This window comes from Strongylocentrotus purpuratus, unplaced genomic scaffold, assembly GCF_000002235.5.
Source record: "Strongylocentrotus purpuratus isolate Spur 01 unplaced genomic scaffold, Spur_5.0 spur5_scaffold_1, whole genome shotgun sequence".
In the NCBI taxonomy this organism is placed as follows: domain Eukaryota; kingdom Metazoa; phylum Echinodermata; class Echinoidea; order Camarodonta; family Strongylocentrotidae; genus Strongylocentrotus; species Strongylocentrotus purpuratus.
Window position 1 is genome coordinate 32,429,079 of NW_022145594.1, and position 138,457 is coordinate 32,567,535.

At 37.2% G+C, this 138,457-nt stretch overlaps 7 protein-coding genes and 1 long non-coding RNA gene across 9 annotated transcripts; 5 read left to right on the plus strand and 3 right to left on the minus strand.

Annotated features, from left to right (window-relative positions):
• Positions 1-4,205: 4,205 nt before the first annotated feature.
• LOC115921050 lies at positions 4,206-8,985 on the plus strand. 2 transcript variants are annotated; one of them, XR_004062718.1, is made up of 2 exons: positions 4,206-6,926; positions 6,989-8,587. XR_004062718.1 is itself a non-coding variant. In XM_030978066.1 (2 exons), the coding sequence occupies exon 1, from the start codon at positions 4,239-4,241 to the stop codon at positions 5,799-5,801; it is 1,563 nt and encodes a 520-aa protein (XP_030833926.1). In that variant the 5' UTR covers positions 4,206-4,238; the 3' UTR covers positions 5,802-5,821; positions 7,779-8,985. The 2 variants fall into 2 exon arrangements, 1 of the variants encoding a protein (XP_030833926.1); XM_030978066.1 differs by having other exon boundaries at positions 4,206-5,821; positions 7,779-8,985.
• An 11,015-nt stretch (positions 8,986-20,000) lies between these two features.
• LOC583206 (protein turtle homolog A) lies at positions 20,001-64,261 on the plus strand. Its single transcript, XM_030978696.1, has 17 exons — positions 20,001-20,012; positions 21,408-21,822; positions 30,492-30,761; positions 46,989-47,279; positions 48,184-48,334; positions 49,316-49,449; positions 50,258-50,376; positions 51,932-52,079; positions 52,641-52,752; positions 53,639-53,817; positions 54,420-54,482; positions 54,891-55,175; positions 55,623-55,793; positions 56,395-56,449; positions 57,567-57,964; positions 58,490-59,575; positions 59,849-64,261. Exons 1-17 carry the CDS (start codon positions 20,001-20,003, stop codon positions 60,526-60,528), a joined length of 4,569 nt encoding a protein of 1,522 aa, XP_030834556.1. The 3' UTR covers positions 60,529-64,261.
• A 2,323-nt stretch (positions 64,262-66,584) lies between these two features.
• Positions 66,585-83,308, minus strand: LOC589409 (activating signal cointegrator 1 complex subunit 2). Its single transcript, XM_789051.5, has 18 exons — positions 83,054-83,308; positions 81,925-82,069; positions 81,336-81,494; positions 80,803-80,861; positions 79,885-79,996; positions 79,249-79,446; positions 77,794-77,867; positions 75,227-75,358; positions 74,315-74,389; positions 73,388-73,495; positions 72,720-72,866; positions 71,639-71,840; positions 71,179-71,292; positions 70,193-70,296; positions 69,581-69,706; positions 68,937-69,122; positions 68,297-68,417; positions 66,585-67,040 (listed from the first exon to the last, which is right to left on the minus strand). Exons 2-18 carry the CDS (start codon positions 82,009-82,011, stop codon positions 66,585-66,587), a joined length of 2,460 nt encoding a protein of 819 aa, XP_794144.3. The 5' UTR covers positions 82,012-82,069; positions 83,054-83,308.
• Positions 83,136-89,897, plus strand: LOC579479 (RNA-binding protein 42). The gene is made up of 7 exons (XM_779594.5): positions 83,136-83,243; positions 84,309-84,493; positions 85,085-85,498; positions 86,134-86,451; positions 86,979-87,076; positions 87,448-87,544; positions 88,399-89,897. Exons 1-7 carry the CDS (start codon positions 83,191-83,193, stop codon positions 88,509-88,511), a joined length of 1,278 nt encoding a protein of 425 aa, XP_784687.2. The 5' UTR covers positions 83,136-83,190; the 3' UTR covers positions 88,512-89,897.
• A 1,467-nt stretch (positions 89,898-91,364) lies between these two features.
• Positions 91,365-95,032, minus strand: LOC579414 (ATP synthase subunit g, mitochondrial). Its single transcript, XM_779532.5, has 3 exons — positions 94,899-95,032; positions 93,669-93,829; positions 91,365-91,923 (listed from the first exon to the last, which is right to left on the minus strand). Exons 1-3 carry the CDS (start codon positions 94,981-94,983, stop codon positions 91,795-91,797), a joined length of 375 nt encoding a protein of 124 aa, XP_784625.1. The 5' UTR covers positions 94,984-95,032; the 3' UTR covers positions 91,365-91,794.
• A 1,122-nt stretch (positions 95,033-96,154) lies between these two features.
• Positions 96,155-98,347, minus strand: LOC105439004. The gene is made up of 2 exons (XR_971134.2): positions 98,201-98,347; positions 96,155-97,225 (listed from the first exon to the last, which is right to left on the minus strand). It is a non-coding gene; the product is annotated as an uncharacterized LOC105439004 (long non-coding RNA).
• A 6,661-nt stretch (positions 98,348-105,008) lies between these two features.
• Positions 105,009-117,419, plus strand: LOC579287 (protein PRY2). The gene is made up of 3 exons (XM_794943.5): positions 105,009-105,377; positions 110,059-110,131; positions 116,180-117,419. The coding sequence occupies exons 2-3, from the start codon at positions 110,059-110,061 to the stop codon at positions 116,452-116,454; spliced, it is 348 nt and encodes a 115-aa protein (XP_800036.1). The 5' UTR covers positions 105,009-105,377; the 3' UTR covers positions 116,455-117,419.
• An 8,210-nt stretch (positions 117,420-125,629) lies between these two features.
• On the plus strand, positions 125,630-134,354 carry LOC579226 (retinoic acid receptor RXR-gamma). Its single transcript, XM_011667470.2, has 5 exons — positions 125,630-126,229; positions 126,749-126,994; positions 129,232-129,490; positions 130,669-130,853; positions 132,342-134,354. The coding sequence occupies exons 1-5, from the start codon at positions 125,821-125,823 to the stop codon at positions 132,584-132,586; spliced, it is 1,344 nt and encodes a 447-aa protein (XP_011665772.2). The 5' UTR covers positions 125,630-125,820; the 3' UTR covers positions 132,587-134,354.
• The last annotated feature ends 4,103 nt before the right edge of the window (positions 134,355-138,457 follow it).

The following is a 138,457-nucleotide window of genomic DNA, read 5'->3' on the forward strand; positions in this document are numbered from 1 at the left end:
TAAACTGATTGAATCTTTGCGCAGCATAAAACGTATGACCATTCGGTACAATAGTCCAATGGCTTCTATTGGTAAATCAATAATGATAAATCAAAATCAAGACTATTACTTTTGGGCTCTATAGCCCTAAAGTCGATTTTACAACTAATAGTCGTTATTTTCCCACTTGAAGACATTTTCAAGCCCCACCTTTCTTAGGGAAGTTCTAAATTAGTATTATCTTTCAAATGCAGTTGGAATTTAACTTTTTCATTTTTTTGGCCTGCAAATGGGACATAGTCCCTTTAATGAGATCATACTTGACACACTTTATCCATCTTTTGATGTGATTAGATGGTACATGTACTTGTAAATCCATTATAACAAGTACGCGGTATTGGCATTGCACTTGTCTTGCCATAGCCATAGCCATGTTCTACATGCATCTGAAGACCTGTTCCAGACCTTTGATGCCATTGTGATGTCCATTCAGACAGAACAATAGGTTCGGTTCGGGCTCCATGTAAGGGTACAATGCATGCTGCCACACTTCTAACGGACACACCGCTCGCCATTGTGTACATTGTACAACCACAATATGCATGACTGACACTCATTTAAACTCTCATCAATGCATGTGTGCATTTAGATGTACAATGTTTGGAAGGCAAGTGAAGAAAGAAGAAGACAGAACTTTGTAGAAAAGAAGAGAAAAAGATTTTGTGAATGGAGTCCAACAAAATGAATCATTCATGCAAAGGCAATGGGTAATTGGGATATTATTCAGAGAGAGAGACCTAGAGTGAGAGAGAGAAGAGAAGAGAAGAGAAGAGAAGAGATGAGAAGAGATGAGAAGAGAAGAGAAGAGAAGAGAAGAGAAGAGAAGAGAAGAGAAGAGAAGAGATAGAAAGGGGGGGTGTGTCTTTAATAGGCCTGACTTGATATGGATGAAAGTTGTTTAGGGTAGAAATCTACAAGTACTGTAGCCTAATTTAATGCAGCCTGTAAAAAAATATACAAATATTTTATATAAATAAATTGTCTTATAGTACCCATTTTCAAGGCCTATACAATGTAAATGGTAGAAAATTTATAACAAGTAGGTCCTACTCTCAAACCGACCCTCGAATTCTACCAAGGGAAACAAAGGGCAACTTTAGACAGTTACATGTACATCATGTACGTGGCCTTTTACAGAGTGTTGGCCATCAAGAGGCTGTCACTGTATGCACAACAGAGGCTGGATAGATTGTTGTGTGTATTTGTACATAGATGTACAATGAATTACAGCTGTATCATGTCATTTAAATTACAATACCCATTTGTAATTGAAGTGTTGAAACAGAGAGTGTAGCATCACTACGTCTACATGATGTACCACCGCACTACAGGAAAGTTAGAGACGATGAAGTGGCCTTAAATTGAAGGTGAGAGTTTAAAGCCCTTTTGTCAATACCCTGGACACAGCAGTAGCCAACAATAGGCAGACTGCCCTGAGTCCAGGAGGGCCTTTGTGCGATTTGCTTGAATAGAGATGTTTGCGATGGGCTTGGCTTTTGTTCATTTATATTGGACTTTTGGTCAACGAATATGATTCTACTGGTCACATTTGAATCTAAACAAGTGATACATTGTCGAGCATAATAAAAAGTGACAAGACATATTGATTAGTGAGCGTCACACAAGACAGACATAATGAATTGCATTGTGTCACATTGTAGCTATTGTATCATTGCAAAGAATTAAAATTCAAAAATATCTTATGCCTTATACTGTACATGTAAACAACTATGCAAGAGGCATACATGCATACATGCATTTGTGACTTAGATTTACTGAGCACTGGATATGTACAGAGCAAGGAAATAGTCATTAAAGCCTACATGACAGTTACCATCAAATCCCCTTGCATATTTCAAGAAAATTTTGTCATAGAATTTTGTTAAGGTACCATATTTAAGAAAATTCTGTGAATGAGCTGCAATGCTATCAGTATAACTACATGTAGGACTTAGAAGAAAGAAAAAAAATTGTTTATTCTAAAAAGGAGCTACATGTCATTTTAGTTACTACCGGTATTCTATTTATATTTGAGTTTTGGGCCTTCATTCAATGTGACCTGCTCATTTATTGATAAAGTATAGTTGAGCCCCTTACATACTTGCGGCTCTCACTCTCAGTAGGAAAGGTAAAAATGTACCCCAATACTTTGCACATCCCATAAAAAGGCCTACCGGTATGCTTGTATGAACATATTTCATGCATATTTCATGTCAATCAATATCCTGCGTCTAAAATCCTAAATGCTAGACATAGTCCACGCATATATTGATTACCCCTTCAAAAATCATACCCGTTACATACATGACTGCATACATGTGCATGTATGATGAAGCCCTCATGTACAACGATGCCAATTTGCAAGCAGTCAATCATACCGATTGTCGGATACCCAACGGCATGTGGCCTCTCCCTCCTACCGTTTTCATGCAGTGTCCAAAAGTTGAACGACTTGACTCCCGTCTCAAATATAAAATTGATTTCTATTTTCTCGTTTTGATAAAGAGACCTTGGTTTGATGCCAGAGGCGTTAGGAAGTTGTTGTGGCTTTATTGGTCTCGCTTCATTTATTCAAACTGTGCAGGTCTTATGGTACAAACCTGTATTTGTATATATCTGAGCTTTAATTCACTGCAATTCACTGCAATATCATTCATTCTCCCTTTTTATAGGATTATTGGAAGTAGAAATTTTTGAAGGGATTATTTTAACATGTACAAGAAGATACAAGACATGATCCGTTTGATGTTTGAACATGTAGTATGTAACTTGTTATACAATTTTTTTTTTTTAATGGTTATTTATGGAATGACAAAATTCCTTAAAATACTTGTAATTTTATAATACTTACATTTCAATATATATTAGGAAAATAATTAGGGGAAGAAGGGGACTACCCTTTAAATGTAAAGAACTTGTTCATATTGAAAGTCAAGTTTATGTACTTTTTAATTTTACACAGCATACAAGCTGTTTGCAGAGCTACTGTCCTTTTATAAATAAATTGTGGTCATGGATATTTACTCCAAATTTGTTTGCATCAAAGCAACTCTAGGAAATATATGCAAAGTATGCGTTCATATAGGTTAGAGTTGAGATGTGATGTATCGAATAAAGATTAGAAGAAGAAAAACAATGGGGGAAGGACCAATGAAGCAATATTTTATGACTCTGTTCACAACTATAACTAGACTTTTGTACAACTACACTGTATGGATTTATCCTTGGTGTCTAAATATCTGACAACAGGATACAGGATCAAAGATGTTGTATGGTTTTGTATTTGATGTTTTTCGCAAGGTTTGTTGTTATCTTGTAGTCTGGTTGTGTTTATACTTTCAGTCACCACACTACAAACACTATCATGTTGATGTTTGAACCAAGGAGGCTTGTTTGAACTGAAGCCTTGGTCTAGTCATAGTTTCGATAGCCGGACTTCTTTCGGAAACATTGATTGAGCGACTGATCGTCTCCACGACTCATCTTGTTATCATTTGAAAATGGCAGAGAATGAACACATGGAAATGCAGTTTAGCCTATTCAGTTACAAAAAAGACTTAAACAAAAATTGTGATTAATGGATGCGTTTACAGTATGTTCAAGATATATGTTTTGCTTATCTTCTTTTCTCATGTACTTCAAATTAGCAATAATCCAGATTTTGAGTAAGCTGCATTACTTCCATTATTCTGTCAAATACCTCTACCATAATTATTACAAATAAGGTTGTTTTTATATTATTTTTATTCTTTCATTTTGTGATGATCTTAAATAGATTTCACCTTTGTTAGTTTTCCTTCATACCCCCCCCCCCCCCACTCTTTTTGCAATATCTTCTTCATAAAATATTATTCAAACATTTTCACACATTCAGCTTGTTGGAGAAGATGTCCTCACGTTATGCCCTGTCTCATCAAAAATCCAAATTACTTATTTTCTGTTACAGTCTAGTAACAACATGAATCATAATTCAAATGTCTTCAAAATCCAAAAAGCATACTGTTGTGTACCTTACTTCTCCATTCTCCAAACACCCCGAGTACCCAGATTGAAATATGATTCATAAGCTAAAAATGTTGTTTTTTGAAAATTCAAAAAGTCATTCCTGGGTCATGAAGTAGGCATGGGGGACCAATTGGTATGGAGCATTTTTATGATCCTCTTGCTATTTTATTTCATATTTCGTCGTTCGAAATTACATGAGATCCCGCCAAGCGCATGCGCAGTCAATTCGCCGCGCAATTGAATTTTACAGGGAAAGTAACTTTCCCTCAGCAGTCAAAATACCTAATTTTCGGCGTTTTTTCGGACCACCGGTTTCGAAAAAATACTTCATTAGGGAGAGAAACTCTCCTTTTTCATGTTTTTGGAAGACTTTTGAGAATCTGTGCTGTTTGTATATCAAAAATCGAAGTTTTGTTCCGATTTCCACGTACACGATGGCGTCTCCGTCAGGCAGCACCAAGCAGAAAACCAGCGAAACGCTGAGCACGGCTAAAGCCGGAACTTCCCCGGGCGAAACCGCCGCGGGCCCCTCTACGAAGCCTGAGCCAAAGCGCTCATCGGCAGTGAAATCCTCCGATACGAAACGCAAAAGTGTCTTGGCAAAGCCTGCCTCGAATGAGTCTAAGAACTCTGGGCCTAAAAAGAAGGGCAAAAAGCCTGAAGAAAAGGAGGACTTCACGGATTTACGAGGAAGACTTGACAAATTGGAATCCTTAATGGAGAGAATGGTGGATTTTTTGCCTTGTCAATCTGCAACTCGCCCCACAGGGGATACACCACCGACAGCTTATACAGCTGCGACGAACGTGAGATTTCGTGAAGTTGAACATGATGATGATGATTTTGAGCATATTGACACTGGAAACATGGGCCAATGCCCTACGTCATATGACACTGGCAGCATGGATGAGGGTGATGTCAACGAAACTGTTGCACCAGGTTTAGACCAGGAGAATGAGGACAAAGTTCCTGCCCTGGCTCAGAAATTTGCTATCCCTACTGGGGTTGGTGGCGCGATCCACGATGATTTAGCAAAGTCTGCCATGTACCTCATGTCCCACCAGCTAGAGGAAAATGTGTTGGAGGAAGCTGGAGGGAAATACCCTCCTCCAAGCAATTGTACTCCACTGTGTTGCCCCAAAGTGAATGCAGCAATATGGGAAAACCTATCCTCGCAAACGAGAAGCCGTGATTTGAAACTGCAAAGAATCCAAAAGCCTTTGACAAGGGGACTCACAGCTTTTATTCAAACTCTGTCCCCCGATAGCCTATCTGAGACACAACAGGATGCATTGGCATTGCTGTGTAACACAAACTTTGAAATCAACTGCTTACGCAAAGATCAGATTAAGCCAGACTTAAATGCCAAGTACTCACATCTTTGCAAACCTGCCACACCAGTGAGTCAGTACTTATTTGGCGATGACTTAACAAAGAGAGTCAAAGATCTTACAGAACAACAAAAAGCTGCATCTGGCGTGGTGCGTGGACAACGTACACCCCGCCCCCAGTACCATCCGTACAGGACGCAAGCGTCCAGCACTTTTCAATACCGCAGACAAGGATGGAACCGTGCCACCGGCACATCACAAACTTTTCCAAGTAGCAGGCCCGCAAGTGGGAACTACAACACGCCTTTTTTAGGCCAGCGAACCCAACGAGGCAGACCATACAGAGCTCCGCCTCACACCCAGACGATGAGCATGGGAAAACAGACCCAATCCTTCCAGCGGCCACAGGCAGCAAGGAGGAAATAGCTACACCATTACCCAAAGAGGTAAGTAGCACATATGAATATTGTGAGAATGTTAATGCTCCTTCTACTTCATGTACATTACAACAAGAATGCATCTCAAATGTGCCTGTTGGAGGTCGATTGATATATTTCTATCGTAGATGGCGTGAATTAACGTCAGATCTATTTCTGCTATCGGCAGTGCGAGGCTATGAGATCGAATTTGATTATTCGAAAGGGGTTCCCTCAAGAAATAAGCCCCTCTACGGTTACAAAAAGAGCCCTTTAGAAATAAATCAGATTACTAAAGAAATCTTGGCTCTACAAGCAAAAAACGTAATAGAACCTTGCTCATTTGAAGAGGGAGAATTCCTCTCAAACATCTTCACGAGACCCAAGAAAGATGGGGGTACTCGTATGATCTTAGACTTATCAGAGCTTAATCAAAGTCTGAATGTACAACACTTTAAGATGGATAACATCCACACTGCCAAGCACTTGATTCTCCGCACTGTTATCTTGCATCAATCGACCTCCAAGATGCTTATTACTCCATTCCAGTAGACCCAAATAGTAGAAAATACTTGAGGTTCATGTGGCAGGGTGAGCGCTGGCAATTTGCAGCCTTACCTAATGGGCTCAGCACAGCCCCCAGACTGTTCACAAAATTGCTGAAGCCAGTCTTTGCCAAACTGCGACAAGCAGGTCATACAGTCATAGGATATTTGGACGACACCATAATTATTGGTGAAACAAAAGAAAAGCTGAAAGAGAGTGTGAGTGCAACAACCAAGATCCTCTCAGAATTAGGATTCCTCATTCACACTAAAAAATCAGTGCTCATCCCAACACGTGAACTAGCCTTTCTTGGCTTCATTCTTAACACTGAGAGTATGATTGTTAAATTGCCTCAAACAAAGGCACAAGAAGTGAAAGATTTATGCCGTGAATTAATGGGCACGTACCTCCCATCAATACGAATGGTAGCACGAGTGATTGGGAAGGTCATAGCAACTTTCCCTGCGGTTGAGTATGGCCCCTTATACTATAGATCAATGGAAAGGGACAAAATTGCAGCCCTCAGACAAAACAGGGGTCATTTTGACAGAAAGATGAAGTTGTCCCTTGAGGCAAAAGAGGAGTTAAAGTGGTGGATGAACAATATTTCTATGGCCTCCTCCCCAATTGTTAGGAAAAAACCTGACTTAGAATTGCACACAGATGCCAGTGGCCTTGGATGGGGAGCTACTGACCTCCAGAAGCAAACAGGGGGTCGTTGGAATGAATTTGAGGCAGAAAGGGCACGAAACAATGAAATAAATTTCCTGGAAACCCTAGCCGCTGGGTTGGGGATAAAATCCTTTTGCATGAATAAGCGTAACGTTCATGTGATGGTAAGAATAGATAATACCACTGCAGTGGCTTATTTAAATCACATGGGAGGCTGCAAGTCCGCAATGTGTGACAAGATGACGAGAGAAATTTGGCAGTGGTGCATTTCTCGAAATATTTGGGTCTCCGCAGCCCATGTACCTGGTCGGCTCAATACTATAGCAGATGAAAGATCCAGGAAATTTAATGATCGAACAGAATGGAAACTAAACAGACAAGTGTTCGATAGAATAGTTTCCCACTTTGGTGTACCAGAAATAGACCTGTTCGCCTCGAGACTAAATGCTCAAGTAGAGAAATATGTCACTTGGCACCCAGACCCTGGGGCTTTTGCAGTTGACGCATTTACGCTAGATTGGAAACCTTTTGCATTCTATGCATTCCCACCGTTCTGTATGATCCCCAAATGCTTGCAAAAAATCAGAGAGGATAAAGCTAGAGGGTTACTTCTGGTCCCTAATTGGCCTACTCAGGCGTGGTTCCCTCAGTTGGTTAGCATGATGGAAGGAGAGCCACTGTTTATCCAGAGGCAAGAAGATTTGCTACTCCTTCCTGTGTTAAACACCACCCACCCTCTTAATGCTAATATTGACCTCTTATGTTGCAGGTTATGCGGCAACATTTTGAGAATCGGGGACTAAGCAGACGAACAGTGGATATCATTACAGCTTCATGGAGAGCATCAACCTGCAAGCAGTACCAAGTGTACATCACACAGTGGCGAAGATTTTGCCACAGCAGGAATACGAGTTACCTCCAAGCCGAGGTGGAAACGGTACTAGAATTCCTTAGTAGTTTATTTCATGACAGGAACCTTAGCTACAGTGCGATCAATACAGCTCGTAGCGCTTTATCCACTTTTCTGATTCTCGTTGACAGTAATCAGACAATAAGTACTCACCCACTTATAACCAGACTGATGAGAGGTGTTTTTCAACTCAGACCTGTCGTACCTAGATATACAGAAATATGGAATATTAGTCCAGTCCTCAATTTTCTAAGAAAATTGTCTCCAGTAAACTCCTTAAACCTCAGAGATTTAACACTCAAAGTATGTATGCTAATGGCTCTTGTATCGGCACAGAGAGTGCAAACCTTGCATATATTGAAGACTAACAAGATGACCCTGAAAGGGGGCTTTGTGGTTTTTCATTTGGATGAACACTTGAAGCAAAGCAAACCAGGAAATACCGATTTTAATTTTAAATTGGAAGCATATCCACCTGATAGAAGATTGTGTATTGTAAAATATGTGAAACATTATGTCCAGCGCACAGGACCACTTCGTGGGAATGAGAACTCATTCTTTGTAAGTTACACCAGACCTCATAATAGAGTAACAACTCAAACCTTATCTCGCTGGATCAAGACCTGCTTGCAAAGAGCAGGTGTGGATACAAACGTTTATAAGGCTCATTCAACGCGGGCAGCATCAACTTCAGCAGCTGCCAAGGCAGCACTTCCAATGGACCAGATCCTAGCCCGAGCAGGATGGTCTTCAGAGAAAACGTTTAGGAAGTTCTACAGGAAACCTTTTGAAAACAAGAGAAACTTTACCCAGGCAGTCTTACAAGATAGCACACTGCTTTAAGAACTGCATCAGAAGGCTTTTCAATAGAACTGGCATTAAGAGACCAGCTGTCTATTTAATAGAACTGGGATTAAGAAACCAGATGTCTAGAATAAACTAGATACAGAAACGAACAATGTTTTTGCAACATTATGACATCTTATATGTGAAATGTTTTTGCCACATGTATGAACAGACTACAATAAATGTCAAATATGGTGAGTCATTGATTAGAAGCATTCAATTCAATCTGCATAATCAGTGTTCACTTTTCCGTACATGTTGGTTGTTCCAAATGTGACTACTATGCTTCAAAATCTCATGTAATTTCGAACGACGAAATATGAAATAAAATAGTAAGATTAAACGAGAACTTACCGTTTGAAGTTTGATCTTTATTTTATGAATATTTAGGAGGAAGTTATTACATGCCCTCCTCACCCACCCAAACTTCAAACTTAAGTGTAAGTTCCCTGTTCCTTACTATTGAGAGTAGCCACATTTGTAGCTTTGAATATTGACTGCGCATGCGCTTGGCGGGATCTCATGTAATAACTTCCTCCTAAATATTCATAAAATAAAGATCAAACTTCAAACGGTAAGTTCTCGTTTAATCTTACTATTAACGCTTCTAGAGTTCATTCCTCTGGTTTCAGATTGCAGTCAAAGGTTGTTTTTTCGACTTTTCTTCATATTTAAAGATAAACTTGAGTTCTGGTAAAAAAAGAAAATGAATTCTCACAGAATCTAACGAAACTTACACTGAATGTTCAAGATTACAAATAAATGTCATGTGCCAAACAATTTTGGAAGAAAATGTATACTGGCTGAGTAATGAGCATAGAAAGATAAGGAAATCAGGGTAGTACTAGCCCCGACACCATGTGTGTTGTCCCATATACATCTTTCTGTGTAAGTGATTGTTACTTTACCAAGACTCTGCCAAATTTATGATGATTTTGATGACTCCAGAACCTTGCATTACACACCATTACTTACATGCTATACGATCAACTTTTCTGATCCATTCCACACCTTTTCTTTCACAATGCAATCGCATTACCATAACTCAAGTTTATCTTTAATGTTTTACAACCAAGTATCCCTTCTTTACATTGAAGGAGATACATGTACATTTGTTGGACTAAAACACTCTCTTTATATGGCTCCCTTACCACTTTTTCTTTGAAAAATATGAAGTTTTATATGAGCTGTCTGATGACAAAACTAAATAATGATAGTAAAAAAAAATTATAAGAAGATGACTATCAATGAATAAGTCTATACTACTCTTTGCTATTGATTTCAAAGAAAAAGCTGAGAAACTTTCTCTCTACACTGTACATGTACACATGTCATATCACTCAGCAGGGACTTGGTTCCACTGTTGTTATATGGTCATATTATTTCTGATATCAATCAGCCATATCATATTTATATATTATTCTTTATTTTCCATCTGAGTGCCAGATGTTTCAGGTCCACAAAGCCTACAAATGTAGGTTTGGGTGCATTTTATGATATTTTGGATTTAAAGATACCTCTGGATTCATAATGTTACCAGCCCGTGAGGTGCGAGAAGGAAACTGGATGAAATGTGAAAACATAATGTGGGTTTTCTTGCAAAGCTTTGATGGTATATTTCATTTTAGGTATATTTGAACCTTGCTATATGTCTTGAAGTTGAAGTAAAATCCTTTTAAATCTCTATTTCTAATATTCTTTATTATTAAAAGGTACTATGTCCCATTTGCAGGCCCAAAAAATGAAAAAGTTAAATTCCAACTGCATTTGAAAGATAATACTAATTTAGAACTTCCCTAAAAAAAGGTGGGGCTTGAAAATGTCTTCAAGTGGGAAAATAACGATTTTTAGTCGTCAAATTGACTTTTGGGCTATAGAGCCCAAAAGTAATAGTCTTGATTTTCAGACAATAATTGTACCAAATGGTCATATGTTTTATGCTGCGCAAAGATTCAATCAGTTTAATCTTGGCCATCACAAGAAGTGGGTTATTGATGTAGACAAATGCTCATGTACCCTTTACAACTCTTTTTATGTATGTTATTACCAAAGAAGAAAAAGCCAGTCAGTCACTCAATAGTGTCTGACAGTGAAGTCTAGCAAGTAAACGGGTTTCCTTGCATAATTTGAATATGAGGACACTGCTAACGTTTAAATTTCACAGATAGGACATACATGACATATTCATAATTCCTGCAAAGTTCTACAGCATTTGAGGTTGGCTGCAAAGGGACATAGTACCTTTAAAGTATAGAATATCAAAAGATGAATTTAGTCAATTTACCCCTGCATGAAATGTCTTTATTGCTTTTATTCCCTCACAACTGTCAGGGATGTTATCGGCCTACATCGGAAATGATGTAAATTGAAGAAAAAAAATGTCTTTATGAAATGTGAAGAAGCACCTACCTTGTTCACTTTAAAGGGAGGCTTTACTACTTCAGCACGAAGGGATTAGACCACCCAGTGAGCCATCGAGGTCACTGTGACAGGTGGCTATCTCATTAACTCAGCTCTCATTTAACATAAGAAAAAGAGGATCATGGGGGACCAACAGGCACCGATTTGGGAAGTTTTCTATATAGAGGGAGCAAGTAGCTACAAGTAGGACAGTGTGCCTTTACATATTAAAAAAAAGGTATCCTTACAAGTACAACCTACATGTATAACTACAGGTATATGCATGTACATATACTGTACAGGGATCTTTAACTATAGCCCATATGTAGAGCTTGATGGAAAAGGGGATGAGTGGAGCTTCACCTTGGCTTCAGATTTTCAATCATGCAACCAGTCACATAAATCATTCCGAGGGTTACATGTACCCCCTAATTTGGCAGCCTATAAGATGACCTCCTGACCCCAATTACTACCTCTCCCCCTTCCTCAAAGAAATCCCTCGAGGGCTGTGTCAAAGGACATTTAAGGAAAAAGCACTCATCATTTTATTTAGAGGTATTCATCACGAAATTATTGCGTATACTATTTAGAGTTATCGTTTTGACCTCTTTGTCAAAATAGATGAATGAATTTGTGAACAATGCTGGAAATTGGTTCTGATCTCTTTATTGTTAGGATTCAATTGGAAGAACTCAAATAGAAAATGGTGCTTTTTCTGAATTCAGCTCAGTTTTCAATGAGGATATAAAAGAAATTGATGTGAAGACACTACAAAAATTGGCCGACACATGAACTGTACATGTAGACAGTAGAGGAGAGATTGAAGAGAAGAAGAGAAAATGATACATGTAAGTGGTAGGTTAAAGATGAAGTTGAGTTCTGGTCATGCGATTGCATTGTGAAAGAAACGGTGTGGAACCGACCAGAAAAGGTTGATCATCATAGCATGAATGAGAAGAGAGAGAGAAATAAAGAAAGAAAGAAAGAGAGTGAGTGGGAGAGGGGAATAAATAAAAAGTGATCAGTGATAGGTTAATAGCATGAATGAGAAAAGGAGAGAGAAAGAGAGAGAGAGAGAGAGAGAGAGAGAGAGAGCAAGCAAGCAAAAAGAGCAAAATTTGCCCCAAATCAGCAGCGTCATGCATGCATGGCCTGCATCTTTCAAAAAGTGAATCGGGAACGGTAAATCCTAAACCGCTACCTCGATCTCTTTCCCCTTTTTTCCTCCGGGTTTCAAATGAGCGTGAGTGAGTGAGCGAGCTTAGGCAAGAGGAGCTAAACTTCCCATCCAGGGGGTTAATACTTGTTCCCTATTGTTCGGTTGAGTGCACTGTGAAATAAAGAGCTAAAGAAGAGAGAAAGGGATCAGCCCTCTCCAAAACATGGTGGAGTCCAGGCAGTGAGGCAGGTGTATCTATTTATATATGTAGAGGAGGCGAGGGAGAGAGAGAGAGACAGAGAAAGAGAGGGGGGGGGGGTGGGAAGAAAGATATATATTATGTAGAGAGAGAGAGAGAGAGGGAGGAAGAGATGGAGAGAGAAAGAGAAAGAAAGGGGAGGAAGATCATAGATAGATGCAGTGCAAAGGGCAGAAAAATAAAGTGAGAAATATTTGAACTTTTTTTTTAATGAAAAGAAAAAAGAAAGAAACTAGATGAACATTTAAACTTACCGGTATAACAAAAACAAAACTACCGGTAGGCATGCACATGTGAGTAAAGAGGGATAGGGGGAGAAATAAGAGTATAGAGGACAAAAGACTGAAAAATAAAGTGAGACCATTTAAATTTGAAATGGGCAAAGAGATGAACAAAAGAAGACTGAGAAAGATGGACAGAAAAGAGGGAGATACTGTAGAGAGAGACAGAGAGAGAGAGAGAGAGAGCTGGAGAGTATTGTCAGGTTTCATTTGGTTGTAAGGAAAGTGATTACACATTTAGGGGGACCTAGGCCTATTTATTGCAGACAAAAAGGGCGGGGATTAAAGACCTAACAGAACCAGAGGGTCTTGGGATTACATACAGCTGTATGCCAGTATTAAAATGTAGTAGGCGTGTTGTTATGATTTGAAAATGATGTACACATGTAGGCCTATTTGTGATTTAAATTTTAAAAACTTGGAAAATCCTCCAGAATTTTATCACAGAAGATGGAAATGGTATTTCCAGATATGACCAATTTCTCCCTAATTAAAGACAAATGATATGGGCATGGTGAGGTTAAGTAGGGTTCAACCGTAGGTTCATGGTTCAACAGTAATGTTGAATTATATGCCCCCTTCTCCATTAGTATTAAAAATTTAAAATAAAATGGACCTGGTTTAAAGAAAAACTTAGTATGAAGCCCTGCTGTATAAGAAGGCCTTCATTTAGAGGCATAACATTAATTATGAAGTTTGGTATAGTGGTATTTAATACAAAAAGAAAACAAAAGGGGTAAAAATGAATAAAACATGAAGACTATAAAGTTTCTGCCAGTGAAACATAGCCCTGGACTTGACTTGACTTGTTTACCTCAAACATTTCAAGTTAAATTAAGTACAGGTAAAAGAACATTTTAATTGAATTTATCAAAATCAATCTCTGCATACAAAAGCCTTTGGTCTTAAACACTGTAAAGGGGGCAGTTGGGCAATTCCACGGTAACGGAAGGACACTCAGACAAGATTTTTGAACTTCAGGTTCATACTAAAAGAAATGTTTTATTAGTATGTATTAAACTATGGGGAACAAAATGTGTTTCAGTCAAGTGGAAAGCTTCATCAACTTCACAAAGTTTGGATAAACACTAATTAACTGGAAAAACCATGTCCATTTTTTTGTCCTTCCGTTACCGAGATAATTAATATGCACATTCTTAAACTACTTAACTATAATGACAATTTTTTTGGGGAGAATTAAAGGCACTTATATAGGTATTATATCTGTACTGTTTCACATCTTATACTAATAAAACAGTTCTTTTAGTATGAACCTGAAGTTCAAAAAATCTTGTCTGAGTGTCCTTCCGTTACCGTGGAATTGCCCAGTTCCAAATCCATGTCAGGGGAGACAGAAGGATTTCATTACAAAAGAGACCCCCTCTGGTCCTTGTTTTACCCCTCTACCAACACCACACACACCCCCTCTGCTCTGAGGAGTACAATGTTTCCCAAAACACTGGGTTGTTTACCCAAAACCAAGCTTCTTATTCTTGGGGAGTTATGACTTGTGAAAACCTTCCCTTGCTTTTAATGAATTGAAAACACCAAAACAAGCTCTGTCTTTCCATGCATGGCGCCTTGCAAGTTTTGAATACAATGAAGAAATGTACTCATCCCTCGCCTCCAGTATCTATGGCGTAAAATTACAAGAAAAACAGCCGTTCGCTCTTGAGGGGGTTGTTGTATATTACAAAAGTAACCATGCAGCTCCTTGGACCACAACAGCCAGTTGAAGATTTAGTTGGGTAAAGATTTTGTGTAAACTAGCTGATCAATGAAAGGGGTGCTTTGTAAATGTTGCTTTCAGCACCCTCTTACAGTATTTGTTCTAGATTTTCCTGTTTTCACCTTGTTTGGAAATGTAGAATGATTTTCATTTGAAGAGCTTTGGTTTGGGCGAAGGGTGGTTGGAGTGGGCTTAACTCAATTTTAATTGAGTGTGCTGGTGTATATGTATTCCCTTTGTTCATTTTCCCCACAAGTTTTCTGGCCGTGCATGTATTTTGTAATCCGTTGGAATAGAGCACATTAGCTTGTGTTACAAGATTGGATGTAAGCCTGGAGCAAAAACCACTTTCTTCGATGTTGATTGCAAGCTTGACCAAACTTTTCTTGTAAAACATGTTCAAGTCAGAGAGTATGGAATGATCGGACAACTAGCGATCTCGTGGATGACTAATTGAACGGAAGCTTGTGTCAGGGAGGGAGCGGGAGGGAGGGAGGGAGGGAGGGAGGGAGGGAGGGAGGGAGGGAGGGAGGACGAGAGACAGAGAGGGATAGAGAGAGAGAGAGAGACAGATACAGATGTCAGGGAGGGAGCGGGAGGGAGGGAGGGAGGGAGGACGAGAGACAGAGAGGGATAGAGAGAGAGAGAGAGAGACAGATACAGAGAGACAGACAGACAGAAAGACAGACAGACTTGAAAAAGAGAGATGGGAATGAATTGTGATGAAAGAGAAAGTGAAAGACGGCAACAATTAAAAATGTTTGAATGATAATAAAAAATTAAAAAAAGACGGAGAGTTAAAATGCGAATTCAACTATAAATAGATTAAAGTTGCCAAGTTGTCAACCAAACATTGAACCAGCTCTATTGAAATCAAAATCTAGAAAAGAACTACATGTAGAAGTAGACACTCATTTGTAGGGACAAAAATTAAACTTGAATTACGGTAAAGAGCATCATACAAATGAATGGTTTTGATTTTGAAGAAGCCATATATTTATTTTTTGGAACAGCAAAAAGGAGGAAAAAAATATTTAAAACTCCAGACCAGACCTCCCAAATCGTGTCCCATAAAGACCGACTCTAATTTTCAATAGAAAATGACGAGTCTGGGAATATTCAAAGGTCCAATGTTTATTGCAAACATCTGATCACAGATGGGGAAACTGAATGGATTCACAATTTTTTCCATTCCTGTTGTATATTATGACTTCACGATGTGGAAGGCATCGAGAAGTGATTGTGATTTGGGTCCAACTTTTTAGTCAGAATCCTGACCTATTTAGCACGCAATTGAACATGGTGACAGACTGATTCGGACCGTGGCCCAAACAAAAAAATATTAGGCCTTTCCACTGAGATTTTGAGAGCCAGAAGGATCTTAGCTCTGCGTAGAATAGTATGAGTCGATGCTTTCATCAGGCAATAATACTACATGTACAGTGTGATGTGCATGTAAAGACTGAAAGAGCTGAATTTGGAAGAAATTTTCTGGATGTAAACTTTTGAATAGAACAGGTTACAAATGTTGTAGGCTTTAGCAGTATGTAGTGTTCAATCTTCATGATATGGACACTTTGAGACCAGGTGGGGGGGGGGGGAGAGATTATTGCACTACACAAACTATCTAGAAATGAGTTAAAACATTCATTTCCATGGTAATAAACCTTGGCAAAGTGCAACAATTATTTTAGAGCCAGAATAATGTTAACACAGCATTAACTCTGTGTTTTAACACCATTCTGGCTATGATTCGTGGCATGAAACTTCCAAATATCTCGATATCGACCACCTGCAGAATTTCCTCAAGTTTCTTGGACGAAAAAGTTCATTAATTGTTTTACAATAGATTATTTGAGTCTTGATAATTCATCCAAGGACCGTCTCTTTATTTACCATTACAATATTTTCTGTACATGAAGGGCAAGGCTTAAAGGTAAAGACCAGTTATGGTCATGCGATTGCATTGTGAAAGAAACGTTGTGGAATCGATCAGAAAAGGTTGATCATCTAGCATCTAGCATCTGCAAGGTTCTGGAATCATCAAAATGATAAGAAATTTAGCTCATTCTTCGTAAAGTTACAATCACTATACACAGAAAGATGTATATGGGACTACCCTATATCTCTCACAGACCATGAGAGAAACAAATTTACCAAATATATGAATTAGTAGGCGGTTTCCCGGCAAATTTTGTATCATTATGTATTAGTCAAAACATATTCTTTCACATGATTGGTAATGAGAGCTTCCATTTCATTTTTTGAAATTGGGGCGTTTCCAATACTGGTCTTTACCTTTAATGTTATTGTGTTAATCACCAAAATAAACTTGCACAATGACAGGCTTTTATGTGCATCACCTTGGTTTTGACATGACAAATGACAACATCAGTTACATTTATGTATTTTAATAGCGTGCTATTCAAATGCATTTGCTGCTAAGTGCTGCACTCATTCATCACACCAACTTTGAATAAAGAGGGCAAAACTTAATGTTATTGTATTGATGTTAATCACCAAATATACTTGCTCATGACAGACTATTACGTATATCACCTTGGTTTTGACATAACAAATGACAACATCAATTACATACATGTGTACATTTATTTATATCTAGCATACATGCTGTTAAAATACATTTCCTGCTTAGCGCTGAACTTGTATTCATCCCAGTCCACATGCATTGATGGACTCATCACAGATCACTTTATTGTATGAAGTACAAAACCCCATCTGCCATTTAGAGGCTAATTGTTATATTTGTGCATTTGAATGTAAACAGGATCACAATAAACGTGATAAAGTGATGATCATCCTCCATTGATCATCACCGTTTTGTCGGTCCCCGTGGAAAGCCCATCGCCCCCCTGTAAAGACCCAGGGAGGTCTCGCTTCTATATCCACCTCGTTTATCCTATTCACAATGCAGGGATGTATTGACAACTTGGAATATATTTTGTAAAAAATTAAAGGGAAATATCACTATTGTGTCATTATTGTTAGTTGGGATTCAGCCTTTATTCCAATACTTTATTCCAATACTTTATCGAGCTAGACCTTTACCATTAAAACTCTTGATTATTCGTAATTATATTACAAGTAATGCACAATTTTTTAATTATTTTTTTGTTCCAACATTTATTTTTTTATTTTTTTTATTTGGGCTGTTTGTTTATTCTTGTTTTTTTTACTGTGATGATTGCAAGAGGAAAAAGCTTGATAATGTCTCTATTTATAAAAAGCTATTCTCTAATTTTCATCTCGAGCTTTAAACATTAATGATCTCAAAATATATGACAATCTTAATGTTATGAAAGATTAATCATTTTCATTGGCGGAACATTAAACATCACTGCTATTGATAGAAACTAGTCATGCTATCAATCTGGAATAGTTACTGGTAGCTTGTTTACAGTTATCAAAACTTATTCCTCTCTTGAAATACAGTATAATAAATAGAGTAACATACCTGATAATGAGGCTAACTCCAATTAAGTCGCGTGTAGATTTCAAAGGGGGTGCACTTATCGCGTGTCTTTCTGTTATTTAATTCACTTCAATTCACTTCAATTCAAGACTCAAATTCAGCTCTTTGATATTGGTAGATGACCTGGAAAGGCTGGGATCATTTAACAAGAACAAACTTATAGAGAAATCAGGAAATACATCAGACAATGTTAAGAAACAATCAGGCATCAAGGGAGGCCTACAACTTGAAAACATGTATTCTGTTTTTCTGCAAATCAAGAGCATAACAGAGTGTTACCACTTTTGCTGATAGGCTGTTGTCTTGTTCATAACATTTTTACAATGAGCATGATCGAGTGGGGGTCCGAAAAACAAATTTAATGAAGTTTTGAACCCTTGCAAAGTTCAAATTGTAAGGATGTTTTGATGTTGAAAAATGGTAAACAGTGATGATAAGCGTTCCAACTTTTTGATTATACAGTTTACAAATTAATGAGTTTCAAAGAGAAGATAATTATGTTATTCAGGAATGTCAGTAACCTCATTTTTAATCTCAAGGTTCCCCGCTCCCTAGAATAGCTGTAGGAAATTGCTTCATCTTTATTGAAGCTTTAAACTGTTGAACATCATTTTCTGGACCATACATTGTATGCATGTACATCTTTATACATTCAATAGTTTAGTTTGATGAAACAGAATAGGAGGAAATCAATTCATGAGCCAGTAGGATCGATGCAGAGACTCAGTACATACTCCATACATTGTAAATGTATATGGGCAACACCCTTCTTCCTCCCTTTCTCTCTGCACATGATGCATCTTGTCAATTCAGCCTAATACACGTTTCTCCTTGACCTTGGTCTATTGAAGATTACAAATTATATATTTAGTTTTATATACATTGTGTCTCCACACTCTCACAATGCTTATCAGCATCATAATCATTGCCATCATCATCATCATCATCATCATCATCAATATTGTTACCAACTTACACTGTATTTTAGACACCTCTGGTCAATGGACATGTACATGTAGGCCTATATTCTATTAAGATGATGTAGGAAGTTGTCTCAGCATCTATTTTAGGGTTGGGAGGTGTGAGCAATTTTCCATCTAATTTCCTGCCCAAAATCACTCCTTTGTTTAGGATGTGAAGTGCATATGACCAGGAGCATTTCTGGACATCTGCTTATAATCACTTTATGATATTACTCCATCTCGATCCATTGCCTCTTCCCTCCCCTTCCCCCATCCATCCTCCCTTCGTCCTCATCCATCCTCCCTTCGTCCTCAATCACAAGACTCTGGAGAACAGTGATGCCTTCTTAATAATCAATACAATGTGTAGTATAGGCCCACTTACATGTACGTGTACTGTGTATGAAATGGTCCGTTTTGTAATACACAAAGTAGATGAATTACTTTTCAACATAAAAGAAGTCATAATAGTAATGATTACAATGACAGTTATCTTCAGAAATACATCAAATGAATGAAATAAAGAAAATAAAAAAATGATACCAATTCCAGCAACTATAAGTAGACATTACAACCAAAAATACAACTCTTCTTAATTTATTTGGAGAAAATTCTGTGTGATCTTGTTTGATTTTACAGATCTTATTTATAGCAAAAGATTTTAGAGTTTAATACACTTGTAGATTTTTTTCCATTTTTAGCAAGATATGTAAAAAGGTTTACATTAGTTTTTGTTTAAGTTTGATTTCTGACAACATTTGATTCTAACTGGATTCAATGAATATTTTTTCTTTAAGTGTATACTCTGCTATGGCTGAACATACAACTCTCATTTACGAGTGAAAAATTTGGTTGATTTTGTAACAAACACAACCAGTCCAAACTCAGACCTAGCAAGCATATACGCCTAAATAAAAAAAATAAAAAATCATAAAGAGATTGTATCTTTATCATGGCAATACAGGTATTGTTCTGAACCTTCCCTACAGTGTATGTGCTGCTTAAGAAATCTTACTCTCACAAACGAAATACTATGACAAAGAATTTTAATTATTTTCTAATTAGGACTCTAAATGCTTGTGAAGCTAATTAGCACTCAGAATCACCATCTCAGATGAATAGCTTGTTATGTGTTGAGATTGCATTTGCATAGTATTAGTGGGCAGTTTATATATGGTTACTGTGACACCTACATCTCTTTGTTTTAAAATGTTATGCTATTAGATCCCCTTCTCTCTCTCTCTCTCTCTCTCTCTCTCTCTCTTTCTCTCTCTCTTCCCCTTTTCTTTTTTTCTCTATCTTTTCCTTTCCTCTCTTTCTTCCATGCTTTGTTCTCTCTCTGTCTCTCCCCCTTTTTTATCTCTCCTCTCCCCCTGTCTACCCCCTCTTTCTTTTCTTTTCTGTCTCTCCCTTTCTCTCTCAGTCTCTCTCTCTCTGTCTGTGTGTGTCACTCTCTCGCTCTCTTTCCCTATTCTTTTTTCTCAATCTTGTCCTTTCCTCTCTTTCTTCCATGCTTTATATATTCTCTCCCAGTCTCCCCCCCCCCCCTTTTTTTATATCTCCCCTCCCCTTCTCCCCCAGTCTACCTCCTCTTTCTCTTTTCTTTTCTGTCTCTCCCTTTCTCTCTCAGTCTCAGTCTATCTCTTTCTCTCTCAGTCTCTGTCTATCTCATCTTTGTATCCATACTCACTCTTTTCTCCCTTTCTCTTCTCTTTTCTCCAATGAGATATCAACAGCGCTTGCAGGCTAAATGACTCATGTACATTTATGAATGTACAAAGCAAGATCGAGGTCTAGCAATGAAAATCTCACGTCTCTGTATAAATTAGTCTGCTCATTGCCTCCATCTCCATTGCGATACAAAGAATTCATTAGCGTTATTACCTCACCAAGACAGAGAAAAAAACTCATTATTGGCACTCTTGTTTTTCTGTCTGAGTAATTCTTGATGCTCATCAAATATCAATGATTATCTGGTGTGTCAGTAAGTTTTAAGTGATGAAGAATTTCCAATGAACAGAGAAATAGTAAAACATTATATGACAAAACTGAAAGTTTTATATTACTAATGCTTAGTGTTTACCTTGACAATAAAGTAACTCAATCAAGAAAAACTGTTCATTTTCATTTTAATATCTTTACCTTTTTTTATCTTTGTAAATCAAAAGCAGATTTAATTATGTTTAGGTTTTTCCCCCCTTTTTATTATTTTAAAATATATTTTCACTTTGGAATTGTTGAAGAGCATGTATAGAAAGTGCTGAAAAAACTGTATGTAGATCCAGAAGGGCTTCAACAGACGATTTCGTATAAAGTACATTGCACCATAAATGCCCATACACATGCACCCCTGTATTAGGTGGAAGTAGTGATCGTTCATTATGTTCATTTTGAAAACATTGATTTTAATCATTTTTTCAAATTTATTTCCACAGATTCAGGAGCCATCATTGTCGAGGCCCGTGATGGGGACACGGTGATCCTCCCCTGCGACCGAGTCCTCCCGACCCCGCCCCCAGACTTCCCCGTCGCTCTCTTCATCCTCCAATGGCAACGCCAGGATATCTCTCAACCCTTCTTCGTCCTCTTCGACTCCAGCGACGCCATCATAAGCCCCGCCTTCCAGGGGCGCGTCTCTCAGGTGGATAGTGGGGCGTCGCTGGCCATGACGGGTGTGACGGTCGACGACGCCGGTATCTACGAGTGCCAGATCATCGAGCTGTCCGACTTGGAAAGCATAGGCAATGGAACTTTTGTGAACTTGGTTATTTTAGGTAAAACAACTCTAGAATTTTTCTTTTTTAGGTTTAATAAGAGATGAAAATATATATATATATTTTTTTTTCTTTTCCTTTTTATTACATGACTGATTAAATCATCTGGTTTGTCGAATTAATCAGTTCTATCATTGTTGATTGCTTTGCTTGTTGCAAGTAAAATACATTTCTTTTTTAGTATTTTCTCCAAAACAAAATAAAAAAATTTGAATGAGCAATAATTGCCAACAACTGCTTCAAATGCACACAAAAAACCAAACAAAATAGAATTTTGTATAATTCATTGTACTTGTAGGATACGGAAACCCTAAAATGTTGCAGTCAAATGCCTATTAAAGTTTGCACAAGAACACTTTCAGAATTTGTAAGAAGATAGTTTCATGACACTTATCTGCATTTATAACCTTTTTTATTTTGTATTCTATGAACAAAGTTTTTGCTGATTTAAGGGCCAATTCAACGCCCACCTAACAAGTTTCATCGCTTTTATCCTCTCCCTATATATTCCTTCATCAACTCACCCTCTTTCTGCATAAGTAATGAACCTGGGTGGGCTAAAGTGCTTTTAAGCATAGTAAGGTTACGTTCCATCTTAAGTACATTGATTGCCCTTTAAGAGAAGGTTGAGTTTTGGGAAGAGGTGAAAAATAAATTGTGAGCGTTATCATTCTTATTATGCAAGTGTGGAAGAACATCAGATAAGACATGTTCCCTGAAAAGCATGGCTCTTCAAATGCCTTAATATTCTAAATATGTCATGTAAATCGTAAAATGGGGGGGGGGGGTAGGTTTTTTACGCCACGTGTTGGTGTAGTCCCCTATACATCATTCTGTGTACAGTGTTTGTAACTTTGCAAAGACTTGGCCAATTTCTTATCATTTTGATGATTCCAGAACCTTGCAATACACACAAATTCTTATATGCTAGATGATCAACCTTTTTTGGTCGATTCCACACCGTTTCTTTCACAATGAAATCGCATGACCAGAACTCAACTTCACCTTTAAAGTAATCCTTTCATAAGTCAGGGCTTGATACTAACAGGCGCCCAAAATTTATTCAGTCTGGACCCTAAAAATTTTGATTTTTTTTTACATAGGGCTCCTGCATATGAAACACACTACGGTATTAAAAGATCAAAGAAGCTAATGTGGACCCCTTTATGTGTGAACCATGTACTTTAATGGTCCCTTGATAATTTGCTTTACATGTATCTAAATGAAAATTACATGTGTGTGCATACATTAATTTTAAAAAGTCACTTGAAAATCTATCTTAGAGTACTGAACTCCAGCTATTGAAATATACCACCACTGAGGGAAATGTACACTGCATTGTTGAAATGAACAATAGAGTTATTCTTAGTGTTTAATTTGAGAATAATTCAAGCACCTGTGTGGTAGATTAACCCTAGTTTTCAGACATTGTTTATAAGTAACAAGACTGAGGTTACATGTTGATACATTCCTGAGTGAAAAATAGTATCAGTTGTAATTTGTAACAGCATCTGCTGAAAGCCAGAAGGGTGTTAACTCTTTGTAGAACTACATGACTGGATGCCCTTCTGGCTCTCAGCAGACTACATAATGTTTTGATACAGTAGATGGAAAATATTTTGACTCAACAACATTTGAGTGATTGACTGACTACTAGTTTGATAAGGAAGGAGGCTGGACTTACAAATGAAAGCTTGACTGTTTAGAGTTTAGAGCCAAAAAGGTATTATCTCATGTCCTTTAAAGGTATTACAAAGTTTTGGTATGGGGTCATAAATTTGGTATAAATTAAAATATTGGAAGCATATATGCGTTCCTACAATATTCATTGATCGTTGTCGCGGTTCAAATCGAGTCTGAAGTTATGAAATTATAAATAATAAACTATTTATGTTGTATAGCTCCCTCTCAAGGTCAAGATGTTAATTTAGCTTTGAAACAATGTTTCTTGACTAAAATCGACCGATTAGCTATTCCCGTTTGGAAATTATATATTACAACTTAATATTCTGCGATTTTCATGGTCGCAGCTACCATTGTACGGCCATACATGTAGGCGCTATTTGAAATTTATCAAAATTTACCGGGAGCACCGGTAAATTTTTATATCTAATTTTTCTCGAAAACAGAAGTGTTTTAGCGGCTAATTTTTTTTGTGCTTATAATACATCCACAGGGGCATCCAAATATATCAAAATTGTAAAGATTCACTATCCACCCAATTTTTCAAAATTTCCCAAAACTTTGTATTACCTTTAACACAATTGTAATACATGTAGTTAATGCCCTCATGGCAATTCCTTCTCTACTGACATACCAGTATGATTGAAAATAGGCTAGACTTTATATTTATGAAAAACAAATTGTTGTCTTCTAATAGCTAGATGGGCAGTACGTTATATTCCTTTTTGATGGGAGTTTGTAGTTGATGCCCTTTTGGTACTCTTAAAATTGTAGAATTTATTCTGTCCATGGTCCATTTACTATTTAGAAAAAACATGTACATGTATGTTGCAAGATGGTGACTAATCATGTTTATACAATAAGCCGTAACATCTACAACTAGATGTGAATGTGTTAGTTTAGATTCTGTACAGATTTGCTAGATTTTTGTTTAAAGAGACAAGACAGCTTAACTCAAATATTTGGTGTGAACTTTTTATTTTCATCAGAAAGCAAAGAAACAGAGTGAGGGAAATTTTGTATCAACTATTTCATAGACTTAGCCTCTCTCTTTTTCTTTCCATCTCTGTCTTTATCTCTATCTTTCTTCCGGTTCCTCTCTTTATTTCTCTTACATCTACATTTTCAATAAAAAATAGATGAACAAGTACTACACTTTCTCACTTTGAATCACTCCAAAGGACTACTAAAACACCCCACCCCTTTTAAATAACTGTTTGGTTTTAGTCTTAGCAAATAGGTGGAAATCTTCAAAAGACAAGACATTAACAATAGATAATCCTATGGGTTTGTTGCAGCTGTATTTGAATTCTTGTAATTGAATTGTGGCAAGTCCGTGGGGAGTTTTCTTTATTTTTCTAGCTTCTTCAAACCTCACTTTCACTTTCTTTCTTGTTTCGTCTTATCCGCATGACTTGTTCCGAGATTTGGCAATCTTGTGCAAAGCCGTGATTTAGTCATGCAATCTAGAACAGCAAAGTTATCTATTTTCTATTACTTGTAGTTGTAGTCATGCATGTGATCTTTAAATAGTGTAACTCTCATTTCTCTCTCTTTCTTTCCCTCGGAGTTTCACTCTCTTTATTATTTTACCTCTTTCCGGCATGACTTATTATTGATTTGGCAGTCTTGTAAAAACCAATGATTTAGTCACGCATACTAGTGAAGAAAAGTTGACCATATTCCGTGATTTGTGGTCAAGTAATGTTACATAACTTGTAAACTCCCCATTCTCTAGATCTCTCTCTCTCTCTCTCTCTCTCTGTAACTCTATTAAAATCTTCTCTTTTCTTATTGTCCCGTTTAAAGGTAAAGACCAGTATTGGAAACGCCCCAATTTAGCACTCATTACCAATTACCATTACCATGTGAAAGAATATGTTTTGACTAATACATGATGATACAAAATTTGCCGGGAAACCGCCTGCTAATTCATATATTTGGTAAATTTGTTTCTCTCATGGTCTGTGAGAGATATAGGGTAGTCCCATATACATATTTCTGTGTATAGTGCTTGTAACTTTATGAAGAATGGGCCAAATTTCTTATCATTTTGATGATTCCAGAACCGTGCAGATGCTAGATGCTAGATGATCAACCTTTTCTGATCGATTCCACAACGTTTCTTTCACAATGCAATCACATGACCATAACTGGTCTTTACCTTTAATATCCCTATCTATTTATTTCTAAGCCTCTAAAATTGGAATGGTTTCTTTTCTCACTGCCAACCTTGGATTTATTTTAAATCCTTTTTTACGCTCCATTTCATTCTGCTTTGAAAACATTTTTAGATGATTTTACTTTCTCTTTCGGAGGGCTAGGGGACTCATAAATGAAAAGTGTAGGTCTACGCTTTTCCACCTTGGTTCTGAGCAAGCCTTTTATTAAGTCAAACTAGACCGGGAGCCAAATATCTGAAAAAGCGGCTCCCGGTCCTTAATTTTTTTAGAGAACCGGGAGCCGTTTTCCAGGACCAGGAGCCGTTTCCAAAATGGATGAAAATATGTATTCTTTTAAATTATTTGTTAAACGTTACCTTTTATTTATACATACGGTAGTTTAATTTCTAGTTTACATTTTGAGCACTCTAATATTAAATCACTCATACCTTGGATAAATCTGTCATATGTAGTTGTTGTAGTTCATGTTTAATACTATTTTCATGCCGTTAAATGTCAAAAATTGAAAAATGTTAGGAAAGGGGGAATTGAATTATTTTTGTAAAAAAAATACTTAAGAAAAACCATCTATAATGACATTGCAGAGCTGCCAACCTGTCACTTTCAAAAAACATATTATTCAGCTTGAAAAAGCTTATTTTAGTTTAAAAAAACAGATTTTGCCTGTTTAATGTGTTTGTTATTTAGACCTGTCACTTAAAAAAAAAAAAAAATAATAATAATAATTAAAAAAATAATAATAATAATAACAAAAAAAAAGAAAAAAGATTTGTTAAATATATTTACCTATTTTATCAGAATTTTAGTCAATGAGTATGAGGGCCGCTGAATCAAGGCAAGTCTGGAGTTGCAATCAACTTTGTACATAAAGTCAATGCATCAGCAGGTCCGGTGTTCTGATTTTCATTTGGCTTTTTGAAGATACCATTACATCCGAAGGGCATGCGATAGGCAAAAAAACTGGCAACAAAATCGCTGATTTCTTGATTTTTAGCGCTTTTTTGATGAAAATGTTTCTTAAAACTGGGCTAAACCCCCGTGAGCTTTGGAAATATGGCTCCGATTCCGCATTTTTGACAGCAAAATTTGGCTTTTGGGATGGATTTTTGGAAGTTACATCGAGACTTTCTTGTACTGACACTGTGTGTGTAGTGCAGTACAGCACTGATGTCATTTGTGTGTGTATGCATGGCCTGGGGAAATGCGCTCGTCTTTGAGTGGTGTACATCCCCTGTATTGTGTGCTCCGTACTCCGCTAGGAGTAGGAGATAGCGGCCGCTCGTATTTAGTGCTGCAATTTTTCTGGGCGATTTTAATTAGGATTCTCATTATATAATGGTTTGTTAGGGTTCATTCAGTCCACGTTTAACTCGTATCAAGTAAGTTTTTGTCACATTTGTGAACATTTAGTGCTAGACATGTGGAAGTTTATGAAATAGAAAATGTTAATTCTCCCAGACCGGGCGCCAGAAATAAAAATGGACCGGCGCCCGGTACTCATTTTCCCCGTCTTACCGGGCGCCAAAAGTCAGGGACCGTGGGGTAAAAATCGCCCGGCGCCCGGTTAATAAAAGGCTTGGTTCTGAGAAAGGTGAAAAATGATTTGCGAGATTTTCCATTCAGTCAGATTGAGTAAACTAATATATTTTTGATGATTTAAAAACCTTCACTTCTGACCATTTTGTTTGTCTTATATTGTATGTATTTAACCTTTCCAGTCACTTCAACCAAGGAGATACCAGCACAAAGTCAAGGCACTTGTTTCACAATGTGATTGCATAACGGGAATTCAATGTTACCTTTAAAGTTTAAACATCATGTACACTGGAATTCATGAAGATGATGATTGATACTTCTTTGGAATTTGCTTGTATCTCAATGTTAAAAATACCCCACATGTTTTCCCATCTTTGTCTAGCCAGCATCCTCTATCCGCTATTTTCTCGCCCTCATCCTTAAACTTTGCCATTCATTGAACATATAAAAAAGAAAGGGGAAGGAAGAAAGAAAGAAACAATGCACCTGTACCTGCATAACTGTAAATACATGTATGTGGGCCTTTATCCTATTCACAGCATGTTTATTAGCTGCGAAGTAAACATGTAGTAAACTAAATGACATTTCTAAGAGCCCTAGTACCTGTACAAGTGCATTTCTATTCTCTCCTGAAAACCTCATAATCCCCCATTGTGATGTCACAATACTCCCTGGCTTTTTATAGCTTCCTTTTCTCACACTTCCTACCCCCTTAATCCCCAAATAAAGAAATCTGGCTAATCCCCTATGGAAATAAATCCCTATTGAATACCAAGCTGTGCTGCTGTGATTCCAGACTCATTAAACCTGTCATTAGACTCACTAATGAGCAGTTACCTGTGAAAGATCAAATCAGGGTCTGTTTGGGGATTGAGATTTATAGCTCAGTCTTGCGCAACCTAAAGGCATTTTGAGGTGATATTGCCCTTACACTGTGTATTGAGAGCCAAAAAGGCGTTGCGTCTGCGAAAGTGTAGGAGTTAACTCCCTTCTTGCTCTGAACAGATACTACCTTGATCACTTATTGCTGATTGAGTTATGTAGGCCTATAATCATGTACATACACTTATTATGTAAGCTGACATGCATTTTGTTAGCTGAGAGCCAGAAGGGCATTAACTCTGTGTTGAATTAGGCCAAGTAAACAAATAAACATGTTTAGCGTCCCCGCCCGCTTCCTTTTTGGGGGCCGCCTCCTATTTTTATTTTTATTTTATTTTTTATTTTGCCTAAAGCATGAAAAACATACTGCTAAAATGATCTATTTCTGAATTTTAAAAAAATTAAAAAAATACTGGCGGCCATCTTGAAAATAGCCCGACTGTCCGGAAAATTGTATCGAGCGGCCTTTGTGAGCGGCCATTGTGAGCGGCCATTTTGAAAAGAAAAAAAAGGGCCTCCTCCTTCTATTTTTTAAAAAAAAGGGCCTCCTCCTTCCTATTTTTCAAAAAACAGGATGCTAAACATGTTTTTTTTTTGGGGGGGGGGGTGGCCTTATAGGAGTTATAACACTCTCTGGCTCTAAGCTGATGATTCTACCCTGATCAATTATTTGCTTGCTGTTTTGTGTGTTTGTGGGTAAGGCTAATTTATCAGCTCAGACTTGATTAACAAACAAGCACATACTCTCTGATGAGAACAAGAAGGAAGTTAACTACATGTATGTAAACAGAAGGGGGAATAAGTATTAGTTTATGCCCTTTTGGCTTTAAGAGGAGATGATAGACATACTAATGCATAGAGCTCTTATCAAGGTGTTAGAAATCCTTGTGGGAATGTGCAATGTAATTGCTACCTGTAAAAAAACAAATTGAGTGGACAAACATGTAATATTCTTGTTTACAATCTTTGCTAGCATCCATGTGCATGTCCATGTATTTTTAAACAGTCTTTCACATGCTTAGTTTCTCATAAGCCCATCATTAATTTATTTGTTGTTTCCTTTTCAAAATAGAAATGATAAAAATAAAGAGTCAAGAAGTTCATGACTCCCATCTTCCAGTATTTGTGATTCATTAAAATTCTAATATAAAAAAATAATTGTAATCAATAGATATATTCTTTCAGTACAAATGTTCAACCTTTCCAAATACATGCTGCATTATAATCATCAAAAACATTAAAGATATTACAAAGTGTTGGTAAAAATATTTAATTCATCTGAAACTCTTTGATGTTATAACAAGATGCTATAGGAATATCTTTATATGCTTTTTTTTTTGGGGGGGGGGGGGGGGGGGTAGGAAGGAAAAGTCATCAAAAATATGCAAATTATTCATATTTATTTAAACAAAAAACTTATTTCATTTTTTGTATGTATTATGTAAAATCACACTTTTTTTAATAGTGTTGTACAGTTCATGATATCCGGAGCTGATAAAACCAGATGCTACATATTTCCTCCATCAAAAAGAGACAGAGTAAACATATGATGCATGCTTGTTGATGGCGCTTACGCAAACATGTAATCACTTGCCATACTAATTGAAATGCCAAGATGCCGCTGGTTACATCGACGACGTGGCCATCATTATCTCACATGCTAGGACAGTGTGGCGACACGTTTTGCGTGGTGGTTTTCTCATAAGCCTTCCAGCGAATGATTATGTACAATGCGTATTTGTACCGTGAGATACATTCGGGCCGACAACCTGCGCTTGACATTATTTGGGTCCTTATTGGTGTTTTTTAAAAACATGCATTCTGTAACCGTGAAAAGATGAAGGGTGAGGTCAATTTCTTTTAAGAGGAAGTTAGGCTGTATTTATAACAGTCTTGCTAAAGAAAATTTACAGAACATTGAAATACCATTATTGAAAAGACAAGGATAATGTATAACTACTAAAGAAGACATCTACGATCTACGAGCTGGATTAAAGTACAGTAAAGTAAAGAAACAAAACTATATATCTGAGTTGGGGTACAAACTAATACATAAAGACATTAAAGGATTTTTTTTCTTTTCAAGTATGGTTTTGCAAATAAAGAAAGAGTATGAAGGGAAAACAAAGGTAAATTTTATGCTGAGCACATTAAATGATGACCATTGAATTAGAACTCTCCCATAGTTTTCTTTTAAAGCATACCAATATGTAACCATTTCAAGTTTCACTTCATTGTGGAGTGGAGCATTTATAAAGATAGAGATGTACAGGATAACACATTTACCCCATGAAAATAAATGTGAATGAACTTTTCTTAGATATGATTGAAATATCCTTCAATGAATATTAAATGTTTTTAAACACTTTCTCTCTATCTTTGCAGGTCCCCCTAAATTCATCTCAACCCCTCCAGACCATGTCGTCTTCCAAGAGAACGCAGAGGCGTCCCTCCAGTGCCAAGGTAGCGGTGTCCCCTTCCCCACCATCAAATGGTACAGGCAGGGTGAGCTGATCACATCCAACAGCCGGATCACTCTGTCGGGAGATACCATTACCATAAAGAGGGTGGTCCGAGGTGATGTGGGGACTTATTCCTGCGTTGCTGAGAACTCTGAGGGCAGCGTGATCAATGATACAAGATTTGTTGTCGAAGGTAATTTCTTCTTTCTGTCTTCATATTTCATCCTTTTTGTCAAAGAGGGGTAGTGTCTGAAAATTAAGTATTTTTAATGGGAGAAATATTTCAATTGTCATAACGTACCATATAAAATTATGCTACTTCATGAACTGCTGATAGATGGCTAAACCTATTATTAAAACATTAACAAATATCAATTTGAATTTCGTTTGTAATGATTGAGTGATTTCATGATACCCTCCCATGTAATCAACTACCGGTAATCACTAAAAATGTTGTTTATGTCACACTCATGTTTTCGATGAATGTGATAGATAATGAACCCTGCTGAAGATTGAAACAGTCCTCCAGTTTTGAAAAGCATGTAAACATGAAAATATCTCTGGAAAACTTTACATTTCTTTTATTTTCCTGAGATGTTTGCATTCTTTATAACCCTAGAGCCATTATATAGGATTGGGGATGATTTGGGCTTCCTATCCTTTATCGCTTCAGTGAAAAACATACATTGAAGATTGGGGTTATGGGCAATTTGTTTCCAGAACTTCCAAAGGAGCCATGAAAACAGATCCCACATGAAAATACTTATCATCAATGAGTTTGGATGCATTTATTACAAAATTACTAAACACAATAGGAGAGTCAATATTGCCTCAAAAGCAGCCCTTGAAAATCATCTTAATTTCTTCCTTCTATATACATAAAGAATACATTAAGAATACCGCACCTACAAATCAGAGAATTAAAATTGTTTTCTATTTCCGAGACTTCAAATTGAGGGCACCCATCGGACCGGGCAATGGGTTATAATCTGCTTAATAACTTCCAATATTAGGGTGTCCAACTTTAATGTCATTACCATACAAACAATGCAACACTAATTGTGGAGGCGTGAAGCTTGCGAGTCGGATAATGAATTTCGGTCACACATAATGACCATAGAATGATGATTTGCGTTGCATGTGTAATGGGGGAGCAAATGACTTTTTGTGGAGCGAAGTTCTCCGAGGATCATTAAACCTGAGCCAATCATAATCAGGGTTTCCCTTTTCCTCCATTTAATTTATGTTAAATTGCATTATAGCATTAAAACATCCAATTATGCAAGTGATCTTGTTTACAGTTGCACTGCATAGGTATGCATTTGATAGCAACTATTTGGCGATGATTCATTATTCGACATTGATCAATAAAATGCACCATTTGATATTGGATGATGTTGAATTAACTACCGGTATAGCTTCTGTTGTTTGTTTTGAGATATTGTTCATTCCAATAGGCCTAATTATTATTCTACTCTTTGTTTTAATTCTATTCATTTTTTGGTTTTTTGTTGTTTTTTGTTGGTTTTTATCTTCCATCACATTATATTTAGTATTGTGAATGAGTCATATCAATCAATCATCATTAATTACACTTAAATTGATTTAATGATATATATATTTTTGTTATTCAAAACTGTTATTGCTTCTTCATTTCAACAAGGAAATAACAGAAATACATTCATTGGTGTTTTACGAATTAATAACTGTCATAAATACATAAGCCAGAACCATAAATGTGAACAAAAATTGATGAAGGCAAACTAAAATGAGAACAGCCTTTTAAACTACACTATGGGTTTCCAATTTTGTAGATAAACATGAAGTTTCCCTTGACGTAAAGCAATAATTTGTTTAATTATAATGATTTAATGATATTTGACTTTGTAATCAGTTGAATATTTCAGGATTATTGGCAAAACTATCAGTCAAATGTATCCACCTACCAACAATATTGGTTTTAGTCAAGATTGCGATCATCCCCATTTCAAGTTGTATCTAATTATTAGTTCACAGAAAATAGGACTTTAATCAAAATGCATTACAAAAACTCCATCTGTTACTTAATGTATAAGGTCAATATTAACAAAAAAAATGTTTACATTATAAATTATTAATCTCTCAATATCATTTCATATTTTCCCATCCTCTCAAGTATTTTGTCCTTTCTACTAATTCTGAATATAGAGTGACAAATGATGTTCACCCTGATTAAATATCTTTACAAAATTTGGCTTCCTTATTCATCACTTTCTTTGTCCCCCAAAAAAATTAAATAAATAAAATAAAAATAAAAATGAAAAGGTTCAATTGAACCATTCATCCATGTATTGGCAAATCTGTCATGTTTTCATCAAATCAAAATCCATCAACATTTGGTGTGGTATTTATTTTATTCAGTCTGTTAGTATTTATCCAAACCATCTTTCATAGTCAGCTTCTTTATTCAAAGATAACCCAGATTGTTATCATTTATCTTCCCCTCCTGGTGCAGAATATGAATTACTAACAAAATGATTAAACCACAACATTTCTGCATAATCAAACAATTTATCTTGTGCCCAGATATCTGCCCAGTTTATAGTTCTAACTCTTCACAATTTTGAGGGATAACAATCCTCATTTTGTCATCCCAGTATGTTTTGTTCAAACGACCTGTTTGATTCAATGCATCTAGGTCTTATCGGTGATTCAAAATCTCATTGATTTATATTTTCATTTTCAGTTCCCTTATCGGGATCATTTATCAAAAAAACAGACTGATAACGATTCATTGTCATCTAAACCCACGTCTTCTTTCCGCAGTGTTTGCGCTATTGTTCCTTATCACACGCAAAATAAATCAGAGCTTTTTATTCACTGTTGAAGCTTTGACTTTGCTGAGTTGGTACAAACTTTTTGTGTTCTTTCCATATGAGTGATTATCCTCTTGTTTTTCCTCAATACGTTATAGATAATCATAAACAAAAACTGCACGACTAGTGACATATGGTCGGTCCGATCCTTCTATTCATCTCTTGTTGTTTAATGCATTGACTTTGAGGCTTATCAATGTAACCATCGAGAGAAGCGAAAGAAGAACTTGTGGAGCTTCTTTCTGGTGTTTGCGCCTAAAGAGTTCCCTGTAATTTGTATTGTTGCTACAACAAGAGATGAACTATATGGGATTCTCTTGGCAGTTCGTTGGTCTGAAGAAAAAGAAAAATTGTGCCTCGTTAGATACCGGTAGGTCTATACTGAATGGGTATCAGAGAAACATATAAAAAAGTGAGGCCATAGGATGGTTAGTTTTGTCACTCAAATTTCTTTTAAAAAGAGCCCATAAAATATTGTTGATGGGGTTTGCTTGCAACCTGTTAAATGACCACAATAATCTAGTCCATTTTTGGCTTACAGGTAATGCTTATAAAGTGTATTGCTTTACAGAAAAAAATATAAACTTCTGCATCATAAAGAATTAGTGAGATAGTAATTTTTTTGCAGCATAAAAGAATTTGCAAGATATTAAAAGCAGCAAGAAACTTGACTACTTTCAAAGATTCTGTGTTGTGATTCAACCATTTTGCAGCGTAAGACTTTTTGACCGATGTACCACTCAGAATTTTTTTTTAAATCTTATGTTTGCAAAAGTTTGTAGCTTTACAATGTTTTTTGGTTTTGCCTCTAAATGTGCCATGCAATGATGCTAAATTGAATTTCACTGTATTGTATGGATGTATTGGAACTTTGAAGTACACAATAAGTTTGTTGAACTTCACCTGTCATTGATTAATGCCAAACAATAGATACAGTAAGCTCGTATGTTGGAATTAAAAAGATATATGTGGGAATGAGATAGATAGTTGTAGGCGTTTTCCGATTGTTCTCTCTTTTGATATTGATGCGATACTGCAGCCAGATCAATGATGAAGTCGATAGTCATTGTTAGTCAATACTATAAGCATTGATTTATAACAATTTCATGTCACAATGAAAATAACAGAAATTAATCTAGAGGTGTATCTATAATAGAGGTTGGAGGTAATGTTATGAATATATTTTGACATGGTTTGTTCCTCTTTCTGTTTTGATATTAATGTTCAATCACTACAATATGCAATGTGTGCACTTCTCTTGAAAGAGGATAGAAACTAAGAATAGAATCAAAGGAGCATTGTTAACAAGATTTATTCTTGAAAAGGAAATTGAACATTTAGGTAGGATTATTCTCACATATATTCACACGATTAGAAGGAAAAGAGGGACAGAAACAAGAAGAAAAGAAGAAAATATATCCTGACGAGACTGTTGCAATGCTTGTAATTTTAATGATAAATACTCAAAAATATTAGCTTCATGGTCTAGATATGTACATGCATGTACAGTGTAAATGTAAAAACAATAACAACTGCGTAATTATTAAATCGTTAGCATAATGATTTCATGATGGATTGCTCTGATTATTTTTCCCGGAAAACTCATGTTTGGAATAACATTGCAACCAAATGTGCCTCATATACAGACATTTCCTCATTAACTAATAACTTTGCTGAATCAATGAGCATGAGTCATGATTTAATATAACCAATTTTTGTTATTCTTAGCCTCTTGCATACATGTACTGTAGATGTGACTCAAAGAGGGGGAGAGGGAAAGCACTGAACTGAAAATACATCACAATTTGTTCTTGTTGCACATACAGCTAGTGTCAATTACAATGTACATGTACATGTAGTACATTACATCATAGATTACATGTACATTACATCGTAGATTACATGTACATTACATCATAGATTATATGTTCATGTACTTTGAATAAGGATAATCCTTTGAATGAAAATAGGATATGCATAGAATAACATCGTCGGCGTTTACATGAACCGTCGAATCCGTCCACTGAATTCTAAATCTTACTTTCGAGAAAAACGCGTTTGAAAGTTTGACATTTTCCAACAGCGCTATAGCGCAATTTACGATAATTGCTATTGATAATTTTTAGATAGTGTGAATGCCTGAAACCAGCTTATAATCACCATATAAAAAACTAATCATAATTTTGAACGATCGTCGAGTAATGATAAAATAAGAATGATGATGTAATTCCGCACTACGCCTTTTCCACCGAAAGTGGCAAACGGAGCGCATTCGACGGTTCATAAAAACAGAAAGTGAATACGCGCAGCACAAAAGCGCTGAATGCGCATGGATTCGTCGGTTCATGCAACCGTTCTTGCTCGTTTAATACACGCGCCCAATGCGGGTCATCGAACTTTTAATGTTGAACTGTTCGAGCTTACCTATCGAGTAATTTGGTTTTGGCCTACTACTTTCATTTTTCTTAATGAGACTTTAATTGATAAATGAATAATTCAGGAAATATCAGGACTTCATAAACATTTCCTTAATATTGATCTCCCTTCAAATTTTGTTCCTTATAATATTGTTTGTTTCAATTTGTCTAATTAGCCACCCTACCTCCTCCCCCCCCCCCCCATCACATCTTGTTTCCCCAATCGTTTTCTATATAATTCATCTTTATATGGAGTTGAATTCAACCACTTATTGAATCATTGCATACTGCTTGGCCTCTCGATCATACCACTTCATTATTTTCTTTATCCTCTTTCTGATTTCTCTTTCACTTTTCTGAATCAATTTTCGCTCACACACCCTCGTAATTTGGGTATTTTCATGATATAATTCCATTTCCAACACTCCTACCTGATTGTATACCATCTCTCTTCAAAGACCTTGATTTATATGAACTAAATTTAACCATAAACTAAACACATTATTGATATCGGGCTTGACATTTATCATCTACTTCTAGTATAGGAAATAATCCTGAACTGAAGTTTAAGTTTGTAACCCCTTTTCCTTAAGTATGACAGGTAGATTACTACAATTATGTTGGAACATTGTATATGTTATCAAATAATAACTAAACACAACTAAATTATATTTTCACATCTAAACTTTATTTGACATAAATCTCAAACACACTAGATAAAGCTTATTTAATAATCAATTATCACAAATTACAACTCTTTGAGTAATAACAACTGTGGCATTGATACCACTGACGATTGTAGTGCGACATAATCTAAAACACATCATAATCCTATATATTTAGGTAAAGTAACAGGACAATTTTTGAGTGTTACACACATTTGATGAATAAAATAAATTCAATTCAAATCATGCGCCATTCAGTGTACTTATTTTCTTGGGCTACATCATGAATTCAGCACAAGTTACATAATATTATCATGAGATTCAAAACGATTTGAGTAAAGGTCAAATAAAGATCTACATTAAAGTGAACTGGTAACAATGTTCATGATTTCACAAGCAGTGAGCTGAAATAACAAGCAAGAAAGTTTAAGTTTTCCAGTTCAAATCAGCTGCTGACCTGGTATACTATACCTCATATTGTCCAATAGGTAATGCACAAGAATAATGGTTTTCATGAAACCATTTAACACTATTCACACATATATTTTAAAGGTAAAGACCAGTATTGGAAATGCCCCAATTTCAAAAAATGAAATGGAAGCTCTCATTACCAATCATGTGAAAGAATATGTTTTGACTAATACATGATGATAAATAATTTGCCGGGAAACCGCCTACTAATTCATATATTTGGTAAATTTGTTTCTCTCATGGTCTGTGAGAGATATAGGGTAGTCCCATATACATCTTTCTGTGTATAATGCTTGTAACTTTACGAAGAATGGGCCAAATTTCTTATCATTTTGATGATTCCAGAACCTTGCAGATGCTAGATGCTAGATGATCAACCTTTTCTGATTGATTCCACAACGTTTCTTTCACAATGCAATCGCATGACCATAACTGGTCTTTACCTTAAAGTGAAGACATGTTTTTTGAAATTATTTGTATTTACAGTGCGTTATTCCTTCATCAAAAGTTTTAGAAACAGTATCACGATTCCAAATACAGTGCCGCCAGTTCACTAATTGTTATTAAATGCCCCTTGTCAATGTACTAAATTTGTAATGCGCTTTTGGTAACTATGCCTTGAACTTGTACTGATCTTCAATACCTAATATAAATAACCACTTAAAGAGGTAATGTTCAACATAGTAAGGGCTCAACACGATGTATGATCATGAACCCAACACTATACATAAGCCCATTAAGCCGGCACCCATTGGCACCAAAACAAATTGAACATCCTTGCCCAACTGTCAGCTATTGTAGCTTTAACCAGATGTGACAGCTTGAAATATTCTATTTTACAATAGTGGGCAAATAGCAAAAGATAATCAAAATAACTTGGATATGAATCATAATTACAACATGCAAGCATGCTCCATCGTTGTAACCATAGAATCCTGAAAGGTTTTACATTCATTTGCATCTATTTATTGACAATTAAATTAGGCTGAATCTTTTATATTTTTCATTCATCACTTTGCTTTTTATAATTATGAAATTCTTAGTTTGAAATCTTGATGTTCTTACATCAATAATAATAATATTCTGCTTAAATAGCGCATGATACATCAATAAAACGATGTGTCTAAGCGCTTTACAGATATATATATATCATTACCTAGTCATCGGATTTAGGCTTGCCCGCACACAATGTATGCACGTTCTCCACTCCCTGGTGAGCATTCCGCCCAGTCCCCATTTTACAAACGCACACTTGCTCATCCAACTACATTAACTTTTGCATCCTACCGGGTACCCATTTAACACCTGGGTGGAGAGTGACAAATGTAGATTAACATCTCGCCAAAGGACATTAGTGCTGCAGCAGAACTTGAACCCTGTACCTTGTGATGTGCAGTCGGATGACTTATCCACTAGACCACAACACCTCTATGATGAAAGTAAAGTTGAGTTATCACATTCCTGGAATCTGGTGGTACATGTACAAGAGATTGCAGCACAAAGTAAGTTCAGGACATCTCCACCTGAAAATAAAATAAAAAGATATAGATATAGGCATAAATAATATAGACAAAAAATCAAACTGCATGTGATGTCTTGCCTGCACCTCGCAATTTGCCTATTAAGTATGAACACTACCAATTGATATCTAATGAGAAATTTGGTAGCATTCGGCCAAGTTGACTAAAAACAGGTGAAATGACCAACCACTGGATGGCAACACTATTCATTCACTAAAACATAATTGATTTTTGATCTTGGTGATGAAAGTCTTCCTCATAATTTTTGGGTGCAGGTTTAATGAAATTTGGACATATACTTTTGAAATGAGAATTTAACAAAAGGTTATTTTTTAAGCAAAATATAACACAAGTGACCATAATTTACCTTTGACCACGACCTTGGATATGAAAATTCTTCCACATAATCTACATGTATGATCCTTAAATATGACAAGTTTCATCAAATTTCTTCCACATAATAATAAGCCATTTTTGTAATGTAACCAAATTTAATGCATACATGTAAGTCTTTGTGAAGTGCCTCAATACCTGTTATTTCATTCACCTGAAAAGAATAATAGTATTTCAATAGACAGAATCCGAACTGAACACATTAGTTGTTGCCAGGTTGGACAAACATTATGGCTTGACCTACCTAGCAACACTAAATATATGCAGTTTGTCTTCTGACTATTGAAATACTATCATTCTTATAAGGTGAATGAAATAACTTGTACTGAGGCACTTCACAAAGACTTATGCATTAAATTTGGTTACATTACGAAAATGGCCTATTGCTATGTGCAATTTTCATCAAATTTGGACATAACCTTTTGAAATGAGAGTGATTTTGAATTTTTGATGCCGCGGTAGGAAAAAGCGGTACCTATGTCTCACTCTAGCTATGCAGACAAGACAAAAAAATCTTCAGAGAATCATGACAATTAAATAATGACTCTGTAAATCACTCTGCTATCACAATTATTCTTTTGTTGAACAAATAAGACATAAAGAAGACATAAAGAAGAAAAAAAGGTCAAACTGAATTACTTACCAGAATGCAGCTAAAGGTCATGCCAGGATTTATGCGAGAAACTTCCAACTATCTATTGCTGGAAAACAAATGAAAATTTTCAAAAAAAATTAATTATTTGCCAAGTTGACCCGGCCGGGTCTTGTCATAGATTACAGTTGAATTCATAAACATACCGTTTCACTGGTTCTGAGATAAAAATTGGATAACTCGTATAAAGTAATTCCATAAATTTCGCCTTTGGAAATACGTAATTTAAATTTTAAAAACTTTACATAGAAAAGAAATATGTATTTTTTTTCTTGTCTGATTTTTTATTTCAACTAGATCTAAATCAAGAAAAATGGGGGAGAAATTTTTTGTACCAGAACTTCCAGAAGTAGTACAAAATTGATAGCAATCGATCAATCTACCCCCATTGTGCGAGCTGTAAAAAGTACCTTCTACATGGGAAATGTTGGCAAAAGTCTGTTTTATTAAAGAATGACCCATACCAGACGGTTATTTCTGTCTAACCCAAACCATGCTAACCCAATCCTGACCTAAACTGAAGTAGTCTTGCATTCTTAATAATCACCAACCTAGACCGAAAAATCAGGTCAACGTCGTTATTGATAAGGACCGCTATTCATAAGGGCCGCTATTCATAAGGCTGCTTTTCATAATTTGAGAAAAGGGTTTCTATTCATAATACTAGAAAAGGGTCGCTATTCATAACACGACAAGAGGGTCGCTATTCATAACACAAAATGAGGGTCGCTACTCATAATACGGAATGAGGGCCGATCGCTATTCATCAGGATCATTATTCATAATCGAAGAAGAGGGTCACTATTTATAACACGAGAAGAGGGTCGCTATTCATAATACAAGAAGAGAGTCGCTATTCAGAAAACGAGGAGAGGATCGCTATTCATAAATTTTAATGAGGGTCGCTATTCATAATAGGAGAAGAGGGTCCCTATTCATACAAAAATGAAAGTCAGATAAGCAATAAACAAAATGATAATAAAAAAGCAAAATGGATAGGGGACACCCCACAACTGTGGCATGGGTGCAGGGGGGGGGGGGACGCCACATGGCCCCGAATATTTGTAGAAAATATTCATTGAAAACATACATTTTTTTTAAAAGAAAAAAAAGGCATGCCCCAATAAGATATGTGACCCATCATCCCGGGCCCTAGCCCCCTCCTGCACGATTCGGCCCACCCACCCTGAAGTTTTCCTTGGTACAAGTGCATATTGTCGACAATTCTCGTCCAAGTAGTTCATAGATGGCGTAGCCTGTGTGTGTTTCATTGGGGGAGGGGGTGGTGGGGGTGTAGCACCGTTGGCATCAAGGGGCTGATCTAACATGTCCCTAATCCTCAGCAAAGGAAGGAAGCGACAGAGAGGGGGTTATAGGGACTTAAGTTGTATACTATATTCAAGCTTTTCGTAAATAAACAATATTACAAGTAAGGAGGATTTTCAAGATTTTAAGCCATATAAGATACGATTTTGTGACCTTAAGGCATTATGGGAACGGTGGCCTCCCCTGTATCATGTCTTTTTAAAAGTATATTTTTCTTTTCAGCTTTGATAATTATATAGACATCCCCATAATTTAGCTAATATATTTCCCCAGCTTCAGTGGGGACAAGAGAAAGGAAAACAAAACACACCCATAATCCTATCGTAATTTGTCCCCTTTGTGGGAAATCTTGCTCCCCCTACCCCCCCCCCCCCCCTCAAATGAGAGTCAAACTTATGAACATTTATTTTGGTGACAATTAAGACGATACATTTTACAATGAAACCACCTCAGCCCCCCCCACCCCCCCCCCCCCAAAAAAAAAAAAAAAAAAAAAAAAAAAATATATATATATATATAAATGTCCAATATCTGACTGTCCAAGTCGTCATCATATAGGCGTAGGCGGCATGGGGGTGGAGGGTGGGGCTGGATATTTCATAATTAAAATTAAAATTTAATCGATTTAAAAAGAATTTGTGAATGTATGGAGAGAAAAGGTGAGTAGATCTACACAAATCACAGACCAATTAAGACTGTTGCAGTTTGTCTCAGTATCATCAGGACAGAGCCATTACCAATACCAGCCAGGCCCCTATTTCTATTAGTTATTAGCGTTCCCGCAGAGAAATTGTACCCATGACATTGTGCACAGAAATTTTGGAATAGAATACTCATCTTTCTATTACAATAATATCAAAACAAAACAAAAGGCAAGGGATTCAAAAAATGAATGGTGCCACAATTATTTGCATACTAAGTTAACTAGCACTAACAGTAGTTAGATCTAAAGCTAGACAAAATCTAGTCACTAATTTCAAAGTTAAACTCATAGTCTTAAAGCACCCTGACACTTCCACGATATTGGTTTGCGCATGGTTTGCCCATGGTTTCATGTCACGTTTTTGCCATAACAGGAAGCGTTTGCGGAACATGCTGGGGGATGATCGAGGCTATATGCGGGACTAAGCTTGAAATTTGTGGCAGAATTTTCAAAATGTTTAAAATTTTGGCACAACAAATTTGGTGGACGTCTTTCGCGAACACTTCAGGAATTATGAGTATTCTATACGTATTCTACCTGTGTCCATACTGACTGGTGCGTGCCAATGCCCGAGTGACACGCATGTTTACGACTAGTTCACGATGGATTTACGAATAAATTGCTCATAATTTGTGCATCGGCTGCGGATACTTCCCGCAGTTTTCACATTACTTGCACACTGTCTACGCACAGAAAATTAAGGAAAACAGGAAAAGAAAAAGTGACCGCTGAAAGCATCTTCTCCTTCTTCTTCAAGATAATCTGCCTCCTTCAATACTGAAGATTCTTGCAGATGCCGTATACTCGGCCTGATTGGGGTGTGCAGGTGGACCATTACACCGGTGTTTCCCCCTACTCTTATACGAAAAGTGCATGGGTTCTTAACGTGCATGGGTGGTGACTCTTTGTACACGGGACCTCCATTTAACATCCTATCCGAAGAACGGAGTGTTTTCCACTTGACATAACCTGCGTCTATGAACAAGGGAAGGGGCCCTTTAACACACAATGCAGACATCAGTCATCCGCCTCGGCGGGAGTCGAACCAGGGATCTTTGGTTCGACAGGCAGATGCTTTACCGATTGAGCCAACTCGCCTCCTCACTGCACTGCTTGAATATTAATGGCGTGAACAATATTTAAGTATGGCGTATATGCAGGAATAAAAATTTGTGGAAGTTTCAGGGTGGCTAAACTCTTATTTGACTTAGTCTAAACTCTAGTTTAAAATAAAATGAATAGTAGTCTAGAATCTAGTGAGTGACAACCATGACCATGCAACACCATGCATGCATGCATGCATAGATCTAGATCTAGATCTACAGTACACGCCGAAAATCTCCGCAACACGATTTACACGATTCAAAATTTACACGATTCGACTGCTCGCGGGAATCGTGTAACCATTTATTTTTACACGATTCGTTTTTTGCCAATGAAGCGAAATTTGAATCGTGTAAACGTGTAATCGTGTAAAATTACACGATTCCTCAATTCAGGTCGAATCGTGTAATCGTGTAATCTGCCCGCCGAAAATCTCCGCAACACGATTACACGATTCAAAATTTACACGATTCGATTGCTCGCTGGAATTGTGTTACAATTTATTTTCAGTGGTGATGGTGAGCAGGTTAAGGACGTCTAGTTCAGTAAAAGCAAGAAGTTACTTCTTGGTTGAACGAGGACAACGTGGACGATACGAGGGGATAGCGAAGATTACGCTTTCTTTCTCTTGTATATATTTTTAATTGCAGTGTCTTGTCTCTAGTTTTATTATAGAATGTTTGAAAGTTAAAAAAATCAGTCCACTTCCCGAAAAGCACTCTCGGATTTAATCCTCGGTGAGAAAAAAGAAAAAAGCGATGAACGACGAAGGAAGGGGGCAATTTTGTTATTCCTAAGTTGTAAATAAGTAAAAATGATTACAACATGTAAAGGAGGGCTAACATAATTAAGTATGTTGTGATACTCTTACATTACAAGGCTGTACCAATTAGAATTACGGTTCACCAGCTCATTCGTTACTATGAATATCGTTATACTTTTTTTTATTCAATCATTATCCATTTTACAAACCTGGTTTGTAAAAACGCGTCATATGACGCACGAAAACCAAGGTTTGTCGACAAACCTCCTTTGTGAATTCGGGCCTTAGACTTTGATCACTTATTGCTTTTTTAGCGTTCCTCATTTTCGTAAATTACCTTTTACAACATTGCATTATTCAGCTATATGTATAAAGAGCTACGGTCAAGGCTTAAGGGCACACTTCCTGTCACATACAAAAGAAGCTTACTCTGAATGTGGCCTGCCATTGACCCTCGCCGGGGACAAAGGCCGTTGCCCTAGCTACAGGCAGAGATCCTTACATAATACATATTGTTCAGGGGGTTCCCCTCGAACATAGGATCCCCCTGGACAAAAGGTATTACATGACTGTACGTAAGTATGTAAGCCACTGGCTACAGAGTGTAGGGAACAGTTGCAAGCCGAGAATGAATAGAATAAGTGAATGGCCAACTGTCTTTGAGTTACGTTTAGCTAGCGGCACAGTGTCCCCCCACTTTTTCAAGTTCCCCCAAAGTGCCCCTTTGTATGTAGGAAAAGTACCTATTTTACTTTGACAAGTGTCCCTATTAATTTGTAAAAGTGCCCCTTCCCCTTTTCAACTCTGATAAGTGCTCCTTTTCTTTTGACACACACCCTTTTCCTTCGACGAGTTCCTATATTCCTTTACAATAAGTGTCCATTTTCCATTCTCATTAGTGTCCTTTTAATCTCTAGTAAGTATCCCTCTTTAAGTACGAGAAGTGCCCCTCTTCACTTTTGATAAATGCCCCCATCAACTCCGATAAATGCCCCTATTAAAATCTGATCGGTGCCCCTTTTCTTTCAACTAAAGCTTTTTTTTTTATCTCTCTCTCTCTCTCTCACTCTCTCTCTTTCTTTCAATATCTTTCCATTCCCCCATATCTTTCTCGCCTCTCTTTCCCTCATTATGTTCCCCTCTTACCTTATTAATTTGTCTCTTTTCCTCTCTGTTTCATAGCCTTCTCATTTCTGTTAATTTTACTAGGTTTCGCCCTTCTTTTTTTTATCACTCTATTTCACTCTTTCTTTTCTTCCGGTCAACTTTTTAGTTTTCCCTAATTTTTTCTCTCTTTTTTTCTGTTTATTTTTATCGTGCCTTTCAATCCTCATTTTCCTTTTATATGTTCCCTTCTCCTCGTAGCTATCTTTTTTCCTTTACTATTTCATCTATCATGTCTTCCTGTTTCTGACGTTTTCCTACCTTGTCTCACGGATTAGTATATGATACATGTTAGTGGAAAGTGCTAAGGTTTATACACGAATATAAAGTACAGTAATTAACTGATGTACACTGAAGGTAAGTTGTGTATAAAGCAATTGGTGTAAGCAGGATAAGATTCAACGATTGTTGCAGCTTGTCGCATCGTTCTATCAATGCCCTTATACCCTAATAACTATTTACACGATTACACGATTCAGAGCGACATTCTTCAATCGTGTAAATTTACACGATTACACAGTTACACGATTGTTACATCTGGTCGAATCATCCCACCAATGCACTTAACTATTTACACGATTACACGATTCAGAGCGACATTCTTCAATCGTGTAAATTTACACGATTACACAGTTACACGATTCAGGTGAATCGTGTAAACCCTGTAATCCTAAAAATAAATCGTGTAATCGTGTTGCGGAGATTTTCGGCGTGTACTGTAGGTCTAGGCCTAGTACAATTAATTTCAACAGTTAATAGTCTACCCATATTTTTAAAAAAATAGGGAAATGACAACACATTAGACTTAGATTTAAGATTCATAGTACGAACAATCGTCCGTCTCGACTTGGACCTATATTGTCCATTGTCCATTGAAATTGATTTTATCTAAATCTCTAGATTTACTAACATTTAAATCAACAGGTGGGACAATCAGAGTTTTGAGTTCGAAATATCTGCTTAAATGTGTTATAAATTGGTATAATTTAAGCAGCGACTTCAGATTTTCATCAAATTCATGCATCTAATCTCATAAAAGTCCAACTAGGTACACGAAACACAGTTTACTTACCAATTTTTACATCCCGTTCAGACGATGCTACAGATTCGACGGTTCATCGTCTGCTAGAATTGAAGGAGGGCGGGTTTCATGAACCGTCGAATGCGGATTCGTCGGTTCATGCAAACGCTCCGCGCAACGTTTCGTTTTTAGTAAAAATATAAATATGTTTTTGTCAAAAAATATCTCAAATCAGCATCTGAAAATTTGTCAGTAGAAAGATTTCATAACAATCAACACAATTATGGAAAAAAAAATATTTTGAAAAATTTGCCAAAAATCGACGGATTCGACGGTTCATGTAAACGCCGACGACATATGGAGCTTGTGTATACCTCTTCAAGAAATATCTTTTAAAAATATTTACAAGTATGAAGGATATTTAATCCAATATTCCTGAATAAGATGTATTTTGTTTTTGTTGTTGGTCATGAAAGCTCTTACTTTATGCATGGCTTATTTATCAGTAATAAGTCAAAAAAATAAGAAGTAGAAGAAGGAGACAGAGAGGAGTTGGAGATTAGAAAGGATGAGCTTTAGTTGGGCTTGAGCAGCTATGTGCAACCTCTATTTAGGAATGGGTAATTAGTTCACCAGATCAACCTGCCAAAAACAAGAGACGGAGTCGTATGATAATGGCATGCTTGTTACTAATTAAACTTCACACTTCATGAAACACATCATCTCTCATTAAAATGTCTGTCAACCTGATTACTTCTGCATATTTTATCAGTGTTTTTTCATGTTCTTCAGAGACAAGCACATTTTAATGTGATGAGTGATATGAATTTAATGATTTTGTGAACATTGTATTAATTGAAAGATAAATTGGAAGTGACGTTGAGAAATGAGACATACTTTCCAATCAGTGTCAGAGACAAATGAGAAACGGGTTCCCTCAAGGAATTGTGTTCACTTGAACATACAAATTGATGCATAGAAATGTTTTCCCATGTGTACATGTCAAGTGAGAAATATAGATAGGGTTTAAAACTGATTTTCCTCCAAGAGTCTTAAAATGCCCCATTTAAAAACTGCCTGATAAAATCATCTTCCATCAACGTTGGATCACTTATCATGACATTTGTATAATATAGACATTACAGGCTTAAATGTAACATTTAAACATGTTAAAAATATTGATTACGCTATCGTGTACATTTGTATTTGTTTGTACAGTTATCCAAAGACAAGGCCGTCATCCTGGGTCAATCTGATAATCAGTTACCTCCAGCTTCGAGGCCCCGTCAATTTTTATTCCCTTGCAAAGCCTTCTTTTATAAACTAAACATTATTTCTCTCTCTCTCTTTTTATTTGCATTTTTAGGGCCACCATACATCTTCGTCCCTCCCCAAGACACGTCTGTCACCCTCGGCCAGTCGGCTACCCTCAGCTGCGAGGCCCTGTCGTCCCCTGACAATCTCACCCAGCAGTGGTTCTACGAGGGACTCCTGGTCCAGGACGTGGAGCAGCTCCAGCGGAGGGTGACGGTCTCCGCCCCCCTAGGGGAGCTCCTCATCAGGGGGACAGAGAGGGGGGACAGGGGGACCTACTCATGCACCCCTACCAACGGACTCGGGACCCCGCCCACTGCCAGTGCCTTTCTAGATGTGCAATGTGAGTATCAATGCAGTTGTATTAAAGCCCATCTGTACTAGTTTGGCTAGAAGGGATTAGACCACCCAGGAAGGTCACTGACAGGTGGTTATCTCATCAACTTAGCTCTCAATTAACATAAGAAAAAGAGAATCATGGGGACCAATGGACACTGATTAGGCATTGTTTTCTATATAGAGGGAGCAAGCAGCTGCAAGTGGTATAGTGGGTTTGAGTCAAGGGGTTTATGGGCTCTATAAACAACCAAAACAACCAAACCCAACTTGATGGAGTAGGAGGTGGGAGGGGGGGGGGGAACAGATGATAAACATTATTTGTAGAAGGTCCTAGGTCCTAATGATGAAAATTTCACATTGATGTACATGTTAATGGATCCGTTGATGAAAATGTGGAAATCATTGTTATTATGATATCTCTCTTCGAACAAGCTAGTTCTCAATAATGAACAGAACCACTTAATAGGATAAGCCCAGGATACATTGTATTTTTAATACAAGTTTAATAGAAAATTTTGAGGTCTCATTGCGACCTAGATATTATTTCTGAATGATTATGAAAATTATTAAGTACAGTGACCCTTTCGCCTCCTTCAAATTCATTCAAAAATTGCAACCTGTTTAAGGCATGAGAATATTCCAGAATGGTTTTAATTATTCTGCAGTAATTCAGATATGAAAAGTACACTGTCTATGAAGAATCTGTGATGCTTGAATTTGTAGTGATTATTTTTATAATGCTCATTACTCGAAGAAAGTACAAATGTTACAACGACCTGTTTTGGAGAGCAATTTTCCATCGGCTCGCTTCATTCTTAGTCACACTTTGCTCATTATCTTGTAATGACTCTCGACGAACAAGCCGGCAGTTAATGACTTTGCCATGCTCCCCGCTTTTCATTCTCCAGATGCTGCCCAAGTAGTTTCCATGCCAACCGAAGTGTATGCAACTCGAGGAGAGGATGCGATCATCCCGTGCAATACCAGTTCCAACCCCGCCCTTCTCTACGCCATATGGAGGAAAGATGAGGCGGAGCTTCGAATCACTCAGACCAATAGGTCGGTATCCAAAAATCCAGACATATTTAAAACTTACATTTTGCCAGAAAAGTTTATATTTAAACCAGAAATTAATACCAGGAAATGGGAGGAGCATATGTATATGTGTGCGAAAGACATCAGCGGTGGTGTTGACAGAGTCGCTGCTGTCGGCTTGGTAAAGATTATCTGAATTGATGAAAAATTGGAACAAGTTTATGCACGCTGTGAAAGTTGTTCTCAGAACAACAGATTAGTCCCAGAAAAATTGAAGATGATAATGGGGCAACTTGAAAATGAAGAGAGAGGAAGGTTTACTATAGTGACATAAAGGGAAAGGTAAACAATTATCTGTAAAAATAGGAATCGAGTGATCAGGGGCCATTTTCTGATTTCTTTGTACCAGTATTCTTTATGTTTAATAGGGAAAAGGGTGTTAATTGTCATAAAAAACTGAATCTGCATGAACTGAACACCTATCATTGGTGCTTGCATGGATGTTTCTTTTATAAAATGAAACCAATAACTTGTCCTGATTTTGATTTTGTATTTATTTATTTGTTATTTATTTATTGATTTGATTTATTTAAACAGGGTGACTCTCTCAGTATCAAAACAGTTTTCCTGAGAGGCCCTGTACAAATTAAAGGTTACAAATACAGAGGAAATTGATCACAGTTTAAATACATAATACCATATCAGGGATTATTTGTTTTGAAAAAGAAAAAGAAAGTAGATATTTGATAATTAACATTGTTTTACTAAAACATAAAATAATTTTTAAAATACCATTCCTAAGGTGTAAAATTACTTGCATGAATTAGATTTTTGAGGCACAACTGTGACTGGAGTTAAACTGATGAAAGATGATTCATTGGTCATATAACTCTGATATCAATATTGTAGGGGCCTTGTGCCAAGCGTACAAATTAAAATGTCTGAAGAAAAAAATTGTATCACCTTTTCATTGTCTCTTCGAATTTTTGATGATTCTATCTTTAGGTATTCAATAACCGAAGAAGGTTCGCTTGTATTAGGGGTTGCAACACTCAACGACCAAGGCTCCTATACCTGTACACCATACAATGACCTTGGTACAGCGGGTCAATCTACTCCAACTCGTCTGATTGTAATAGGCAAGTTTTTTTGTTGTCCTGTCCGATATGTTAATGAAATTACAATATCTTTCATTTTGTTTATCTTACATTTACAGTTATATCAAATTTGTGCTACACTTGTATTGACTACTTGTGTCTGTAGGCTCTTTCACCTTTGTTCATCCCATGTAAAATTGTAATTACTGGTACCATTTTTTTTCTCTCTCTCTCTCTCTCTCTCTCTCTTTCTTTTTCTCTTTCTCTACATTTCTTTTGCTTTCACTGTATGTCTGTTATGCTGTTTCTACACTCCCCCTTCTCTCTCTCTCTCTCTCTCTCTAAGTTTTTTTTTGCTTTCACTGTATGTCTGTCATGCTGTTTCTACACTCCCCCTTCTCTCTCTCTCTCTCTCTCTACGTTTTTTTTTTGCTTTCACTGTATGTCTGTCATGCTGTTTCTACAATCCCCCTTCTCTCTCTCTCTCTTTCTTTCTCTATGTCTCTTTGGCTTTCACTGTATGTCTGTCTTTCTGTTTCTACACTCCCCCTTCTCTCTCTCTCTCTCTCTCTCTCTCTCTCTTTTGCTCTCTCTCCTGCTTTTTCTTGCTTTCCTAAATGCCTTTGCTTCTTGTGACATACCTTTTACCATGATCTTTTACGCTAATTTTTGTACAATATTGGTAGTTGCCTTCAGGATTAACAAACGTATTCTTGTTTTGCTATAATGTATACCATTCCAGATATTTTTAGGCTTTTAAAGCTTAGTGCTTGGACATGATCACCTAGACTAGTCCTAAAAGATATTTTGCAACATATTGCCAACTCTGTTTCTCTTTTGTCTTGTCCAGATCCACCAGAATTCAGTATTCAACCCGAGCCGATGTATGAGAAGTCTGTGGATGACTCAGTGTCCATGCCATGCACAGCTACAGAGAGTGCAGTGGACACTACGCTAACATGGAGAAAGGTAGGATTGATCTGTTTCTCTCTCTCTGTCTGTCTGTCTCTTTCTATCTCTCTCTCTCTCTCTCACTCTGTGTCTCTATCTTTCTGTCTGTCTCTCTGTCTCTCTTTCTCTGTCTCTCTCTCTCTCTCTCTCTTTGTCTTTCTCTCACTCTATCTCTCTCTGTCTCTTTCTATTTTTCTCTTTCTATCTCTCTCTCTAACTCTGACTCTCTCTCTCTCACTCTCTTTCTCTGTCTGTCTGTCTGTCTGTCTCTCTCTTTGTCTCTCTGTCTCACTCTATCTCTCTCTGTCTCTTTCTATTTTTCTCTTTCTATCTCTCTCTCTCACTCTGACTCTCTCTCTCTCTCTGTCTCTGTCTGTCTCTCTCCCTCTCTCTCTTTCACTGTCTCTCTCTATGTCTGTTTGTCTCTCTCTCTCTCTCTCTCTTTGTCTCTCTCTCACTCTGTCTCTCTCTCACTCTATCTCTCTCTCTCTGTCTGTCTCTTTCTATCTCTCTCTGTATGTATGTCTGTCTGTCTCTCTCTCTCTCTCTGTCTCTCTTGATCTTTCTCACTATTAATATTACCCTTTGTCTGCCACTCTCCCTTTTCATGTTTGTCCTTTTACTGTTCTGCCAGCTTTTTCATTTTTATTTTTCAATAACTATTATACATATGTTTTTAATAATGATTGTGCAAGAAATGAATTATCTCTTTCTTGAGCACATTCGCCCGAATTCACAAAGGAAGTTATTTAATCCATGGTTTAAATCTTCATTTACATAACCCATGGTCTAAAATTAGCGCAAAATAAGCGCAACACAGTCAAGAGGTCCAATATTAGACTCGCGCAAGGCAAGGTATGCTTATTTTGCGCTAATTTTTAAACCATGGGTTATGTTAATGAGGTTTTAAACCATGGTTTAAAGGGGAAGTCCACCCTGAAATTAAGTTAGTTTTAATAGGAGTAGAAAAATGAGAGAAACAAGTCGGTGAAAGTTTGAGCAAATTCCGATTAAAAATAAGGAAGTTAGGAATTTTGAAGTTGTGATCAATCAAACACAAATTGGCAACTCTATGACGTATCATGCGAGCTCAACTTCCATTTGCTCAGTACTAAAAAAATCTAAAATTTTCATTTTCCCTCAATAAAAATTTCAACCATACATGCACCCTAAATATAATAATTGCAAATATGTTTCTATACTCCCCCTGCAAGGAACAAATATATATTCCGTCATCAATAACGAAGAAAACATGATTTTATGGAATATTATGCACAAAGCAAATGAAGGAGAGCTCGTATAATAAGTCACAGAGTTGCCGATTTGTATTTGATTGATCACAACTTCAATAATTCATAACTTTCTTATTTTCATTCAGAATTTGCTCAAACTTTCACTCACCTGATTTTCTTATTATTCTGCCTCTATCGAAACAAACTTATTTTAGGGGTGGACTTTCCCTTCAAGTTTTAAAAACCTCCTTTGTAAATTTGACCTGTTGTGTAAATATAAGGTTTTTTTTTATGATGACATCTGTTATATTTATGGATTTAATTTTTGCTTCATTGTTCAGGTGAATGGAGACCTTTCTATCCGAGCGTTCATCACGGAGAATGGTCTAGACATCATGAAGATAAGCAAAGAAGACCATGGAACCTACGAATGCATGGCAACCAATCAGGTTGCCACGGTGATAGCATCAGCAGATCTTATCGTCTCTCGTAAGTTTCATCATGGCACATGTCCTTGTAGGATGTTTGAATGCTCTTTGAAATACTGCTATGAATGTGTAACTATGTCTTTGAGTTATCACATTGATGTGAATTCATATAACTACTGGGGTATGTCTATATACTACTAGCAAAACATATGAGCAGATAATGGTTTAACCTTTGAAAATGGGAAACCATACAACTGGAAATTCTTGACTGAATATATTTTTTGATCCATGTTGTTTATCATATCTTTTTTCGAGAGCCAGAAGGGAAGTAACTTGTTATATTTGGTATTATTTACCTTTTTTCCTTTTCTTCTCAGACTTCAAGCCAAAAGCTCTCAATAGCTCTCAATGATATGACCCAACCCCCCCCCCCCCCCAAAAAAAAAAAAAAAAAAAAAATTGTATATATATATTTTATGTGTTCTCAAACAATTTTTTTTAAACACAGATGCAGTTAAGAAGTGTGTCAGTTGAAGCATACATGTACATGGAGTCAACATTGAGAAGACATGTATCTTTATACTTTGCTTTTCCATTTTTCCCCATTTTACATTTGTCACAGCTACAAGCCCACATACTCCTACCAACGTTGCCGTGGTAACCAGCTCAACATCCGCATACATCTCATGGGAGGCTGGCTATGATGGCGGAGGGACACAGACATTTGCAATCAGGTTAGTGTTTTGTTATTTTCTGTAGCATGGTGATAGCAGAGAGCTCTGCACAGAGAGAGAGAGAGAGACAGACAGAGAGAGACAGAGAGTCAGAGAGACAGATAGAGAGAGACAGACAGACAGACATAGAGACAGACAGACAGACAGAGAAAGAGACAGACATAGAGACAGAGAGAGACAGACAGACAGACATAGAGTCAGAGAGACAGATAGAGAGAGAAAGACAGACAGACAGACATAGAGACAGACAGACAGACAGAGAGACAGACAGAGAGAGAAAATGACAGACAGACATAGAGACACAGAGAGACAGACAGACAGAGACAGACAGAAAGACAGACAGACAGACATACAGACATAGAGTCAGAGAGACAGATAGAGAGAGAGAGAGACAGACAGACATAGAGACAGACAGACAGACAGAGAGACAGACAGAGAGAGAAAAAGACAGACAGACATAGAGACACCGAGAGACAGACAGACAGAGACAGACAGAAAGAGAGACAGACAGACAGACAGACAGACATAGAGTCAGAGAGAGAGAGAGAGAGAGGGACATAGAAACAGACATAGAGATAGAAAGACAGAGAGAGAGAGAGAGACAGAGAGAAAGAGATACATACATAGAGAGATACAGAAAGACAGACAGACAGACAAACAGATATAGAGACAGAGAGAGAAGAATGAAAGAATTGGGACATACCGTAGGAGGATGCAAAAAGGCCATATGCATTGATAGATATATACAATAACCTAAAAGCATCCACTTTTCTTTCTTCTAATGATGAACAATATGTTAATGGTTTTGTACTACATAACTTAGATTAAATGGAATCGTGCACTTTTGTTCATCTCCTGCACTTTCCTCATCTCCCCCTTCATCTAGGTACCGACCCATGGGTACCACTGCTGGTCTCTGGACCACCATCCACCCCATCCCAGCTACATACATGTCCATGCTGATGTACAGTCTCACACCCAGTACGGTGTATGAGTTTACAGTGACAGCCAGCAATGATCTGGGTGCGAGCGAGCCCAGTGATACTGTGACTGCTACAACCAAAGGTAAGGGTGATGCCACCGCCCCCCCCCCCCCCCACTGAGTGTTATTTAGGGTACTCATATGCGTGTTCTCAGCACCTTCCCCCCCCCCCCCCCCCTTTCAGCAAAAGTCCAGTGTGTAAAGTCAATACGGGTAGACCTTTCTCTTTTGTTACGAGCCAGAAATTTTGGGAACACGCATGGTATCCCTCCGTTCCCGGAGTGGGGGGGGGGGGGGGCGGGGGGCGGGGGGTGATGGTGATGGTTGTGATGATGATGATGATGATGATGATGAGGATGGTGATGATGATGGTGATGGTGATGATGATATTGGTGATAATGATGATGATGATGATGATGATGGTGGTGGTGGTGGTGGTGGTGGTGGTGGTGGTGATGGTGGTGGTGGTGATGGTGATGATTGGTGATGATGATGATGTTGATTATGATGATGATGAGAATGATGATTGATATAAATTTCTGAGGTGATAATAGCATCTCTGGTCCTAGAAACAAGGGGGACAATCTCTTTCACTGTGATAAAGATCCTCTTGATGAATACAAGACTGATAATGATGTATTAATAATGATGATGAGAATAATTTAGATATGTCTTCTTATTTCAGATCCTGCTCCCTTCGTTCATCCTACCGATTCTACAGGTGCTACAGTAGTCCCTCCACCAGAAGGTATGTCATGCTGCTTGTGTAGAAATTGTGTAAAAATGTTTAGTGTTACTTTTCATAGAATGCTTTTCTGCAAGACTCGGCTTCAATCATTTTGTGTAATTGATTTGTCATATTACTTTCAGGTTTTACAAATTTAGATATTGCCTAGGAAGATTTGTTTTCTTTAGCTTTGATATTGATGCCAAATTGTGGGGCAGTCATGCACTACATGTATAGCACAGAGAAGCGACCGGAATACCCTGTTTTTCTGGGAACTGCACATAACCTTTTCTTGATTTTGTAGCAAACAACTGAAAGTGAGTAAGATTTTGTTAAATACATGTTGAGGTATAGATTACACCATATATCATCATATTATTTGAATTAAATGATATAAATAAAACCCTCTCTTTTTTTCTTTTTTTAAAGATATTAAGCCATCCCCACCCCAAAACGTGACCCTGACGACCGGGGAGGATGGCCTCTACCTCTCCTGGCTTCCCCCATCCCGCTGGTCCGACTACGTGGACCACTACGCCATCGAGTACCGCATCGTTGGACCGTGGCTTATCCTTGAGGATAGGATCAGTGTGGACGACACCCAGGTGCTTCTCAGGAATCTCCAACCGAACAAGACGTATGATTTCCGTGTGTTTGCATTCACGGTGGCCACCTTCAGCGATCCGAGTATGATAGTGGTGGGCGATACTAGAGGTAAGATGGCTGTCATTTTGGAACATAGCTAGTTTTTATCTTTGAAACTTGGAAAAGTGTATAAATTTAAAGCTTGTTACAAAGAGAGATACATTAAGTGCGACGTTACATTAAAACAAAGGATAAGAAACCCATGTTTGACTCTTCATTTATTATACATCAGGGGTAATAATTCCCAAAGCTCTTTTGAAGCGCATAGAGACGTCATAATGTTATATGCACAATACAACAAATTTCAAAATTATAAGTTGTTCTCTTCCCTAGTGGCACCGAAGGATCAATAAAACTAGAATTTCTTTTTTATGCAAGATACAAGATTGTAGCCTAGGCAATACTACCTATGTTTCACTTCCAAGAGACTTCATAGTTAAACCTCGAAACATATATCAACTGAGGATTGCTTGGACATTCCAATAACCTGCTGAGAATTCTCTCTATATCCATCAGATCTTGGTGTCTACATCCCGACTCCGACCTTCCAGCCGAGATCATCGACCCCGGGCATAATCGCCGGGGTGATCGGCGGTCTCTGCTTCCTCCTCATCGCTCTCCTCCTCTTCACCATGGCCATCATCATCTCTCATCGGAAGAAGGAGAAGAAGAAGCGCTATTTTTTCAGTAAGTTTTTCTTCCTCCTGTGTACTTATAGGCAGATGACGGTTTTGCCATTGTTTTATGTCGTTGGCATTCTAACATACATTTATTCATGTAATGTTAAGACAGAGTATGATTTACATGTATGGAGTGGACATCATGAATCATATTAACAGAAGCGTGTTTAACATGTTGAAATATGTTAAATTTGTTGCAAATTTGAAGTCTTACTGTTTAACTTGAGTTGTAGTATTTAATTATGCACAATCAGACTATGTGACTTCTGGGACTTTCCCCCTATCATCTGCAAAGAGCCTGATGGGAATTAACTAATTTGTTCATTGTTGAATGGATTTATATTTTGTTTGAATGTTTGAGAACATGGTGCATAGTTTTAAATGGTGGATAACATGAATTGAATAAAAATTTCATAGTTAAATATTGTATTATGTTTGACTCCAAGTTTTAAAGTTATCATTAACCTATGTTCTGAAGATTCAATATAATGTTTTACATTTAACATGTACATGGCTTTATATCGAGAATGTACGTTGAATGTTTGTAGTGTCTGTGCATGTTGCATTTTGTTTTGATTGGAATGTGTTCTTTTGTGTTCCCTCCTTAGCTGCTAATGGGGGCCACGTGGAAGCCCAGCCCCATCCTCCTCCCAATAATGCCAAGTAAGTTGCGTTTCTACTAATCTTATGAATTTTGTATGCTGCTAGATATGGGGGTGTTTCACAAAGATTCTAAGTTGGACTTAAAAGTTATGGAGAGCCATTTGTAGCCTTAAAAAAAAGTATATTCAAAAGCGAAAATTCAAGTATTTTAGACTTTTTATAAATTCCACATGAAGACCATAAAATCTCCTTGTTAATATGAAATATGAATGAATTGTAACAACATATTATGCCTTCTAAATTAACTTTTAAAAAAAATTCATAGATGCTAACAGCCTTCCATAACTGTTAAGTCCAACTTAGAGATAAGTTCAACTTAGGATCTTTGTGAAACACCCCCATGGTTATTCAGTTATTTGTTGACAGATTTGTTCCTAATAATAACACTTTGATAATAATCTTGTATGTTTGGAGCCAGAAGGGCGTGAACTCTGTGATGTCAGTTGGCTCCAGACAAACGATTTCTTGATGTACAATATTATACATGTATGTATGCTTGTATCCCTCTTTTTTAAGCCTGGATTTTGCGGACCAGATATGATTGCATTTCTTCACGTATATTATTCTATTCATATCAGTACCGAACTTCTGTTCCTTCATTTCACAAATATGTGGGGTACTATTCCATGAGTATGACATCAATCAAACTAGACTTTAATACTCAAAGTTACAAAAGTTCTTATCCATGTAGTACAGTGAAACCTGCTTTAGAGATCACTTGTATAGAATGACACCTTGTCTATTAAGACCACATTTCTTGTTTCCCTTTAAAATTGTTCTCATTTAAACATGTAATAAATTAACCTGGAAACAATGACCACTTGATCATGAAGACCATTTCTCTTGCCTCCATTGAGCGGTCTTTACATACAGGTTTCACTTTTCATATTTTTTGTCACATGGAGATAGCACCTCACACATTGGTATTTAGAGTGCAAATCATCTTACAGGTAAGGTGTGACTAGTTTGTTATCGTATATTATGAGATATTTTTTATGTACTCATTTACATGCCCATGGCCTTTGTTTTATCTGTTTGAAAATCCTAACATTTAGAGCTTCTCGTCAAGTAAAGCCTTGTTTAAACAATTTTTTTTATTTTGTTTTATTCATCACAGCACTTCTGAGCCAAGGCCAAGTGCCCTCCAGAAGAGTCTTACGAAACTAAAAGGCAAGCTCAGCCCCAAGCCGAACCGCGCCTCCCCCTCCCTCTCCGACCCCTCCGCATCTGCCAATGGAAGCGCCAACGGCAGTGCCAATGGCCACCAGACCACTGCTACGCTGAGACCTCAGAAGCGCTCCCTTCGTGATCGCATCCTCAGTCGGTCGATGGACCCACGATCGGCCAGCTACAGGGTGGAGTCGGAGAGAGAGGAGGAGGAGATACCGACGGTCAGTCGTCGCCTTGACTACGAGCGGACCTCGGCCGCGCCCTCTAGAACCGGTGCTAGTGATGGAGAAGTGAATGATTTCAACGATATCACCTTGATTCCAACAAACATCAGAGAAAGTTCAGGTATGATGACGTGTTTTTTGTGAGATTAGGGTTCATGAATAAGTCTGAGGGATGCAGGGTGTTTGCTTTTTGCCTCATTCCGGGCCCTGAAACCTCTTTTGTTCAGGCTGCAGTGTTGTACAGAATGTACGGGTCACCAATATTTCTCTTTCACGATAAAACCAACTGGTATCCATTATTATATCATCTTATGGATTCTTACTAAAGGAATGTAAATTACATTTCCCTGTTCACAATTTTCCTATATTGCATGTAGATATCTAAGGACCTCAAGTGATATTTTAATTTTTGTGTAGGAGTAGAAGGTTTGTGTTCTACTCCTTACTTCAGAAAACCATGAAGCCAGAACTATTTTAAATAATTTTTTATAATTCCATGTATTACATTTTCATTCTGTTCAGGGCCAGGATGTAAAACAGATTTTGTATCTACAATGTGTATCTGATTCTTGTTATCCTGATGATAAATAAATGATATTTCAGTATTGATTCAGATAAATTTACCGCTTTTCCTTCATATTTTCAGATCAAAATGGTTTCCTTCAAGAGCTTCATCAGCATCACCGTCTACAGCAAGGTTCAGAGACTAGCTTCCCAAGTACGTCTAGCGGACGGGAAGACCAGCCCCTCACAGATCCAACTCGCGGAGGGCGACGACACCACGAACGCGGCGACTACGTCTACTACCACGGACAAATGCTTCTGAGTGCCATGAGCTCGGACGATGATTTAAGAAGCAGTAGAGAGGGTACGGTCAGTCGTGATGGGGTTGTGAGGCAGCCCAGTGAATGGGGCTCACAACCCTTGCAGACTTTCGGGCAGAAAACACCCCCGAGGTATACGCACCCACCGGAAAATCAACCAAAACAGGGAGGAAAGACACCAGACAGTCGCGGTGCTTCGCCTTGGACAGAGGATATCAGTGAGATTGGAACGAACCCGGTTTTTGACCGACAAATGCATAGACATAGTACGCGGAAGGACCTTCAAGGCGCCAGAGCTTCCATACAAAACTACTCGACGGTTATTCCAAGAATGCAAGGCTTATCGCCCAGTGCGTTGGATAGCATGAGCACAATAGCGGGGTCAGTTAGCGGTCGCAGCATCACACCGACACCTATGGAATTCCAGGAGTACCCCACGGGTGCGTCGTACGAGTTCTCCTCACAGCAGCAGCCATCGCCAGAAGTGCCACACCCCAGGAAGGCGTCGCCTTACAAGGACATGATGCGTGCGAGTGCGGACGTGTACAGCGATCCAAGCATCGTATCCGTAAGCCCGCTTGGTTCGCGGGACTTCACCGGCACGGGTTACCAGAGCCCGTACGACACGGACGCGCAGCAGTCGTCGCGCTTCGGATCATACGCACACAGTGACGTCTTCTCCCCACCCGCTGGTGATAGGACATTTGGGTATACTGATGACGGTTATGATGCATCACGAGATGTGAGCAATTACCAAAGAACTCGGAGCTTGCAGAGAGGAGAGGAGGGTGATGTCAGGTTAGAAGATAGTTCAGGTCGGAGGTCGATGTCACCGAGGTCAGTGACCCCTAGAGCAAAGTCACCCAGGTCACCACATTATAGATCACCTTCATCTCAAAGTTATACAAGTAAGCAGAATTGCACATTTTTCTTCATCTCTTCTTTACACAAAATTCTTCCTTAATGTGCTCTCTCTTTTTTCACACTTTTCTTAATTTGCCTTATACACTCATTTGCATTTCCACGTGGGATTTTAGAATATTTGTGTCCAAGTTAAGTCATTGACGACAGTAATCATCTGTTGTTCAAAATTATTAAAAGTTTTGGACATAGGATTCCTTTTAGTGTCTGACCCTTTATTACTGCTATATAACTAATCAATTAATGTGATTTTTTTTCAGGTACATTGGTAGACCCTTCATTGCAGACTGAGGACACCTTGAGACCCCATACCCCACGCGACCAGACCATCTCACCGATACCAGCTCAGAACGATCTCAACCGATCGCATAGACAATCTCTATCCCCTTCCGCCATGAGTAACAGCCACGAGAGCTTCTCATCAATAGAGGGCGGGCGAGATCAGAGCCTCGTCGGCCCCCTACCGACCTTTGCACCACCACGTAGGACGCTATCCCCGGTCAGTCAGCACTCGTTGAGCAGCGGATACGGGAGTCGTAACACGTCGCAGAGCACGACGAATACGTCGTCCATCCGCGGGAGGCGGAGCTTCCCGAGCATGGAGGAAGTCCAGGAGGAACGTGACGAGACGCGGAGTCCCGTCTCGGACACCAAGAAGGACGACTCAACGGACGAGAACTACGAGTTCGACAAGGGGCTCGACACAGAACTCATGGAGGCCCTGAAGCGGTATTACGAACCTGAAAAGTCGATGTTGGTCGACGACGAGAACGGGGAGGACGTCAAGCCGGAGTACGCGGAGAAGCGTTGTGAGGAACTCAAGAAGGAGTTTGACGAGTATCGTAAGAAACAAGCCATCATTGAGGATGTCCAGGTAGAAGCCATACCTGACATCGCTAGGGAAGTCTACAAGCCTCCGAAGCTCACTTCCACCGTGTGACCTTACACACTCATAAGCAATAGGTGCTGGACTTACTGAGCAATAGAACAGAGTTTATATATTTGTATCAGCATTTTCAGCTTGAATCATGTCTTTCTGATCATGCTTTTGCTGGTGGTGTTGACAAGTTTTCAGATATATTTTTGAAAAAGTCTATTTAAGTGTTGAGCTCATTTATTCCATTCCTGTTAACTTCACATCTTTCAATATCATTCAAGATGGCACTATATTCTTTAACTTATCTAATTAGTTACCTAAAGAAGATGGAAGTTTTCCTTTTTGTATAAATTCAGGGGTTCACAACAAAATTTCCTAATTCTTTAGATAAAATTCAATGACAAAAAAAAAATTGTTTTCAAATTGCATTGAAAATGAATATTTTTGTTTAGTACTTATAATAATTTTGAAGTTTTGTGAAGGGTAGTGTGTGGTATTGCTCATAGTTGTATGTGCATCATCTGAAACGTCTTCACCACAAGTGGAACAAATTAATCTCTTTATTTCAATTTTGTTATAATAAACCATTTCAATTAAAATTACTGCACTTGAATATGTCCCTGCCATCCACTTTTCCCAAAATGTTTGTGATTTCACAAACATAGATAAATGCCTAGCTAGTTAAATGGGGTACTTACAAGAACAATCCGTATTCTGTTCACTTTAATGGTACTAAATGAGAGTGTGAGTGAAATTTACAATGATGTAAATTATTGCAAAGTGAGCGTGTGGGTGAAATTTACAATGATGTAAATTATTACTAAATAGGCGGTGTCACACAGAAAAATCCCTTTAAAAATCCCTTGAAAAATCCTTTCAAGGGAGAATTTTCTTGCTTCATTAGATGATTTTTGAAGGGATAATTGATGACAGACTGCAATTAAAAGGATACGGTAACTAAAATCCAGATAACTAAAATCCGGATTTTTGGCCTCTGTGTGATACCACCTAGTGAGAAAGCGTGAATTAAATTTATATGGTGTACTGTAACTTACTTTACTGGCGATATGACAAAGAAAGTTCTTTCTTTTGTAAATAGATTTGGCTGATTGAACATTGTATTTATAAACATTGCTGAACATGTACATGTATGTAAAAACAATTTTACATACCACTGCATGAAAACTTTTTATTACCTCTTTGGAAGTTGTTCAAAACTTCATGTTGTACATTCTTTTAACTATTTATTGTTCTCTGTATTGACCAGAGAATATTGTACGAACAAAGCTGAACAAATATTTTATACGCTATTTGTACGTGTAAATAGTAAATACTATTTTTCTACTGCACCGAAGACAACTTGTGACTGAATGTGATACTTTTAGATATGATCATGTTTTTCAAATTAGGTTGTTGGTGTTAACATGCATGTTTTTGTGTTTTATAGTTTTACCCCATTGTGTAGATATTTATGTATCTTTGTGTTAATAGTGTGAAAAAGTTTGATTTTGCAGCAGTATTTATGCATCATTGTGCTAGTTTTGGTTAATTTCCCTTAGTTACGTATGATTTTGTTTATATGTAAGCATTTTGTATTTTTATACAAGTACCGTATGTAAGAATATATAAGTCACAGAAACGGTCATGTGGATTCATAACTTACTCTTTATTTCAGTTCAAGTTGTTTTCTTTTTCTACCTTTCTTCTTATACATTGTCATGTAAGGAAAATGACAAGTATTCCACCGTGTATATCCATGTATCAGTACACAGCATTTGTATTCAATTATCAAAAGTTTATGGCAGTACTTATGGTTCAGTACTGAATTGTAAGATAAATCTGAGCTCTGGTTGAACAGGACTGCATTTTAGAGGAATTTGATACAATTGTTTTAAATTGTTTATTATCCATTTATTGTGTATTTGGACAAACATGATTACCGGTATATAAACCAACTGCTGTTAACTCGTTGAAAATCACACCATCTAAAGTACAGGCAAATAGATATGAATAGTTCTGAATTATCCTCAATTAGATGGGGATTATTAATATTGTCATTAAAACGGTTTATTGTACACATGTTTATAATTAGCACTGAACAAGCAAAATTAGATTTTAAGTATATATCTTTGCTCTGTAATGCTATGTAATGCGGATAAACTTTGCACACAAAAATACCATGACACAATACCTTGTTCAGCATAATAACATAGCAGTTCCAAAGAGATTACCTCATACACATTTGCAGCATGTAATCATCGTCTGCTTTCCGCAAGAAGGCTGTTCACTGCCATTGACTCTTATTGCCTTCTTGCATGGAGCTGACGACACGTATACACATACATAAACACAGCAGTTCAGCTTTGACTATCCTTGACTTTTGTATGTTGCATTTGCAATGATTGCTAGAGGTTTATACAGTGATTAATAACATTTGCTGATAAACTATTTTCTAATTCTTGCCATTTTGTGTGTCACATATACTTGTATCTGACGAAATGTCAGATTCGTTTTTGGACTTTGCCTAGTTTTTACATGTTCTATTGTGTCTGTTTTTTAAGTCTGTTTTTGGTATCATCATAATTCCAAATATGTCACTATACCTCACTGTAAATTACATGCACTTGACTGGATTTTTATGATCAAATTGTTTTTTTTTGTATCCTTCCAATTTAAATAATCGTATGTCTGCCTGCTAAAGGAACCAAAGTTTGTTTATCTAATAAGTAATAATTTTCTGATAAGTATTAACACAACTCATATGATTGCAGTATGGCTTCAAAGATATAACTGCAATTGGTGTAGGATCTCTTTTATAAGATCAAATTTTTAAGTAGGCATCAGATAGGCACCTTTTTAGCATCATTTTTCCTTCTTCCTCTTTCATTTTATCGTGAAGTCTAACTCAAGTTTATCAGAATATCTTAATATATGGTCATAATTCACCATTTACATGTAAAGACAGTGTCATTGGTTTGTATACCAAAAATCTCAAATTTGTCAAGGATTTTACCTCATTCTTTTTTGTTATTTTCCAAATGCTAAAACAAAACCATATATGTGATGTCTTTTTATCAACTCTTGCTGCAGAGATGCTTGTTGACAAGATTTATTTGATAATCTGTTGTTTTATTACACTAAATGAAAGATATGTTGTAGGGGGGACCAATACAAATTCATACCTGAAGAATATAGTGCCACTTGTTGAAAAGATTAACAGTATGCATATATCTTTGGTGTTAAATCTTTAAATTAATCTTTAGGGGTTTTAGAAGGGAAACAAATTTTCAATAGCGCTATGAGCACCGAAAGGTGGACCTGTGCGCTATACAAGTAGCCACTATTATTATTATTATTTCCAAACTTTCAAACCAATATCATGGCTATTCTAATTGCACAGATCAATGACACTGTCTCTTTAAGTTCTTTTCTTACATTTCTTTAGATTAAAAGCAACTTGCCTTTGGCATTAGTAATCATCACCGGTTCTCAGCATAAACTATTATCTCAGCACTTCTTGTTTTGTTGTAGATATCTGTTTTTATAGTTCATGTCCATAGTGTTTCTTTTGTAACAACTCTATTATCAACTCCGAATCAGTAGTAACACTTCTCATAGATTCAATTATTTTAGTTGTCTGTAAGGCACTTGTTGGAAAGTTTTTCACCCAACACTGTTTGGATGTAGTTTAAATCTTTCTCTTGCCAATTGAGCACTTCAGGTTTTCAAAAGATCAAATTTTAATGCACATAGATAGTGCACAAGAGAGACAAGATTGGTGACATTGTTTTAACAATTTCTTTTTTTTAATGTAATACTTCCTGGGAGAAATTTAGTTTAAACTAAAAAAAATTGTATTGAGTTTAATACCGATACTTATTGAAAGTAGCACAACTTTTATTTAGTCTGCATATTGACAATGATATTGACTGATCAGAAATGGGTTTGATCCTCAACTTTCATGTAGCTACATGTAGCTTGTCCCTAAAACTTTTGTAGACAATCTATTTAAAATTCTCTTTATTCAGACAGTTTCTCCATTTAAAAACTAGCAGAAATCATTTGTCTAATTCTTCTTATTCTATCTCATCGGTATAAATGTGAATGCAGGGTTTTAAAAAAATAACCTGTAAATGATAGTGATACATAAGTATTCTATGTAAAGCATATCATTGCAATACTAATGATGAAAAGTAATGTTGTATATTGAACTAGTTTTATTTACACAACTCTTTCCACACCTTCGGGAATCTTATGGCACAAATTAACCCATACACATTTTTACCTATACGCATTTTACCTATACAAAATTGTAGATGGTCTGGATTTTACCTAATCATAACTTCCTTGCTTTAGAAGTGACCAATTTGTTGTTGGCCTTTTTAGCTGATGATTGCGCTGTATGGCATTATGACTTTTTTACATGTATTTATGGCTAAGACAGCTGTGTGTGTGTGTGTGTCTACATTTAACTTTTCTAAATGTAATGATAATAATATGTATAAAATGACAAAACATAAAAAAATACTTGAGTTTTCTATGGCTATTTCTGTATTAGTTTTCAATAGCGTTTGTGCAAGACGGGTGTTGAAAAGTGGGCAAAAAATTTGGAGAGAGAGAGAGAGAGAGAAATGGAGATCAAGAAAGAGATAGAAAGACAGAGGGGAAAACGTATAAAGACAGAGCCAGACACTAATGTCCTTTGGCATTTATCTACATTTGGCACACTCAACCCAGGTGATGTAAATGTACCTGGCAGGAATTAATTCTTTGACATGCTAGAGCGCCGTATGACAGCCATGCTAAAGCCAGGGTAATAATCGGGAGAGCGCCAGGACATGTGCGGTATATAAGAAGCCACCATTATTACCATTATTATACGTATATTTCATTCACAGAGAGAAGAGGATGCGGGGAAATCTAGAGAGTATAAGAGAGAATTGGTGACAGAATGATGTGATTCTACAGTAGCATGCCAGTATTAAAATCATCCTTCATTAGTTTCTTTAAAAATGCACAACTCTCAAAGAATTTCAAACAGACAAGATATATGTATTTGTAAATATATTTTATCTTTAATATCTTCAACTCAAGTCATAAAGCAAAGTAGATTCATAAATCAAACAAGATTGATTTCACTTTTTACATCTAACTTGAACTATTGAATCAATAACCAACAAGTCCTGTTTTTATTCTGCTCATACAGTAAACCACAGTAAACTGCTGTGGTTTACCACATCTTTTTCTAAAGTCACTGTGTACGTTAAGATTAAGTTGAGGTCTGGTCATGTGATTGCATTGTGAAAGAAACGATGTGGAATCGATCAGAAATAGTTGATCATGTAGCATAAATCAGTATTGGTGTATACTGCAAGGTTCTGGAGTCATAAAACTGATAAGAAACATGTGGCATAAAAATGAGGCCCACATTTTTAAGCTTTTACATGTCATATTTAGAATATGAAGGCTTTTGAAGAGCCATGATTTTTAGGGAACATTTTCTCTGATGTTCTTCTACACTTTCATAATAACAATGAAAACGATCCCAGAACTCGACTTTCTCTTTAAGCGCACTGCACTTTTTTGTATCTAAAAACACAGATGGTAAGTACGGTTTACGACTACGTTTTTATTCTAAATTGCCATTCATTTAATACAACAAAAACACCACCATTTATCATGGTGTGTGTCCATTTCAATTTCAGGACTGACTGAGTATTGGCCTTGTGTCATTTAGTCAGGAAACTTGTCATAGAAAGCAACCACACTTCTGTAACAGGTGACAAGCTTGCTCACAGGCAATCAAGTGAATTGCTCTCAGTATCAATTCTTGCAACTTGTGGGTGTGAAAGTGAGAGGGTGCCTTATTCAATATTCATCCCCAAATTTATTTGGCACAAAATACATGTAGCTTCAGAGACTCTCCTTATTTGCTAATACAGGCATTACAGTTGTGATTTGACAACTTTTCATGAGATACTCTCAACATTTTCTTTAACAGTTTTACAGCATATGTATGTAAAGATTTCGCTCTCTTTTATATATTGCATTCAATCTTTCTCATACTATACTCTGAAAAAAATGGCAACAGAATTGCATTAGTATTTCTTTTCATAGTATTAGCTAGGCAATGGTCCCATTCCTTTTGATCGCTTCTTGTCGGCCATTGTTTTTCTGTTATGATTGCCTCTTGATGATTTGTTTCTTTCATTCTTTGCTCTTGACCTCCCCTCTTGCTCCGTCCTTCCTTGACCTTGTCCTCCTCCTCCTCCTCCTCCTCCTCCTCCTCCTCCTCCTCCCGATCCACCTCCCTTTCCTCCACTCCCTCCTCCTCTACCTCCACTGGCACTCCCTCCCCCTCTACCTCCACCCCCTCCTCTCCCACTCCCTCCACCTCTTCCGCTCCCTCCCCCTCTGCCGCTTCCGCCCCCACCCCTACCTCCCCCTCTTCCTCTACCTCCCCCTCCTTGCCCTCTCCCTCCACCCCTGCCCCCTCGTGACGGCTGACCCTTGAGTTGGGGCTGATGGGGGTCACGACCTGACCCGGCTCTTGGTCTCTCTGATGCTCTGCTATCCTGTTAAAGATAAAAATAAAAGTCAAAATCAAATTTCAAACTTCAATCGTGTGCGAACAAGTACAATATTTTTGATCAAAAAGATAAGATAATTGAAAAGTGCTCACATGTTTTCTTCAGAATGTGATTTTGTACAAAGTGCCCAACATAAATGAAAAACTCTAGAACAACACTGCTTATAATGGTACAAGAAGGAACACATTCTACATGAACATGTATCTGATAGATGACTGACAATGGTTGATACTATAACAAGTATGAGGAGCAATTTATTAGTTGTATAGTACTTAACAATTTGTTCAATATATTGCTAAATTCTGGCACTAATTCATTTACTGTAAAATTCATTTGTTGCATATCTTACACCCTTCACAGACATCATGAATATGCTAAGAGCAACGAAAACTCTGAATAATATGATTTAATCAATCAATCTATTCATTTATTAATTCTCCCTGTCATTCATTCATTCATCAATCCATCCATCCATCCATTCCATCCATTCATTCATCCATCCATTCATTCATCTATTCATCCATCCTTCCATCCATCTATCCATCCATCCATTCATCTATTCATCCATCCATTCATCTATTCATTCATCCATCCATTCATTCATCTATTCATCTATCCATCCATTCATTCATTCATCAATTCATTCATTCATCAATTCATTCATCCATTCATCCATTCGTCCGTCCATCCACCTACCCATTCACCTACCCATCCATTCATCCATCCATCCCATCCACCCATCCATCATATAAAAAAGACACTCACTTGAGTTCTCCTTGTATCTTGACTCTTCTCTTCATCCTCCTCTTCCTCATCATCATCTTCTAATTCCATCCATCTATCTATCCATCCATTCATCCATCCTTCTATTCATTCATCCATCCATCCATCCATCATATAGAAAGACACTCACTTGAGTTCTCCTCGCATCTTGACTCTTTTCTTCATCCTCATCTTCCTCATCATCATCTTCTAATTCCATCCATCTATCTATCCATCCATTCATCCATCCTTCTATTCATTAATCCATCCATTCATCCATCCTTCCATTCATTCATCCATCCATCCATCCATCATATAAAAAGACACTCACTTGAGTTCTCCTTGCATCTTGACTCTTCTCTTCATCCTCATCTTCCTCATCATCATCTTCAAATTCCATCCATCTATCTATCCATCCATTCATCCATCCTTCTATTCATTCATCCACCCATCCATCCATCATACAAAAAGAGACTCACTTGAGTTCTCCTCGCATCTTGACTCTTCTCTTCATCATCCTCCTCCTCATCGTCATCTTCTAATTCATCTTCATTGTTCTTTGCTTGAACAGCGGCTAGAACTCTTGGCATGGTGAATGGTCTGATAGATGAAAAAGGATTGATAGATTGGTTACAAAAAACTTCACAATTTGTTCCACAACATAGTATGAAAGAACGCTGACAGTGATTACAACAATTAAAAGCAGTCAAGGGCATATAAATGTAAAACAATCCATCCATGAAAGCGATTTTGTCAGATTTATTTAGTTTAAAAGCTTAATTTTTTGTTAAGTCGTAAATGATCGTTATTATAAATATGCATGAAGACATTTAATTATGTAACAAAACAAAACGAAAATGACCAAACGAAAATCAATATTATGTACGACTATTATTTTGTCATCACCAAAATGTATCCATGATTTGTATCCTATTTCTGTTCTTCGTAATCTATGTCTGAGCCTTTACTTAATCACATGTGAGCGAAACAAATACGTTAAACGCAAATTGGAGAAAATAAATACAATTCAATGCACTTGTATTTATTTGTCCAATCTAAAGTTGTTTCTCTCAAAGTGCCACCAAAATACAAGAACTCAAGATCAACTGAAAACTCTACCTTCTGGTCTGTAGCTCATCCGCCGAGTCAGCATCGCCAGCTCCAACATTGATGGTATCATAGGTGTCATCGTACTCGTCATCATATTCATCATCATAGCTGACCTCGTAATACTGCTCATAAGATTTCTTCATCTCTTGGACGGTGGATTTGTCGGCGAGTACGGCCTTGGCGCTCTCCTCTTTCCTAAAATGTAAGAGCAAAAATCTTCTAAATCGACTCAAAATATCAATTTCTTATTCTTAAATTGGCCTTCAAATTCCCTGAGAGTAAATTTATCTGTTTCCATGCTAACTTCTGCATTTCCAGATTTTAACAACATAATAGTACTAGTAACTCTGAGTAAATAAAAGCTTTTTAACATGTTTCTCAAAGGTTTCTAGGCATTGAATGTTTCGATTGTCACTTGGCAGCTTGTTCCAGAGGACTGGTGCAACATAAATGATCGCCATAATGGGTGGTTCGGGTTCTGGGGACTTCTAGGATGGTAGAGGCAGAAGAAAGGAGAGTGGTAGAGAAAGGCAGAAGAAAGGAGAGTGGTAGAGAATGGTAGAGACAGAGGACAATCTCACTGTATTTTAGTTATAAGTATCTAGGAATAATGGTCCCTAGAACTCGCCCATTGTGGTCAGCACAGTTCTTACCTCTTTCCTTTCTGAACTTTAGTCCTGTCCACTTTGTCCTTCGAGAAGACATCAAACTCATCGTTATCATAGACGTTAGCCCTCTGAGAGAGAAGGTCTTCAGGGGGAGCAGCCTTAGGCTTTGTCCTGTAGGGTGAAAGAAAGACAAATGAAATTGCTCCAAAATAATGTAATGAAATTTTGTCATGTCACCCTTTTTAGAATACATCAAAATCATCTTCATTATCGTAGCCCTCTGCAGAGGTGATAGTGAGCACTAATTTTTTTATTTTTTTTTAATTGATTTTTTTTTTCCCCTTCCCTCAACCATCTAGATTATTTTGAACCTTCACCTGTCTAATGGTAGACTCATATGTGCTCCTTGGTATTATATGTGTGAATAATAACAATTGCATAGTGTTTACTTGTATTATAATGATTCTATATAGTATATTGCCATTCATTTAAACGTAAGAAAAAAACCTGGCATTTTTGTTTTGTTTTGTGGCGGTTCACCCCGTCATATCTGAAAAAGCATTTTAATGTTAGAACATTTGTTACTTGAAGTTATAATATACGACTCCATGTACTATGTTTATAGAGAGAAATGAATAGTGTTTCTTTTTAATTCACCTCTTCATGGTTCTATCCAATCCTTGCAGAGATTCAAGGAGTTTATCCTCCAGGATGTCATTGATGACTTGGGCACTGTCATAGTTGTACTCCTCCAGACAAGCCTGTAATACAAATTTATTTGTGGGGTTACATTTGTATTTGTAGAATAGCCTATTTTCCCTGTTGGAAAAGCTTCATTCTACAGTTGAATAAAGATATTCACAAAAATTTCTCATTTAAAAAAAAAAAAAAAGAAGCCTGTAATACAAATCAAACAAGAAAGAGGATAGAGCTCATAAAATATTATGAATAACTGAAAACAAAAGCAAAATACAGACACCCATACATACTACAATCGTCTTGAGACAGAAGAAAATACTTTGACTTCAGTGATTTTAGCTTCTACAGTAGGCTTTCCACTACCAAATGTTGTTTAGAGACCACTACAATGAAAACAATTTAGTTTATGATAGCGCCAACTTCCAACATGCTTTTGACAGAGCCAATCCGCTCAATATTCATACAGTATGAAATGTGGCAAATGAAGGGTCTTTGAACAAGATCAAAATTAGCTGAACTCAACAAATCAGAACTTACAGACTTTTCAGAAAGGACAGTGCATTAAAGGTATAGACCAGTTTTTGGAAACGCCCCCCTCTCTCTTAAAATGAAATGGAAGCTCTTATTACTAATTATATAAAAGAATATGTTTTGAATAATGTACATGATGATATAAATTTTGCCAGGAAACCGTCTACTCATTGATATATTAGGTAAATTATCATATTGATCCGGCCTGGATAGATATCGCGAATGCACTTCAACATTGAACATTTGGGCATATATTTCTGCTTTTTTGCGAATTTAGGTTAAAGTATTGCTATCTTAACCTCTGAAGGCAATACTTAAAGAATACTGAATGGATATCTTGCACCCAAAACCCTTGAACCGCAATTTTACCACTACCGGTCAATATCTTTAAGCATGTGTTGTTAATATCTTACGATTATGAACCCTTCTCCCAAGTCTGGCAGTAGGTCCCTCACACCACTTATCAGTGATTCGAGTTCAACACCAGTCTTTAAGGCAGGAGAGGCAGTAGCTGATGCTGAAGCGACCTGATAGAAAATGAGGAAAACAAATGAAATTGAATTGAAAGTGTAACTTCATTTGCAATTACATTTTATAAGAAAATGTATTTGTAACCTTGCATGGAAATGTTAAAGTTCATTTGCAAATTTATTTGGGCCTATGTGAAGATCATTTGTAATTTTGTATAAAATGTTATAAATTATGTACACTTTTCTTTAGAGAGTAGAGAATAAAAACCTATAAAAAAAATTCAAAATGTTTGTTCGGCCAATTATTTAACCATCTGAGAAAATGAAAGGCACCTGGTACTTTATTCCACATCACACATTTTATTCTTATATAGATATATATATATATATATATATATCTCACCTGATCTTCTAGATATACATCCGTTTGGTAATCTTCAGGTGCAGCCACCAGCACGTCCAGACTCTGGTTGCCCTTAGGAGAGGCACCCGCCCGGGGTGTGGTAGCGCTCTTAGGGGTGGGAGGCTTACGTGGGTTCTTGCACCCATAGAGAGACAAAGCTTCATGCATTCCATCCTGAATGAACTTAGTCCTCGTCTCATCCCTGCGAGTAATTCTAGTTGAGGTTTAATGAACTCACACATGCTGTTACTTTGGGCTAAATTACGGTAAATAGCTATTTTCTATTTCTTAATCTAATTTCCCTCATACTTTTAGTTAACTCCATGTAAAGCAAGCAATAGGAAAACATAAGGTTCACTCATTAAACCTACTTCACGCCCCTCCTCTTTTAGCTCCTAAATGGAAATTTGTTTGCAATTATTCCCTCATTCTAAATCCTTCAAGAATAAAAAATAAAGTTTTGTTCATAAAATCCAGAATAAAATGAATATATGCCTCATCTCTGTAATTTTAATTCAAGATTTAAATTGCTTTGCGTTGCTTTGAATTGCTTTGCTTTGCTTTGCTGTCCAAACCATGACTTGTTTCAGATATGTAAATGACTATGTATCTTACGTTTTCAAGTTGCATAGTAAAAAAACATTTATTAATAAAACAAGTATGCGAGAGAGCAAAGCATAAAATCAATTTCCTTCCGTGTGCATACAATGTTTGTGAACTATAGAGAGAAGTGAACTATCTATAGAAGTGTCTAGTCTAATAGATTCGTCGCTGGACTGTGAATCACATGGTTCACGGTTGGTCCCGCCGCAGCACTAATACCCCTTGGCAAGATATTAATCTACATTTGCCACCCTCCACCCAGGTGTAGTAAATGAGTATATGGTAGAAGAGTTCCTTTGAATGCTTGAGCGCCTTCTCATGGAAGCTCGGCTAAAGCCAAAGTACTAATATGATTGCAGGGACCTCAGGGAAAACAGTATAAATACTGATGAGGCTACCCTGGGTAAACAAGACATTACATTATTATTATTATTATTATTATTATTATAACTATTTCCGAAAATGCAGTTAAGGATACACTTGGTGCGAGCTCTGTACTATCATATCGATGTCATCTTGGATGTTGGAATGGTTGCAGATCGTAGCTAGGAAGAGTTTATCCGTCAGGAGGGATGCCAAGACTTCAAGGTAGCTCTCAATATGACTTGAAACTTCATCACTCCCACTAGAGATAAGAAGATAAGATAAGTCAGGGGAGGATCCAGGAAATTTCCAAAAGAGGGGAGGGGGGGGGGGGCAAAATGTAAACAATTGCGAGAACGAAACGCTAAACCTTTACGCTGTGGGGTCCGGGAAAATGTTGAACCTTAAGATGCTCTATGGTACATTCTGAGGCATTTCTGAATGCATAAAAACTGAAAATTTATGTGAATATTTCTTAGCTTTTTTCCGAAAAAAAAAGGGGGGGCCAGCACCCCCTGTATCCCCCTGAAAGTGGATATTCAAAGAGGACCAATCACTTCCAAAACAATTTATATTGGTCTATAGAAGCTAGCAGGCTGTAAATGGCTCTCCATAATGTTTAAGTCTAAGTTTGTGAAATGCCCCCAAGTGCAAATAGAGCGCACGTAGCAAACAGAGCAAAAACAAATTGTCAAAGTGTTCCCCAGTTAATCAAACGTTGTTTGTCGTTCATTGTTATTTCCATCTTTATCTATTCATATCCAACCTTATTTGTTTGTTTACCTTTTGGCAAGGATTGGCTGAACACAGCAAATATTCAGGATTAAAACACAAGTGTGAACAAGGCCCGACTGTGCTATCACAAGGTGCTTCTTCAGGGTGTCTTTCACACTGCAAAGATAAGATTACATTATATGGGTTTTTATAACAAGGATAATAAACTATTAATAATAAATACTTATAAAGCCCACTTTTCTCATAACTTACTCAAGGCGCTATACATAACAAAATACACAAATCTCTCTCCAGAATTTTATCAACATAATATCATTAGAAACTGTGAGTACCTTAAACCTTTTTTAACATATGTTTCTGAAAAGTTTCTAGGCATTGAATGTTGTGAATGTCACTTGGCAGCTTGTTCCTGAGGACTGGTGCAACATACACAAATGCACGATCCCCATAATGGGTGGTTCAGATTCTGGGGACTTCTAGGAAGACAGAGGCTGAAGAGCAGAGTGAGTAATGGGATTGAGTAATGACTCTAAAGAGGAGATCTTTCAGGTACTCGGTGCAGTATTGTGGAGCGCCTTAAAGACAAGTGTTAGGATCAACCATTTATTAAACGATGACCTAACTCCTGTTAGTCTACTGGCTTACTGATGGACTACACAAATCACAGGATTTATGCAACAAACTAAACAACATTTATTTGTTCATGAAATTAAATTCCGCATCTACTCTATCTCATTCAGACATAAATTTACTACAAATCAAAATATCTTTCTGTAAAAAATTGTCCTTTAAAGCAACTGTGAAACTCCAATTTATGTTGAATGATCATCATATACATTTTTATACTAAGGATCTATCACTAGTGTTTCGGAATATTACGATTTTATGCAAAAACATCTTAAATGATAAATATGCCTTCCACATACAGTAAAGATTTAAATATGGTAACAATAAAGAATTCTTTGTGATTCATACCTCTCTGTCTCCCAATCCCTTTCCATAATGAAGTCCAGAAGTTCAGGCATGAGGATTTCATAGAAAGACGCTATCCTACAGAAAGAAAATGGTAACGATATACTTGTAGTAGAGAAAAGAATGATTCTCATGGTTGATTAAGATTTATAAAGTTCGACAAATATGATGAACAGATATTCCTAAAAAAGTGTTTCACACATATCATGTTATTTGGTACTGGGGCGACATGATACCTCAACTCACTGAACTCCCATGCTTACCTGTTAGCATGAGAGTCTGACCAAATCTTAGATGAAAAATCAGTGAAGATTTATACGTAAAAGACCAAGGTCCTCTTACCCTCATTGTAAGGCTAAAAAGTACCTGCTCATAATAGTTACAAGATGCCAATTACAGTCAAACCTTTATAGGAAGATCATCTGAGGGAGACACAACTTGGTCTTTATAGGAAGGTGTTCTTTATGTACAATTCCTGTAGTACAATGAAACTTGTAGCTATAAAGATCGCTCATGGGGACAAGAAAAATGTTCTTTATAGGCAGGTGGTCTTTGTGTACATACGTTTCACTGAGAAACAGCATTTCAAGGGAAACCAAAAATGTGGTCTTTATAAACAGGTGGTCTATTTATACAAGTGGTTGAAGCAGATTCGACTGCACCATAATATTCTTCCTTCAATAATTTTTTTTTTTTTCTGAAGTAAAAATAATCAGCAAAATCTTCAAATGTTCTATTCTGAACATGGTTGTTCCTTTTTTTTTCATCACCATCATCAACAAAACAATCAAATCATCATCAACATCATCATCATCATCATCATCATCATCATCATCAACATCATCATCAACATCATCATCATCATCAACATCATCATCAACATCATCATCATCATCATGATCGTCATCTCCTTACTTCTGTATGGCCCCTTTCCGATAGAACATCTGGCAGGCCGCTGGGTAGACTTGAAGAAAGGCTAGCAGCGTCTGGGCGGAGTCAGCCATGTACAAGATGACATCATACAAATCCTGGTTGCTGATTGGTTGCCTGAAAAGGAAAATGTCATTCACTGTTTTTATTGCGGGTGAGACTTCTCTCTGTGTCTGTGAGAGAGGCCAATATTTTCAAAATGATGCTTATTGTAGGCCATCTTGAAAGTTAAATTACCAAGAAAGACTTCTTCAAAATGAATTTACAATTATGCCATGATGAAAACATTACTAGAAATATAATCAAGCCTTAAAGGTAATACAAAGTTTTGGTAAATATTGAAAATTGGCTGGATAGTGATTCTTTACAATTTTGATATATTTGGATGCCACTGCCGATGTATTATAAGCACTGAAAAAATTAGGCCGTTAAACACTTCTGCTTTCGAGATATAATGAATTTCAAATAGCGCCTACCGCCATACAATGATAGCTGCAAACATGAAAATCAGTTGTGATATATAATTTCCAAACAGGAATAGCTAATCGGTCGATTTTAGTCAAGAAACACTGTTTTATAGCTAAATCAATATCTTGACCTTGAGAGGGAGCTATACAACACAAAGAGCTTATTATTTAAATTTTCATCACTTAAGACTCAACCGCGACAACGATCACTGAATATTGTAGGATCACTTATGCTTCCAATATGTTAATTTGAACCAAATTCATGACCCCATGCCAAAACTTTGTATTACCTTTAAAAATGCACCATTTATATAAACAAGGGAAATGCTCTCGGCGGTCTCGCCTGCATTACGCAATTCGATAAGATGAAAAATTGAGGTTGGAACATTATTTATAGGCAGGCTGGCCCATTAGCAGGCCCCCAAAATGAAATCCTCTGAATATAATCAGCATTTTGAAGTGAATATTGATTAAGAATCATGAACAAATAAGAAAAATTGATTCATTTATTCTCATATTAAGTTGTGAAAACATAATTCAAGTCTACTGACCTAAAATTACCTTTGACCTGGTGACCTGGAATTTGTGTCATATGACTTGTGATACTTAAAGGTACTAAGTCCCATTTGCAGGCCAAAAAATTACAAAGTTAACTTCCAACTGCATTTTAAAGATAATACTTATTTAGAACTTCCCTAAAAGAGGTGGGGCTTGAAAATGTCTTTAAGTGGGAAAATAATGACTATTAGTTGTCAAATCGACTTTAGGGCTATAGAGCCCAAAAGTAATAGTCTTGATTTTCAGACAATTGTACCGAATGGTCATATGTTTTATGTTGCACAAAGATTCAATCAGTTTAATCTTGGCCATCACAAGAAGTGGGTTATTGATGTAGACAAATGCTCATGTACCCTTTACAACTCTTTTCATGTATGTTATTATTAAAGAAGAAAAAAAGCCAGTCAGTCACTCAATAGTGTCTGACAGTGAAGTCTAGCAAGTAAACAGGTTTCCTAGCTTGCATAATTTGAATATGAGGACACTGCTAACGTTTAAATTTCACAGATAGGACATACATGACATATTCATAATTCCTGCAAAGTTCTACAGAATTTGAGGTTGGCTGCAAAAGGGACATAGTACCTTTAATAACTCTTGGGTACAAGTTTCATGGAATTTGAACAAACACTTTTGCAAATATGCTAAAAATTCAAAATCTTGATGTTGATGCCACAAAAAGTCTAAGTTTGTTGACCTAAAATGACCTTTGACCTCAACTTAGTGACCTGAATTCTACTCACATGATTGGGGATACTTGATTACCCTGTAGTCCAAGTTTCATTGACTAAGAACTTATACTTTCAAAATTATATCAAAAATTCAAAAACTTAACCTTAGGTTAAGTTTACGATAATGATGCCACAACATAGTCCAAGTCTGTTGACCTGAAATGACCTTTGACCTTGACTTTGTGACCTGAAATTCAACTCACATGATTGGGGATACTTGATAACCCTATAGTCTAAGTTTCATTGACTAAGGACTTATACTTTCAAAATTATATCAAAAAAACTTAACCTAAGGTTAAGTTTTTGATGTTGATGCCACCGTCGCCGTCACCGTAAAAGCGGCGCCTATGTCTCGCTTTTTTGCTACGCAGGCCGCGAGACAAAAATGAATACCATAAACTAGACTCAGGTCTGTAAAACAGTCGAAATTTAGCTAACTACCAGTGCTGGTGTCATAAATGTAATTTCAGTTGCAACATTAAAGGAGGAAAATATGTCATGTCCTAATATGCAGAAATAAACAAGGTCATTTTCACCAGGTTTCCAACTTATATCCTGACATAGTTGCTTATGATTTACCATTGTAATAAGCCTATCTGCACTAGTTTGGCCAGGAGAGATTAGACCTTCCTGCATGGTCACTGACAGGTGGTTATCTCATAAAATCAGCTCTCAGTTAATCTTAAGAAAAAGTGGACCATGGGGGATCAATAAGTACCGCTTAGGCATTGTTGGCTGTATAGAGGGCGCAAGTAGCTATAAGTAGTGTAGTGGGGCTTTAAGTGGTTTAACTTACTGTCCAGCTTCTCCCAGCAGTTGAGGTGTGGCACTTCCATCAAAACCACATTTCTTGAGGATCATCATCAGCACCTAGAAACAATTAAGAAACAAAGTAATACCTCAGCCACACTGTCAAAAAACAAATTCCAAACAGACTCATTCTTGGCCACGTTATGTATTACAGTGTAACCTGTCTATAAAGGCCACTTGTATACACAAATACACTTTGGGCGACCTTCCACGCAAGCCGCCGTAAGTGGCGCTACAGTTGGGGGGCAGCTGGGGGGCTTCTGGATAGCACCTGAATGGGAAAGTTGAATGAGCGAGAGCTCGTTCGTACTTAGGCCCGCATCTACTGGCGGTGTGGTGAGAGTGCCTCCGTACCGTAAGATCGAACTCACAACTCTGCTCCAGCTAGCTAAAATTCTTTGAATTATTTATATTCTAACTCTAAATCATTCCGTCTCTCACTCTCTTCAATTCAATAAAATCATCTGCATGTTAACATACACGATAATGAATATGTGGGGCACCGTTACAACGGCGTCTCCCAAACTTCGATTGCCGAAAACGCACGCAAAACTCGCCAATGACGGACATCATCTACCCATTCATCCATCGTAAATGAAATAAATTTAGACAAAATGAAGTTGAAATGTCCGAAAGCGGCAAGGAATAATAAGTGGTTTGTCTGTGAGAAAGCAATGATCGTTGCATGCAAGATGAAAGCGCAAGCTGATAGAAGCCCCCCAGCGTGTAATGATAAACGTAGAGGGCTCACATCCATGAAAATTCGCCCGTATCGGTGTATAGAAAGACCACCTGTCTACAAAAACCACACTTTTTGTTTCCTTTGAAAATGGTTTCTCATTGAAACATGTACTAAAGAAACTGTACATAAAGACCGCTTTTCAGGTCTCCCTTGGGTGGTCTTTACAGACAGGTTTCACTGTAATACCTCAATCACACTGCCAAAAAACAGACAAACAAACCCAAACCGACTCATTCTTGGCCATGCAGTGTATCACATTGTAACCTGTCTATAAAGACTACCAAACGGAGACAAGAAAAGTGGCCTTTAAAGGCAGGTGGTCTTATGTACAGGTTTCTTTAGTACATGTTTCAATAAGAAACCATTTTCAACGGAAACAACAAATGTGGTCTTTGTAGACAGTTAGAGACAGTATTTGGTATTAAGCGCTATATAAATCCAGATTATTAAATAATATTATTCTTTCATACTTTCAACCTGCCAATTTGCTTTGATCTTCCCAAACCACCCTCAGAAATGTTGCAAGACCAAATTTTGTTTAATTCATGTCAAGGAAAAACAACTGCATTTTATTTCAAAGATTGATTTGTATTGCTTGGAATCAATACAAAAAAAAACTATTGAAATAAAATTAAATTATTACACTGCATTTTGACCAAGGGTAAACAAATTCCTCCCTAGAAGCCTGCCAGTTCTTACTGTCAAGGTCGTGTCTACAACAACTTCCAGGTCATTCTGATACTGAGGCTGATGTGTGAAGATGTTGTCCAGCATCTTGCTCAAGAGGGCGCTGTTTCCCCCTCCGTAGATGACGCACAGGTCCATGATCTTGGCCATGTCGAAGACGAAGTTGTTGTAGATGAGGTCTCCAAACACACTGGGTGTGATGAAATGATCCTGACAAATGAAATAATGAGATGACAAGATATATATCATGCTTCCAATATCCATACATTGCATTTCCATTCAAAATTTTGACAAAGGAAAAAATTGAAAACAAGAAGGGAAGTAGATAGTGGTCAAGTGTGACGTCATCAAAAAAATATGTTTATAGTTCCCAAATTTGAACTTCATTTTCCGAAAGAGCATCAAAAATAATGTCCGATGTCGAGAAAAAATTGAATAGCGAGATAAATTGTCTATGGTTTGATCGCTATTTATAAGGGCCACTATTCATTTTGTCATACATTAAAGATAGCGGTCCTTATCAATAATGGCCCTTATGATTAGCAAGCTTGACCCAAATCAAAGACTCTTTTACTTAAGGCAATGTCCTTCTAGTGTTTCTGTTCCCTTGTATTAGCAAGTCTTTTGCAGCATTGAAAGATATATTACCTTTGTTTCCTTGTAGGTAGACATTCGCAAGAAAGCCATAAACACTAACCGATGGACCGACTTCTGACGACTGGCAATGGCTGGTGGGATAGCTTTACTTGGGTCATGTGATCTGAAAGAGAACGCAGATTTCAAATAAGATTAATCATCATCAATAGTGATCTGTCAGTTTATGACAGGTTCAGTGACCCAATTGAAATTCTATATCAAGTGTCTCTCCAAGCTCCTCGGTCTTGAGCCATCCGTTTCAGCGTTTCATACCCTGTTGCTTCACATTCTGTGACTTCATCGTCTAGAAAGCCTTTACAAGGTCTTCCCCTCTTCTTCTTTCCATGAATACGACTTTCTATGGCTCTAAGCATTAAGCCCTAAGATTGATAAAACATCCATATTTGCTTGAAGACCCGGACTTCGTCTTATGTAACTGTCATAAGTACAAGTTCAGCAATACAGTGAAACCTGTCTATAAAGACCATCCAAGGGTGACAAGAAAAGTGGTCTTCATAGGCTGGTGGTCTTTGTGTACAGGTTTCTTTAGTACATGTTTCAATGAGAAACCATTTTCAAGGGAAACAAAAAATATGGTCTTTGTAGACAGGTGGTCTTTCTATACAGGTGGTCACTAGAGCAGGTTTGATGTACTTCTATTACTATCATTATTATCATCATTATCATTGCCCTTGCCATAGCTCCATCATCACATTATATATTACTAGTCTGCAGGCAAAGACTCTAATATGACACTTGACCACAATTCCTAAAGCCTTGAACAGAGCCTAGCTCTGACAGTCTCTGGCTGTGTCAAGCCACTACAGTACAGTACTGAGCCTATGCAGTATGCTGTCAGCCTAGTCTCACTGTGCAGACACTGTTATGTACAGTGACTGACAAGGCTTTGTACCTACACTAATCTATTACCTGGGAGCATCTTGTAGATAAGATTCCAAACTCTGTTGGAGGCTTACATCATTCACGACCTGCAGAGATACAAAGTAATTTGATGGAAATTAGTATCTGAACTTACAGCTCTACTTACAAGCACAGCATTGTCAACTGTTCTTGTTATTATTCGTGAATTGCTTCTTGTTCAGTTGACAATAAATAAATTTTGGATTTTGAATCTTGAATTCTTTTTTATATAGTATAAAAACGATTGTATCAAAAATTGAAATAGCATACTGTTTCATTAAAGACATCGTTTTTTGCATATACAGTGATAATTCTCATGAAATAAGAAGTTAGCAAGAGAGAGAGAAAAAAGATGAGAACGAATAGGCAGCAAGAAGGTCGCTCAGACAAAGACAGACATTTTTTTAAACAGAGAGGCAGAAGTGAACCAGGCACAAAAATGGTGTAAAGAAAAAATGAGAGAGCTAGAGATAGATAGAAATAGTAACAGGAAATGCAGATGGGAGGGGATGCAAACAGTCAGCATACAAGTATCAGCTTACCTGACTCCAGAATTTATGATGGGGTAACTTGAGGAGCCATTGGAGATCTTCTTCCATGAACTTTAACCTCTCCTCCCACTCCTCTAGCCCCACCCCATCCCCAGGGTCTGGGGGCGGGGCATACTTCACAAAGTTCACTTGCTCCAACCAGAACTCATCCTTTAAAAAATATATAATAATAGTAATATTCAAGAAATTAGATATGATAAAATTAGATAAAATAGGAAATGTATGAAAGCATGCAAAGTAAGAAAAGATGTGAGTCGATCAGTGGAACCACGCCTCAACAATTATTGTGAAGGCAGCTACATTTTTGGGTTAACTTAACTGTTTACTCAGGAATTGTTTCAATTAGCCACAATACTCTTTTTAAGGACTTTTGGTCTCTTCCACTCAAACTAGAGCCCCAACATACACTATGAAACAGAATTTACGAGAAACACTAACAGTAAGATAATGAACAAGTACAAATTAATTACAGCTTTGTGCTTCGTGCACAAACTGACAAATGAAAAGATTCTGATTCAGTGTAAATTGGCATCCATTGCAACCCCCCCCCCCCCCCCCCCCCTCCCACACACACACTTACCAAGGCAGGTCGATCCATCTTGGAGCCATCTCTATTTGTGACGGACAGTGTCCTTTTCTCCAAGGGGACTGGGTCATCCTTTCCCATAATCCTTCTCACTTGATCTCTTCAAATTGGTAAGTCTGCAGGATCGTTGATGATTCGGCTAAAACAGAGAGAAAAATATTAATCACAATAATTGGTAGATTGTAGATTTTACCAAGTTTCAGATCTAAAAGGGCTAGTCATGCAAACCAACTAAGCTGATTTAACTTCATGATCATGATGATCAATATATTATAGTGGCGTATAAATAATTTAAAAAAATCAATAACAATACTAGAGTCTAATAGAGCCTAGTGCAGTAGTGGTCCCACTCAAGTCTCCCATTAGGCACGGTCACTCTCATACACAAATGCTACCCACCCATGTCCATCAACATCTGAAAAGGACCCTAATGGCCGCTTGGCGTATCACACTTTTTCTGAAATTACCCTTTTTAAGAAAACGTTGAAACCTGTGCACCTGAAAAGGTAACCTTTTTGGGTTTTCGTGCGATCAGTGCTTGAAAAACACCCCTTTTTAAGTAAAAAGTAGACGACGCCGAACCTGTGAATCTGAAAAGGCACCCTTTTTTTTGTTTTTTTGTGTGATCAGTGTGCTTGAAAAACACCCCTTTTTAAGGAAAACGTTGACGCCGCCGTATAGCTGAAACAGACACCTTTTCGTCACTTTTTCTAGACACCACGGTTTCGAGAAACTGGCCCCGGCCCAGAACACAATTCCTAACTGATAAAAGTTAAAAATAAAACTCGACAAACGACTTCAAATTGGGCGCTTATATTTAAATGTTGGCGGCTGTGTTAAGATGTGGTCTATAATTAAGTGTGAGTGTTTGGTTGATTCAACACTTTCACCTGAATTAGGCCCTCACATTGGATTGCGATTGGCACCCCTTCCAAATCCCCCACCGCCCCCCCCCCCCCTTTCTATGTTCCTGTTCCTAAATTACAGTCCCAGACGTTTACTTTCATGTCGGTTATAAAACGTCCAGATTTGGCATCTTGTAATTTAATGAATAAACTTAACACAAAATATATAACACACTATAAAGTCTACTTTAAGAAAGATGAAAAATAGACAATCTTACAGATCAAATGCGTCACTGAAATGAAAATGAAGAGCACCTTCTTTTTAAGGATTCCCGAGCAGTGTTCGTTCCTTTCTTGCGCAATTTCTCGAAATTTCAGCTAGCAATTCGTGACGTCATGAATTCATTGAATCAAAATGTCGTCCAACTCCGGCGTCAAGATGAAGTCGATTGAGGAAGAAATGAGCAGGTTGGTAACGATTTCTCAAGAAAATGTGTTGATGATGAACTATTTTTAATTTCTTATGTTTTTAAACATCCCGCTATTTAGATTTTACTTGCATTTGTTTACTGAATAAAGCGTTAAACCGACACGTTTTATATTCGTTTCGGCTCGTGATTGTGTGAGTGGGGAAGGCTGGTGCAGGTGTTACGAGCCGGAGCAGGCGGCCGACGGAGGCGGGCAAAACACGACCACCCTTTGGTATCAGCTTAGCCTTAGGCTAGACTCGATATTAATATACATTTTAATATTGTGGACAATAAGCAATGGAAATAGCAACCTGAAATCACCTATTTAAATGTGTGTGTAATAATGAAAATATTTACCCCAAAATCTACAAATTTTGCAGTTTTTTTGCATCCGTTCCGAAATAATTAACTTTCTGACAAGTCGAGGGCATGCACGGCGCAAGGGTCTGGATCTGGAGACCTTTCTTTCAATAGAAGTTGTCATCAAAATGTGAATGTCATACCGACGAATTATATGATATTTCGCCTTCCAATTTATGCATTTATTCTTACCAAACCATGTAATAATATAATCTTTCTTCTCTTTTGACTCTTGCATGAATTTCTCCAGTTGTAGTTCATTCCGATCCGACTTCAAAATTTGAGATCGCAATATCTCTGGAATTCTTTTGACATTAAATGTTCTAGTTTTAGTGCCATTTGAATGAAAACGAGGAATCATTGGAGTAAATTTAATAATAATATTGTGTTCGAAGGAATAAGTGATTTCCTTTATGCTGTTGCTTCATATTCATAGTTTTTGTCATTTATGTGGGAAGATTTTTGTTTTATGTTAAGTTGAAATATATTGTCTGTAGTTGTTGACCCTCCTAGCTAGTTTATCAAATTTTGTGGAAGAAAATAAAATTTCTCTCCAGACATTCTATTTAAATACACAGAATGATCTAATTATAATCATGTCCATGCCAAGACTGAGAGTTAGACCCTACTTGTATTTATTAATTAATTATTTTGAGATTAACCATACCAACATCTTTTCTTTGTTGTCTTTGCTGCTCCTTAGGTTCGAGGAGGAGATAATGAGTCTAACACAGGACCCGACACCCATCGGGGGAGCAGCGCCCAATCGGGAAAGCAACCAGCAGAAGGGATCAAGTTTCCAGTTCCAACCCAGGCAGATGCAAAGACAAGGAGGAGGAGGGGTTCCCAGGGCCCCTGGTTTCCAACCCAGACAGATGGCAAGGCCTGGTAAAGTTTCTCCTCATTTCCACTCTCCATGAAAGATGAAATGTACTGATTTGTTATTTCTTTCTCTCAAGAAAACTTGAATGGTTGAAACAGATTATCAAAGATGGTCAGTACACTCATGGAAAGGGTGTTATTTCAAGTTGCTGGAAATTAGGAAGCATTATTCCTTGTTTTAGTTAGCTTTTGTTTTGTATTGAATCATCTTGTTTCTACATGTACAGGATTAAAAAAAAACTTGTTTTGCAGTTTTTAGATTGTGAAAAGAAGTAAAATTATCTCAAATAGTTTTTGTCTGATATTTAACAATGCTTTTAAAACATTACATTTTAAGTAATTATTTGTGAAAGTACTGAATGAAATGAATTAATTTATTTATTTATCTTTTTATTTACTTCTAATCTTTTGTCAGGGTAGCCCGTTCACCAATAAGTAGTGGTCTTGCATGGGGCCCTGAATAATCATGAACATATTTACATACAAAATCATAACGTTTATGATGAATGGTAATACACTTCGATCAGTAATATTTGTTTTAAGAAACCAATAGAAAGTATTTAATTTGTACATGCTTTCATTTCCTTTGCTGCACAGGTGGAAACATGCCGCCAAGACCGAACAGACCGACAGGGGGGCACCAGGGTTTCGTACCCCACCAGGTACGCTCCAACCAGCGACCCCAGGGTCCCCCTCGGTTCCCCCACCTCCCTCCCCCTCCGCCCCCTCCCCCCATGAACCCTGGAGGTCCAATGGGGCCGATGCACGGTGGCATGGGTCCACGTCCACCTCCCCCCAATATGATGGGGCCCCTCCCGCCCCCGCCCATGCCCCCCTTTGCAATGATGCCCCCAGGCCCCCCTCCAGTGAACGTACGGAAGCCCGTGACTCTGTCTGCCAGGCCTACAACGTATGCGTCAAAACCAGTGATGAATAAGAAACCTAAGAAGAAGCTCAAGAAAGAAAAATCAACAGAGTCAAAGGATCAACCAGCAGCTGAAGATAAAGAAGGTTCGTCTTGTTAATGATGATAATTCAAATCAATTCTCAATGTTTGTAATATCTGTAAAGCCTATAGAGCCGGTACATTTCTTATTCAGCCCTAATGAACTCCAGATCATTAATACTACTAGTATTATTCATATTGTTGTAATTAAATGAATGATAATGATGAATGATAATTTTGATAGTAATGATGGCTTAAGCCCGTTGTGCACATCACATCACAACATGACTTAAAGTTGATTGAAAATTTGATTACTCTGCAAGAAGTGAATTCTACCTGAACAAGGTTCAGTATTGACAATTCAAGGTGTTGTGATTCTTCTAGTCAGAAGAAAAAACCCAGATGGGCTATGATTCTTACAGATGTCATTGTCATACTATTATTACCACCTTACCACCATCTTATAACCTATTTGGCAAGAAAAAACTCTTTCTTTATACTTTCTTCTCTGTAACTACATTTAATACATGCATTTATAATATAATGGCCCTTTAAACAGTTTAAAACACAGAAAGAGGTCAAAATTGAAGATACTAGAGAATTTCATGTGTGATTTAGCAAAAAAATATTTATATTTCAATTTTTTCACGAGAAAAGGCTATGTAATTTTGTATGAAATCTAATTATCTGTCTTATACAGTGAAGACGATTGATGAGCCTCCAGCATTTCCAGCAGTTCCACCTGGCCCCCCTTCCATGCCCCATCCTACACCCATGGAGCACAACATGCCCACACGCTCCCCGATGAGCCTGCCCCCACCCCCTGCTATACCCCGAGCCTTCATCCCCGTCCCCACCCCTGCAGACCTGTCTCAGATCACCCAGGGCGGGGCCGGAGCGTATGAGCTCGGCACAGGGTCGGAGCCTGCGAAGAAGAAGGATAAGAAGAACAAGAAGCACATCAGGGTCGCTGCTGGTACAACGTGGGAAGATGATACCCTGGCAGAGTGGGACCCAAGTAAGTACATTGACTGGTTCATTTGAAGATCATCCTACACAACATTTCGTCCTTGTTTTCACGAAGTGACGGTAGTGAGGAAAATCGTAACGCAAAGCGAATGCAATTTTTTTTCACTACCGTCACTTCGTGAAAACAGCGACGATTTACTGGTGGGTAAAATGCTTTCTGTTGTGTAAATGCATCTTTTAACGGTCTAGGACTTTTGATACTTCATCAGGGGGGAAGGTCTAGGGAAGATCAGGAGCAAAAGTCTGGGAATCTTTTTTCTTCTTGGAATTTTGGGAAATGGGAACCTTGAAGACCATGTTAGTTAAGGCTTGTTCAGACATGATGTGTTTTGTTGTTACGATGTGTTACAGCAGTTACCTTTGATTTACTCTGTACAAAAATGTGGCAGCTTCTTTTTTTTGCGGCAGATGTGTCTGGACAAGCCTCTATTCTGATTTGTCAATATCCTAATTTCTTATGATTTCTCTCATTTCTAACTGTTGAATCTCTGTCTCTCCTCTGATGAACTTGTATAGATGACTTCAGACTATTTGCTGGTGATCTTGGCAATGAAGTTACAGAGGACACACTCACCAAGGTCTTTGGATCTTACCCAAGCTACATCAGATGCAAGGTATATAACAATGATTGTCTGTCTGTTAGTATGTCTGTCCGTCTACCTCTTTGTTTGTCTGTGTATCTGTCAGTGTGTTTGTCTGTATACTTGCCTGTTTGTCTGTCTGTGTGTCAATATGTTTCTCGATCTGTCAGTATGTCTGTCTGTATACTTACCTGGTTGTCTGTCTGTCAGTCTGTTTGTTTATTTGTTTGTTTTAGTGTCACATTCTTGTAAAGGTGAAGGATTTTTTTGTGAGTGCTCATTCTTGTTAGTTCTGTAATAGCATAATGTGGCTTCACTGGCTTGGATTTGCCCAGTAATGTGTCTTTCAAATACGATAGGTTGTTGATAAATTGGTTGTTTGTTTATATATTTCATTCGTTTAGATCATCCGTGACAAGAGGACCAATAAAACCAAAGGCTACGGCTTTGTGAGCTTCAAGGATCCTAGAGACTTTGTTCAGGCCGTCAAGGATTGGAATGGTAAGACCAAATCAGTCATATTGAACTTAATGTTGCTCATTCATGCGTGGGTTTATAGAGGGCAGCACAACTTTTTAAGCACAGGAGCGTAATACCTGTTGTGTCAGTGTTATGTAGTGATCGCCAACTTGTGTACTTTAGGAATGACTATGGCTAAATTCTCATCTTGAAACAAAAAACATGTAACAACATTTTGAAGTTTATTCTCTAGGGAATACAACAACAACGAAAATTTCAGCAAGTTTTGATAGTTTGCGTATATTCTGATGGTCAAAATAGTTTACCATCTGTGCATAACATCATGCAGAATCACTTAGAGCTTGTTTATCTCGAAATGGATCTCAAGAACTGTCTTTAGTATGTATATACACTCTTTGAATTGAAACACCCAATAGTAGGAATAATTACAGCAACATCTAGCGACACCAGTGTGTAGTTGATATAATCTGAGGCATCATGGGAAAAATTGGATACTGTATCAGCTGAGACTACTTTTTGTTATATACCATTGCCCAGGAGATAAGGAAATTTATTCAAATTTTTAAAGTGTTGCGAGCCCCTATAATTTGATGGCAAAATTTCACCTAAGTTGTATCATAATGTGAAAGAGGATGACATTTAAGACACATTTCTGCAAGGATTTTCAAAATAAATGTGTTTGACGTCGCATATTGATGAAAGAATACAAAATTTAGGTTTTCTGTGTACAACGGAAATCCCAAATTATCAAATTTTTGGCAAATTTGGGGCTCCCAACAGTTTAAGAGGGGCTTTAACCAAGGTGAAATTTGCACCAATTCAAGTTAATTAAAACAGTTTGCAAGACTAACTGATGAACCTTCTCTTATTTGCAGGTAAATATGTTGGAAATCGTCCGATCAAACTCCTCAAGAGCACATGGAAGGATCGAGACGTTAGCTCAGTCAAGAAGAAACAAAAAGAGAAGGATAGGCTGGGACTTCGGTGAAGCAACTCAAAACACAAGAGACATTTGAATGATGAGAACAGTTTTGGACGTGTTGAGAGGATCTATAGGTGCTTGAAACAAAATGGCTACCGGTACCCGATTGTTTTGGACTAGAAGGCCAGAGCTTGGGTTTCTGAAACTTTACATCTCGCTCACTCTCACAAGTCACAATATTCAGGAATGCCAGTTTGTTTTCGAGCTATTGTTTGTACTCCCCGATCTGTTGAATATAATTCTGGAACGTGAAGTCATGAAGCCCTCTACATTGGTTTTGTTTAATTTTGTTGCAGAATTGGTTTACTGCCATGTTTCTGGGAGATCCTGGACCTCCTCGATAACGTCTGACAAGTCCCAAACCGCCCAATATATGACTTTGTTCATTCCCCAAGACGAAATTAAGATGGAATTAAAAGAAACAACACACTATTCCGGTAATCATAATATCGACCCCTCTAAATATGTTTTCCTTAAAATTTTCATATTGTTACTTCTGGTAAAGCAAAGAGAGATTAAGATGGCATTTTTATGTTTTTCTTTTATGAGTCTTATTTGATACTTTGAAGATGTTTTATTGTATATGTCACCATAACAATTTTTGTTTTCAGTAAGGACATTTAAAACACAACTTCTCTTAAAGAGGGGAGGGCTATCGAGATATGAGAATGCATTGTCTAAATTGTTCTTAAAGTTTGTGGAAGAGCTTTGAATTAAAGGGGAAGTCTATCTTAATAATAAGTTGGTTAGAAATTAGAAACAAAATTGAGATGATCCGGACAGTGAAAGTCGAGTTAAATCCAATTAAAAATATTACAGAAAGTTATGAATTCTTTTGTGATCAAACACAAATTGGCAACTCTGTGATGTATCTTGCGAGGTCACCTCCCATTTGCTCTTTACTCAGAATTCAGAAAATGTTATTTCCCCTAAAGAAAAATTTTGATAATTGATGAAGCCTAAATGTTATTAAAGCAAATGTTTTAAGGCAACCCCTGTATGAAATTAATCGATTCCATCATCAATCACTATAAAGAAAATGAAAGTTTATGACATTTTTTGTACAAAGCAAATTGGAGCAGAGTATCGCCTATAAGCGTTTCACCAATGAAAACTACAAAAACTCATAACTTTCCTTCTTCTTTTTTCCCGGATATTGCTCAAGCTTTCACTTATTTGTTTCTCTTGTTTTTCTGCTTTAATTAATACCAGATAATTATCAGAGTGGACTTCCCCTTTTAGATTAGTATTGGACGTCATTCTGAAATGATAAAATCATTGACTTAATTTCATGTTTATTTGTACTTTAGCATAATTTCTCTTAAAGAATGTGCATGTTATAGATACAATGTACATAGAAATTAATAAACTTTCTGTTTTATATTTAAACAATTCTTCCTTGTCTTTACAGCAGTTTGTTATTATTATAATTTGTATTAATGGCCATCTGTACTAGTTTGGCCAGAAGTGATTAGACCACACAGCGTGCTCACTGACTGGTGGCTATCTCATCAACTCAGCTCTCAACGAACATTTTAAGAAAAAGAGGATCATGGGGGACCAACAGGCACCGATTGGGGAAGTTTTCTATTTAGAGGGAGCAAGTAGTACAGTGAGGCTTTAAGTAAAAGGATTATGAATGATAGAAGTGATCGGGTGAAAGGAGTGAAGAGGAAATAGAATCAAAGAGAAGAGAGAACTATGAAAGTACATCATGAAGCAAACAGAAGATGGAAAGTGAGATGTTGAAGGGAGAAAGAGAAAGGGAATTCAGCATAAAGGCAGATAATGGGGGAAACATGTTAGGAACATCCAAAGAGTGAAGCATATTCCTATGATCCTTTAGAGTCTCTCCTGGGTTTTTTTTTTCTTTCTTGTTCTTTTATTCTGCCCAAATATGCCGTTTTCATGTATGTGAATTCGTACCATTTCCAAACTAAGAGAAAAATCATACAAGGTACAACACATGTTTGGCACTCAAATCAGCATACTAGTCTTTTCAGTATTTCTCCTTTATGCTATTCAATTTGTCAAGTATATTAGTCAAATTTCTTTCTTCACTATTCGCTTTCACTCATTTTGGATGGTTCTTTCAACTACATTTTGGGCGACCATGTACATGTATGTCCATGTAAATTGTCCCATACTACTGGCTGATACTATCCACACCTTTCTCACGTTCACAACACAACGTCTGCACTCAGTCTTAGACCATACTCATTCGACCTTTCCAAACCTGACCCGATCAGGCTTCATTCCAAACTCATTTCAAAATACTTGTGTAATAAATCTTGTATGCCTTTTAGCATGCCAATGTGTGTCACACCATACCGAGATGATATTTCATTGTCTTGACTCTTTACTTAACTTACACAACTCCAGTGTGCCTTTGATGGCATGAGGAATTCGCTGATGGATCACACATCCTATGAGCATGATCAGCTTGAGTTTGCCAAATAACCCGCAATTAACATGTTAGTTTGCGTCTTCATCAGCCTGCAGTTGCAATTAGTGCGATATTTAGTCGAGATAATATCAAGAGAAATCTTGGTCGTTTCCAAAATATCCTGCTATTTTGGAAATAGCAGGCTAATTTGCGCCTGTCTGAGCTAGTTTATGATGAGCGTATCAGTCTGGTGAAGACGCACCTTCGAGCTTCGGGATAACATCCGAGTCTGAAAATAGCAGGTTATTTGGCAAACTCAAGCTGATGAAGTCAGGCCTATTGAGTCAGGTCGTAAAACTGTCATTTTAACACAGCCATCAAACCATCATCCTAAACCTGCTTACAAAGTACAGACAGAATAGTTCGGTTTTCAATAAACTCTTTAATAAAGTTACAAACTGTGAAATGTGAAATTACACATTTCTCATCCAACCTGATATATTTTCACATGAATAGATTCTCATCTTGCGGAAATGTGCACAAACCATGTTTGGGTTCCACATTCTATGTCACGCTGTATGGATACAGTGTTGCCAATTTAGATACCTGTTACAGTACATATTGAATAATGGGATCATTGGAAGATGTATGAATATTGATTCTCGGGGTACAATTTCTCTTAGTTCCATAGGAATTAGGAATTATGGACATTATCAGGAGTAAGAGCGATGTCAATGTTGACAGTTCTGAACTCCCTTCCTTCTTCTCAATACATATATTGAATCATAATAATTCCACTCAATACATTAGACACTGCATGTGGCATAGTAGAGTCAATTCAAATAAAAATACATGTCTAGATCTCCACTGGCTAAATTTACAAGAACGGGTCGAGAGAGGGCGCTATATGTAAGGGTGTGGTTCATAGTCGGACTTGACATCATAGCCGATGATGCTTCTTCTTCCGATCTGTTCACCGATGAAGAACCAGAACGCTACCTCAGCACAGACCAGCGTGTTTCCCAATGCTTCCTGTGGATGGAGATAGAGACAGAAGAGAAGAATAGTAACAATTCATCAGTAAATAAAGTTTTCAAGTGATGTCACATCTAAACAGAGTAAATTAATTGTTAGGACCTTGTTAAGAAAGAGTGGGGGTTTGGGGGGTGGAATGTTAACCTGAGAAAAAACAGATATACATGTAACAAGATGATTGTAAATGTCCCAAGGTCCTTGTATAACAAGATTCCATCGTAAACACAAAATCTCAAGTGAGGCTTCCAATGCCTCACTAATATCATTATCATTTCTTTTAGGTCTGCGTCTTTAAGAAAATGAACAGTTAGCTCAAAGGCCTTAAGCCCATTTAACCAGAGTCCCTTAGGCAGTGTATATAAATTGTCCCCTTTTTGTTACCACTTTGTTACAAACAGAAAACAGGAATTTACTTGAGTTCTACCAACTATATCATTATATCTATTCTCTTATCTATTTAATTGTCTGCTTTGTTAAAAGGGGCATTGAATAAGCTCCAAGAAAAGTTTGAAAACTGCACAATGTACAATTGCAATCAGGAAGGACACCTGGGACCCATTCACAAAATACCCCAAAAAGTGACAAATCTGCTGATAACCAATCAGAAGCAAGGATATCAGTAGCTTATAACAAAAACTGTCATTTGACACTGATGACAAGTTTTATGAAATGGGACTCTCGCCCTTTATTAGACTTATATTATAAACCACAGGTGTTAATCCCTTTGACAGGATCTATGACCTTGCACAAGGACCAACAGATTGTTACTGGTATTGGAATCAGTCCAGTGAGTCCACCTGTATGACTCATTATATGTCACCCTCTATGTTGAGGCCTTGTCATTGGCTCTCGACGCTATTAACATCGAAGCCAAAATTTAAAACATGACAGAATAATCCCCCTCCTGTCTACAGATTAGTCTTGCGACAATATCACCAACGACAATATTTTCAATGCCATTTAATCCGTCAGCTCTCTTCTAATTATATATGTTTTAGTGTTAAAGATGGTTGGATGCTTGTTTCAATTATTTAATTTTTTTCAACTTGCACTTATCAGAGTAAAATGCAAAAATAAACTATGTAAGTATGTCTTACTCAAAGCTTTCATTTTTATTTGGGTAACTTGTCATCACTTTGTGTGTAGAAGCCATTATGAACAAATAACAATGGAAATTATACTTTCAATTTAATTATTGTTTAATTTTCTTCATTCTTGGTGATACATGAGATAGCAAATGACTAAATAAAATTGAACCTTACTAAGCAGAGCATTGTCCTAACACACTCATTGTGACAAGGTCTTTTGGGTAATACTTGGAAGTATTACATGTTTTTGTCCCTCATACAATGAGTTTCCATGAAAACAAGGACAATTTACTAACTTGCTCCACTGGAGTTTGCAATATTCTACTGTACATTGCCCCGATGTTAATTACCATTAAATTATATATATTCTTGGAATAACATGGGACTTGCAAATCATGATTGAACCTTTCGATAAAGAGCATTGCTATAACAAACTCTCATCACAACACCTTACATTAGAACAAGGTAATTTTGACAAGTTTAAGTCTTTACCTTTTTCCTAATTGTGGTTGATTAATTTGTTTCTTTTGATTAGGTTCGTATTTTTCCCATGAAATAATGAGTCATCAACCAGAACAAGATAATATTCTTGGTCCAAAGGAGTTTGACACTAGATTCTGATGTATTCTGGAATTGACACAAAGCTATACAGACCTTAACTGTCAGGTTGGCGTATTTGCCTGTCTTTGCAGCCTTGACGATATCCATGATCCCCTTCTGAACAGCAGGGAATTCACCTGGAGTAGGTGGGACTAGCTCGACCTTGGCATAGTACCAAAACTTGGCTAACCTTGGCTTGGAAAACTCTACGGCTTCTGTATGGTGGAGTCAAATAGGGAAAGAAAAAAGAAACGTTTGAATGGGTCATCCAACAGCAGGGCTCCACACCTTTATTTTTTGGCGAGGGGGGGGGGGGGATCTGGGTTGAATTTGTTAGGGTTTTTAGTTTGTATGTAACCTTGACTTGGAATACTCTAAGGCTTTTGTATGATGGTGATATCCATTTAAATCAATCATCAATGACAATGACTCAATGTTGAACTGGGACCTTTCTGTCAGACTTGATGTCAGTTTGTATAGTAAATTTGTAATAACTTTTACTTTTTAGGTTTTTAAAGGCGCGCATGTGTCAAGTTAACGACTATAATCTCAGTTTACGGTCGCTAACTGAATACACGCGCGCCCCCACACCCCACTGTAGGTACGTTATGCAATTGTATTGTGCTGCAGTTTGCCGTGAATCCTGTGAGAAAGTGTATATTATAAGTCTTTGTTTTTTAGAAAAATACTCCAAAAAAGATAAGAAAATTGACACGAAACAGGCAACAAACATCAACTTTTAAATCATGACCTTTATTTGGACATTTGATGAATATTTACTTCATTTTGGGTATGTTTTAGTAGATCTAGGGTATCTCCACGCCGGAGTTACGGGTCAAATTTTGGATATGATTCTGAATTAGCGCCCAGCTGAGATCAGCTGGAAGTCTGGAACAGTCTTTCTCCCTTATTCGGCCTTAATTGTAGCCCAACCTTCCTTAAAATACTTCGAAATCTGTGCTTAAAACCAACTTAAAACCAGCACCTTAAGTTGGTGGCCGCACATAACGACCCACCTCCAATTTAAACACCTTTACGGCGTCTTTTGGAGGAATCCTACGGGGGTAATGCTACCAAGTAGGGTCTACCAAAAGAGTCACACATATCATTCATATCAGAGCCGCCTTCACCGGCGGCTTACAACACAAGCACGCATCGCGCATACAGACATCACTCACGCATCTTCTTACTCGTGCAGATTTCAAATGCAAATTACTTCAAAGCAAAAGTATATAAGCAACTTAAATGTTAATAAAATGGATAATTGACTTTTTAAGATATTACCTGAGGCAAGCTTTGGCCCTTGGGTGGCCACGGAATTGCCTAATCTTGTGCCCAAACCAACTACTTTCTGTACAGCACGGGCCATTTTTGCTCTTGCTCGGATCGGAATCGTCAATTGCGCATGCGCAGAATATGATCAAAGGGAAAATGCTGAACCTAGTCCTAGCAGCAGGATTTTTTTTTTTAATCTCAATCTCTATTCTATATTCAAATTCAATTTAAATTTTAAAACGACAACAGAAAAAAGTTTATCATAGTATGGCCTTGGGTTATTTATTAATGGCCAGACTATATTTTTGGTTGAAAGTTGGTGTCATTGAAAAAGTTGTGAAAAGAAAAATACATGTAATGATGTAGGCCTATACTGAATTTGTTTGAATGTTTTCATTTAGTGGCTACACAGTCAACTATTGACCTTCCCACCTTTCTTTAATAATCAGTAAAGTGGAATAGTGTATCATTATCATAATTGTTCATTAGTAAAATCATTAAGCAAAAATATACCACTATTCGTAATGGAATGTTTCAATGTATTATGTAATTGACAAAAGAGGCATGATTTTTTTTTCATTTCATGAGTCTTACATGTCTTCTTAGTTGATATTTGTACACTATACTCTCTTGACCCCCCCCCCCCCCCCCTCTTCTCATATCTTCTCTTCTCCCTCCCACTTTCTCTCCCTTCCTGACTCTCCTCTGCCTGTCCTCTCTTTATATCCTCTTTCATTTCTGTCCTAGATTTTATGTCCCCTCCTCCTCCCCCCCCCCCCTTGTTCTTTCATTCTCCCTTTCAGTCATCCTTCCTTACTCTCTGATCCTTTCTCCTTCCCTTCAACCTCTCTCTCTCTCTCTCTCTCTCTCCCTCCCTCCCTCCCTCTTTCTCCTTCCCTCTCCCTCCCTGCCTCCCTCCTCTCTCTCTCTCTCCACTCCTCTCTTCTCTTTTCTTTCATTGAATTATATTATTTCTGGTACCTGTCATGTTTTTTTAATGATAGAGCATAATAACTGAACACTTAAAAAAAGCAAATTATACATGTAATAGTTGTTTCACAACAGAACAAGGTTGAAATCCTCCGACAGCTAAAAATCATTCCATCAGTGAATGTAGAGTTTACATTTGCTATAAATGTTATAGCACATGTAAAGTAAGTATATGTGTAGTAACAAATGATGCAAATCAAGAGTTTGACATAATCTGTTAAAGAGTTAATTTCATTACAATTACTTTCAACAAAAAAACTATAACACAACAGCAATCTATTTTCAATGTTTATTTTACATCTTTCATGAAGGGAAAACCCATTCAAAAATTGAAATCCACCATAAAACTCTTTTATAAGTATACACTGGGAAAAGAGAGCCATGACACATGCATTCGTAGAAGCTTTTGACTTGGTCTCACAGAATTGCAAATTCTGCGGAGTGCATCCATGTAATAGATGCTATTGGAATATTCTTCACAACTACATGTATATTGGGTCAAGGGTAAACTTGAAATAATCATACATGTATATCTTGGGCATCTGCAAACACAGTTATCACGGACCACAAGTCTGTTTTTTGTAATTTTTTAACATTTTTTTAATTTAGATGTCTGGTTACATTCTATGCATTGTCAACATAATAAGACAATGCAATGAAACGTAAGACAATGTCTTTCAGTTCTATTAAAATGATTCTCTTTATCAAAGCTATTGCTGCCTGATTGCTGTCTACAGTGAAGCTGAACATGACTTTGTAGGTAATGTCCAAGAAAGGCGAAATTGATATCCTCTACTTTTCAGAGACCACTAAAACTTCTCCCCTCCGATCAGGATCTAACAGTCGATGTCCATCAGCCTTCTCCTTGCTTCAGTTCCCATTTGTACAGTCCTAATAAATTTGTTGATAAAGTCCGAAATAGATATCCTCTACTCCTGAAAGACTACCAGCAGTTTAACCCTCAGATCATGATCGAACAGTCGAGGTCGGTCCATGGGTCCTCTCCTTCCTTAAGCTCCTGTTTGAAGTGTTCTGTCCTACTGGCTTAAATTCCTGTTTTTCAAGTCCTAATAAATTTGTTGATAATGTCCAAAATAGATATCCTCTACTCCTCAAAGACCACTAGCAGTTCGACCCTCAGATCATGATCGAACAGTCGAGGTCCATGGGTCTTCTCCTTCCTTGAGTTCCCGTTTGTAGAGCTCCGTCCTGTTCTTCCAGCCGGAGTACCTGACGGTCTGTTGGGTGTCAAGGTAGTAACCCACCAGGGCGAAGGCAGGTGTGATGGCCGCCCACCAGTAGTTCCGGACTATGTTCATCACCATCCTGAAGCTAGCTTTGGTGTCCTGAAAGATACACAGAGAAAAGAAATAATCTTATGAGTTACGAGTATGAGAAACTGTTGTCTGATTAACAAGCATGAAACATTAAAGATTTCTTTTTCTCTATCTGAATTCTGATCTCTTATAGTTATAATTTTTTCTCTCTTTTGTCTTCTTCCCTTCCTCTGCTATGGCCTGCCTACTTTCTCTTTCCCTCAGCATCCCCTTTCTTCTTCTTTTTCTCCATCATCACCGTCATCTTTCTTCTACTTTTTCTCTTCTACATCATCTTTCTTACACTCATCAGCATAATGAAACATTAAAGACTTCTTTTTCTCTATCTGAATTCTGACCTCTTATAAATAAAGAGCTATACTTCTTCCTTTTTTCTCTCTTTTGTCTTCTTCCCTTCCTCTGCTCTGGCCTCTCTACTTTCTCTTTCCTCTCTAGAGATCTACTTTCTCTTTCCCTCAGCCTCAACATCCCCTGCCTTTCTTCTAGTTTTTCTCTTCTACATCATCTTTCTCACACATTATCATCAGCATAATCATCCTTCCTCTTCTTCTTGTTCTCCGCACCTTTGAATGTTTTTTTAAACAGATAGTTGGGCGCCATACAAATGCTGTTCATCATCATCGTCTTTCTTCTCGTTCTCATCATAATGTTGTTGGCTAGCTCTTCGATCTTCTTCCTTCTTCTTGTTCTTTCCTAGTTTAAATAAGTAAGTTTAAACAGATTCTAGTATTCTACAGTCGCTAAAAGACTAAATTATCTTAGATGGATAGGCTGAACACTCCAACAACACATAAAAGTCATTACGATTTACTGTCATCGAGAGTTAGCCCGAGCACCTCAGCGCGGCAGCAATCATTCAAGCCGAGAGTTTAGCGAGAGAGGATTTTGGAATTCCGATAATAATCTGAAAACAGAGCAGAAGTGTCTGGTCGGTTTAAGTTCTACTTGATATTTAATACTCCATTATCTTTCTTTCATACGTACCAGAAAATAATGTTAATTAAGGTGTTGCTGCTGCAAGGAACAGATCTCCAGCCAAAAAGGCTATTTTCCTAGCCAAAGTGGGGAGGAATTCTCCTTCTGTTTACGGACTGGGCCTAAAATGTGTGCAAAGAAATCGTCTAGGTTCTATGCCCAAACAAACTCGTCCTTTTCCTGTTTTTATTCTCGTCCGCCTGTGTCGTACCCTCTCCTAGATAATACGGACGCATATCTTTTTTGGTGTGAGCATTTTTTCCCTCCAAAGACAGAATTAAACACATTATTGGTGAGACTGAGGACAGTGGCCTTTGTCAGCTAATGCGCTTTGGATGTGATGATAGAATATTTTTCATCGTTTTGCAGTTTAATGGCCAATGTGTACTACTACCTCTGTACACAGGGGCGGCACCAGGTTGGGGGCGAATGGGCGCGCCACGCAGCCGGGGTGTCAGAAGTTGAAGATTTCTTTTTTAATTGATGCTTAAATGGTTCGCTTTGGTGCAAACTTTTTGCCAAATTAAAAAGAAAACAGTCTTTAGTTCAACTAACATGGCAAGAACGCGGGGGGGGGGGGGTGTTACCAAATTTTTCAGAAGGGTTGTTAAAGATGAATTTGTCGTTTCCATTAAACAATAGGCCATAAGGTTTAGGAGATACAAGGCATTAATTTTATTTTTTTCAGTTGGTGAAAGGTTTTTCATCGTAAACCAATGTATGAACTTCCGGTAATGTGAATCTATAATGACGCGTCTATTAATAAAATCTGATCGCTAGCTGATTGGGCTTGCTTTTTCTCTCTTTTTCTTTATTTTCTCTATCTCTATTTTCCCCTCCTCCCTCCCCCCCCCCCCCCCCTTGTGTCACAATTTACAATTTGTAGTTCTCTTTCTCCTTGCCTTTCTCCTTCTCGTCCCCTTCCTTTTCTTTTCTTCTCCTTCTTTTCCTTTCCTTTTTCTTCTCCTTTTCCTCTTTCTCCTTCAGTTTTTCAAAATGATAGGGGGCGCACCCCCTGCCCCCCCCCCCCTGTGGCGTCGCCGCTGCCTCCGTACATTGAGGCGGGTACAGTAGGCCCAGCAGTGGGGCACCATAAAGAGGGAATGTGTTTTTGTTTTGTTTTTACCTCTTTTGATGAAATTATAGTGACAATATGGTTTATTCTTTATAGATTGGTGAAGTGTGACGTCATCAAAAATCTAATTTTTAGAATTTCTCAATTTTTTCATCATTTTCTGAAAGAGCATCAAAAATAATGTCCAAATGTTTAACAACTAGGAGCCAATTGGTTTTCGACATTTGGAAATTATTTTTGATGCTCTTTCGGAAAATGAAGAAAAAATTGAGAAATTCTAAAAAAAAAATAGATTTTTATGACGTCACAGCTTCGGCACTCTATACAGTTTACATCTTCTCAAAACTTCATTAACTTTGTGGCTATTTAGATTATTCAACGGAGTTCTGAGAAGATTGTAATAATTATAATCATTTCATGGCTAAGCTAAAGAAAAATTATTCCGACTTTATTGGCAACAGTGTAATTACATTGATTTGATTAATGTCACTGTAACAACATAGTTCCTGAATTACACATAATTCGGTTCCTAATGTTGAGAAATGACTCGTTTGCTGACTTTGCTCACGTCATCAAACCAACTGTTTGTCTATTTGCATATAATGTTGCATCACCTCACTAACTCATATCCTCTTTATTCCGTACAGATCAACTTCCTTGCCATATTGCATGAGTTCTAATCCCAGCTGGATCATATTGGATTATTTGCAGTCAATTAATAAGATTAAGCTTTGATCCCTTTTTCTTCGACTAACTTCTCGTGTACTACGTTCATGATAATTCCTTTCTTGTTGTTCATGTGTTGTTTTTTTAAATAACAATATCTGATATAGAGACAATGCTTATAATGTTATGCAACTTAAAGGGTCTATGTCCCACTTTTTTCAGGCAAAAAAGGTTAAATTCCAACGGCATTTGGGATGGTGGTGGTTATTTTTTTTAATAATTTCATCAAAAAGGGTGTTTTTTTTTTAAAGTCATTCCATCTTTATGGACTATCGATTGTAAGGTGCCCCACTGATAGGCCTACTGTATTCGCGTCACTTCGGAGGTAGTAAAACTGCAAAACGATGAAAAATATTTTATTTGAAAAGTACTAATAATTTAGAACTTCCCTCAAAACGAAAGGGCTTGAAAATGTCTTTTTAGTGGAAAATTAAAAACCGTTTGTAGTCGAATCGACTTTAGGGATTGCAATCCTTTCAGTACATATTCTGATTTTCATGGATCCGCCCCTGCATACCTTAAACGGAGTATAGAAATATTATATAGGCATATATAGTCAGGGGGCCAAGGGGACGCATGCCTGAAAAACCCCACCTCCATGCACCCATATGCCCCCGCTGTAAAGATGGACTCTGTGATTTCGTTTTTCACTCCGTCTGTGTCACCCCCGCCCCTTAAAGAAATCTGGCTATGCCAGTAGAAACAAGAGGTTGGTTTTCAGCACCGTCATAATGGTTGGATTTCAATTTAGTTTTCTTGTAATTCTTCGATTGCAAAGTATTATGTGAAATCATCTGAAAGCAATGAATATGACTGTCATAATCAGAAAGCATGACATCCGCGTAACCGACAAAATCCAGTGGGCAATGCCACTGGGGAGGCGTAGTTCTAGAGGAGAGGGACGAAGTGGGGTGACCCCCCCCCCCCCTCCAACAAAAATATGAAGACAGAAAGAAAGAATGAAAGAGAGCTAGGGAGAGATCGAGGGGAGGGAAAATCAAGAGAGGGGAAGGGAAAGATAAGGGGGATCGAGGTCCGGAGCTCGAGAGAGAGATCGCGAGGGCCGGGGAGGGAGGGAGAGATTGATGGGTAGAGAGAAAATTAATGAGAGAGGGAGTGAGAAAGGAGAAAGGACGACTCAGGAGAGAGAGAGAGAGAGAGAGAGAGAGAGAGAGAGAGAGAGAGAGAGAGAGAGAGAGCAAGGAAAGGGTTGCGAAGATGGAGGCGGTGGGGTGGGGGAGGTTGAAAGGCGATGTGAAAAGGATACAGATTAATTTGTTCTTGTCCCTTATACTTGGCCTAATTCTCTTCTACTAACACAACTATTCAACGTCTCCGGTGATGACCCCCCCCCCCCCCCCTCCCCCTCCTGTCATCAGTGCATCGCCAATAATGTTAGCCCACGCCACGTACGCCTTTGGAGGGGAATCAGATTATAATGCTGTATAATTATTATGACCCAAAATACATTGAGCCGTGAATTATTTCGTCCAATGGAAGGATCATTTCCGTTACACCCGATTAGGTTTTAACTGGAAATAGTGATTTGTCATCTTTGATTTTGGAGCGTTTATAACTAATCTATCTAGGCCAATTGCCTTGAATGGCTCTCATGTCTGTTCCAATTTTTTTTTTCTTCTTCACGTGTTGCATGTATATAAAATCATACGGGGTTTTCCTAAAATAATGTTCCATTTTAGGGCTTTGCTCTTTCTCATGAATAGATTATACAATACACGCAGCACGTATTGTACAAGACAAACAAACCATAATTTTGTTTTTAATTTATAAGGTCGCCATGGAGATCTACCTAAAGGACTAAGCTATACAAAGGGATGCAGTTTTCTCTTTCACTTTTAGGGATGGATTTATGGATTTGGATATCAATTGATATCAAATTAAAAGCATCCACAAGTATAGTTCCAGGAATTCACTAAACAATCATTATTAAGACTATATAGCTTAATATTGTTCTACAAATTGTACCCGAGACATTGGGTTTTACGCCTTCCTCTTTGTTGCAAAACTGTTCGATGTGCTCTTTAAATTATTTATGTAAACTTTAGTTATTTGAGTATTTGTTTTAAAATATGAAAACGTTGAAGAAATCAAAATAATGATACTTTTAATGAGAAAAGTGGACATGTTTCATTGTATTTGCTATCTAGTTGTGATCACAATTTGTATAGTATACTAATCGCAGTTAAAATAAATCATTTTTTTATTTAGTAAATGTTTATATATTAAAAAGTTGCCAGGCTTGACTAGCACATGTGCTATTTTGATCCCAAGTACCAGGTTTTTATAATCATCGATTCTGTATAACTTTCATTGTAAAGAATATATTTTTATACATGGTGTATAATAATGTTGTTGTTGTTGTTGTTTAAAATCATTCGATAAAATAATATACTCTGACATGACAACCTATCTGCCATCGCTGATATAACGATATAATAATGAAAAATACTGAAAAAGGAACACACGTAAAGAAAAACTGTTAAAGAGAGAGACAGAGAGAGACAGAGAGAGACAGAGAGAGAGAGAGAGGGAGAGGGAGAGGGGGAGCGCAAGAGAATGGGAGAGAGATAGGGAGGGGTGGAAGAAAGAGAGAGGAAAATGATGACTTCCGTTGCAACAACAAACACAAATTTGATGGTGGAAAAGAGCCACTATTTTTAACATAACTAGTATTGATGTTTTTCTTCTCCTTGGACTGAGTAAATTATTCCACACAAAAATTGCGAAAATATATGACGGCTAAACGATGATTTCCGGCAATAAGTGCGAGATTCAGAAACTATATATCCCCAGCAGCAGGCTCTGCTAATAATAATCTCGTATAAAAGGAGAAGTTTAAGCTCTGGTATAAGGTAAAAAGAAAGCAATTTGTGTGCTTTCTCGTTCGTTTCATGTAAGTTTGGAGTATCAGAGAGAATTTTCCCCTGTATACTAAAATTGCCCCTCAATGCAGATGCCCTGATGTATTCGACATTACGACGAAAATGTATACTGACGAAAAAATACGACGCTCTTGAACTTGCCAGAGGATTGATTTGTTTTGAAAGGTCCCGCGATCGTTTTACGTATACATTATGCCCCCACCCCACACACACACACACACAAATCTCGTGGTTCGCGAGGACTCCGCCCCCGGCCCGTTTTAATTTCTGGATACGCTTACTGTGGTAGGTATATAATTCACTAAAGTTGTTCAGGGGGGGGGGTCACAAAGATCCTAAGTCGAACTTGACTCTAAGTTAGACTTAAACATTATGGAGAGCCATTAATAGCCTTTAAATAAAATATTTTCAAAAGCAAAAATTGAATTATTTTAGACTTTTCATAAATTCTACATCAAGAACATGAAATCTCCTTCAATAATAGAAAATATGAATGATTTGAATCAACCTTTTATGCCTTTTAAAAAAACTTTCACAAAATATTTTCTAAGATGCTAACAACTTTCCATAATTGTTAAGTCGACTTAGAGATAAGTTCAACTATAGGATCTTTGTGAAACGCTCCCCAGGTGCGTCAATTTTCTATAACATTTTGAACAGGTTATAGGTGTCATAGCAGGCGCGGATCTACGGGGGGTTTAGGGGGTTTAAACCCCCCCCCCTTGGGCGGCCCCCCCCAAAAAAAAAAAAAAAAAAAAGGGAAAAAAAAGAGAAAAAAAGAAAAAAGAAAAGAAAAAAGAACGCACGCTGGAGAGAAACCCTTTCAAGTGCAAATATTGTGAGAAGATATTCAACTCATCTGGTAACTTAACCAAACACATGATAACTCTGGATATAACTGTGTATTTAACTGTTACTTGATTTAAAAAGACGTTATCATGCACTGCTTTTTATGGTCTCCATCGTCATTATTTTATTTAACTGTTACTTGATTTAAAAAGACGTTATCATGCACTGCTTTTTATGGTCTCCATTGTGTTAATAGATGCCAGGAAAACATCACTTACGGGGTTCAAATAAACACCCACAAAAAAATCGGCTCGCCGCTTCGCGGCTCGTGGACGATGCTCCGCATCGTCATTATTTTGGTCAACCCCCCCCCCTTAGCAAAAAGCTAGATCCGCCCCTGCATAGTAAAATCTATCAACAAACTTTGTGTGCATCAAATATTGACAGGAGCCAAACATTAAAGATTGCCTTACAGCTGACTTTGAAACTTTGCTAACAACTGCACGATTGTCAAACACAATTTCAGAATGTTGGATACATGTGTCAGTAGGCATCCTGTTATGGGTTAGGTTGCCTATGGGTATTACGACATTAATTTGCGTCAACTCCCACCCCCCCCCCCCCATCACAGCCGCAAACAACTAAATAACCCCTGCCCTTTTCTTTTTCTCTCCTAAATTTTGCCCACGCTATACTTGGTACCCACTTCTAATTGACTCTTGATTATGAGTACCATTTAAAAATATATATTTTTTCATTTATTTACTTCCGTGACAACATAATCACGTACATGACCCATTGATTCAATTATTAACATAGATCCCTCGGAGAGGACCTTAAGCCGTCGTTTATCTGGTTGCTTATACAAGCATTTATGTTTTCTTATATAGCAGTCAGGTAAAATAACCACTACAACTACTAGATCAGTGTAATCAATTCCGGTAGAAAACACTTAAAAGCAAAACGGATCATATTGCACTTAATATATATGCGGGGCAATGCTTTTGAGGTGCATGCCCCCAAGATTGAGTTGAGTCATAATTCATGGGTTTTGGTCCAACAATGTACTTTAGCAACAGAGTTTTAAAAATGGGAAAATTACAAACTTTACAAGGTTTAAATTATGATATAGATCTAATTGATTTCTCACTTATCTTTGTCCCTGCCCTATTTCCCATTTTCATGCGGTAGCCAAAAAACGTCTGGCTTTTAATTCTGCACTGATTTGTACCCGCATTAATATCTATCCCTTCCCGGATGCAGAAAAAGCGCGCGCAAATCACAAACCAAAGATATAAGTCAGCCGACACCTTTCGCGTAGAATAGTCGTAATCTTTTCCCGCTAAAATCGGCGGAACTCTTCCCCATTACACGTACCGCCACAATCCTGATTAATACGTCATTGTTTTAGGGGTTGCTAGTAAACAGTCACGCTCTGGGTGCATAAATAGACAGAAGTCAGAATTATTTTTATCCAAATAAGCATCAACTGGAACAAAAGCTGTTGGAGCTTGAATACAATTATAACTCGACAATAAAACCAATTTGTTTTAGGTTTGCCACTCAAATCACGCTCTGGGTGTACAATAAAACCAATTTGGATTGAAGAGCTTCATTTCATTTTAACCGAGCGCCTGTTAGCCTCTTGAATATTCAGTTTGGAAACTGACTCGCTCCAGCACCAACATTCACAGTAAGTTTTCATCGTTGTTAATATTTGAGTGAGCTTAATTTTGATTAAAGAAAATGTCATGTATTCAAATTGTTGTTATCATTATAACTTGCAAATATTTACAGTTCAACGATTTTCATCATACTGTTATAGGTTGAATCGTTCGTTCGTGTCTCCTTAGATCAAGATTAATGCATCTTGATCTTCGAAGTAGTTGCTACAACTACTTGTCAGACACGTTGCCCCGGGGTGCGAGATAGGTTGAGTTAGCTTGACTAATTTGTTAATTCTTAGTTTGAGTAAGTAATTCTTCAAGTCTTAGTCGTGAAAGTATAAAGTCGCAATATATCTGTTTTATATTTGCACGAGTGCAATTCTTTCTGTGAAGGAAGTATTTCTCACATTTAGACTTCTTAAGTTGATAGAAGTTGATGATTTTATCATATGACATTATATAACTATTATTTCTTTTCTTAGAACTTGCAGAGAAATTATGTCCAATTTAACATGACGTTATCATAGGTATAAATTGTCTGCTTAAAAACATCGATTGTAGATTATAGACCCTCCTGCAACATCCGAAATGAGCACAATATTCGGTGTAAAGTATAACGCTCAATTAATAATTGAATATTATATTCAACGATATTCGATTGACTGATTGATTGATTGGTTGATTGATTGGTTGATTGATTGATTGATTGATTGATTGATTGATTGATTGATTGATTGGTTGATTGATTGATTGATTGATTGACTAATTGAATTTCGTTTTGATTATAAGTATGTTCATGACACATATTTTTTTCAATAATGAAATAGAACAATGTAATAAAGTGGTATATCAAACAAAAATAGAAATATTGACAAGCTAAGAATATTATCGGATTATTATTGACCTAAACGTATACAATTTGAATCCATTCATGTTCATAATTATATGTTATGCTATATCTTTTTTTTAATTATTGTACTTGCTACTTCTAAAATCAAATTTATTGAAAGTATATAAGAGACAATCCTCAACAACAAAACTGGCTAAATTTAATAAATTAAACCCTTAAACACAGATAATGCACTTTTGGGTTTATGTAATTTTCAATAAAGTTCTTATTTCCGTTTTATCATCTCTCTGAGCATGCTGTTTAATATGCCTCAATTTCACAAACTTGGCATAATTCCTACTGAACTTCGTTTCGCATACTACTGTTAAATAGTCTAAAAGTCTTTGTTTTTTATTTGATTAAGATGCTTCATAGCAGGTGTACATATTTTATCCTGCGTGTCAAAGAAAAGGAATGGGGCCAAATTCCTTTCAAACATCATTAAGCCGACACCCATCATGAAGGGAAGTACCAGAAGTGTTAATTAATTAGTATTGTCCTGGGAGAAAAATATGGTGTTTTGCTGTACGGCTTCGTCGCATTTAGAAAAGAACGTCAAATTCAGATTTATATTTATCATGATTTGAGCCTGCCCAGTGTATATATTTTTATTGAATTTGATTTAATCGGTTCATCAAAAACAATATGACATTTAGGTTCAAGGCTGACATTTTCTGGGTTTTTTTTTTACAAAGAAATCAGATATTTACGTTATAACCCAAACATCAACATACAAAAGTCATGTAATAATGGTAACATCATACTTTAAGAAAGATTTAGAAATGTATCAAAAATGTGAATAAACATATCCCTTTAGACAATTTTATTTGAGTAAGAGAAGGGAACCTATACCGATGTAACACATAAATGTGGAGAGCCATCGACAATGTCTAACGAAAGAAATGAAATCCGATCGCAAAAAACAACCCGAAGTAGTCCCAATTAGCCAATAGCCCCCCCCCCCCCACCCGAATCAGAAAAATACATGCTTATTATTGTAATTTTACAATTCTGTCATAACCGATTCATTTTGTAATTGTTACATTACATTAACGACGTCATCAAAGATTTTTTTTTTTGGTATAGGATACCCGAATTAAAGGGGTATTTGAACGATTTCAAAATATGACGAGAAATCTTAAAAGTTTGGACCAAACTTTCATGACACATTATTTTGTGTGTAGTCCCATGCGAATCCGTTTCCGTGTGCAAAGAATGTGATTTCTACCACGACTGAGTCATTATTTGTCATGGTGATCATTTTGTTTAAAAACACAGTAGGCCTATACGTCACTAATTATTAAAAAATACGTTAATCAGCATTTCTCAATTGCTTCCAGAAGGTTACTTACACAATGTAATCGCAATTACATAACGTTATATCTCTAAAGGGAAATCCAACCTTGATGGCAAACTACTCAGCAGAGGAAATTAGAAAAAACAGGGAAGTAAACGGTGGTTTTGGCTTTCAAATTGGCTGAATCACACAACTTTCCCCATTTGATGACTAAACGTTAATTTTACCAAAAAAGTATGACTCATGAAGGTCTATTCTCTGAGTACCTATGATAATATGATATCCATGATATATTTTGAGTAGTGCCCCAAGGGAGAATACACTTAAGAGAAACACAATAATAAACTATATTTTTGTTCACGCCAAACGTGAGAGTTATCCGCGACTACGTCACAATCCACTGATCACACTGCCAATATGGGATTCGCATAGACTGAGTGATCTCATGTTTAAAATATTCATAATTTTCTTATTTTTGATCCTATTTAATTCAGACTTCCCCATTCTGTGTATCTTATGTTCTGCTTTCATACCAATGAACTTATTACAAAGTTTGGGTTGCTCTTTATAGCTAATAACGTATGATTAATGAGCTGCATGTATCTCTTCTCGTGAAAAAGCTGACCAGGGATAATCTATTGTCTACACTGTGTATTTCCGCCGTATCAAAATATTATCAGGCTTGCATTTAATACGAATCCCCCCCTCTCTCTCTGTCTCTCTCTGTGTCTGTCTGTCTCTCTCTCTTTGTCTCTCTCTCTCTCTCTCTCTCTCTCTCTCCTCACTCTCAACAATAAATTACAGTGGTGAATCCAGGATTTTCTGGCAGGAGGGGGGGGGGGCACAAGTCCGCATTCTGTGACAATCAACAGAAAGAAAACAAAACGAAACGAAATGAAAAACAAGGTTTTGGGTGTGCCGTTTGGCTACAAAATTCTGTGACAAGCAAAAAAAATAAGGAATACCCTTTTTTTTGTTCCTCCTTTCCCCATCTTTTTATTTGCGCCCGAAGAGGGGGTCCTGTGCCTCAAGGATCTGCCACTGAATTAAATCCCCATCGCGATACAACCGTGGCGTAGCCTCACCCCAACCACTGAAGGGGCTATTGCATCATCGGATTTTCTTTTTCTCCTTTTCCCTTTCTCGGACCAAATTTTGCCATTCGATGGGATGGGTGAGGGGGTGGGGGTAGAGGGAGCACATACCCCCTTGCTTCCCGTATGGCTACGCCCCTAAAGATGCGTAATATTTATTCACGGACAATGTCATAATAACAGTTATGATAAGAGTCCTTTCATTTCATTCCATATCTTAAAATAATCATCGATACACAAAACACCAACTTTAAGAAGAAAAAATCAAACAAAGTCATGTCAGATAATACCAATCTCAGTGAAACTACAAAAAAAATTCTTTATTTCAGAATACGTATTGAAATGGATGTAAAGTTCAGTGAACTATAATGATAACTGTCGGCCACAGTAATTTTACTTTGAGAGTGAACAAGACAGGGGAGCATTCAGGATTTTTAATCTTTATTGGCAGTTGACCTTTTGTTGGATTATATCTTTTCGTGCTCTCCGTTACATAAGCAGAAACAAAAGTCGTAAATGAAAGAGCAAATGCGTTTTTAATACTTCTGCAACTCTCAAATAAACACATTTTGGTGACTTTCAGGAAAAACGATTTATATATTTATTCATTTTTTTCCTCTTCTTCTTTTTTTCTTCCAGCTTGCTATAAGCATGATAAGATAACTTTGCTTTCTTTCTATATATTTCCTTGTTTTGTGTGAGTGCGTTTCTAGTAAACGCCCTTGAGAGTGTGTTAAATTTATCTGCAAATTGTATTAATCTCTTATTCTCGTTTATTGTTCCTTTATTCCCTTTAAATGACCCTTCCGAAAATTTCCTTTTTCATATTTATTATCGACACAAGCATTATGATTGAGAAAGGGCGAGTTATGCATTGTTCTTTATAATGAGACGGATTTTCATATAGGTCAGTATTTAGTTTCTGTTGGTTACGTGATTATTCCAAACACATTATTGTGTAGTGGATTTTATTTTAGTCACGGGTGAAAAATTGAAGAACACCTTAAAGGTAAAGACCAGTATTGGAAACGCCCCAATTTCAAAAAATGAAATGGAAGCTCTCATTACCAATCATGTGAAAGAATATGTTTTGACTAATACATGATGATAAAAAACCGCCTACTAATTCATACATTTGGTAAATTTGTTTCTCTCATGGTCTGTGAGAGATATAGGGTAGTCCCATATACATCTTTCTGTGTATAGTGCTTGTAACTTTACGAAGAATGGGCCAAATTTCTTATCATTTTGATGATTCCAGAACCTTGCAGATGCTAGATGCTAGATGATCAACCTTTTCTGATCGATTCCACAACCGTTGAAACGTTACGTTTCTTTCACAATGCAATCGCATGACCATAACTGGTCTTTACCTTTAATGATTATTACGACACCATCTTTATATCTTATTTCTTTTCGTTTTGCAGATGGCAGTACTTCGACTAACGACGGTTTTAGCTCTTCTTTTCTCAGTATGCTTGTTATTCTCAGCGGCACACGGTAAGTGTTAATTAGTTTTATACGACACGTGCTCCGACGACAATGCTCCGCGCTCAAATTTCTAAAAGACTAAACAAAATTCTGGACCTCAAAAGCCTGCATGACCTGACGCTAAACCTCTATAACCTTAGCACAAACCTAGCATATACGACCTAAATAACAACCCCAAAGCTTACCCTATACCAGTGTTTTGTGAAAAGGGGGTGGGGGCATAATTAATATATTCCTAAACAAGTTGCTGACAACAAGCAAAAAAGAAAGACAGATAGAGAGAAAAGAAAAGAGCCAAAAATAACAACAACAAAAGCAAGAAACAAAGCTGGATATCTCGGTACCATTATGAACCAAAGGTATGCCACTTAGGTTTCAAAAGGTGTTGTGCCCCCCCCCCCCACCCCTCAAAAAAAAGTCAGCCAGTGCCTATTATCTCAAGGAATAATACCCGGATTATGGGTCGGCGGAGTAAAGTGTGTCGTATTATAGAATATTTATACATATTTTTAAATTTTGATAATTACCAAATAGTTTCCACCCCCTTTTATAAAGCTACGTTTACTACGAGCTAATACATTGATGCGAAATAAATTGGACAAAGCTAAACCTACACGAATGACGTAATAAGACCTAAAAGTCCCTATCAAAACATAAAGGCATCCACCGATTAATGGATAACATGTTAAAGAATAAAGATAATTCGTATTCAATGTTTTAATAAATATTATTGTGCAGTCGTTTTTTCTTAATCTTTATGTGCAGTATTTGTTCTTATTTACTGTGAAATTATATGAATGCTATACTAACTTGACGAGATTCGATATATAATTCATGAATAATGATTAAGAAAATCGAAACTAAGTATATCAAATATATTCAACTAAGTCGATTAAAAGTTCATGCCACAATTTAATTCTTAATAATAATAATAGCTCGTTCTTACATAGCGCTTTTCAGGACCGGAGGCCCTCACAAAGCGCTTTACAGATAAGTATATTATTACCCCGGTCATTGGATTCAGGCTTACCCGCACACAATGTATGCACATTCTCCACTCCCTGGGGAGCATTCCAGCCAGGCGTCATTTTTTTTTTTACATGCGCACACTTGCTAATCTAACCACATTAGCTTTCGCATCCTACCGGGTACCCATTTAACACCTGGGTGGAGAGTGGCAAATGTAGATCAATGTCTTGCCAAAGGACATTAGTGCTGCGGCGGGACTTGAACCACGGACCTTGTGATCCACAGTCCGGCGACTTATCCACTCGTCCACAACACCTCTACTTCTTGACCTTAGAGGGGTCAAAGGGGGTTGCATTTTCATCTGAATTTACCCTCTTGCAGATCAAACCAATTGACCTTATACATAGGTCGTACTATATTGTTTACTACACAATTATAATGAACAATCAAAAGTAACAATCAAAATATAGAAACTGCAAGGCAACGTAAAGTACATCACTATCTACAATTAACACCTACAGCCAGTACCTTAAATCGATGGCGTAGCGTGGGATCAGTCATTGAGGGGCTCTTATGTCATGGGGGGGGGGGCGCTTCGAGTATTACGCAGTCGATGAAATGCGGTAATGTAAGACCATCGAAAGGTGTTGTGAAAGATGGTGGAGGGGATCATAATAATAATCACCATTGACGTTGCCTTCCACATCCCACATCGCGCTTTCTTTCTCTCTCTTTACTCCCCCCCCCCCCCCCCCGCCCTCCCCTTCACCAAAGAAAGGGAGGGCACGAACCTTTGGCTTAAATTGCCATATTGCCATGAACTTGACTCGGCGCTCTAGATTCTCAATGTTATAAAATAATTATGAAGGATGACACGACCTTGCCTAGGCCTGTCGTCTAGGCTCTCAAACAGCTGTGCAACACGTGCTACTCGTGCCGCCAAAATAACGTCACACAAAGATCTAAGGACACATGGGGCACTACCCCCTCCCCCAACAAAAGCCAACCTTACATATGCACATACCCCCCCCCCCCCCCCCCCCCCCCCTCCCCGCCGTACCAGCATTGGCTTTTTGTGATACTATACTGTTTAAATGTGAGATAGATTTTTTAATATTTTTTTTTGGAAACTCGGGCATTAATCATACCTTACAGAAGTCAGAAAAAATATCAAACGATACGCGTTGCCTCAAGTGGGAATCCACCCTGGTATCAAGTTGGTTCTAATAAAAGCAGAAAATGAGAGAAATAATTTAGTGAAAGTGTGAGTATATTCCGATTAAAATAAGAAAGTTATTATTTTGTTAAAGTTGCGATCAATCAAAATACAAATTGGCAACTCGATCTTGCGAGGTCCCCTTCCAATTGCTACATAGGTCATACTAAGAAGGAAAAATGGGAGAAAAAAGAAATTCGTAATTGAACATGCCCCTCAATTTAATTATTGCAATATGTTTCTATACAAACCCTGTATGGACAAAAATCTATTCCGTCATTACTAACGAAGACAAGTAAATTTTATGAAATTTTCTATCAAAACCAACTTAAAATCAGGGTGAACTCCCCCTTTAACTCCAACTCTATATAGACACCGCGAAATCTGGATTTGGGACTTAAAAACTATTATGTGGCATGAAATTTGGTCTAAGCTACTTGTTGTGAGTCATAATATTACGAGTATCATGGCATTCGAAGAGCAGTCCTTTTTTCAGGGAACCTTTACTTCCTGTGGGTTTTTTTTCCGAACTGACGTAAATGAAAAAAGGGAAAGCTCCTAAATAATTAGTTGCCGTCCTTTACAAGAACTTTGACATTTTTGACAAATTAAATCCTGCTGTCATGTCAAATCATCGAATACGGTGTTTGAAGCCACTCCCCCCCCCCCTCCCTCCCTATATCATAATTATACAACGGTTATTCATCCGTCCTATTCACTACCTCTCGAGTCCTCCTTAAATCCTTGGGTTTATTTTTCATGAGATAATCATGAAGGGTTTAGTTGATCTTTTTTTCAAGTTCATCCATTCATAAAATCGCTAGACACTAGAGAGAAGGATCGAAGGTTGTCGTTTTGCCAATAATTAGCGATTAAGTTTTATGAATTGGTTTCTTGCGACTTACGCTTGATTGCCAATTCGTTTTTTTGTATACAACCTGGAAAATGTTCCAAATGACTTTGAAATATTTTTAACAATTTTGTCTCACTTTTTTTGTAAATATTGTAATAACCGTAATCTAATTTCGTTGAAATTCTTCTTCCCTTGGAAAAAAAAAATCAAAATGAAACAAAACCACACTTAAACAACACATTTCGATGCTAGGAAATGGGATTTTAAAAAAATTATTTGCTCATAATTATGTAGGACGTAATCTTTTTTTTGATAAATGATACATACAATATCTTATTAACTGTAAAGTATTTCCCAATGTCCTATTATTTTTTTCACATTATCCTCATCTATTGCAATAACCTACATCATCACTGATTAATAGGACACTGCGTACAATTATTTTTGTTTTAATATTTCAACCCACTGCAAACTTTGAATTTATTTGACCTTAAAAATTGGAGTCTTTTGTTTGAAAAAGTGCAGTATCATAACCTTCTTTCAAATGAATTTTAAACAAATTCAACCATGACTGTTAAAACGGAAGTGGGAATCTTTTGGAATAAATTACACCTTTACCAGGTGAACCATGATACTATTTGTTAAAACAAGATCTCAACCCAATTAAATATTATTCTGTATTTATTTGACCTCCAAAAGTGGGTTTCGTTGTTTACTGAATGCAGTAATGCATCCCGTTGTCAGGTAAAATATTATTCATACCCGGAAATCATATTATTTCCTTATTTTTGTTTTCCACCTTCAATTTTGTGCAAAGAGCGTTTAACTGACTCATTGTTTAGGTGTTGCGTATAATTATATTGATATTCATGACGTTAACCACGTAACACAGAAAGCTTGCATAAGAAGCATTGAAATCTGATTCATCTTAATCAGCTTCACTTCCGATGTAAACAAAAAAAAATCTGGGGAAATGTTATCACTCTAAAGTGGTGAACTTTCTAAGTACAAGTAATTGATTCTTTTATGTAAAGAACCGGAGCATTATGCAAGCTGATAGTGCATTCTCTGTCTTGGAAATGTAAAATATGATAATATTACAGAAGTCAATAATCGAATCAAATCAAATCAAATCAAAAACAATTTTGTTTTCAGAATCATAATCAGTCGCGATTGTGAAATCCATTTATTTTCTTGTTTTAAAATTAGTTCCACCTGCTTTAGAGACCATCTGTATTAGTTATAGAAAGACCGCTTGTCTGTAAACACAATGTTCAAGATTAAGTTTTTTTTTAAATCAATTCCAAAAGTACTATTAGTCAAGCCATGCAATTCCTTTAAAATTTTACATAGAAAGACAGAATACATGATGAGGAAACATTAAAGCAATGGTTCTGTCAAAGACAAAGTCTTGTCGAGTCCACTTAAGTACCAATGTTGGAATGAGAGAGTGAAAACAGGAAATTTCAATATGTTTATTTATATGTTTCCTTTCAATCTTGTCTTGAATAAGGCATAAGCATGTAAGGGCATGACATTAAATTTCTACTACAATATTCTTCCCAAATTTGAATGAGAAAGATCACAAATCTATCTTATTTAGAGCATTGTAAGACAGAATTACAATACTAATTAATGAATGCAAGGCAGAAAAATTGATATGCCAATCGTACAAGAATTTGACAACTATTATAGTTGGCAAGAAATGAGCTTAATTTTGACTTTGAAGTTAAAGTTGTCATGTTTTCATGTTTCCATATAGTTCACTTCGTTTGTCAGATGACTCATATTCGTGTTCTATTGAATTTACCTGTCGTATTTTAGACGTGAGCATGGCCATAATTTTTTTCTGCGTCAAATAAATTTTGATATTTCCTAATTGTTTCATTTATAATTATTTCCGCAAAAACAAAACCTCACACGTCGAATGATAAACGGCCACAGATGGGTTGTTGTAACCTGGAGCAATGACTAATATTGTGACACAAAATGTTTGTCTTTTATCTTTTGATGCACTGTAAATCATTATCTGTGCTTTCAGCTTTTAGGAAAGGAATACACAAAAATATGCCGACGTTTTTGATAGTTTATTACGCGTTTTCGGCTTGTGACTTTGATAAATTTGTAAGCTCTTTAAAATCCTCTCTCTCTCTCTCTCTCTCTCTCTCTCTCACTCACTCTCTCTCTATCTCTATCTCTTTCTCTTTCTACCACACACACACAAACACACACACACCTCTTGAGTAAGAGGACTTTTTTTGGGGGGGGGGGGAGGGTCCCGAAATTTAAAAATTTGACCGATCGACATTCCGTTTCGTTGGGGGGGGGGGGGGGGTAGGTCATCTTTTTTAGGTCGTCCATTAGGATTATATTGGATATTGGATCTCCGTTTTGGGTCTCAGAACGGTCTAATGCCAGTCGCGCGTTGACAGAGGTGTGATCGACAGTGGCATAGCTATCTGCAGTGGGACACATGGGGGGGGGGGGGCATCTCCCCTACCCTCCTATACCATGTAAGCTGCTGCCTTGTTATAGACCGAAAGTTTCGGTCTTCGATATCGAGGGTTGTTCCGCTGAGACTACGTCTGCATGGTTCCAGGACCAGTTTCATTAAAATACATTCCCCTTACCAGACGGTCATTTCTGTCTACTGCATGCCTACTAGGTTCGTAATTCATTTCCCGATCAATTTCGCAGTAAGAACGGGGTCAGTCTCCCGAGCCCAATATCATCTACCCATCTTCCATCTATCATCCATCTGTCATCGCATCAATGTCCCCCACCCCCCCCCCCCCCCCCCCCCCCCACCCCTCCCCACCCGCCCAGGTTCTCCTCTCCGGGCGGACTATAATGCCACTTTGTGCGTACATTACGATGGCACGCTACTTAATCTGATCCAATGGGGTAAAGAAATTACCCTAGGGTTGATTTCTCGAAAGTCTTTCCGATCGTCTGGTGACTTGGTCCAGTTAATTGAGGCTCTGTCTTATATCGATCTGCTAATTTCTGACATTTACAGGACGGCCCCGGGCTCGCAGACAAGACAGGTCGGCAGAATCCGACAGTGACTCCGACAGTGACAGCAGCAGTAACTCATCCGAGGAGAACGACGACCAACCACCAACCACAACCACAACCGCCCCTACCACAACCGCCCCGACCACAACCGCCCCGACCACAACCCCTGGCACCACCGGCACCACACAACCACCGACGACGATGACCACCCTGGAGCCGGTCATGACGACCTGTGTGGACCGAGGCGACGGGATGCTGGTTTGCTCCCCCGTCTAGGACACGCCCTAGCTAGTTCATTATGTTAGGCCCACTTTGTAATATCGAATATTGAGGGGTGCTGAAAACCAAAAAATAGTATCAAAGCGCTTGTAAAATCGCAGAATTTGAAGAAAAACATGAAATACATATAATCATGTACATCTTCAAATTATATTACTGTGGGAAGAAGAATGTTTTAATGGATTTGTAGACATTTTACAACATTCAATTGGTTCTGCGACACTATAGTGCTCTGCGTCAGTTATTCATACACTTACCGAATTCGTAAATCATCACCGGACCCAACACTAACCCTTACCTCAAACCTAAGCCTCTCCTGAAACCCAATTGCAACCCTGACCCTAAACCTCATCGAATACCTATGACAAAATGAAACCCAGTGCAAATGTCGGTTCACCCTATACCTCACTGTCCTCACATAAACCGCGGGATGTGAGTTTAAACTCACATCTCCCTGGCATACCCGTGCTACATAAATATCATGCTCCCAATGTTTTCAGACAGTTTAATTCACAATACAATCGCTTGACCCTACATTTTCGTCGTTTTGTGTGACGTGTTACAGATAAAGAAAATGCCCTATATTCATATAAATATCCTAAACTATACACGTATAACTTTATTACATGTGTATTTTGCTATTTTTATGTACATTCGGTGATCACGGTATTTACAAATTGTTAGTCTTATTTATTGGACTTCATTCATGAAATATTATTTCAATCTGTTAGCATTTAAATAAACACGCTAGATTACACTTTTTCAAAGCAAACGACAAGTTGTCACTGGTTGATATTATACTATAAATGTTGGGATTTTCTCTTAATAGGTGTTTGTATATAATTGCTTGCTAATTGTAAGATTATTCTACGTGTATTATGTATGTATAAAGCTGCAACTTTCTTTAGAGAAAGTGGACGTTTGTGTTTGTGTTAAATAAATTGATAAAATAAGAAGACTAATGAAGATCGTTTGATCTGGTTGCTATTTTTCCCGATGCATAAACATTTTTTCAATGGGGCTTCATTATTTTTTTTCTCCAGAACTTAGAGATTTGGAGGAGACAGAAAGAAACAAGTGGGGAGGGATAGACTGAACAGGGAGGACAAAGAAAAACAAGAGAGCGAGAGATTGTATAGAGAAGAAGGGGTAAAAGAGAGGGGGCATAAAGGGGGGGGGGTAGAGAGAGAGAGAGAGAGAGAGAGAATATATACAGAGAGAGAGAGAGAGGGAGGGAGGGAGAGAGAGAGAGAGAGGGAGGGAGAGAGAGAGGGGGAGGGAGAGAGAGGGGGCATAAAGGAGGGGGGGGAGAGAGAGAGAATATATACAGAGACAGAGAGAGAGAGGGGAGGGAGAGAGAGAGGGAGAGAGAGGGAGAGAGAGGAGAGAGGGAGGGAGGGAGGGAGAGAGAGAGAGAAGGGAGAGAGAGAGAGAGAGAGAGAGGGGGGAGAGGGAGAGAGAGAGAGAGAGAGAGGGGGAGAGAGAGAGGGGGAGGGAGAGAGAGGGGGCATAAAGGAGGGGGGAGAGAGAGAGAATATATACAGAGACAGAGAGAGGGGAGGGAGAGAGAGAGGGAGAGAGAGGGAGGGAGAGGGAGAGAGAGAGAGGGAGGGAGGGAGAGACAGAGAGAGGGAGAGAGAGAGAGAGACAGACAGAGAGAGAAGCTGAAGAATGGGGCATAATAATAGATGAGAAAGAGAGCAATAGAGACGGAGAAAGGAGGAATAAATTTAATGTTTACATTGGTTATATATTTATTTCAAATTTCTTTAATATTTATCATATTTTGTACTATAATTTTTCTGGCTTCAAACAGAAACAAAAAAAATATGAAGTTCGTATAAACAGGAGTCTGCAGTAACCAGGAATACCACAATAAAACATTCCACGCATAAAGGGACCCGTCTTATAAAGAGTAGCCATTAAATCAGTCGCAAGTCCTTCAATCAATTTCAATTTCAATGTTTGTTTCTGTTTCCAACAAAACATTACAAATCAATTGAAATCATTAAAATAAATCAAGGAATACATATTGGAAACAATCTCAAGTTTGCAGTCTGCTATCTTGTATATATTGTTGCGATTTATAAGGTGTCAAGGCTAAAGAAACAAGGTACAATATATCAATCGCAAAGAAGTTGGGATTAATCTTTAATCTTGGGATTAAAACTTGTTATGAGACAGGGTCCAGAATTGAACTTTATCTTGAAGTGACAGAATGTCCAAAGTCAGAACAAAGCGGTATAATAATTATGTCAAGCCGTGCTTTTCATTAGGACTTTTTGTTTTGTTTTTCGCTTCGAATCTTTGATTATACCCGACTACAGGAAGGCCTGCTCGTCTGGACCGGTCCGCAGAATCATACAGCAGTGACGAGTCCAGCAGGTCATCCGAAGAAAGAGAAGGTCAACCACCGGTTCAACCGCCTACCACCACCGCCGCCACCACCACCACCACCACCACCACCACTGCCACACCCACCACGACACCACCGACAACTCCACCAACCATTACCACACCCGTCACCACTCCCACGGCCACGATGACGACGATAACGGTCCCCGTTCCGATCCTCATAACGAGGTGCGTGCAGCGCTGTGATCTTACGGTGGATTGTTTTCCAGTCTTCTCTACTGTTGGCCCGTAGTTCGTCGTCCTTTTCGTCATCTGGCTAGAAGAAAATGTGCAATAATTTTGTGTAGGCCTGTTTTTTTTTTTTATAAACAGGCTTTGATCGTTTTGTGGCGTAACCAGTCTTTTGAAAAGGTTAAGGGGCCATTTTGTCAACTTTGGTGGTGGGGTCGATGTATATAGTGGATTATTTGAGACAAGAAAATGTGAATACCTGTAACAAAAGTTGTTGTTGATGTACGTTGTTTCAGTTTTAATGGCGTGTGCCGTGTGTCATTCATTATTTTATGCATGACTTTGTAGTCTCGTTTTGAGTGAAATTCCGTTGGCTTTTATTTTTTTTTAGAACAAGCCGACATAATTATATACATATCCACCAGAGAAAGAAGAAAGGGTGCCCCCTCCTATCATTAAGATAATTACATTTTGAATGGCAGCTTCTATAATGTCTCTTTCTATCCATTTTATTTAACAACATTTCTTCAGCCTTAATCGATTTTCTGATAATTGACTTAATTGTGTCATTTAATAAACATAACATATAACATGTCTTGAAAGAAATATATCCTTCTTCGACAAACCTTAACTATTTCAACCGATTAGAAGTTTAGAACCATTCTAAATGTACACATAAAATTAGATAACAACTGTCTAGAAATGTTGATCTATTATTAGCTCTTTGATTTGTCTTGTCTGGCGCCCTCTTTTGTTTCGGTAGTGTTAGTTTTAAGAAAACTTCCCTTTTCAATGGTGTGAAGTGAATTTATCAATGATATTTAGGAGCTTCAGATCCAATTCAACTACTAGTATACGTTATATTGCCCTCACCGGCAGTACAAACATTTAAAAGCTATTTCGTGTATGCCTTTATTGAAAACAAACGAAAAACATAATCAATGTATATATATATGAACAATTTTCTCGTTATCGGTTAGTCATGGTATTAGTTGTTTTACATGTATATTTTGGATGCTATAGTTATAGGCCTGTATAACTATTATGAGTTACCCTTTTCAGATAATTTTTTTTTTTTTCTTCAGTTTTTATTCTTTTCTCTCTTGAAACAAATTATAATCATAGTACAAATTACAATCATCATTATGTAACTCTCACTGCAAATGTGATGACATTATAAATCAGTATAAATTTTTGTCTTACAAACGGCTTCAAAAGAAACTTACATAGTTAGTTCCTATACATCATATTTGAAACAAAAATTCATATTTTCAAAGAAAACATATGCAGTTGTATAATCCAATTTTTTTTTTTTTTTTTAACAATGTAGCAACTTATACTTCTTTTTATACTGTTGTCCTGAGAGAAAAGTTTTCTCTTTTTGTTAACCCTACCCTACCCTACCCGACCTCTCCCTTATCCCCATCCCCCCCCCCCCCCCCCCCTCTTAACCGGTGGACGACTGGCTCTGGGTTCCAATTGTTTGTCTAATACTCAGGTTTTCCCATTTAGAAAAATGAATAGTGAGAGTTCCCCTCATTGCTGCCAATTTCCTTTCTTCTACTTTATCCCCTATTATACTATTCTTTATTTCATTAAAAGAGGGTGGTTTTTTAAGTTCTCTATTTCTATAAATCAGATATTTAACAAGAATTAAAACATGATTCATTAATTGATATTTTCCTTTATTTCTCTCCTCTTTCCCAGACAGAATTTCCTCCAAACTACAGTTATGTATTTCAAAGTCTAAAAATCTCGTGCACATTTCCCACACTGATTGTGCAAATTCACAAGTATAGAATAAATGTTTATATGTTTCTTCATCTTTTTCGCAAAATGAGCATAAGTTAGTCGAGACAAGACCAAAACGGAAGAAGTGATGGTTTGTATATAATATATTATGTATAAGTTTGAACTGAAACTCTCTTAATCGACTGTTAAGTGTACACTGTCTTAGTCTTAAAAATATGTTTTCTATTTCCTTACAGGAAAAACCATAGTTCCTTCCAATTCTCTCAAAAACCAAAGGTTTAAAATCATCTTTCTTTATTAATTGTACATAAATTTGTTTTGATTTTAAATCAGCTATATTAGTTGTTTTCTTCCCCAAAGTGAAATCAGTTCCAGAATTATTTTTTTCTTCTCCCTTTCTAAAATTATTTTTCCAACAAACTGGTAAACAGGTATAAAAGTGCTTTATCTTTTCAATTTCATTTACTTCAACACCTAAATCGATAAAATGCCTGTCACTTTTTAGTTTACCATCGTTTTCCAGAATATGTTTTAATTTGTAAATTCCTTTGTCATACAACCACTTATCGTATATACAACTTCCTTTATATCGAATAAGTTTATTATTAAAAATTACCACATCACCAATGTCTATACTCCTTATATGTCTCGTATTCACCCAATCTTCTAATAAATCCATATAAAATTGTGGAGCTGTCACTTTTAATAAACTTGGTATATAGTTACATGAAAATATCAAATCTCCACCCACGTGTTCAGTGACAAAGTTAAAATATTGTTTCCATTTCATGTCTTCATCTTTGTTTAGAAGTTTTTGAATCCACATAATTCGCTGCGATTTAACTTGTGCAGAAAAATTTAACATCTTTAACCCCCCTTGGTTATAGTCTAAGAACATGGTGTTTCTATTGATTTTATCTGTTTTTCCTTTCCATATGAAATCAAAAGTTAATTCATCCAGTGAATCATAAACCCATTTTGGAACAGGAGTAAGTGACGCCCGATAAAGAACTTTAGAATAAATGTGCACTTTCAATAGTTGAATCTTACCCATAAGTGTTAAATCCCTTTGCTTCCAAAAATTTAAAAGTGTTTTTATTTTACTTAAGATTTCTTTATAATTTAGATCTTCTTTCTTGTGTTCATCGAGGGAAAAGAAAATCCCTAAAACCTTAAGAAAGTCAACTATTTCGCCAAAAGCAAAATCACAATCTAAACGTTGACATGAACCTAACCTTAATATTTTAGTCTTGTCGTTGTTTATTTTCAGTCCAGAAATTTTTTCGAAATCTGCAAATAATACTTTTAACCTATTAATTGATTTTTTATTGCGAACAAAAATTGTCATATCATCCGCATAAAGTACTAGTTTAGTTTCCTTATCTCCAAAATTAATTCCGTCCACCAATTTATCTATTCGTAATTTGTGTGCCATTACTTCAATACACAAGATAAAGAGGTACGGAGAAAGAGGGTCTCCCTGTCTTACTCCCCTTTCTACTTTGAAATAACCAGTGGACCCTCCTTCATTTAATACACAACTTAGAGTGTTCATGTATAAAACTTTAACCCACTTTTGAAAGGACGGACCGAAACCAAATGACGACAGAACTTTTTGAAGAAATTGATGTGAAATTGAGTCAAAAGCTTTTTCGAAGTCTACAGCTAACAAAAAACCAGATAAATTGTAACGGGATGTATGAAAAATAATATCATCTATAATGCGAATGGCCTCACCAATATTCCTCCCTTTCATGTAGCCCACCTGATCTCCCATAATGATCTCATTTAATACTTTCTTGATTCGCTTAGCCAAAATTTTTGTTAAGATTTTATAATCGACATTAAGAAGGGAAATGGGTCTATAATTTTTCAGTGAAAAGGGATCTTTCCCATCTTTAGCGATTAACGTAATTACAGCTTGTTTTTGAGACGATGCTAATTCTCCTAATCTATATGCTTCATTCAAGGCATCTTTAACTAAATCTCCAATATTCGGCCAAAAGGTACGATAAAATTCTGAAGAAAAACCGTCATTTCCAGGTGATTTGTTCTGTTTTAATTCTTTTAAGATTTCTAGGCATTCTTTATTACTTATAGATCCTTCACAGTATTCTCGAGATTTTTCAGTCAATTTCGGTAAACCTTGAAAGAAACTATTATAACAATTATCCGAGCACTCGTACTCTACTTTACTGTACAACATGCTGTAAAACTTCCGGATTTCTTCAGTTATCCTTTTTTCATCGCAGCAAATAGCACCATCTGAGGTTTTAATTTTTTTAATAGTACTCTTTCTTTTGTTATTTTGCATTAATTGATTGAAATAACGCGAATCCCTTTCTCCGCTTTCGTACCACGAGGCTCGTGATCGAATCCTAATTCCTTCATTTACATAGCTATAAACTTCCTTTAATTTCTTTTTTGTATTTTCCAATTTTTCTAAAGTATCTGCATTAGTGCTTTCCGTCAATTGTTGTTCTAAACATTGTATTTCTTTTTCTAAATCTGTTCTTATTGTTCTTCTTTGATCAGCCAATTTTTTTGAAAATGTTTGTGTAAAGCTCCGAATTTTCATTTTTTAAAAATCCCATAACAACCTTTTGTCTTTTATTTTAGTTTGCAATTCGTTTTTTAATTGACAAATTTTCTTTTTTAACTCTCTAACATAATCTTCATTTTCACATAAACTATTATTGAATTTCCAATATGACCCTTTTCTTCCATTCGTTTTATTGACTGTTTTGTCAAATAAACGTAAAAATATTGAATGATGATCAGGGGCAACAGATGGAATTATATCGCACTTCATAACCATTTCCTCTAGACATTCTGATATTATCCAGTAATCTAGTCTACTTTGCATAAAGGGATTGTTTTGCATATAAGTGAATTGCCTTTTTAAAGAATGCCTACATCTCCAAATATCCAAAAGCTGCAAATCTTCCATGAATTTTTCAAATTCTCGATTAAATCTTTTCGAAATCCTGTTTAAAGATTTCCCGTTATAATCAAATTCAATGTCCCTAATCATGTTAAAATCAGCACCTATTATAACCGGGTAGGTGTCTTTATTTAACTTAGCCAGATTATTGCGTAATTTTCGAAGAAATTGCAATTGATCACTCTCAAAATTTCTTGTTGGAAAATACACATTGCCTAAAATCAACCTAACACCTTGAAACTTACAGTCTATAAAAATATATCTACCCTCACTGTCTTTTAAGACTTGCAATATCTCAATATCTATCCTCGGCGCAATCAAAACGAGAACTCCTTTACTGTGATTAGAACCATGACTAAAATAAGTAGAACCCTCCCACATTGAAGCCCACTTGTCCTCACAATCGCTAGTACTAAATGTTTCTTGTAGGAAAACAATGTCCGCCCCTTTATCTTTACACCAGAAAAATATGCGTTCCCTTTTATCTCTGTCCCTGATCCCTTTCACGTTGAGGGAGAACAATTTACAATTAATCAGAACATCCATAACCTATCACACACAAGAAAATTTAACCCAGTCCCAGAGCCAATCCCCCACCTTAAAGGACCCCACGAAAAGCAAGAACGAAACCCCGTCATCTGGGAAAGAAACTGATACATGTAAGGCATGCAATATTGCAGCTCCCCGCCCCACCCCTCCCACTCTAACAATTTCTATTTAAAGGTAACATTCCCGAAAATAAGGCTATAAAGGATTATGTACCCTCTCCACATTGAAGGTGCTATAATAGCCTGACTTACAGAATACACAAAATAAATGCTTCCTTGCAATTATAAAAAAAAAAACATGTCATGTACGACAATCTTTGAAGGCTCTTGAATCTATTAATCACAAATTGATTAAGTATTCAGGAGTAAATTACATTTCAATAATCAACATATAAAAAGGGAACATCCTTAATAATCACAGGGTTGTAAACCAGTATCTTCCCATATAATAGCTTAACTACCAAGTAAATACCAACATGAAAAACATGCAGCTGGAAAGTACACCTGGGAACAACCAATGTATTTAAATTTGGATTTAGGATAAGAATACTCTCCGAAGCTACATCTTTTCTTCTCTTTAAAGGAGTGATGTATTTCACCCAATCAACAGTCTCACAATAGAAACTACAGACTCTTGGAATTTGCATGCATATAAAAAAGTTGTTTTTAAACAAAAAGATGACATTATTGAGACACATGTAGTTCGAAGCTTAAATACTTCTCAAACATAAGGAAATTTGACCTGGCAACAGCCCTGAAAAAAAAAATGTTCAATGGAATCGATATATTCAGCAGTGCTTTGCATGTTTTCTATGCTTTGATATTTGCATTAGTCATTAACAATTCAGGCGTGGAAACAGTGAGTCAGTGACTGACGATTTGTTTCTTACAATAATTGCAGCTTATGTAAGATAAATTGATTTGTGTATAATTGTTTTGAGCTACTGTATATTTTTATGTCAATTAAATTGATGTATTTTGAATAAGCGAATTAAATATGATTTTCTTGTTACTTAATAATTGTACTATTTCTATTTTCTATTTGATGGATTATGAAAAATCCAATCCCTATTCGAAGGGAAAGAGATGAAAAGAAAGGAAAATCAAAAAGAGGGATAAGGAAATTGAAATCAAGATAAGTGAAAAGTAGAGATGGACCGAATGTTAGAGAGTATCAGGGTGGAAACAGGGAGGGAGAGAGAGATCGAGAGAGGGGGATGAGAGAGAGGGATGATCTGCGTACGCGCCTGGTAAGAGTACCTCAAACCACTGAACACAGATGCGGAATTATTTTTTTTTGTACAGATCGGTGTGCTCAAGCCACTGATCTCTACGGTAGAGATCAGTGGCTCAAGCCAACAATCCTAACAGCAACAATTGATCTTAGACATATTTTAGTCGTTAACTTCAGTTGAGTACCCACATCTATATACACGCACGTACACAGACCGTGGTGGCCCTGGGAGGAGACAAAGCCTTCCCTCGAGATTTTGATACATTTTGCAGTAATTTTAGCAAGATCCGAGAGGACAGATGGAATGCTATGACAGTGATCAGCTGTCGATGTCGACCAGCCCTTCGACTATCGCTTCGTCTTCTATTAGTCCCTCGACGCCTCATGATCATGCTCAATACTCGCCGGGATCCACAAGCTCCAGCACCAGCCCGCTTGCCAGCAACCCCGACGCCGGTGGAATAGGCGATCGCGACCGAGAGCGCCCGTGTCTTGTGTGTGGCGACCGCGGCACCGGGTGCCATTATTCGGTATTTTCATGCGAAGGTTGCAAGGGTTTTTTCAAGCGAACAGTCCAGAAACAGCTCTTGTATTCTTGCAGAGGACGTAGTAACATGGAAGGCTGCTGTGAAATCAACAAAACAAGTCGGAATAGCTGTCAGTTTTGTCGATTCCAGAAGTGTTTAACAGCTGGCATGAAAACGGATGGTAATTATGCTTCAAATCAAAACTTAGACTAGATCTAGACCTAATTGATCTAATTAAATGTTAAATAAAAGAGAAAGTTAAAGGACAATAATTTTAGTAGGGTCTGAGTAGAGTCCAGAGATAACTTTTATAGTCTTATAGATCTAGGTCTATATCAACTCTAGATCTATAGGTGATGAAATGGTGCAAATTATATATTTTTTAAATAGGATTTTTTTTCTGTTCGTGTAAAACATAAGCTAGGATTTGTTTTGGATAATTAACAGTTTAGACTACACTCTTATCACTGCCTATTAAACCGGCTAATGGTAACGATACATTACTTTCTTAATCTTTATTAAAATCCCCAATATTACTGATGCTGTGCTTTCTCTTTATAGGTCTAGACTAGATCAAATTGCTATTAATATCGTTTTTCCATTTTTCAAATTAAGTATTGTTTCGAAATCATGAGAATGAGAAAATAATTATCTCCAGTGACCAACTTTATCTGTTTTATTATATTACATTGATCTTCAGCTGTACGAGAAGACAGGCTTCCCGGAGGCAAGCCGAAGCACAAGAAACTCCGCAGCGAAACGACCACTTCCAACCACGGCAGGATAGACTGTTCTCCGATGGGGTCAGAGGTCATTCAGTCCACGACCAACGATAATGCACAGACCGTCCATGATGACCTGACTGGCAGCGACGTCGAACCTTGGAGACCGACCGTGAAGGCCCTCATCGATGCCAAGCCCCATCTGATCCCAGATGCCTCTGCTGGTAGGTAGTCCCCATTGATTAAGCCAAGGCTTAGATAGGCACATTCATGGGGCACTAGAGGGCGCTTCGGTCGCGTACGAAAATCTGAATGGCCTTGCTGCGGTGGGTCGGCAATAATCAGCCCAAAACTTGGATATGGGAGGTTGGAAGGATATATCTTTTTTGTAATGTTATCCGGTCTTACCCTTAACCATCCTATGTTTAATCTATGTAGGAATAACATGCGAGTATGATAAGAGAAACATCGGGACCATTACTGAAGTAACTTTTAAAATATTAGCCTAGAAATGACCACCAAACGGAAAAAATTGACATTTTTTCCCGACAAATCTTCATAAAATCTGAGTTATAAATAATTCACATCTAGGTACACTAATACTAGTAATACAAATACGATTTTCTGAAAATTCAAGTATGATTTTTTAAGTTTCTTTCAAGTATATTTCTGCGCATTGCAGCGCCAATATTCTTCACTGCTTCAAAATCACCCTTGATTTTTTTTTAGCAACGAATTTGATACGTGGTCCATGAGTGTTCCCCGTTCCTTGCGTGTTGAAAGTTTGGTAATACATAGTTTGCATTGACTCGCGCATGAAAAAATGGTCAAAAACAAAATGTCAAGTGAAGAAATAAACAAGCTTTTGTATAGTTATAAGAGTTCTACCAAGGTTTCTTTGTCGATTTAATTTATTATATAGTCTCAATTAGAATTCAGAATTATCTCACTGAAAAGTTAAGAAACCGACGATGTTCTCGATCGTAGTTATTTTCATTTTGCCAGCAGCCGATCTAGCGTTGTTTGGGCAAAAAGCTAGACCGCTGCCTTCCCACCGCGAACCTTTCCGAGTCCCGCTAAAATGGCGCGCTGCGGAGCTCCGAAGCTGCGTTGGTATCGCTGCAAACTCTCAGCCGGCTAGCTCCCCACGACGGACCATTCGCGGTATGGTGAGAGTGTGTGTGTGAGGTATGATTTTGGATTCGAGAACGCACGTAACGCAACCGTGCGCGTCATTTAGAGCTTTCGAATGTGTACGACCAATTTTACATGTACGATTTTTAGTACAGATACTTGGTCAGTTTACTTCTTATATCTTTGGTTTTACAACATTTAAAAATATAATTTCTTCAAATCTGCTCCTGACTCGGTTCAGACTAATTGTCTGATGTGTTTTCAAGTAAATTTTTTGAATATATTTTTTTGCATGAATTTGCCTAGCTTAGATGCTGCTTGTAAGTGTCAGCTTGCAGGTGCACCATGTGAGAGAGAGAGAGAGAGAGAGAGAGAGAGGATTGAGGAGTCGTGAAAAAGGACTCTCGGTAATCTTTTTTGAGGGTGTGTAGTCTTGAAAAAGACTGTTGGTTATTTTTCTTAGCTTATAGTTCTAAGGAGAACTATACCGCTTGGAGAGGATGAGTGGCGGGAGTGGCTCAAACAGTCCTTTTCAGGACTACACACCCTCAAGAAAGATTACCGAGAGTCCTTTTTCAGGACTCCTCAATCCTCTCTCTCTCTCTCTCTCTCTTTCACATGGTGCACCCGCAAGCCTACTGTATAAGCCAAGGCTTGTTCCCATAGCCTGGCTGTATGCCACATTCAAAATCCTTTGAGGTTTTTTGTATACTAAATGAAAGATAATTAGTGATGAATTAGGAGGCTGCGCACAACAAAGCCGGTCCTAACCGCACTCACTGATCTTTCTGTTAATGGTTATGGATCCCCAAACTTTATTTTAAAACCTGTTCTTAAAAATTAATTTTTTTTACTTCTTCTCTGTGGTTAGTTTCTTCACTTTCTCTTTAGTTTCATCTCTTTCTATTTTGTGCATCATTCTGCACCATTTCTCTTTGTAATGGAGGGTTCTGTACAATGTTTCCTGTAGTACAACCTATACAGTATATTCCATTTTTTCATCAAGAATTAGAAAGTCTGTTGATACCATCATTGCCTATTGGTAGCGATACAAAAGGAACATATTTTCCTTTTGGGAATAAAATAAATGGATAAAAGTCATTGCTCAGAATCACCCTACTACTTTTTATTAATTATGTTCTTGTAACGAAAGTATATCTAATTGGTTTCTCTTTTCTTTAATTTTTTTTTTCTTTCATGGTTTCATTTAACCAGTTGATTACTGAATTCTCTCATTCCCATAGACTTAACACAGGGACCACCCGGTTCCCAGAAGCAATGGGTTAATAGTACCTTTTCGATTAATCTAAATTCTCACTATGTTCAGGACCCCCGCCAGGTATGTTGTTTTCCATGGATAGCATGCCAAACTTCATGCCCCCATCCCCTAACGAGTTCTCGCCCCCGCCCTACTCCATCCGCGGCTTCACGGTCCAGGACCTGATGCAAGGGGGCTTCCAAGAGCTCTACATGATCGTCAAGTGGGCCAAGTCTATACCGGGCTTCCGGCAGCTGTGTCTTGAGGACCAGATGGCGCTCCTCAAGGCCTCCTTCATGGATCTTAACGTCTTACGATTGGCTTACAGGTAACGGCCCTCTCAGAAGGAATCACTGTGGCTATGTACAAATAATTCCTCTGGCTCTTAACAGAGAGAGTAAATTATATTACATTGTTATGTTATTTATGTTATTTGTAGTTATTTGTTGATGATATGTTCATGTATTGTTATATTTCATACAAATGTGAGTCGTAAGATGATTTTCATGCCTTCCTTTTATTTGTGCATGACAGTAGTTAAGAAATTCAATTCAATAACTGTTTGGATATGCGAAGCTACTATTTAAAGCCCGATCACACCAATGAGACCAACACCAGACCGACTATAGAGTGGAGAAGTGTGACGTCATCAAAAATCTATTTTTATAATTTCTCAATTTTTTCTTCATATTCCGAAAGAACACCAAAAATGATGTCCAAATGTCGAAAACCAATTGAATATGTTAAGTATTGGCTGAGATATGACCATCTGAATGAATATATGTCCTATGGGAGCTCAGTGTTATATGCTCTGGCTCCTAACCATTAGGAGCCAGAGCATATAACACTGAGTTCCTATGGGGAGTATATTTATTCAGATGGTCATATCTCAGCCGATATTTAACATATTCAATTGGTTTTCGACATTTGGACATTAATTTTGATGTTCTTTCGGAATATGAAGAAAAAATTGAGAAATTATAAAAAATAGATTTTTATGACGTCACAGCTTCGGTACTCTATAGACTGAACACAAGAATTGGTCAGTTTAGCGTCGGTTTGGCAGTGTGACTGATATATTAAAGTTTGATTGAATCTGTGAAATTTCATTTCCCATCATAACCAGAACTCAAGATTAAATCTATCAATAGGAAGAACTAGGAACATTCGTTGAAAATATGAGTCATCCATCGAACTTTGGTGTCAAGACCTTAATTTTTGCCAGGAAGGTCCACAAGGGTTTGAAACATATAACAGCCTCAGGTTTCAATTTTCGCATTTTTCTGCTTTTATTAAAACCAACTTTATATCCGGGTGGACTTGCTTTTTAAGAACAGTCATGAAAAAAATTAATCAGAAGGGAAAAGTGAAAACAGTAATACAAATGGGATACTTTATTTACATGTATGTCACCCCCCCCCCCTGCCTGTTCCAGTAGTCTGGCTACGCCAGTGCCTGTTGACAATTTTTCTTTGATTTTCTATCGTATCTCTTCAATCCTTATAGATCTGTAGATTGTTTACCCATGCTCCAATTCACAACGAAATGTATGCTGACGATATCAGAATGCAAGGACCTGGGATGGGGAGATCTGATCAACGCGACGGTCGAGTTTTGCAGCACTCTCCAGGACCTGAGTCTTGACGTGACCGAGTTCTGTATCTTGAATGGCCTTGTAGTCTGCTTTCCAGGTTAGTACATAGGGAAATCCTTCCCCTTTGTCCGACACCATTTTGTCTCGTCATAATTTATTGCAAGTTGAACAAAATTTGTGAACTTATTTTTGTGTTTTTCACCAGTCAAATGGCAAAATGAAAATTGAAAAGAAAAGGAATATGAAAAGAAGATGCTATGTACCCCCTCCCGCACTCGTCCTTTTCAATGGCTATGTTGATTTCCATTTGGATGAGATTGGTGCCCCCCCCCCTATCTCTGTCTGTCTGTGTCTGTCTCCGTCTCTGTCTGCCTCTCTCTCTGTTTCTGTACTTCTATCTCACTCTGTGTGTGTCTCTCCCTGTCTCTCACTATTTGCCCGCCACTCTCTCTCTCTCTCTGTCTGCCTGTCTCTCTCTTTGTCTCTGTTTCTCTGTCTCTTGTATTGCTTCTTGGCAAAGGGCAGCCATTTGACATTAAAAATAGGCTCTAAATCTTATGACAATAATTAGCAAGTCTTACAAGACATACAAAAATAACTGCAGGTTTTGTTTTTGTTTTCAATTCTTTTCTATTTATAGGTACTTCTACTGCTTATAATGTCTTTTCTTATGGTTTCATTGGGCTTATGTTTTTATAGATATATGAACTGTACATCTTCATTTACAAAAATCTTAGTGTCGAGTAAACATGGTGTTTATCTTCTTGTCCATGTCACTAATGAAGCAAACAAATAATTGTGCTGCCTTGTTTGATCAAAATGTAATTGTTTATCTGATGAAGCAGAAGAAGAAATGAGAAATGGGGGAGGAGAAGAAGAAGAAGAGGAGGAGGAAGAGGAGATAGTTAAAAAAAATGAATTTATGAAATATTTGTTATAAGTTTGAAAACCCCACCAAGCTTTATTAAAAGAAGTCAACAAAACAAAGTGAACTTTAAAATAATTTTCCTGGCATTGATAGGAATGAGGATGTGGGTTTATGTGCCAGAACATCACTGATATCCTTTGGCAAGACTATATTTGCCACTCTCCACCTGGGTGTTAAATGGGTACCTGGCAAGAATAAATTCAGGCTAGCCTGGATTGGGGTGATATTGGAGCAGCTTGAGCACCTTGTATGGTGAATATGAGTGCTGTAGAAGTATTCATTTTTCTTCTTCTTCTTCTTCTTCTTCTTCTTCTTCTTCTTCTTCTTCTTCTTCTTCTTCTTCTTCTTCTTCTTCTTCTCCCTCTTTCTCACCTCCTTCTCCTTCTTCTCCTCCTTCTCCTCCTTCTTATTCTTCTCCTCCCCCTCCTTTTCACCTTCTCCTTCTTCTACTACTCCTCTTCCTCCTTCTCCTCCTCCTTCTTTGCCTCCCCATCCTCCTCATTTTCCTTCTCCTGCTTCTTCTTTTTCCTCTTACTGATATTTCTTATATATTTCTGTAATTATTACTATTATTATTATCATTATTACCATCATTGTTACTATCATTAAGCAATTTTCCCATTTTGATTTATGCATATACATGTATTACCACCCCAGATGCTCCAGGCCTAGTCGAAGTGGACAGCGTGACCGAGCTTCAGAAGTGCTACCTCGATTGCCTGCAGAAGTACATCGCTTCGGCCTTCCCCAATGAGCCCAAACGCTACGGCAAGATCCTGATGCGGTTACCCACGCTGCGCAAGGTCAGCGCAAAGGCTATGGAGCAGTTCATGGGTCTCAAGCTGGCTGGGAAGATCCAGGTCCCGGGTCTGGTGGAGGAGATGATGAACTGTACCATCTAACAGGGGGCCATTTCACAACACTTGTCATCAGTGACAAATGACAGTTTTTGTTATAAGCTACTGAAATCCTTGCTTCTGATTGGCTATCAGCGGATTTGTCACTGATTTTTGTCATTTGTCATTGAAAAAGGGCTTTGTGAAACGGGCCCCTGGTTTAATGTTTTTATCTGCAGAACTGCAGCCGGAGATTCTAGCTTGTGACACTGGAACACCAGGGGGGTGTTTCTCAAAGATTAAAATCAAATTTAAGTTGGACTTAACTATGGCACGCCAGTTATGTAGCCAGTGGTTGTTCTCGCCATTATGATCTTTGGATAATTTTTTTCTTTCAATCATGAATTATCAAAAAATATAAACTCTGTAGATTTGTGACCACGATTTTTACGTCCCTTGAGAGACCAGTGGCAGTAAATAGTGAGAGAAAACAGTGGCATGAACAGCCTGCCATAGTTAAGTCCAACTTAAAGTTAATCTCATTTTTTGTGAAACACGCCCCTTGTCACTGAATAGGTGTGTGCACATGACACAGGAAACTGCAGATTTACCTAGGTGTTTTTGTAATGTGTAAATGAATGATAAGATATATATTGAAGATGTTTATGTCACTCTAAAATTGTGTTGTTTGTATATCCCTGTTTGTGTCTGGAAAAATGTGGCGGCTGGAGATTCTCGCTCGTGCTACAGGAACACCATCTCTCCCATGTGACCAGTCGCTTGCCCTATTGACCTTGCTTGACCTGGTCACTTCCAAGACTTACACCGTATGTCCTAGGGAGAGCACTGTCTCTGATCGATCACTCACTGATATACCGTTTGAATGGTCACTCATAGGAATCACCTCATCTGACTGGTCACTTTCCAGATTGACCCTGTGTTTCCCGATTGACCTTGTGTTTCCCTATTGACCTAGCTCCATTGTGACCTGACATTTGCTTCTGCAACAATTGTTCCAGGCTTTATTTCTTCATACAGCTGTAGGTATATTGTTAGTTTTGCCATTGTGTTATAGGTTAGGTTAAAGGTAATACAAAGTTTTGGTAATATTTCAACAGGATTGGATTATGAAATTTAAAATTTTTATTATCATAGTGAAACCTAGTGTTAGAATAGCAACTTTGTACAAGTAGTATTTAGCTTTTTTTCCCTTTCCTTTCTTACTGCCACAGAAAACAAACTGTTTGATCAAATCCATCAAACAGTAATTAAACAAACAAAGAAAAACAAAAGATCTATCCATGTTTTTATGCAATCTGATGTAATAGCACCTGCACACATGTGAACCTTCTTATTTTTAGAGACTTTTGAGAATACATCAATAATACATATTATGTATTATGACAATAATGATGATGTTACTACATGTGTGTGATTCTATATTTACAAAGGTCATTTTGTCAACATTTCACACTGACTACACAAATAATACTTTTGCGGGAAACTTGACCTATAAGTATATCTACGCTTTAGAATACAACTCATTCTTAGATCCTTATCAAATGATAGTGAAACACGGTCATGTGTGTTTCATTTACTGAGACTATTCCATGTTTTTTTAAATGAAAAAGCGTGCAATAGTTTCCAGAATTATCCCAGAAAGTTACGGTTTGTGTGTGTGCTTAGAGGTTTAAGCGAACTTATACTGTGTGTGGGCCTATACTTTTATATCCTTGTGCTTTAAAGATGAAGTTGAGTTCTGGTCATGCAATTGCATTGTGAAAGAAACCGTGTGGAATCAATCAGAAAAGGTTGATCATGTAGCATAATTAAGTTTTGTGTGTACTGCAAGGCTCCGGAGTCATCAAAATGACTAGAAATTTGGCCCAGTCTTGGTAAAGTAACACGCATAGTACACAGAAAGATGTATACGGGGCTTCATTTTTAAGCTGCTACTTGTCATATTTAGAAAATGAAGGCCTTTGAACTTAAAGAGCCAAACTGAAATTGAATTAAGAAGGATGTGTAATGTACCAGAGTAATTTATCACAATGCATTACAAAAATTGACAGCTGCATAATTTTACTGCTAAAAATTGAATGTAGAGATATATCATTAGCTTTCATCTTGAATATTAAAGGATTAATTCCTCATGTTTTCTATAAATGGATCAAAATATAAGACTGAACAAACCTTTCATACAAACTGCCAAATTAATTGTAGGTTGAAAACTTGAAATTATGAAAAAATTGTCTGTTATCATTTGGCATTTTGAAATCCTTGACTGCCACATTGTTTTCAGCCTACATGTCCATAAATATGCATGTATTAACAGTAGCAATCCATTTTTTGTGTTTTTTCTGTTTTACCTAAGTGGACAAAGAGTTGATACACTAACTTTGCATCTGATCAACTCAATTTTCTTGCCGATCGAATAACTACTCAAGAACAAAAGGCCTACCATGCAAGTGATGCAACTAAATGTATATATTGTCCCAATTAAATATAGGTAAAGTTTAAGGATGTGTATGTTTTGTTTAAATGCTTACTCTTATATGATCTTATGAATGTGAGTTGTCCAGGGGGGTGATGGGGGATACATGTAGCAGCCCTGATACACTCTCTCTAACAAGTAAATTGCTTATATGATATGCCCTTTCCCTCCCTCCTGCAATCGCTTGAACAGTACTCCTAGCATGAGTAGAATCATGATTCATGCTTAACATCATGTTTGTGACTTAATTTTGTCTTTTTATCAATTTTTTGTTTTTTTAGTTGAATCTGTGTGACTATGATACATATTTACATATATACAGGGTTAAAATGTATAACTATTTTTATTGTGAAAAATATTTTTAATATGCCAGACATGCTAGGTTGTGTAATCATGATGTAGACTTTATATTGCATTTTCAATAATTGTTTGTAATTGTTTTGTGAAAAATGATATTGTAAAATGGCAGAGATGCCTGATCATGTGATTGTAATGTTAAATTTGTTGCACTCTCAGCAATGTCTCTTTATTGATCATATTGAAAAAAAGAAGAAAAAAAATCAAAGTTTATTCACTTGATAAAAAAGACTGAATATGTACATTATGTAAGTATACATTTAAATCAAACAAAACAATACAATGAAATATATACTCAAATTATATAAATACAGAGTAGGAGAAAAAATACAAGACAGAGAACAGGTCGAGTGAGGCCCGACGTTAAAGCTTGAAAATCTTAGTAGTGCCGGCCCCAGCTAGAAGAAGAAGAAAGAGATGAAGAAGGAGAGAGGGAAAATATGATTTGAGATAAGTTGTGCTTTTGTAGATATTTTATAATTTTTAAAGATCTTTTGCTTCGAAATCTATTATTTGGTGTCGCCCCAGTTTGTCTTTGTTTTATTATTCAGTGGGTTAATTAGTTTGCTCAATATTTGACTTAATCATAACTTAACATTCTACAAATGTTGCTGAAGCAGCTTATAATTTGTTAGTGCTCTTTTTGAGTTTTGTGTTCATTTTTATAATCAGTTGTACTATTTCTTTATTTATTAAGGTGATGGTTTACATTTTGAAAATAACATTTTATTTTTTCTAAATTCCCAAATAAATATTTTGTTATATTAAAATGGGTATTTATTAGCTAGTAGCCTATCAGCTGAAACCATGTCAAGTGACACTCAACATTTTGATACATGTTTGTGTCCGTTGGTTGTATTGTTTTAGCTGTGCGCATCTGATACGGAAGCAACCTGAATACAATTTAGAGGGCCAAGGATCAAGGCGTTGGATTACAAATATCATCAAATTTATATTTAAAAATATTTTGTATATAAATTCAGTGAGTTGATTAGTTTGCTCAATATTTGACTTTCATAACTTAACATTCTACAAATGTTTCTGAAGCAGCTTATAATTTGTTAATACTCCTTTTGAGTTTTGTTTTTAATTTCTATTATTACCGGTAGTTGTATTATTACTTTATTCGTTACGGGATGTTTTACATTTTTTAAATAGCATCTTTAAGTACCCATTTTAATATTTTGTTACATTAAAATGGGTTTTCATTAGCTAGTAGCCATTAGCTGAAACATGTCACTCCAAATTTTGTTTTAATTATGTACACGACCATGCGATATAACAACCTTTTTGTGCATGAAATAGACTGCATGTATACCTTTTTTGCATTGTCTTAGCTGATATGAAGGCAACCTGAAGGGGTAAGGCATGAGATCACAAATGCCCTCAATTTTATATAACAGATATTGCATACATTGCCTTGTTCAGTAAAACATATTTACTTCCAAATTCAGAATTTCCCTCTTGCCGTTATATTGCAACCTCGGCCTGTGACCTGTATGAAGTATAACATCACTCTGGGAATTCTGAATTTCTTTGGTTCCAATATTTTGGTTTATTGATCCCCGGAGCATGCAATATTTGTATAATATTTGTATGTAATATTGATATAAAGTCCTGCTTTAAAGTAATCTGTATCGAGCATTGCCAACTTGAGCCTCACAAACTTAATGTTACAATTCTATATGTTCAAATGCATTTGAAAAATGAGTATAATATGAATATGTGCACATGATATGCATAAAGCTTGCAGAAATTACCATTACATGTATACAAATTTACATGGATATATACATTTGTGTTACATTATAATGTGTGTACTAAATTGACAATGTCAGTGTTACAGCACAGTCTTATATTGTGGGGCATCCTTGTATAATTATGTATACAGCACAAACTCCCTGTTATTACACACAGTACTTCTTGCAACAAAAAAGAATTGTTCAAAAAGTTGACGGTTCATGAGATGTATGACTGTATTGCTGTTGCAAAACTCAATTTTTTAGAGAATTGTGATTTGAGGATACCATATGAATGGATTCTATTTTTAGCAATTTGAAATTGATTATGTAATGTGTTTCTAGGACAACTAAATTAACAGCTAATTTGTTTAACCTGTGAAATTTTGGAAATGAAATACTTGATAATGCCCTGTTGATGAACTCAATTCATAAAAATTATCACTCATTGTAAATTTGTCATGTTTTCACTCACCAAACAAGTGCAATTTAAATTCATATATTCGTCGCTGTTTTCACGAAGTGACGGTAGTGAAAAAAAATTGCATTCAGTTTGCGTGACGATTTTCCTCACTACCGTCACTTCGTGAAAATAGGGACGTATTAGCCCGTGCGATGATATCATTTAATGTGACGATACACTTTAAATAGGTTTTATTCCTTGTGGTAAATAAATGCTTTTAATGGAATATTTTGTGATATTCTGTGGAAAAGGTACATTATCATGTTTTTCTTTTTTCCGTTTCCTTTTCTTTTTCTTTTGTGGACTAGGCCCTGGGCATGGTAAAAAAAGACTTTATATATTTTTAAGTTTGTTGTGGAGGATGGTAATGCATGAGAGTGTAAAAAGTAGGGGGGAGAAAAAGAATGAGAGAGAGAGAGAGAGAGAGAGAGAGAGTGAGAAGGGAGAGAGAGAAGGAGAGAGAGAGAGAAGGGAGAGAGAGAAGGAGAGAGAGAAGGAGAGAGAGAGAGAGAGAGAAGGAGAGAGAGAGATAGGGAGATAAGGGAGAGAGAGAGAGAAGGAGAGCGAGGGGGATGTAATGGAAGAAAAGTAAGGGAGAGCTTTGAGAGACAGATTTAAAGATATATAGTGAGTGAGAACAAGATAGGACTGGAGTGTTTTTTTTTCTTTCTGTCTATATCTTTCTTTATTTCATCCTTTTACCTAGCTTCATCAATAATCAAAATAACATTTTCCCAGTCTATTTGTGTCATTTTCCAGTGTCTTATAGAAAACATTGAAGTTCAAATTACATAACAAGCTACTAGAACATAACGAGCTTCCCTATCTCATTCAGTCTGTGAGCAACTAAAAAATATAGAGCAACTAAAAATAGGAAGTCCTAC

What these genes read in the sequence shown, in the direction of transcription:
- LOC115921050 (XM_030978066.1), top strand. Translation starts at nt 4,239, where the DNA reads ATGAGATCCCGCCAAGCGCATGCGCAGTCAATTCGCCGCGCAATTGAA.
- LOC583206 (XM_030978696.1), top strand. An exon ending in AACTCGTCTGATTGTAATAG is followed by an intron (nt 49,450 to 50,257) that starts GCAAGTTTTTTT and finishes TGTCTTGTCCAG; the next exon opens with ATCCACCAGAATTCAGTATT. An exon ending in TGTGACTGCTACAACCAAAG is followed by an intron (nt 53,818 to 54,419) that starts GTAAGGGTGATG and finishes TTCTTATTTCAG; the next exon opens with ATCCTGCTCCCTTCGTTCAT.
- LOC589409 (XM_789051.5), bottom strand. Translation starts at nt 82,011, where the DNA reads ATGGGAAAGGATGACCCAGTCCCCTTGGAGAAAAGGACACTGTCCGTC. An exon ending in AGGGATTGGGAGACAGAGAG is followed by an intron (nt 73,496 to 74,314) that starts GTATGAATCACA and finishes TTATCTTTGCAG; the next exon opens with TGTGAAAGACACCCTGAAGA. An exon ending in AAGATGCGAGGAGAACTCAA is followed by an intron (nt 67,041 to 68,296) that starts GTGAGTCTCTTT and finishes TATCTTTAACAG; the next exon opens with GATAGCAGAGCATCAGAGAG.
- LOC579479 (XM_779594.5), top strand. Translation starts at nt 83,191, where the DNA reads ATGTCGTCCAACTCCGGCGTCAAGATGAAGTCGATTGAGGAAGAAATG. An exon ending in CAGACAGATGGCAAGGCCTG is followed by an intron (nt 84,494 to 85,084) that starts GTAAAGTTTCTC and finishes TTTGCTGCACAG; the next exon opens with GTGGAAACATGCCGCCAAGA. An exon ending in CAAGCTACATCAGATGCAAG is followed by an intron (nt 87,077 to 87,447) that starts GTATATAACAAT and finishes TCATTCGTTTAG; the next exon opens with ATCATCCGTGACAAGAGGAC.
- LOC579414 (XM_779532.5), bottom strand. Translation starts at nt 94,983, where the DNA reads ATGGCCCGTGCTGTACAGAAAGTAGTTGGTTTGGGCACAAGATTAGGC. An exon ending in AGGGCCAAAGCTTGCCTCAG is followed by an intron (nt 93,830 to 94,898) that starts GTAATATCTTAA and finishes TCCACCATACAG; the next exon opens with AAGCCGTAGAGTTTTCCAAG. An exon ending in ACGCCAACCTGACAGTTAAG is followed by an intron (nt 91,924 to 93,668) that starts GTCTGTATAGCT and finishes CTCCATCCACAG; the next exon opens with GAAGCATTGGGAAACACGCT.
- LOC579287 (XM_794943.5), top strand. Translation starts at nt 110,059, where the DNA reads ATGGCAGTACTTCGACTAACGACGGTTTTAGCTCTTCTTTTCTCAGTA. An exon ending in GTTATTCTCAGCGGCACACG is followed by an intron (nt 110,132 to 116,179) that starts GTAAGTGTTAAT and finishes TGACATTTACAG; the next exon opens with GACGGCCCCGGGCTCGCAGA.
- LOC579226 (XM_011667470.2), top strand. Translation starts at nt 125,821, where the DNA reads ATGGAATGCTATGACAGTGATCAGCTGTCGATGTCGACCAGCCCTTCG. An exon ending in AGCTGGCATGAAAACGGATG is followed by an intron (nt 126,230 to 126,748) that starts GTAATTATGCTT and finishes ATTGATCTTCAG; the next exon opens with CTGTACGAGAAGACAGGCTT. An exon ending in CCTTGTAGTCTGCTTTCCAG is followed by an intron (nt 130,854 to 132,341) that starts GTTAGTACATAG and finishes TTACCACCCCAG; the next exon opens with ATGCTCCAGGCCTAGTCGAA.